Source organism: Vanessa tameamea, chromosome 8, assembly GCF_037043105.1.
Source record: "Vanessa tameamea isolate UH-Manoa-2023 chromosome 8, ilVanTame1 primary haplotype, whole genome shotgun sequence".
NCBI lineage: Eukaryota > Metazoa > Arthropoda > Insecta > Lepidoptera > Nymphalidae > Vanessa > Vanessa tameamea.
In genome coordinates this window covers 1141540-1279966 of record NC_087316.1, presented here as the reverse complement: position 1 = coordinate 1279966, position 138427 = coordinate 1141540, and the positions used below count along the sequence as shown (strand labels likewise).

Here is a 138427-nt window from a genome sequence, read left to right as displayed (position 1 = left end):
TATATTAATAGGTATTAATAAGGATGGAATAGTTGCAATTTTCGACCTAATGGTTCTATAAATAAAGATTGTATTCCCAAAATACAATGTCTTATCGCTTAGATCATCTTGGATTTATTATCCTAGTATTCTCAATCGCTAAGATGATATCTGATTCATTATTAAATTCTAAAAGATTTGGTCGATCAATATAAAACCCAGAAGTTCTGACTTGGTGGTGATGATGGTTACATTAGACTTTATTACTTTCTCAGTAGATTACCAAGATTTTTGTGGATATTAAGAAATACACGTTCAAATTCTTGTTAGTTTATTTAAGTTAGATTGCTTCCCATGGTAACCTAAATAACAACAATAACAATACAGAGCGTGTTATACCCTTACCAAGATGAATATATCACAGTTATGAGCAAAGGTGGAAATTGTAAAACACTTCAAACCCTGGTTAGCACCACCTAGATTTCATGTCGTGCTTCGCGGTGAAGAAGAACGTTACAGAAGGTTTTTTAGTTATACTGTATTTAGCAAGCAAGCCCGTCTATGCCAGCCAGACTACCACCAATTTATCATATACATACTTAACCACCAAGCAGCAATATTTAGTATTGTTGTGTTCCGGTTTAAAGGACCAGTAAGCGAGTGAAATTGCAGGCTCAAGTAGCTTATCTTAGTACCCAAGGTTTGTGCCGCATGAGTGATATGAGGAATATTAAGATTTATTTAATTACCAATGTCTATGAGAATTAACCTCAAACCATAAGTAGGAAGACGACTGATTCCCACATATAAAAGACATTGAACTCTAAAATTTTACGAATAAGTAGTGTAAAGCATGTGCAATGTTTATTTCTCTCTCATCTACTCATGTATTAAAATCAACGCCAGTTGCTCTTACGAGAATATTCTCGAACTAATTCGACAAATTAAACTAAATCACTCTATCCATTACTGATTATCTTATAAAACATTAATCACTTTTTACAATAGTTTGATCTGTACACGAGGTGCTAATTAGTTCCCTACTTGTTACGTGTTCATTTCACGATTCATTTGCGCTACCGACGAACGAAGTACAAGATAATTAATGTTCAGAACGCTGCATCAGCTTGTAGAAGAAAATAGAATATTATCCACACATTTTCATCCCATGGAAATGTGTAAATTTTAGTTTTAACATGGTTATTCAATAAAACAGTATCATAATAAATGGTCTTTTTTAGGATTTAATTGTTGGGATGTTTTAGTACATGGAAAATTTAATTTGGATACAGAAAATAATTTGTTATGTGAAGGTATATTTTCATGTCAATCTATACTTATAAAATCGTTATGAAATCACATAGTTACAAAACAATAGTTTGTCGGACAAAAAAAAAAAACTAAGAATTTAGATACCTACATTAGTCAAACAAAAAAAAAAATGTTGACACTAGGATTTAAAATTTAATTGGTCAGAGAAAAAAAAAGTTAAAACTAGCGTTCGATATGTTCTTAAGGAATTCAGATAAACGCATTCATTTTAACGTAATCGGTCTCGGGGGCATGTGCAATTCGAGTGCCATCTGGCACCACGTCCGTCACTGTCTAAGACTATCACGTGTGATATGAACCGTATCATCCGCAGACGAATTCCGCACGTGTATGTAAATATAACGATTGACACGTCTATATTTTTTAGTTAAGGATTGATAAAATGTTTAATTTTTTTTTTTTAATTTACCTATGCAAAGGTGCTTGCACAAATTTTCACAATTAAGTGTAAGTTTTTGATATTAAAATAGACGAAAGAATGAAACAGCAGTTCGAAAAAAAAGAAAGAGTGTATAGATTGATCTGTCTTTGACAGAGACGTTCCCACATGCAGAGCCTGTTCAGAGGGTGCCTTATGCAAGCACGAGCATTACTCTGTATTTGATGTTTTCCATAATTACTTAAACCTAGATGTTTTGTGCAAAATTCTGAATGATGTAAATCTTATCAATGTATAGTAGAAAAAGTTCATTAGTTATCTATGTTGTCTTGGGTCTGGGTGTTTGTGGTACCGTCGTTACTTCTGATTTCCATAACACAAGTGCCTTAGCTACTTACATTAGGATCAGGGTAATGTAAGTGATGTTGTCCAATGTTTATACAGAAGCAGTTAGATTTTTTTTGTGTATTAAAAATAGGTTGATTTGGCAAAAGTTGCTAAGTGGTCAACTTTCTTCTCTATCCACCTCTCCCTTACACCGTCAATGCTCCACCGAGCTTGAGAGCTAAGGTGTTTTATCCCATGTGCGTGTTGTGACACTGGCTCACTCATCCTTCAAACCGAAACACAACAACACTCAATATTGCTATTTGACAGTAGAATATGTGACCAGTGGATACCTAACCAGACGGGCTTGCACAAATTCATAGCACGAAGTAAACTTGATGGAAGCTATGAAAGTCTTTCTTAAAAAGAGAGGAGGTTTTATTCAGCGGTGTGACATTTACGATCATTGACAGCTAAATAGCATTTAACCTTTTTTTATTCCAAAGTATTGTATGCACAACTCGGTCTCAATCTGTCCGGGTACTTCTCACGGTGATCTGTTAAGGCGTTGATGTGTGAAATCTGAATAATCAAACAAACTAACTTTCACATTTTTAATTACAGCGCGGATGTGACTTACCTCTTACCTTGTTGAATGAACAGAACAGTAACTTGCAAGAAACCGTCACATAATGGAATCAGTTTTGTTTGTAATCAAGTAAAGTTCGCCTATAGCGAAAGAATGATATAGGTATTCTGTTTTGGTCACTTACGACGCGTTCTGTCTTCGGACGTTATTGAAACGTATTTCAATATATAGGTTACGAGTGTACCTTATAGCACAGGAATCAATCAATCAGGAATAGTTTAGCTTTCTACAAGTGAAAACATTTTTAGAATTGGATCATTTGTTTCGGAGTATAATTCCTTACAAACAAACAAACAAATTAGACCTCTTTATTATATTAGTATTGATTATTATACGAATTTAATTATACAATTTTATATACCTCATTACATAGAAAAATAAGCTAAGAAAAAAAGAAAACAAAAATATTTACGTCACAAAAGGAACGTCTTTAGATTGGATTTCTAGCGATTTCTTCAAGGTACCTATTTAATGGGTGATGGTGTATATATTTATAATCACATACAAACCAATAAATATATAACAATACGTAAATACTTAACACATTAGAAAAATATATACTGGGTACATACAATCAATACATAATCGGTATAGTCATTTCATTCATACTCATCTAGAATCTAGAATTCTAGATCCTTCTAAAAATCACTTAAATTAATTCTGGATAACTCATAATGTAGGTATTTTCAAAAGTTATGAGTAAAAAAATATAACAATAATTGTGAATTATCGTAGACTCCTGACACGAAGTGATAAGTGTAAGTAGGAAATAAGTAATCCCTTAATTAATTTGGTCATTGATACTACTCTTTTAAAATTAAAAAAAAAAACATTGACAAACAGGTTGAAGGACAGTCTGTCATTTTGAATTATATCATTTTTTATTTTAATAATAATTCAATTAGACAATGGTCTGTAATAAATTCACTGTCTGTGATTTAAATATCTATCTATTTAAATATGTATCGGTTCCTCTCGGTAGAATGTACATTCCGAACCGATGGTAGTTTCACTTAATATAAGGTGGTAACTTGGTGGTGGGGTTTTGTGCAAGCCCGTCTGGGTAGGTACCACCCACTCATCAGATATTCTACCGCCAAATAACAGTACACTGTATTGTTGTGTTCCGGTTAGAAGGGTGAGTGAGCCAGTGTAATCACAGACACAAGGGACATAACATCTTAGTTCCCAAGGTTGGTGGCGCATAGGTGATGTAAGGAATGGTTAATATTTCTTACAGCGCCTTTGTCTATGGGCGGTGGTGAACACTTACCATCAGCTGGCCCATATGCTCGTCCGCCAACCAACGCCATAAAAAAAAGTAAGTAGTTTGTTAAATGACGATTCAAAAGTGCTTGTAAAAGCCTACTTGAATAGTAGTATATTTTGTATTTGATTTATATTTCTTATCCGTGTTACAAAATCGCAGTTTCCTTAAAATTACATAGTAATTAATAATTATTATTATATCATCCTAGGTTATCGTTACGAGTTGGCGTGAGAAATATGAAATAAACCCAATGGTGGGCGAGTGTGGGCCGCGATTGATGAAGATAAACACACACAACCTCGCGAATTATTAAATATGTTTATCATTTGACAAGGCACAGATATATATTAATAAAATGCTTTCATTCGATAATTAATGATTTTTAAAGATAAGCTATTATTTATAGACCTTGACACCTTTCGACATACCACGATGAACGTTGGTAGATATTTTAATGTTTTTCTTCATGAAGGTTTTTGTACTGGTCACTCTATCGTAACTTGCCACTAGATGGCGCTGCAGCACGTCGACTTCTATGCTGTTCAAAGGGTTAACATGAAAATAATTGTTTGAAACCGAAGAATATTTGCGCGAGTCATATCTGATAATTTACAAACTGTATTTTTTTTTATATCGTAACACTGATATATGTACGTCCAGTTAAGGACTAAATGGTATCTTAAGTATAGGTAAATAAGATAAAAGATACAATTTAAAAAGGCATTGTAATGCATTACCTTATGCTACGTATACAAAAGGACAAATTAATTAAAAATGTCTTTGTCAAATACTTAGTTCTTTGTACTTACGTCTTATTCAGATTGTAACTGATTTTTTAAATGTATAAAAATAATAAAAGGTCCGTCAACGATACACTGCGTTACATTAGCGATGATACATACCTAATAATATTGTTAAGTCAATGCACTTGATACTAAGTAAAACGCCTACGTAGATATAAAATTTACGATAATACCAATTAAATACGGTGATTAAAATGCTCGGTTTAGGAATCTTCGCCACCTAGCCTTTTATGGAGGGATCGGTACTGAGTAACAAAGGTTAGGGGTTCATTTATCTTATCAAATTATATTTAAAGTGATTTAGGTAATATAGGTTAGGTTAGCGCTTCATAAAAGAGCTTAACACGTATAATTTAAATATAATCCAACATAAATTATGACAATATATTTTTTTAGAAATATACAGGTAGTCAGTAATAAAAAAATAATTTAATTTGGGGAGTTAGAAAGTTCAAGAGAACAAAAGTCGATGTGACAATACGAAACATTGAAATAAAAAAAATGTAACTAAAAATTCGTTAGATGCAATCAACCCTCTTTTCACAATTAAAAAAAAAATCATCGCCTTATTTGAACTAAACACATAGTTTTTTGACAATCCCTTTGTGTTACGTTACAAATATATTTCCTCTATTCGTGTTTGTACTTTACTATTTACTATATAATATAACCAATACGTTACAACAGAAACTGTCAATTGACACAAATAATCACCACATACATAAATTAATTAAAATCATTTAACTGCAGTCACACGTCGTTATATAATAAGGTAGTATTCGTTGATTTTATACAGTATATATAATAAATTCAATTGTAAAATTGACAACGTATTTAATATGAGAAAATGAACTTCTTTTCTGGTTGATTTTACATCTCAAATCATTGGCAACGTTGCATTCAATGAAATGGTGTGATATAACCATTGAAATGTGTTCACAGGAACCTGTTAGGATTTAATATAAAACTACGTATAGCAAAGAAAAATCATCATCGAATTTTTGTCATTATCTTTGTTGAGTTTTCATGGCAAATCATATAAATTTAGTATTGTAGTGTTTCCTTTCTCGACGTCCATTCTTAAGAGAGACTAACTACCAGCACAGGATTTATTTTAGCACAAAAGTGTAAGCGCCAGCTCGGGTATAATCTCTTACAATTCATTTTTATGGTCCGAATTATTATTGAGTATTATTGAGAATTTTTTCTACAGAAAATCTCAATTACTTTTGCCCGAACGAGGTTGAAACCTAGGACCTCGGGATGCGGCTTTATATATGTATAGCCTCTAGATCAACGAGGCAGTCAATATATAAACCAACTAGCGATCCGCCCTCGCTTCGTACTGCAGTTCGGCTGCAGTTTATCAATGATGAAAATGATATGATATTTAAAATTTGTGCCCTATAGCACTCAGGAGTAAGGTTTTTATATCAGTAAAAAAATATTATAGAAATGGATCATTAATTCCGGAGATTACCCCCTACGTACAAAGAAACTGTATCAGCACGTGTTCATGCTGTCAATGCGTAATTTATCATCACTGTGCATAAAGCTAATAAATAAAGCGATGCAAATTGAATACAACGATTGTTTAAAAACGCTCGAGTAAAATTGTAAAGCGATAAAAAATCATGTAACGAACGGATATAAATCTGAATTTTCCACTGGCTGCGCTCGCGACAGGATGAATTATCTAGATTCTCACACGATAAGTAATATATAGTCAGATATATAATCTATGCGTAGATGCAAGAAACGTTTATTCGTTTTATTGGTGAAATCTAATTTTCTATGTGATAGACGCTTTCCCACTGATGAAAATATTTGGTCGCTACTGACTAGAGAGTAGCAATTTTTTTATATAATATCTTGGCCGACGGCCAAATAGGAAACCAAAGAATTTGGCGTCGTTAGATTTATTATCTATTCATTACATCGCCAATACGACACCAACCTTGACAGCGAAGATATATCTTTGCTTGAAGTTACACTGGCTCTCTCATCCGTCAATCCAAAACAGGACACTATTAAGCATTATTGTTTGGCGTTAGAATATGCGAGAGAATGTTATCTACACAAACAGACTAGCACAAAACCGTACCACAAAGGAAAATTTACAAAACTCCTAAATCAAGTTGTCCAAAATCGAAGAACCAGTTCTATTCTGTAGCAGCTTACTTCGCATCGTGAAATGTAGAATACTTATTTACCGTGATACGAAATTTTGATCCTTGTACATCATAATTATTAAAAGCAATGTCGCATATAACTTTCTGGTATTTCACGATCGTGTTCTGTGATTATTTTCATAATGTACGAATTGTTAAAAAAAGGAAAAATAATATCATAAAATGGGCGAGAATACGTATCCTATTGTTGCTTTTTACACAAATATTAAATTGCGCCCACCTAAGCTGTTATGTCCTTTGTGACCGGCAATTACACTGGCTCACTGTCCCTTTGTGTTCCGCACAGTATAATACCTACTGTTGTCCAATCCAACCAGTTGAAATCAACAATTTCATCGATGGAATAAAAGTGCGAAGTCAGTTCTATTGTTAAAATTATTTTTGGTCAATATAATATAAAATGTAATAGATATTTAATTTTAATTTTATTCTGTGTGCTGTAACTATTCGTACCTAATTAATTAAGTTAAATACATTATTACCAGGTGGCCCAGTGGTGCACACGTGCATCTTAACCGATGATTTCGGGTTCAAACCCAGGCAAGCACCACCGAACTTTCATGTGCTTAATTTGTGTTTATAATTCAAAAAAGTGAAGGAAACCACCAACCCGCATTGGAGCAGCGTGGTGAAATATGCTCCATACCTTCTCCTCGAAGGGAGAGGAGGCCTTAGCCCAGCAGTGGGAAATTTACAGGCTGTTAATGCAAAAAAAAAATGCATTATTACCTATAATGTAAGCAATTTTGACTGTCATCATTAAAAAATAATGGAGTGTCTCACACAAGTATTAATATACGAATTAATCTGTGATTGATAGTCCGTATAACTCCGTATAATTATTACCTAATAAATTTTAATTAGTTTTAATAAAAAACAACCAGATGAAGAACAAATCCAAACATGTATTAGATATTTTATAAAAGCAGAGATATCGTTCTGCCCAAAAGCATCGCCTACACGGTATATCGACGGCGGGAGCGCTAAGTGTTACCCTTTTAAAGAAACTTGACGGTACATATTAAATAAGCCTTAACATTTAAATTCTGTATTATAATAAATCCATGAAATAATATTAATACAGTGTCGTGTTAACTTATAGCGTAGAACAAAGACGTGACTTAAATTATTTCGTACCTTATTTTAAATGGTGTTTATTATTATATATTGATTGAGTACAAAATATTATATAATATGTATCCATAATTTTTAAACGAAAATACATTTATTTACTAAAACATTATACATTGTTTTATATGACTTATATCTTCGTTGTATAATAGTCTCTTTGTTTTGAGTATTAGCCATTTTTAAGTGATAACTTCTTATGGGAGTAAACCGTTTCGTTACGTAACGCGTTACGGTGCCAGTCTGTCTGGCTTCTCTTTCTCTTACGCCGTATGTATGTAGGCAGACAATAACGATACTAATAATGTACATACCCATTATTCTAATGTACATATTCAAGAATTGTAACTAAGAATAAAATATATTTTTATTTCCTTACATTATCATATTACTATGTATGTTTTTTAAGTAGTAACATAAGCTTTTCTCAAGTTATATAATTTTAAAATTAAATAGTTCAACTTAGATTAGTTTAAGTTATCACTAATGTCGGGCTTCCCGATACACACACATATTTTATTTTATTTACGTAAATTAATTTTAATTAATATTTATATATTACGACACAAAATGTTATATATAGTAACAAAAATAAAGACAGTAATATCCTTCCTTATTAATATTTTGAAATATACTTATTTTATGTACAGACATCAATCCGTTACGTTTTATTATAGCAATACAATATAAAGTAGTAAAATTAATATAGTTAAATGTTAATATAATGTCCGTCGTATAACTTATACGACCTTTACAACTATTCTGTGAGAATTCAAATCGAAATTGAATTAAAAAGAAATTAAATCGACACTGAAAACGATTGTGTTATGTTATTAAGTGATGTACAAAATTGACTATCGTAATAATGAAACACTAGTTTCTGCCAGCGGCTTTGCGTAGGGGGATCAAGTGGTAGGTATTCTATATTATTACATGATGATAGGTTGAGCATTTAGAGGTAGAAATTTAAACAAACTAACTTTCCCATATTTAATATTAGCTAGAATATACGTTTGAATTACGTATTATTATCGGTATATAAACGGTGAGTGAGATGCGAAGTGAGTGAGATAGAATAGCACTGCTTAGCCTTTTAATAAAATAGGAAGATAATGAAATAAATTAAAGTAATATCGATATAATATATTTCTTTTATTAAACAAGTTTGAAATTTCTAATCCTTTTTGAGGTAATCATAAATTTATATTGGTTGGGTTTTTTTTTATTTTTATTACAATATAAAAAACTACTTTTTATCTCTCATAAGAAATATTTTCTTAAATATTGTCAAACTAGTATTATAAAGAAGTAAGTTTTGTTTGTTTGTTCATTTGTTTTTTAACGCAAAATATACTAATGCGAATTATGACCTACGCTACCAGACGATCAGCCTACATATGACGTCATACATCTCTATTGGTCAACAATCATAATCGTAATTCATTCAATTTGTACAAAAACATAAATGAATAACCTTTCATTCACTTTCATAACCTTGCTCATGAATAACTCTCTGTCCCTTAGTCCATTAGTGAAAACCGTATAGAATTCCGTTTGATAGTTTTTGAGTTTATAGCGTACAGACAGTCATGTCTGGAGGACTTTATGGTAATAATATGTAGTGATTATCGTTCAGTTTCAGGATACACACAGCTTTTATAATAATAAGTTATGCTGTAGGAGACACTCTTAATATGCCAAGGTTCATCATCTGGTTCCGAAGTTACTATTGATCTAAAGTTGTAATAGAACCACAATAATTGTGTATGAATGATTTTTAGGTCTTCAAAAAGATACATAGTTCAGAGTAAACATTTTTATGTTTAAATAACAAACACAAATGGGAAATTTACGACTTTAGTCAAACATTATTACATATTAATTTTATAGTTTTTGCAATCCGAACCGAGTAGTTTTGAAAATTTTGCGAGATATTAAAAATAAGTAACGGTGTGTTATCATGGGCATTAGCACAGTAGGAAAGAAAGAAAATAAAACAATCAAATTAAAAATAATTTAAGATCCTTTAACGAATGGTAAAATAACCGGTAAATGACTGTATGTGGAAATGGCAGAAGGGTAACTTTGATCAAACTTGTGAATATTCGCTGATGATGATGGTGATGAAACACCACAATGAATTGAATTATTTATCAACCTCGAGGGGAAACCGTTGCGTGATCTGTGTTCAAAATAAGAATACATCCGAAATACTTATAACATACGAAAATCTCTTTATTATTTTTTTGTACTTACAGATCCCAAAATGGCGTATCAAACAAATAAATCAAAACAAAAGTTATCGTAATGAATCTTTTATTATTTGTGCGTTGGTTGGCTTTCAATTTAGTATGATAGAAATTAAATGATTGGGGTGTTATTAATTATGTAATTAATGCATTCAGATGGAGATATCCACTTGATACAATTTAAAATGACTGACTGACATAAAACGCACAGTCTAAATAGGTGAAAGACTAACCAGAGGAAATTTTACACTTACTAACTACAGGAATTACTTCCTGTTCAAAATTTTGCAAAGTATGGAAATTCGTAATGTCTGATGTTAGAAATTAGAAACATGTATTTAAAGGTTAAGTGAGAGACAGATTTTAAAGGTGTTTTTGAAACTTCATCATCGAAGACAGTGCCATTTAGGATGATATTTTTTTGGCTGTTCACTTTTTTAAATGTTTGAAATATGGAACTCGGTGCTTAGGCTTATGTTTATCATAATACAGATGCTATTTTTTTTTAATTCATCACCAAGGAGGGTTAAACTTCGGATGAAAGAAGAAGTCATTTTTGGAATTCCTAGCATGGAAATTGGTTTCAAAATACTCAAATTCTTAAGAAAATTTGGTGGGTTTCCGTATATAGTTTCCGATTGGATTTCCTATCGGTTACACGGTTAAGTTAATTAATAAATAACATTAATGTCTTCGGATTATTTCAATACTACGATGAGCATTTTGCTTGTAAAATCAAATTAAATTATCCACATTATATACAGTCGTATCGATGCTATATGTGTAGCTATGTGCCGACATAACTCGCCGTCACCGAACCGCGAAATGACGCATGGGTTGATGGCCCTATAGAAATAATTAATTGTCTTAGTCTAAGATCTTATCTATTGTATTGAGGCTTCATTGACTTCCTTTCCTTGTCTAGCTAATGCTATCTCTTTCTTAGCGATTGGTGTTGTATTTAATGTGTCCGTTTAATCTTTGTTCATAATTCATTTTAACTGCGGTCAAAAACTTGAAACAACCTGTATTTTTAGACGTTTTTTTATAGCATAGGTAGGCGGACGGGCAAATGGGTGATTGTAAGTGGTCCCCACTGCTTGTAATCATTGGCGCTTTACGAAATTATAACCATTCCGTACATCGCCAATGCTCCACCAATATTGGGTTCCCAAGGAGATGTTAGGTTCCTTAATGTCTGCTGTTATACTGGCTCACTCAGGCTTCAAACTGGTACACAATATTATTGCTTGGCAGTAGAATTTATGATAAGTGGGTGGTACCAGACGGAGTTGCACGAAGACCTTCCACCAACTAGACATACGTTTTCTATTTATCTAAACGTTAAATATTGTTACGTATCATAATAAAAGTAACATTTTAAATTTACGTTGATATTATCTAAATGGTATATTTAGACGAAATAATTCCATTGAAGTGCTTGTCAATATAAACATACCATTGTCACAAGAAACCGTAATTGAAGAGAAACCGACGACAATTGTGAACGAAAGCATGGGAACTATTACCGCAAGAAATAGGAACCCACTTGTAATGTAGGGAAAACAATTTATGCGAACAAGCAAAATTATTTTATACTAGATTTCGCACGCAGTTCTATTCCAGCAAATCAAAATCAACTTTATTTAAGAGTGCGTTTGAAAAATCACTTTAATTAACAATATTGAAAGTCATGCAAATATAAGTTAACTGGTAACGCAACTGTTGGTTTTTTTCATTATTATTCAATTACATTACATTACAATTATTCAATTACATCCAATTCAATCAATCAATTCCCTGTATGAAACTTATTATATCTTGTTCAAATGTTCAAATTACAACAATAATATAACTTCTCTACTAATGTTTGTCTGTCTCTAAATGTCTCTAAATTTTAAGTATGTAGTTGTCTGGAATGCAGAGCCATATTTGATAACTGTCATAAAAATATTACTACCTAGATTTGTCTAGTCATAAAAATTATAATACTCACAATTTTGACGTTCTAGAAGAGATCTCTTGTAAAGATATACTTTATTGTTACAGTTTTCTTGATAAATATTTGTAAGAATCTCTGTAGTGCGTAAATTATGTTTAAATAAAAGATCGATCGTTAAAAATATCATCAAAAAACTTGTCAACTTAATCGAACCAGTTACCGTGTAGCAAACAAAGGAACGGCAGTGACCACTGAAACACTTCTTGTATTCATAGATCGAAAGGTTTTATTACAACTGATATAGATAAACATAATTTATAAAAACCGTTTTAGCAGAGAGAAATAAAACAAGTCATAAACAACTTGAAACGTGGGTATTTATGTCTAAAATAATTGCTTTTTCAAGCAAAATCTCTGTCAAGATCTTAGATATGCAAAATATACTCATATGTATAATTAAATCGGCTTAACCCTCACTTAGTTCAGCGGTGCTCTATCAAAAATCAGACGTAGTCATGTGTTGTTCCATTGTATGGAAATTGGTAAAGTTCACACGATGTTTAAGTTAAAATATTAACGTTTTTAGCGAGATGCAAAACTGTATATTATACAGAGGTGTTAAATTATGTCTTTATTTGGCCTGTCAGGATAAGTACTACCCACTAAATAGTTATTCTACTGCCTGACAGCAATACTTATTAAAAGTTTGCAGCTACCATCAGGTAGGGCATTTGTTTGTCGTCACGGTAGCACGCGAAAGTGAGACGCACGGCGAAAAGACGGAGAGGGTACTGTTGGTGTTTTAGTGGGTAATCCGGAGTGCTAGGTATCCTGGGCGCCGAAGAGTCCCACATACCTCACCACTTGCATGTGGGAGAAAAAAAATACCATTTGATTGTGCGCTAATAAGAGATTGTTAGTTAGTGTTGTTGTTAGAACGTATTTTCAGAAACTATAAAAGCGTGTACTAAATTACAACCCTACCCAATTATTGAATGAAATATTTGATCCACATATACTGAAAAGATGTTACAAACTAATATGCACGTTGAAATAAAGATGATTTAAAAATTCTCAAAGTTACAGCTTACTTCTCGGTCTTTCCTTCCGAATAATAAATAAATCAACACAAATGTCTTATTTGAAAAATCATTGCCAACAAAAGTGCACCGTCTATTAATAAATATATCCACTAACGCACCATTGTTTCAAAGAAGCAACTGTTAGTGTTGCCTATTTAAAATAATCATGCAAACATTATACATAGTTGATTGATATAAAATTACATTTCTGCAAGCAGTGGTTAAAATGCAATGTAAGGTTTCACGGTCGCGGACGTCATGCTCTGAGAATCTCTAATCATAGCGAACAAGTATATGTAATATGCTATTGATAATTCTGTTAAAATGTCAATGATAGCCTTAACTTAAGTTATATGTCCAAAGACCATTGTTCTCAAATTTCCCTTGAGGCTGTTAGTAGGATCAGTGGCTCTTTAAAGAGTAATTTTATTTATCCAAATCAAATCAAAATCAATTTATTCAAATAAACTTCACAATGAAGCGTTTTTGAATCGTCGATATTTAAATACTACCACCGTTTCGGAAAGCAGCTTCCAGCGAGAAGAGACGGCAAAAAACTTTCTTTTTCCAAATAAATAGATTTACAATGCTGTTTTTTTACAATAATTACTGTCCTGTGATAGAACCCGAGCCTAAATCCAGACGTTTTTTTTTCTAAAAAGTATTATTTTAATGAATAATACGATTTATTTATTAATTTAGTCTTAATAAACTTTTTAAATTTACTAAATGGTAAATTGATTATATTTCCCGGTATGTTATTATATATGCGTATACCATTGCCCAAAAACGTTTTCTGTACCGTATGCAAACGGAAAGTACAAGTTTATTCTTATTTCTTTTATTAATAGTATGTATATCAGCTTTTGTGGATTTTTTTGTATATTCTTTTGTATAAACATTATAAATCAATATGTTTAAGCTTTCGCAGAAACGTAATAAATCATCCACAACAGTTTTTGATAGTATGAAGTATTTCAAAAATTGTAAAATGATTCAAGTGACTTTAATTTTTAGTTAGATTTGATTTTGGTACCGTTTATAGTCAGCTAAGAGCGTAATCGAAGTTAGTCGATTAACTGAATCCGATCGAATGGGATCACGCAGCCGAAAGCTCGGACACACTTTCGTTTCCTATAACGGGAGCAAATATCGGTGTCATGTATCACGTGGTCTGAAACATTGCCCTTGTTTACGATATTATTTGTCCGTATAATATTTGTTTTAATAATAACGTTCTTATTATTAAATCTGTTATTGTTATAATTTATTTTAATTGTTGCATAATTAGTGGAACCTACGTAGGTATATTACAAGAGAATTGCTTATTTTCAAAAGAAAATAAGTTTCTTTCTTTTACAATGTTATTCGCGGTTCGAATTAACTGATCATAATTAAAAGATAAAAATAATCTTTTTAACGTAAATATGTTATTATAAATGGCACAGGCAACAAAATACATTTTTTTAAAATAATTTTTAATCTATCTTGACAGAAGTTTGCATTATTCTAAATATATCATATAGATTTTTATGAAACAATAAACTTATAGCATAGGTAACTTATCGGGATAATCTAGCGTTCTGGAATTTCATACTCGACTCTAGGATTGTCATATTGGATACTTTTAATTCTGGGAAATGAGAGAGTTCATTGGGAAAATGATAAAATATACTCGTTACACTTCGACATGCGTACAGCAATGGTATGCGTATGCCTCTGTGAGTGTGTTTTAAATGAGCCGAATTATCCGTCGTTAATCAAGGGGTTACCGAATACAAGCTGGAAATACGAATGTTAACGGCTAGTATTTTATTTATTTATTTGGGAAACAAACAATTATAATTACACTTAATAGAAAAAAAAAAAAAGTAAAGAAAAACATAAATCAATCAAGTTTCCACTTAAAATTTGTACAAATAAATGACAACTTACATTAAAAATAAAAACAAAAACAGAAAGTATAAAAAGCAAGTAAAGCAAGTATTTTGCTGGTCCTGCTTCTAAACTTTCTCAGGTTGTATTGGACTATGAAAGTGAGAAAATCGAGTGAGTGCCTGTTAAGACACTTTACGTAATAAACACAACTAGGCGAAATCGACCTGATATTATAAATTACATTGTCACTCACACGTCAAACCGTAACACAGTGATACGACGTATTGATGTTTTTCTGTAGAATAAATGTTGACTGGGTGGTCTCCACCAGCCAGTCCAACCAAACGGAACCAGAACCAAAAACCCACCGCCTGAAATATGTTTCAATAGTAATATCATCTTTTTTTTATTTCTTTAAAATTTTTAAGTTGGTAAATTTGATTAAATAAAAATAAATGTTTATAAAAATGTATCATAAACACCATTCCGATGATGGGAAAAGTTGAAAAATCTTGGCGCTGTCAATCAAAAGCGTCGAAGTTTTTATATTAAACGGATATCCTGAATGTTTGTATCTGATAAAAACAGTCATTCTCCGCGTTAACTTTCTGAAATTCAATTATAAACGTAATTAAGGATCATTACACGCAGATTAAAGATTACATTGTAAGAACGTCCTTAAAATATTTGATGGAGGGAATTGGAAACGTTACATGTCAAGTTTGTTGCTTAGGGTTCCGTAGTCCACATTTTGGCGTTCATTATTTTCTCGGCTTACGACTTTTTTTTATCTTGCGAAAACATGTTTCCCTAACGTGAAGTTTATGTGTGACTCGCCGGCGCCATATGCTCCGGAATATCAACCGTAAAACCACTCCGTTGCTTTGGGAGGGCGTCACGGGATTGCTTACGCACGCTACCGTGAAGGGGCTTCTCCACCTAGTCGATTAACCTTGATCTTCTTGTCCCGTATTATTATTGTGGTGAATCGATTGCATTGTTTGATGTTATTTGAATTAATTATTGATCACATGCGACTTGCTACACCATATTAGTAGAATCAACTGGCCATTGCCGCTCGAGGCCGAAAGTTCAGGGAAGAAGACCCTTTAGCCATATGAACCAAGAGATCCTTCATTATTATAGATCAGATAGTGCCATGTAAGGTAAACGTTATTATGGTATTACTATCGACTCTGAAAACTCCTCAGGATTATTATGGTCTTCTGGTCTTTTTAGTTGATATAAGTAATATAAGGATAATTGTTTTAGAACTTAATCTAACTCATTTCTGCGATTAGATTATTAGTTAAACTTAGGCAGCAAAGGAGCTCAATAGAATTTCAGCTATTTATAAACATACGTATAATTGTACGGAACCTCATTGACTAAATTAATTTTGGCAAGATTTTTACGAAAAATTTCAACGATGCACTTTGAGTAACTTGCCCCTAAATTTTAAGGCATGTTTGATTTTAGTTGCACAAACTACTTATAACATTTTAGTGTCATTTTTTATTCTTAATTATATATATATAATATAATTTTAATTAAATATTGAAAAACAGATCGTCTAATGAACCTCCTACACCACCAGTACCTTATGCCTGTATCTACACTGGTTAACCTTCAAACCGGGAGTTAGCAATACAAATGTTTGCTGTTTTTCGCTTGAAAAACTGATAAGCGGGTACTTGCCTAAATAGACTTATTCTCAAAGTCTTATCCTCAAATATATTACCTGATTATACTAAGCATTATCCACTAGTTTATTAGTAAGTTTCCCATTTAACGATGTAACATTACTAATATTATCTGTGCAATTGTGCTACTCCAAACAACTCACTACTTATCTCATAGCTCTACAGCTATGCGATTCTGCAAAAACCACGTTTGAATTAGAAATCAGTTTTCATATCTGAGCTAACTTCGACGTGACCCTGAATTGAAAAATGGTTCGTATTCCGTAATAATATGTCACGTCGTGTGGAGTGAAAACTGTGAAGCGAGATGATAGAGCAACCACTCTTGTTGCTGTTCTATAAAAAATCATTTTATATCTTATAGCTCATGAACCTGAGACCAAATAATAATATATTTTCTAATTTTGTGCATGACGTACGTATGGACAATTGATAAACATATGATAATACAAAATGAAATCTAAATGTCTCAAATGGAAAAAATTTGACCCGCCGTCAAGCTAAGCTGTCGTTTTAACCTCTAACCTCAATCCTTTTCACACATTTTGAGCAAATTCCGGTATTTATTGCGATGCCCTTTACTACGTTTATAATAATTAAGTACCAATTAAAAACAATTTACCGTTGGTTGATTGTGGCAGCAAACGTTCGGTAATCAACTTGCGGGTTAGTTCCTCTTATGTTATATGAATACAGTTATTTTCTTTAGCCATAAATATATAATATATAACTTGAAACGAATTGCACAATAGTCACTGACTGAGTTTTATCGAAACTCCTTGAAAATCAATTATCCTGACGATAACGGGTTTATACATTTATAGTATGTCGTAGTCTCGTGCTATTAATACTATATTTCATACTCCCCCCCAAAGAAAGTCTTGACTTAATTCCTGCTATTAACAACCTTTGGATAAGAGTAAAAATAAATGTTGCGTAAAAAAACGTTCGGCGTTTTTTCATCGTTTTGCTTTAAGTTTTCGATTGATAAAATTATTCCGTATAAAAAGCTACTCCACAATCACTCCTCATGCATATGAAAACTCATGAGGTCAATAAGGTCTAACTTAATTTCTCGCTCGTGCGAACGCGTTGTAACGCTACGAAAACATTGAGAACATTAAGTACTGAATAAGGTATTTTGTGCAAAACTAATTATCATGTCACTAAAATACGAATAAAGTTATTCTAGTTTTGTCCAAATACATTTTTAATTACTATTTACAATAGAACATTTTATAAAGTGATTTATATTTTATAACGCGGGAAATATACGCTCACTGTTCAAACTCCATTGTTTGAGTTTTACGAGCGCGAAAGGAATGTCAAACAGGAATCGAACTCGCGTCGATAACACCTCAGGACAATCACCCGTTACACAACGTTCCTTGTTCTTTATCTAATGATGTTTTATTGTTTGAAGTCCAGATGTGCGAGATAGTCACATGAGCTACACGAAGATTCAACCAGGATACAGTTTACTGCATAGCATAACACGCTACTTAAGATACGGAATGTAATTATATGAGCGTATTGTTACTCGTTTACTTTATACTGTCAAAGGGACGTTTCTTTTTTTTTTTAATTGCAATGTGAGTTGTTTTTTTTTTCAACTAATACTCGGATAAATCCATAGCAATATAAGGCATCAAATCAAAGTATTTTTCACGACATGCTGAGTATATTTTCACAATCACTTTTGAATCTGTATTCATGCAGGCGATCCTGTAATTGATTGAATTATTAAATGAAAAGATAACGAAGCAACCGGGAATCGCCAACATATTAAGAAGCTACTCTTTTAGTTTTTTTTTATATAAAATACTCAGGTTACTAAATACTAATAAATTTAAGTAGGTGATTTAGGGATCCTAAATCACTTTACATTAAAAACATCTTATCTACATATTAAAAAAAGTATAACCTTTATTATTTTTAGGCTATAAGCATTTCATTATTTTAATTTAATTAGGAAATTGGTTGTGTTATGCTCCCTTGGAAAGCACGGCAAGTTAGTCTTACGCCGGATCTATCTCCTGTCGGATAGGACTGCCGTTCCAACGGTTTTTGAGATCGAGGGAAAAGAGAGTGCGCCTGCGTTTGCCCTCACAAGCGTGCACTATTACACCAACTGAGGTGTCTTGTCCTTTAAATTATCCGTTTGTATGTTCGATTACCTCATTCACACTGAAACAGTCTCGACACCTTTTACGATTAGTTATTATTAGTCGTCTAGTTTATTTCACGGATTAATTTTACGTGAAATAAAGTGTATGTAATTTATAAAATGAATTAGTAGTCCAAGCCCTTCTGGGTAGGTACCACCCACTCATCATATATTCGACTGCCAAGCGGCAAAGCTTAGTAGGTATTGCTGTGTCCTGGTTTGAAGGGTGAACGAGCCAGTGAAACTACAGGCACAAGGGACATGACATCTTAGCAACCAAGGTTGGTGGCGCATTGGCTAGTATAAGGAATAGTTAATATTTCTTACAGCGCCAATGGGCGGCGGTGACCACTAACCATCAGGTGGCTCATTTGTTCATCCACCTACCTATGCAATAACATTTTAAATCACAGTTTTTTTTTATATTAAGTAATTTAATAAATGCGAAAGTAACTCCGTCTGTGTGTCTGTCTGTTACTTTATGAAATTTGTTATGTTAATTCGCGGTGGCAAGCTTCAACTCTAAGGAAGGACGTAGGCTTTTTTGCCTAACACCTGAAGGCTAACCCCTAAATAGAAGCTGCGGGTAACAACTAGTTATATATATATATATATATATATATACATATACATTTATATATATATATATGCAGACATATCTACATGTGAGTAATATCTTTGCAAACGTGACTGCTTTTGTATAATGATAAATTAAATGTGAGTATCTCGCTTAATATTGTGGCGATGATTGAAGTGCTTTTTTGTTTAAAAAAAGTAGCTATCTGGTGAAAAATATTGTATGTTAAAAAAAAAATTACAATTTCCTTAAATGTTACCGACTAGAACTGGACGTGCAGAATGCAGTAGCTACGGTAAATCAATTAATTATAAATAAACGGGACGGGTCCGACCAGTCGAGATGCAAACGTGACTGACATCTGTCCACAGTTCTCATAGACCAAACCCGTATTAAGGCATTCCTGATGTTGACTTTTGAATTGTATATTTAATTTAACTCACCAGGATTATAATAGAGTTTAATGCGTTGAAAACAATATTAAGATGATTAATAATTGTTAATATAATATAAACTTGACAAAGTAATCTTCTTTTAAGAATAAGTATTCGAGTTCAGATCACGTTATAACTCTTGTACGGGTTAGTTTGATTGGCTTTGCTGTCCCATTGGATTATAAAAAGTAAATATAAAGTATACTTGTGCTCTAGGCATAATAATATGTAGAAGTATGTATGTAAGTAGAGAGCCGAGATGGCCCAGTGAAAATCGTGAGGATGTGTCTAATTTCAACGAAATTCTGCCACATGTGAATCCTTCAAGGCGCATTGGAGCAGCGTGGTGGAATATGCTCCAAACCTTCTCCTCAAAGGGAGAGGAGGTCTTAGCCCAGCAGTGGGACATTTACAGGCTGTTAATATTAATGTAATAATATGTAGTATTCGTTTAGAAGTGGGCGATTGTGTATTGGGCGTTACCGGTAAATGTGACCACGGAACCTCACACATCCTGTGTTCTGTAATTGCGGAGAAAAGCATCACAGCACAACGTCTCGTCTCGCACAAACACACACACACACACACACACACACCACACATAACTGATTTATTAGGCGACACACTGATTGCAGTGCGTTTTGCGTTTTGATGACGTAATTATTAAAAAAAATATATTCTATATAATAAATATATTTAACATTAAAATACACGAATAAGCCGAATGTAAATAAAAATATCTTTTGATAGATAACTAGGAAAAAAGATAATTTGCATAATTATTTGTATTACTTTTCATTGTTTTGGAGAACAAAAGAAAATGCTGTGTATGATATAGGTTGACAAATATTTATATATAAGTGTTTCCGGTAATGATTACCGAGAGGAAATTAATCAATGTAACTCTAATGAAGCTATATTACTTGTATTCACGCCTCAAGAATAGCTGCCGTATCTGCAAACGGCCGGGACATCATCGTCATCATTACACGATTTTTTAATAAGTTTTCGACTTTAAAACTTTGAATTAAGTATGTTTGAATGCCATGCTTATTCAAATATAAATAAGTTCAACTAACAGGGATGTATCTTAATAGATGCCTTTTTACACTTCTGTGTGAATGTAGCGCCTTCTCTTAAGTAACGGAAAATTATTTTCGATTATTTAAACAAAGCTGTAATGTAAGTAACATTAAAGTAAGAATGTATTCTAATATTATAAACGCGAAAGTAACCTGTCTGTTACCCGTTCATGGTGAAATTTGGTATGACGCAGGCTTGAACCTCAAGGAAAGGCTTGTACTACTTCTTTATGCCTAACACCTGCCAACCTCTAAAAGGTGAGCGAAGCCGCAGGCGACAACTCGTTAAGAATAAAGTGATTTGATCATATATAGCAATTAAAAATTAAAATATTAATAATCTGTTTTATATAAAATGTTTACAAAATAACTTTGGAAAAGATTTAAAAAAAAAGGATATAATATTAACAGATCCAAACATTGTTCATTGGGAATTCTGATTTTAATTACTAAGATTTAAAAAAAAATAGAATATTAATAATTTAAAACATCATATGCGTTTTGTTGTTAAATATTCATACCAGATTAACCAGATACAGCACATATAGCAACAATATTTTTCTAAGAATTCTTAAGTTTGATATTGCACGCTGATTTTGCAATACGTCAGTGCATTGTAATAATAGTAAAAGCATTAAATTGCAATTCACTTTGACAATGGATTTGAATTGTAAACACACTTAGAACTATCTTAACACTTGGATTTTTTATATATGTCGAAGCATCATAAAGTTTATTTACAATTTATTTTAATTTTTATTGTACAAGCTGACAACGTCAGTATTACGTTAAAAAAAAAAGAATCGAAAAGTATCAGAGTTGATTGAATATTAAGGGAAAAGATACGAACAAAAACGACGAGACATATATTTGGAAATAAATATGTCTGATAACGAATTAATGCCCAACCCTTCGTTATATATATTAGTATCAATAGCTGGCATATCGATACTCTGAGGAATACTTAATATATCTTAAAATGTCAATCTGTGTGAAACTTACTCGCTCAATTAGGAAGACTTCTATTGTAAATTTACAAAAACTACAATAACTTAAGACTTAAGTATTTAAACATGTTGTTTGGTTGTAAAATGTTTCGCTATTGAGCCTTTTAAAATAAGAATTACCTTACATATAGACAGGATATAAGCTATCACCAAGTTTAATTAAAGTCCACCCAGTGGTTTCCGCAGGTTGCGTGTACGGACGGACAATATCCTGTTACAGATTTATTGTATGTATTGAGATATTTCAACGAATCAAGATAGTCCACACGACGATTCATGTAAATATTAATTGAGGAATTGATTCTATAGAGCGTTTTAATTAACCAATTCGAATCAAAGACATCGTTGCGGTGATGTTCATTAATAACCTTGACGAATATGTCAGAAATTCTGTGACGTACAAACCAACTTGGTATTGATACAGCGCAATGAAAGACTTACTATACTTTACTTTACTTAATTCTTGCAATTCTTAAACCATGCAACTATCATATATTCTGCTGCCAAAGAGTAATACTTAGTATTGTTTTGTTCCGGCTTGAAGGATTGACCCAGTGTAAATACAAGGGACATAAAATCTTAGTTCCCCAAAGTTGGTCGCGTAATAGTAACAGCCAGTAAATCATCCACTGCTAGGATAAGGCCTCCTCTGTCTTTTGGAGGATTACTCCAATGCGGCTCGGTGGATTCACATTTCTTTTCCTCACGATGTTTTCCTTCACCGCCGAGCACGAGATGAATTATTTACACAAATTAAGCACATTAAAATTCAGTGGTGCTTGCCTGAGTTTGAATCCGCAATCATCGGTTAAGATGTACGCGTTTTAACCACTGGGCCATCTCAGCTCTCAAGTTGGTGGCGTATTGGTTATATAAAGAATAATTCATATTTCTTACAGTACCAATGTCTATCAGCAGTGGTGACCACTTACCATCACGTGGTTAACTTGCCAGTCCACTTATTTATATTAGTCCGGATATTTACTAAATATCACTTTAAATTTGCACATAATATTATGTCTCGGATTTTATTGCGTCTGTATTCGGAAATACGTATTTGCCAACATAACCCAACAAAAAAGGACAGCAAGCGCCATTGTTATTAAAATATTCAATTATATATAAAGGAAACAATATGCTGTAGACGACAAGAAGGCGACAACCGTGGTACCAAATAATTATTTAAGCTCATCGCCTTAAAACAGTCTTTATTACCATTGTATTAAGGGCTATCTTATTCGATTGAATGGTAGGACTTCTGTTTTAGCAATGTTATTATTGTAAAACAATTCAGGAATATAGCTCTTATTGGTATGGGAATAAGGATGGTAATCTTCGAATACATCGGTTGGTAAGTCATAGCATCCTGTGGTGTGCGCGTGCGCGGATGTGGTGGACGTAATAAAACCATTAATGATGGGAAGTAGCAGCCTTGTACTTAGTCTTATATTTTGTTTCTAGGGTCACGTTTGAAACGACGAAGCTCTAAATTGATATTTTTAAATAAATTGCAATCTTAGTGACGTTGATAAATGAACATTCGTGACCATGCATTTATGACGTCAAATATTAAAATTTGAAATGGCTTGTTTAATTTTCAAATAATGATGTTTGATGTAGGGTAGGTACGTTCAAGGTTAAATAAAGTTCAATATATCATTACATCGCTCAACTAATTACGATTAATGTATATGCTGGTGAACTGATGCAGGTATTTAAATGTGAGTCTAGATATTAATAAATATTGATGATATTATCTTGACTGATCCGTCACGGCGCCTATTCTCAAGGGAGACTACACCATTGCACAGGAGATATTAATGTGAACAAGTGCGTGTTACGCAAACACAGATGCCGTATGCCATCACTCTCATAATCTTAAGATATGGTATCCAACACGACGGTTAGAGCTTACGCCAACCAACTAAAACACGTGCGTTCTTCATCAGAAGACTAAAACTGACAACAGTTAAATTTTTGGTGGCTACTGAGCATGAAAAACAATCCTAAAAACTTTTTATTAGATTTGAAATTGGAACATGAGATATCTAGCCTTAAAAGCTAGTTAAAAGACCAAAGAGGCCGTTACAGTGTTAGGCATTTTATCAGTGTTTATATTCTACCAGAGACAATAGCGTACATCCCACAGAGGCACATAAAGATGCTATTTACTTTGATGGATGACTCTATATAGTTTATGGTGTAATTTTATTTTTGTTATTTTATTACATTGTGTATACAATACAGTTATTCTAAGCTTGTAGGTGTTGATATCTGTTATTCAATAACGCTAATACGAGCGGTAAATATTATAATATTTTAAGCTGAATTAACATGTACATATACTTTAAGTTTAGTTCTACCAAATACTTCTAATGAAGTATTAATTAATGTATTTTTCATGCCTATTCTATCCAAAAATACTTCAAGACACTGACCTTGCGTGTAAAATAAAATTTAATAAAGAAAACAACAGTAATAATAAATTATTAAGTTAGCGTTGAACATTTTAAAACTTTTTGCTTTAGCCTTATTACAATAAAATATTAAAATATTTCGAATGGAAATAAGCTTGTAAGAATAATAAGTTATAATTATAATTCAAATAAATACAGATTAAATTAATTTATTTTGTATTTATAATACATGTAATAATATGGAATGTTCAAAGTATTTCATGCGTAAGCATATTTATTTTTTTATAAATGCAACACTAACCAAGCATAAAAAGTATGAAGGACTTCGTATGTTATTATTTAAAAAAAGTAAATATAATTTTATAGTTGTAATATCATTATTCAGGAGAACCATTATACTTAGAACTAGTTCGGCTTATATGAAAAGTATTAAAATCTTGTTTTTAAAGACAAGAATCCCATAGTGTATACACCAGAATTCCAATTGTCTTTTACATTGAATAAACCGTTCCCACCTGTTGTAACGAATGAGGAGAACTTGTATAATTAGTCCTCACAACCATTGTTTGTCACCGCACAGCTCTCGCGACCGCCGACCGACCACCACGCTTCACAATCGATCAATCCCTCTGATAAGCAGAGTACGATTATTGAATCGATTTAGAATCGTATTTTCTTTGGTACCATAAACAAAAAATGTTAAATCTGTAATTTAAAAATTCGTAATTCGAATTTAGAATTTTTTGTAAACCTATACGAACTTTTTATTATTTTATTTGTGACTCTTAAACTGTTTCGAACTGTTTGTGCCGTTGTGAAGTGAAGGATAGTAATTCAAATTTCGAACAATTTGAAATGACCCCAGTAGGACTTCTGTTCAAAGTGAACAGGTGAGTTACATGTTCTTGTGTATGCGTGTACGTAAATTGTTTCTTGAGTGGGATACGGGTCGGCTTTTTCTTTTATATTCTATTTACGATTCCATTATGCTGAAGTTAGAAAATGAAGCGGCCATATGTTATGAGTAATGATTTTACGTTGTACATAAAAATAACGACTAAAAAATAAAAATATATGTACATTTTCCTGCATTGTATATATAATTTATAAACATATTCATCGACGAAAATATATATGCCTGAGAAAATTAATTAAGTTTCTTCTATTGGCGATATTAAGTAAGCGATAAAATATTATTAAATACTTGTATTGAGATATAACTTTTTTTTTAGTAAGAACATTAAACGTTTATTTAATTTGTGTTAATTTTTAAACTAAAATAAAAGGTGACACAGCATTCCTTATTTATCATAAAAAAAAATCTTAATAAATTCATGACACGTCTTTGCCAATAGATGATATCTTCCGAATAAAAAAAAAACCAACGTTCTGACGGGAAATGTTATTGTTGGTTCCTAGATATAGAAATAATCATCAATCATTAAAAACGTATGCAAATGAATAAGCTAATAGAAAACTATTACTGGTCGAGATACAGTCGGAAACTTGACTGGTTTATGCGGAAGATCCGATTACTTGGGAACTAACGGTCTTCATCTCGACACGGTGCGCCTGCGCAACTCACCACCGCTATACGAGTTGCGCTATCATTACTTCTATGGTAATACTGTACATGATTAGCTATAATAATTATAATATGAAAATTGCTATCATTTGAATTGTGACGCATTAAGACGTCGATTAACACTGTATACTAATTAGGGCTTTAATAAATTGCCATAATAATCACTGCAGCTGCTATGGTAACGGTCGTGGGTTCGATTTAGTTCATGACAAATATTTGTGTCCGATACGAATCAATTAGAGGTATTACTACCTACTGGAGGTTGACTCACCGGGAGTTAGGTGGATTGTGTAAGTGATTATGTTTTTATATTTATTATTAGTTGTTGCCCGCAGCTTTACTCGTGTTTTAGAAGTTAGTTGTCAGGTGTTAAGAATAAAAAGTAGCCTATGAAGCTAAGGAAGGACCTTGGAATTCAAGCTTGCACCATAACAAATGTTATCAATTTCGATTGAGTGTTTTCGTCATGGAAGAGCAGCAGATAGACAGACAGAATTACTTTGGCATTTATTATTATAAAGTACAGACTTTGAGCAGTGTAAATATTCTGACTAACATAACAAAGGTATATACAATTATTATATTAGACCTCATTATGTAGTGTGGATTATATGACTATAACAGGAAATACTGGACGTTATAAATTTATTTTATTTTTATTTGAATTTCGACCAAATGATTTCCCGGAACCTTAGGTGACCCGCTTAGAAACATCATCAAAGGCTTATTATGCTTAATATTTTATCGTTGAGTTTAAGCGTATTTCAACGAAGAAACTATATGGATTGTCAATATTATCATAATATATTTTTTATATTTTTATGCTGAGGAAGCGTCAATAGGGCAATGGTTTAAGATTCTAGCGAAGTAAAAAGTCGCAGCATCGATCCTAACGCCTCGGGCTTTTGCCGTCCCCACTCCTTTAATAATATTTAAGCTTAAAAAGAGGGGTAAATAGGAATATTAGTAGAATGCTTAGCACTGTTAGAAATATTAACCGTACCTTCGCCAGCAACTTTGGGACTGAGATGTTATATCCCATGTGCCTGTCATTAAACTGGTTCACATACCCTTCAAATCGGAACATAGAAAACTGAGTATTACTATTCAATTTTTTATGTTACGATTTGAAGGATACATTCTACCGCAAAACAGTAATGTTTTGCGGTAGAATGTGTGAAGAGGGGGTAGACACAGAAGGGATAGCACAAAGCCCTACAACCAAATAAATATACAAAACTACATGCATACATATATACAACTCTATTTTAAACGATACCGCGCTGCCCACGTTGTTTCAACGCCTTATATTGTAGTCAAATAACCTTCCTCAATAAATGGATTATGAAACGGTTTTTTAATTTAATCACGCTGGTTAATCCCTGCAATAACTCGGTCAATCGAACTCAACAGCTTAATTGCATAAAGTTCTAGCTGTCAAGGTGAAGGGGGATAAACGGTATTCAAAAAAATAACAGCCTTAAATCATCTGCGGGCGATTCCGCGTCGATTGGTTCAGTCTCATATCGATACGTTCAGTTAATGTGATTAACGCACAAAAAACATGATATATTTAAAGAGTAGTTGGCGCCCGCGGCTTAGCTCGTGTTGGTCGAGTTGGTCTTTAGGTGTTAGGCGTAAAAAAGTATCCTATGTGCTTCAGTGGGGATCAATCTTGCTTTATACAAAATTTCATCTAATGATGTTCAATGGTTTAGCCTTGAAAGAGTAACAGACAGGTAAACGGCTTTCGCATAGATGATATAGATATTCTATTCTTTATAAAATATCGCAATGAATAAATACTCTTTGCTCATCTGTTTTGCTGTGGGCTTGAAATAGTAACAATTAAAAGATCCTATAAGTTAAAAATAATTTCTATATTTTTAAAGTAGTGCCAACATTATAAGTCTTAGAATAATAGTCAACGTTTACAAATTTAAAATAAAATCGACCATTCCATATTAAGGTATCAGATAACACTATGTCGGATTTTAGATGTTTTGATGGCGAGTCATGGGATTTATTATTTTAAACCAAACTTCTTAGGGCGTGGTCACAGTAAGAGCAATGTTTGCGAAACTTTTTTCTAAAACATTTACCTCGAATTTTTTTACTATAATTATATTATATTATATTATAATTTAATTTTATAATTATATTTATTTGACCCTCCACAGTTTGTCACAGATATGAATCCCCCTCAAATGTGTCATCAAACGATTAATAATATTTTCTCACGCATTTTATAATTACATTTTTAATGTAGTTACATATCTGAGATAGTTTATATAATAATTGTCTAATTATTATTGAATGAATGTTTTAATAAAAATGTTTAATTTCCCACTTTAAATACTCTCATATTGAAATTACTTGAAAAACTCGCTCTGATGACAGGAGCAATGCATTTGGTAAAACTTACATTATTAGTTTCGGTTGCTGTTCGTGAAAAATATTTATGTATACAATATAATAAATATACATATCTAAGTTAATATCCATATATATATACAGCTACCACAATACTTCAGAAGTGATCAGTGGATATATAGCTGAATTTCATCGCTACAATACTACAAAAGGAAAGAGGACGATCCTTGTTTTACTGACCCTCCATTTGTGACTTGACGTTTTTGTAGGAGACAATCTCCTTCCAGCACCTCTCACTACCGAGCATGGCATTTTTCACGCTCGGCAGCGAGAGGCCTCCGCCGATAGTGGCCAACAGGGAAACCCGCTGGTGCCTCCAAGCGGCACAATACGATTATCTCCGATTATAATCATAATTTTATCGTTGATTTCAGTTCAGACACTAAAAACAAACTACCTGAAAACTAAGGTAGTTCATCTCCACGATCTCGTGAAGTTACACGCGTCCTGTCCGCTGGACGTTGATTTTTTTTATAAATTAATAAATTTACAAAATCAATATTTTCCACTTGAAATTTTCTTCGCTTTAACTATGAAAATAGTAAAGAATGTACATTCCAATTAGAGTCATCATATTGCGACGATTTGCTGCTACGTTCGATGTATGTCAATGAGATGCAACGAATTATGTATTTGAATGCAGCCAACTTGCGACACAATATCGACATATTACGTAAAATGTTTAGGTCTACGAGGAACCTCGATAGTCGTTGACCGTATTTTCAGCTTCTGTTGGCGTAACTCACTGTTTGTTATTGAATTGAATTGCAAATTGTTTTCCAATATTTGTTCATGTATGTAATTCCAGTCCATTTAAGATACCGCTAGTTCCAGTGGTCTGGTGGTAAAAAGTTTAGTGTAGGAGAAACTATGTCGACAGTAAAAGTCATTTTGGAATGGGTAAGTAGATTGGCAAACTTATATTTTAGCCTCAACCTTGGCAACCACACCTCAGATGCTATATCCCTTGTGCCTTTTATAATGGCTCACCCAACGTTCAAACCGGAACATTAAGTAACAATAACAATTATAAGCGACTCACCTCTAATCTGCTAACCTATACGAGTTTTGAAGGTTGATCCTGGAGGGTAAGATTCTATTAAGGACACCAGAAAGACGGAGGAGCAAGTGGATGTATAATATAAAGGTGCGCACTCGGTTCAAATATACTGAATTAAAAAAAGGCTTTCCGCACTCCGACCGCTCCCAACTTCAATTTAAAGATTGCGCCCGATGACAATGTAAATATTTTAAATTTCCATAGTCACTAGACGAACCTTGATGTTCTATTGTTGTCTTATAAGTCTGGAGGTCCAGGTTAAGCTCCGGGGTAGATTAAGTAATAAATCTATCTGTCCCTTTTCTCTTCCAAATAACTGCAATGTTATTCAATTTCCTACAGTGAACTCCAATAAATGTATCCGTGTCTAACAAAATTGTACAGTACTTATATGTAATATTAAATAGCTAATTATATCCAACATTGCGTAAAATTACATACACGTGTTAATTCCGTTAAAAAAACTGTGATATTAAAAACTGTTACGGCAATATTTATGTGAACTGCCTCGTTGGTGTTATGTAGATATCTATCTATCTATATTTCTGGTATTTCGAAACAGGGATAAGCAATGAATGGACGAATTTGGAAGAAAATCAGTATTTCGCATTAGGAGCATATTATGCATAAAAAGTGTATTTCTTTAAATACCAAAAGAGTAATTAGCGTTTTGATTGTTGCTTGTTTATCAATGCCTCGTTAGAAGCGCATTTGATCCGTAATGTTGTAAGCAAAGAGCCGCTTTTAAGTCATATAAAGAGACTAGCTACCCGTCCCGGCTTCAAAACAAACATAAAAGAAAACTTCTGGTTTTTCGGCTACGGATGTCAAAATTCTCGATTTTTCGTCATATGCATGTATTATACACATAAACCTTCTTCTTGAATCATTCTGTTTATTGGTGAAAATCAGCGGCGTAGTTCAAAAGGTTTAAACGTAGCGTAAAAATGGCCGGAAGTGACTTTGTTTTAAATGCAGATATGTAAAATATCAAATATGGGGAGTCATTGTCTTTGTTTAATGCTATTTAGAGTAATCATGTTAATGTTCAAGTACATTAACATTCGGTTTCGGATCTGATTTCGGTTAATATCCCTTGCAATAATAATAATTTTCTAAAAATACGTTTTAAAAAATAAAGTATCATTTATTGTTTATTTATTACTTTAAATAAATAGACTAAACAAACATATACGTTCCCTCGTACGTAGGATATGAAGACTATTTTTATGATTATCATTATTTATATATTGATCCTTATACCAAATGCTAAACTTAATTCGCAAACTTCCATCCCGTCTATAACAAATCCCATCAAAAACATAAATATAAAAATGAGAGCCAAGTCCAATATTATGATATATAACTTGGTTGTTGACTTCAACGACAAAAGAAGCGAGATCTAAATGGGTGCCAAGTTCAATGGTCCTTCCTGAAATTTAGTTATAACTACATAAAATATCATTTCTTCTTATAACTTAGGATAATATATTGTAGCCTAAGGTCTGTCTTGGCTAGTTCTATCTGCATGCCAAATTTGAATTTTCTAGGTCATCTGGAAGTAGGTTATAGTTTTGATCTACAGGTCAGTCAGTGATAAAAATGACAATTTTAAACGTTAATATCTAAATAACCGTTTGAGATGCGTTTATAAAATTTGGAACACATATGTATCTCGGGAGTCTCAATATATGAGCCAAACTTGACACGTTTATGTCAAATAGTTTTTGAGTTATGAGGAGGTCAAAAGTGGCTCCAAATAGTTCGTGTAATATTACACACGGTACTGCTCGCCAGTTCTGTTACTTGAACTTGTCTGACACGGTACCGCGTGTATAGATCAAAATAAATTATAGCCAAGTAAAACTGGGTGGGTTAGCTAGTATAGCGTAGAAGATTTTACTCATCAAGCAAAGCAGATAAATGGGAACGGCTCCGTGGTTGGTTAGCCGCTATGTGGTTTCTCAGCTTGCATTACAACAGGTCTGGTCGGAGGAACCGATATCTTTCCTTTGTTTTGATACCGCCGACCGTCTTACTGTGATGCAATCTACTTACTTACAACTTAAACAAGACTATAATAATATCAATCAATAAAGTATGTTCACAAGATATTTGGAAGTATGAGTACGAAGAATAATATAAAATAACAGCTCATAAATGCTGGGGTTTCTCTTTTAAGATGGTTTATTCCAAAACGGGGTGCTCCGGTGTGATTTGCCGGAGGTGACGTGGGAGAATTACAATCGATACAAACATTTGTCCTTTTCCTTCGAGGACTAGATGAATGACAAACATGAATTAATCAAATGAAAATTCGTTGACTGTTTTTTGTATTAAGTCCTCATGAGGTTAAAATGTCTCCATTAATTGACCATATTTAAATACTTTATGGAATCATCAAGAGCCGAGATGACCGAGTGGTTAGAACACGTGCATCTTAACCGATGATTGCGGGTTCAAACCCAGGCGAGCACCACCGAATTTTGATGTGCTTAATTTGTGTTTATAATTCATCTCGTGCTCAGCGGTGAAGGAAAAGATCGTGAGGAAACCTGCATGTGTCTAATTTCAACGAAATTCTGCCACATGTGTCCACCAACCCGCATTGGAGCAGCGTGGTGGAATATGCTCCAAACCTTCTCCTCAAAGGGAGAGGAAGCCTTAGCTCAGCAGTGGGAAATTTACAGGCTGTTAATGTATGGAATCATCTTATCTCATTTTTCTTACAGTTCATCTTTAAATTAGTATTCCTTTTATCTATGTTGCATAGCAATCATTCAACAGAATTTAGAAAAATGTTTGTCGTATGTTCTTAGTTTAATTCAAAACTCAAATTATATCTGATAAAATTAATATTCGGTCTCCGTATACTAAATTAAGTAAAAAATAATTCCAGCATGCATGAGCTGTAGTAGAACTATGTTTAGTTCAACATAATATACATATTATTATTTTAGTTAAGTAAAAGTAATTATATTAATAAATAATATATTCATAGTCTGATGCAATGGCGAATGACAATTAATGACGTTTTAAAACAAATTGATTTTATTTTTAGCAATGATGATTTATTGACAGAAAACACGCACTCTTTTTTATTCTTTTAATCGGTTTAATGCACCATGTTTTCGTCATTAGCATAATAAAGTGATTATATTATTATTCAATAGTTACAAAACATAACGCGTTGTTTGCTATATATTTTTCTTTTAATGGCATCGCATTACTTCTAGGAATATAGATTACAAAGATATAACCGTGAAGTGATGCTAGGAAAAATTGTTTTGATATTACACATATGCTAATATTGCAAATGTATAAGTTTGTTTGTTTAGTGCACTCGAAGAGAGAAACTACACCTCGTCTTAAAGCGCACTAGTGATTCCAATAAAATAGTATAGAAGTCGATTTGTCGTAGTACATAATAATTCATAAAATCTAAATGAATTGAAACTAATATGAATTGCTGAGAGTAAGCCAGAAAAATTACAACGGCTAGGCTTAATGAGTGCTGATTTCTAAGGGATGTGTGTGTGACTTACTATCAGAGGGCACATATATCCAACTACATCCATTATAAAATATAAGTACTAGGTAAGTAAAACTTAAAAGAAGCAGTAGCTAGTTTATAATTTTTTTATTTTCTTACCTTGTTATGGCAATGTTAATTTATAATTTTAATTAATTAATTTTGTGTCAAGGTATACACCGAAGTCACGATTTCAGAAGCTCCCTTTGGAGCAGTTTCTTTTATTTGGTATAATGTCGCTTACAAGAAATGTTAAAAATCTTTATCACATCGGAACATCAGCATAAATTTGTGAGACTCATACCACAAACTCATAACCGCCATCGTCACTTTGGTTACGCTGAGGAGATCTAACAAAAAAGCACAACCCAGGGTTTTAGAAATAAATTTGAACATCGCAGTTTTTGTTTTAATTTCATGTCTTAAACGTTAACAACTCAAACTCAAACTCAAATTCCTTTATTCAATATAGAAGCATTACACTTACATATTGACATTCAAATAAAACACTACCATCGTATCGGAGAAGAAAATACCTTGACCTGAGAAGAACCGGCGAAAGAAACTCAGCGTAGTATTTTTTTGGCAATTTTATAATTTACACAAATGAATATGAATAGAAATAGCCAGACACAGATGTATATGATCTAGTTTATTAAGCATTTTTTCGTTCAAATGTCACTCTTTTAAATCTTTAGCACACAAAGAACAAAAAACGAATACCTGCAATGTTGCATACATTTTGTCTTTGTGATTGGGTAAACTAAGTCCTAAATAGTGAAAAAATATTTTAATTCATTTTTTAAGATTCCGCAACGCATAGTAGCGATTATTTTAAATATATTTTGCAAAACTGTCTCACGGTTAGAAATTGGAATAAAAGTATTTGACAAATTCACTGTTACATATTGCAAAAACCGTTCTACAAACCTGGTATCAAGTACTAAAACATCTTTAATAGCCCATAATACGGTATAATTGAGGAAATTTCATCGATTAATATTATTAAGCAAGCTAAACATGTATGGTTTCATAAATCATCTTCGTATACGGTCCGATGCGTCGATTATACCGATTATTAAGCAAAACATTCGTCCGGAAACGTAGAGATCATCACGCGACAAAAACGTCCATATCTCATGCGCACGCGCATACAAGTATACGTTGTAGATAATTCTCTTCGCAATACATACTACTTACAAATGTCAGCGGAAAAATTGACTCCCATTTATTTCGTTAAGTGTGAAATTATTCCGTTTGATAGGTTCCGTAATATATTTTATACTTTTAAACATATGTATATTTTTTGATATTTTATGGTGATTAATTTAATGTTGATAAAGAGAAGTACTATTTTTTTATATTCACGGTTCAATCATTTAGACAGGATACCACAGGACAGACATTTTATTCTTACTATTACAGATATCGTTACAACTTTTTGCATCGGGGTAAATAAATACGGCATATTAGTCAAAAGCCGAACCGATGTGTATAGAATAAGTCATACTTGACTGATGATTGCTGATCTAAGCCAGGGCAAGCTTTAAGGAAAACATCGTGGGGAAGCTTACATGTATCGGTTGATACCGACACATGAATATCCCCCAACCCGCCCTAGAACAGCTTAACGTTACAAAAATGAGATAGAGAGTACTACGTCAGTCTGTTTTTACGTTATATAAAAAAAAACATCACATTTTCAATAATATTAGTATGTTATTTACAGTATCAGCCTGTCAATGTCTTACTGTTAGGCCAAAGCCTACTCCCCTTTTTTAGGGAAATGGTTTGGAGGTCAGTTTTTCATGATATTATCACAAATTAAGAATATGAAAATTTAGTGGTGTTGTCCCGGGTTTAAACTCGGAATCATCGATTAAGATTCACCTCTTCTAACCACTAGGGCATCATAGCCTTGTATATTCTTTAATTGCATTTAAAACAAAATTGATTAATTTTAATGATGCATGACTAACATATTTAAAGATAAACATATTTTTCGCCGCGATAGTACATTTAAGGCAAGTGATTAATTAATATGCCGGCAGTACAGTCATGTGACAATATACGATTATATTCGCACGTTCATCGCTTTGTGTGTTAAGGTGGTGGACTCAACATCAACTTTATTAAAAAAAAAACCTAACGATATGTGATTATAACAATTCTATATAAGAACAAACACTTTTTGGAGGACGACTGTTGCTTTACACAATACAATCCTTGTGAATGTGATTTTGTTATTTGGATATGGAATTTTAAAAATCCCATAAAATCCACATCTCAAGCTACCCTTACATATTTTATTAAAGCTATTTTGGTTTTCGCGTGTTTCGTTTCGACACCGACATTAATCTTTATATAAACATCTTACTTAAAGTTAAATGGCGAATGAAGATCAGCGGATTGTTTCTGGCTTAAGATAAAAAAGCTAAAATGCTAAGCGGGTATCCCGCTAGCTGTTAAAATGTCTGTGTTAAATTTAAGCGCTTATGTTATTGAGTTTAAAAGATGGAACGTAGAGTCGATTAATTTATACACAATTATCATAACAAGTATTTAATCTCATGTTAAAAGTATATTGCTGTATATATCTGTGTAATAAAAGGTTAATTATCATCAAATCCAATCAAAAACATTAAGATGGGCAATTACTACTTTTTAACTAATTATTCTTAACAATTATGGTTTCCTATTTGTGTTGTACCTAGTTGTTGTTATGAATTTTAAATATCTAGATATTTTAACGAACTTTTGTTCAATGTATTGATTAACTAAAATACACTTATTTAATAATAAAATATTTCGTTTCAGCGAGGGTTTATTCACGAGTCCCGTGAATGCTTCACCTGTCGACTACGCTAAGGTAAGGCAATAGTTACTAAAATATTATACACATATATTTTACAATATACAAAACTAACTCATCTGTAAAAAAGTATAATCAATTATAATGAATACACGAACACATTAAATAATCACAATTTTGATCCTATCGACCTCTATGCTTTGGGATGATACAACTCGGCCCACCCATGCGGAGACGCTATAAAGTTGTTTAGACATGCGTCGCTAGATGGCGTTGTTTGCATGCGCGCGCGCTGCGGTCAAAAGGCAACTTACAGAAAGTTTTATTGTCTTTTAACGAGCCCTAAATGGGTTTGATAAACAAATATTAAGTTTTATGTTATTTTGTTAGTTGTTTCTTAGGAATGTAGAAGTTACGGCCGGTATGAGTTTTATATCAAACGCATCATAAATTGTTTGTTTTTTAAATATTATTTACGACTTTGTTTTAACAGATAGATAGACTGCCCAATGGGCCTATATATTGCTAATGTGTGGTCATCGCCATCCAGAGAAAAAAGTACTGTAAGTAATATTAATCATCTCTTTCAACGCCAATGCGAAACCAACCTTGGAGCCTTGGAATTACAGGCACATAACATAGGTCAGGCACCTACTGAGTCTTCAAGCAGGAATACAGACATACTAAGTATGGCTTTTTGGCAGTACAATATGTGATGTATAATATCTACCCAGACGAACTTGTACAAAGCTACCAAATAATTACTTACGTATTTTTTTATTAATTTATAAAGCAAAGATTGCATTCATTCATTCAAATTATTCATTTAAATTTCTACTATTAAATGTCGTTGTAAAGTTTACGATCATTTCCTTTTTCGAGTATTTTCTAGAAACAGTTTTAACGACTGTGGATGCGATCTGCTCCTAACACGATCGTAATTGAATTTGAAATTGCCGCGTGTGAACCGCACGCGCGTGTGCAGAATCCATACATTCCGAATTGCGAATTGTGCACGACGCCATCATTTTTATATGGAAAACTTTCTCGTAAACGCCTATGGGAATTGGAAACTATAATGAATAGATGCGGACTCGTGAACGTCTTAATGAAAATTCTTGTTTCTTTGTTCATAAATACTTTGAATAATTTCATCGTTTCTAGAGTTCTTTTTGTATGTTTTTAGAGTATATCACCGTTACCTATAAATAATAACATATATTTTAAAGTTAAAGTCAAAATAAAATTAACAAAAAAAAAATTGAATTGATTTCATTCGATGCAAGGATCGTTACAAATTGAAACAAAAAATGTGCGATTTGTATTGTGATCGTGTTTTTTTTTCAAGCAATTTATTTGATTTTTGGGTTTTTATTATTAATTATAACACAGCTTTAAGGTTATGTAGGTACAGAAGAAATTCTATATATATATAAACTTCATTATTACATTCACCTTTATATATTACCTATAAATATATATAAGCACCGTAATGATTGAAACTTAATTGTAAGGAACCAATTAAACACAAAACAAAGAAGGCCTAGCTCTTGAACTAGTTAACTGCGTTTTATTGTAATAGTTTTTTTTTTATTGTGGCTTTTATTTGTGCCGAGAGGACATAATATTTCGCCAATGTCACGTGCGAGTACGATATTATTACTAAAACAGACTTTGGCAAGTTACGAAAGATAATATCTAAATGTCGAATGAACAAAGTTCAAAATGTTCATAACATTGAACGGTGTCATTCGCTCTGTGTCATTGTAGACAAATTTTAATAAATGTTTTATACTGTTACGTCACTGATAGCCAGGCGGATATTGGAGAAAATTTACCAACATACTATTAATATATATACAAGTAAATAACCAAGGTGTGATATAATCTATGAAGTAAATAGTAACAAACTCTTACACACAAATGTTGCTGTTCAACTTTATTTTATTTTATTATAGAGACCGTTTGAACTCTTTGAACGCTTTCTGGGATCCTCTTGTGGAACATTACCCCACAAAATAGTAACTCTATGCAATCCAGTATCTGTTACTGGAATAAGTTTGTGTTCTTTACATGGACGAATATTATGTGTATCACAGTTATTTAATAATAAGTCATTCGTTCGTACTGTATATGAAATAATGGCTTTGATATGTAATGACTGTTCCTTTAAAACTCATAGTTCATTAGATTAAACATAACTCTTTATGTATACGACTTATATAGTAAATATTAATTCCATTCGTTCGATCATAAAGTTTTTCTCCCAGCGAAGTCGTGACTAACACGAAATATCGGCAATGAGCGTTAAATACGCAAATGATTCATTTTTTCAAATGTCAATAGAAAAAAATATTTTCCGCGTCCACAATTCTAATGCTAATGTACTAAAACTGCGAATCTTCAGTCCATCGACCATCGTACCGCGAATTTAACGATTTGTAACAGCATCCATAAAACAAATCTTATACGCTTTTTTTCATCTGAAGACAAGGCCGCGGCTATGTATAAATAGCCGTTAATTCATCAATTAAAAATCAATAGTGTCTGTGTAACGAAGATATGGTTTTGGCACGCTATGCGCGGGCGCATGTCGGTGTCACTCACCCCGCGGGACGACCTTGCAATGCTAACCGGTCAGTGTTGTCGTCCTGCTCTCGCGATGCTGTACCGGTCTAAAACTGCTATTACTGTCTCTGTCTAATTGTTTAAATTTATCTTATAGCTGTACTCTTCGCACATCACTGACTATTGCGTAAAGTGGACATTAAAAAAATAAAACGTAAAAACGTTTTTCAAAAATTATAATTATAGTCACCATAAAATACATAATCATAAAATACATCGGCCATAGATTGTAGACGATTACAGATTGAATTTTAATCGAAGATCTTGCAGGTTGAAATTCTTTCCTATGGTGGTTATAAAAAGTCAGTTTCATATTAATGCAAATACTATTTCAATCATAGTTTAAGTTCTTAAATAAACATAAACAAATACACATACAATATATATAACATATAACATACAAACAAACAAAATATTTATATGAAAAGTATTACTATGGGGGTCTAAAAAGTTGTGTAGAAGTATTCTGTAAGAGTAAACATGAAATTTATCGCTGAAAACGAGCGTGTAATGTCAATATGTGATATACCATATTGGTGGTAATAATCATAAAATATACAGGATATACGAATCAAAATCGACTATCAACATTTCACAACTGAAATACAATGTTCATTCTTATAGAATCTCACAGCAAGAAAGAAGGTACTTGCGCTACAGTGAAATATTAACGGGCTTTTACGTAAAACTACTAGTAGCTTAGAATTTATTCTACCTCCGCCGTTCACATAAGGCTTTTTCCCATCGGCACCCAAACCTTATAATTTTAGTTTAATTGCGCCTAATAATATAAATAAATATATAAATCTGACTTTTTTTTAACTGACTTAGTCGCTTAGCCCGTGTGTTTGGAAGGGGGAGTGGGGTGGTATCGTTCGTAGGTTTAGGTATAAAAAAGCCCATCTCCTTCCTTGGGGTTCAAACTTGCTTCATAACAAATTTATTCAAAATATAGATAAAGAAACAGATCTCGACGTGTCCACTCCACTCGTATGTCGGTATAGTTTCGTCTGTGCAAGTTATACGCGTGCAAGTCGCAGGTCGTGAGAACCGGCGCTACAGGAACTAAAGTATTAGCTGCTAAAGGAGCGGTCTATCATAACATTGTTGCTTTACTAGACTCTGCTTTAAAAGCTTTTTATTGCTATGCTATGGGAAATTATGTTAAAATGATTATATTTTTTAATATATTTGTTAAATTCAAAAAATATATACACGAAAAGATGACGAGATGATGATGATGAAACAAAATCAAAACATTATTTATTCTAGTTATTAGGTAATCTTATTCTTATGAGCGAACGTGTAACACATACGTGTAATACGTGTATGTGTGTATGTATGTACATTAGACAATCTTGACTGGGTGAAGGAATCTTCTCTTAGAGAAGATATGAATTTTATTAGAACTTAAGTCGAACAAATGTAAACATTAATTGGGAAGTCACTGACCGCTGATACGGGGTCTCCAGTTTCGGTACAGGGTCTCTGATGTATGTAATATATCGTAAATCAATAAAAACATTATTATTATTATTATCCCACCATGCTTCTCTACTGTTCTTCTTCTCCGTGAATCCATTAAAGAGTAACTGGATTCACATGTCAGATTTTCCTACGGAACATGCAGTTTTCCTCACGATAATTACCTTCACCGTCGAGCACGATGAATTGTGACCATAAATTAAGCACATGAAAATTCAGTTATGGTGATCTGGTTTTGAACTATGGACTCTCAGTTAAGATTCACGTCATTTAACCACTGGACCATCACAGCTCTCGATAACATAATATTAAGTAAATAATAATAATAAAATGAAAAACAAAGTAAAGAATTCGTTGCGTCTTGTATGTAATGTGAGCTTTGTAAATAAGCTATTTTGAGCACAAACACAAACAAATACACGAGTATTCCATTGTTTTTATACGCTGATTGATGTAATATTAGCATATACGGTAGTGTGGGTAAATATATATTATATGCTTAGAATGTTTGTTTGACTAGCTTTATTTGTAAAGTATGTATTTCTGTGTTTGTTTATAAAATTCCGTTTACGTTAACTTTAATAACTTGTACGTCTGTATTGAATTAAAATATTTTTTTTATAATTAGAACTTAAATACATAAATACAAATTAAAATTAAAAATAGCTACAGTGCAAATCATAACCGCTATGAATAGGGACAAGATTGATAGCAAAATGAACCAATTTCTGTAACCAGTAGAGGAAATATAACTGGTTTTTAAAATTTCATCAAAAATGTATATTCTAATATAAATATCTTATGTACCTGGCGCCTTGTTACACAGCCGTACTCACTATTTAATCCAGTACAGTATTTATATTTAGTGGAATAACCAATTAGATGCACAAAGCCATCAGAAATATACATAAAAAGTTATATAGCAAAGTATAATAAAAACTTTTTCAATCCATAAAATAGCATATTCAATAACTCATGGTAACATAACCTTCATGCATACCTATTAAGTTTATCTAAGGAACCATAGAAACCTGATCTAAACCAGAATCTATAGAAATGTGAACCGTGAAACTATCTATTCACCCCTTTCGCTATTAAAAGCCGTAATTATATTATTTGCCTCAACTGGGAATCAAACTGGTTCCTTGTCTGTCAATGGAGCGTGAAAATGGTACAATACGAATATTCGGTTACATTATCTTTTGTTGGTGAGAGTTTAAAATAATAATTAATATTTATCCTTAACCGGCTTTAAAAAGTATGATCTTTGTCCAATAAAAACGTTACGATTTAAAAATTTTTTTTTTTTTATTTATTTATTTGTAACTACGTTAATGATATTCTAATTAATGTTTAAGACTGTGTGTGTGTGCATACATAGGTGTTTGCACACACACACCCTTAAACATGTCCATGTTTGCATCATAAAAAGGAATTACGACATAACTGAATGTATTTTTAAGGAAGTGTAAAAGTGATAATTTCCTAACTCCGGTTGCTAATTAGAATTATTTGATATAGAAATAAAATATATTTTTTTACAATTTTCTTTGAATTTCGAAACCAGAGCTCTCATGGTCATCGTACGAGACCGGGAAGAAAGCTCAGAGAAAAACAATAAATCTTCTCATGACTAATAAATGTTAATTTCGATATACCGCATAAAAAGTTTTGTCTACGGACAAGTTTAGATAATTTTTTATTCATCTAATAAATTACCATTCAAAGAAAACAAATGTCAGAGGGTCAAAACTACTCAATTCAAATATTTAAGTACATCACTACAAAAGATATGATTCAGATCACGGACAATACAGATTCAATCTTGTGTATTACGTATTCGGACATTAATAAATTCTTTAGAGATTTCTAAGGATAGTTTAAGCTTACCGCATACGATGTGAAACTGAGTAATTAATATATTATACTTTAATATTATAAAAATAACGTCATGTGTTTTGAGCCATATTTATTATGTACCATTGTTGATATAAGTATGTCATGAATTCGAATATTAATAATAATATATACATATATCAATATTTTATTTAAATTTCCATTCAATACTATTGATCTCTGTTATCCATTTCATACATTATACTCCGGTTTTAATCGCCACTATACCTTCTTTATTATTTTGACTAACGTTTCGAAACCCACGAGAACCCTTGATTACGAGCTGATGACGCGCGCCTTCTAATGAACATGAGCACGAGCTTTGTTCAAACGCAAAGACAAAGGAACGTAAGATTTTTTATAAATGTACGTCTATGTTTTGTATTTCAAAATGTCCTTTACGACTATTTAAATATTACGAGAGGAAGATTGTACTAGAAGTAGGACTTGTGGTAGAACATACATAATATCTCATTTTATAATGTACACTAATTAATGTTTGTTTAATTATCTTTCCCTCAACTCAGTGACGCGTGGATCCGTCTGTCTTTTGATAATTATCTAATAGTTTATAAAATATAAAACACAGTCTTAATAACTCGTCAAAAGAACAGAATATTTGAAGGAAAATCGTTTACATTTAAAAATCCTGTATTATCATAATGTCTGTGTCGACCCTTATATTTGAGATTAATCTATGGGAAGACGTAGTTCACTGACCTTATCTGAAAGAACTTCAATTTAACTATATTCAAAGGCATTGAGGTGAGGATATTCAGTCTATTTTAATGTAAAGCAGTCGGAAACAATCGCGAAGGGACGTGAAGGAACGCACCCTAAATACAATGACCGTTTGACATCGCTCTATTCAAATTAAAAAACTTATCTATCCGTGTATAAATTATCTTTAATAATAATAGTTTACTGATATTTGATCCGTATCAGATCTTAACTATTTAGAAGTTTCTCTATTTTTTCTATTTTACATAAATCCAAATATTGTTAAGATGGTTCAAAGATTAGAACGCGTAAATCTTTAACGATAACTTACTGATTTCAACTCTTTCTCATCCTGGTTGCAACTAAGATTTTGCTATCAGAAGACACAACTTTTGACTCTGACTTTGGCCATACGATAGCCACTAGAGCTACGGCAGTTATTTTAATATAGTTTTTTTAAATAAAATATTATAATGACATCAAATGCTGTGGAGTCATTAAGAGGTTAATCACTCTTTAAAACCACACGTATTAAACTACCAGTGAATTCACTATCCGTAGGCACCTTAACAATTACTCTAAGCGTATCAGTTAATCTGATAGTTCAGAGAACACCGCACTTTACTTATCTTGTTAGTGTATTTCTGGACATTTGTTGGCTTATCTTGGTCTTTCTCACGACACACGGTATGTTTGTCAAGTATCAAGCTTACAGTAATACGTAAAACGCACTTTAAAAATGATATACGCAGTTTCACGTACAACACATAGTTCCGGAATCGCTAAAGAAACGTAAATAAAAAAGAATTAAATTGACTGTTATGGAATATCTTCTGGTATTTAAATAAAAAATAATTTTATGATCTTATTAATGTTCGAAGATAATTAAAACTATACTTTTTGTTAAAGAAACAAATCTAATCACAGACATATTAAATTTCAGGATTACAATTTTAATTGCATTTTGTGCTTATATTTATCTCCACTTATTTATTGTTGTACGACAGTTTTACGAATAGTTTCGAATTATTAACGTTATTTCTCACCTTAGCTCTTATTATAGCGACTGATTTTAGCTAGAACTTGTGCGGGCCTTCTTTTAAATAAAGAACGAATTAACCAATGCACTACAAAGGCATACCAATGTCAACTCAGTTCGATAACTTAACTGACATATCCATTAAATCACATTCGTGTAGTCATAGGTCATGTGTCTGATTCTCATTGTAATATATGTGTAACGTTCGGACATTACCTATTACATATATATATATATATATATATATATACTCTGGTATGTAATAAACAGTCACCTTTTTACATACAATAATATGTACAAGATATCACCTTTGAAGTGATTTTACTTATTGATTTAAATTAAAAACTAAAGAATGATTTTTAATTAAAAGTATAACGCCTCGCCTTCTCGTCTCCACTTGTGACAGGAGGGTTTTTTGCCCAGAGGATCGGAATTGCGATTCAACGGGGATATGCTGATAGCATTCTTGCCAATGCAGGCGATTAAGATTTATCCAGTAACTATTATTAATTCATATTTGTATATATTTAAAGACTTAATGTTAATTATGCAAATAAAAGTTTTCATTCAATCATATCCCGAAACTGTCACTTTTTATTGAACACGTAGGACTAATTCCAAAAACGTTTTTTTTAATCTATTCATCTTAATACGCTTACAAGAATAACAGTTTGAAATAATTCATTTAAACTTGGCAGCATCACATTTTCAGTGTTCTTAATTACAGACAAAAATCTCTTTTGAAATTCACGTCTCTATCTCTTACAGTTCAGGCTTTGCGTTGATAGTCAGTCTGGACATTGCCTTATGTATATTATATACATATATTTTTATTTATTAAATATTTATTTTCGTTCCTACAAAAAAACATATATAACATTCGTAAACAAAAATGTTATTAACTACATAAAAAATATGATTGACATTAATCAGGCGACGAGACACAAGCCACAGCCTTCGAAGGTCTGTAAGGCACATTTAGAGACATTACACCAACAGTGACTGCTATATGATTGATTATGATTAGACTAGATAACGATGGTAGAGTCACCATAAAAATGGTGTTAATTTTTTTAAATTAAACTTCTCAAAAGTTATATTTCAATGACTACACTTAGTGCGTTCGTAATAAAAATAAGTTTAGTTTTTAACTTAGATCCATATATCATGATAAAGCATAAAATATTATTTGAATTGATTTAATATTTATTAAAAATAGTTTTAACATCGATTTCTTGCCGGTTCCATTTTTATTGAAATAGTATAAATATGGGATGATTTAAAAGTACCTACTAAAAGTAAGAAAAATATATTTAAAGAATTACTTTTTAAAAATTAATCAAACCTTCATTCAACATGCACTTACTTGTTACTTTTGATTGGTTACAATGTGTTGCGTCCCAAATCATGGTCACCCTAATCATAAAGGCATGAAACATTATGTGACAATTTGATAGATTCCTTCGAATATTCCAGTCGTTTTGTTTGAAAATACTTGATTTATTATACGTTATTAATCCATACAGTTATGTATTTATATGGACGTAATGTTTGGGACTGGTCTATTTAAGTTTTATTGGGTTCAACGAACCAGACATCTTATTCTTTGAATATATTTTATAGGCTTCAATTTATAAAGTTGACTTCGAATTGTAAATTTAAAATTGTTGATATACGCGTCGTTTGTTAAAACGTTCGTGATCGTATTTTCGGAGTTAAAGACATCAACGCGATTCGCGTTCAACTTTATTGATATCGAATATTTGTTTTACATTTGAAATACATATTATATGTTACATTAGCATTAATATAACACTTTGTTAAATTGTCGTTAGTTTATAAGACAGAATTGTAATCATATATGTTTCATCGCCTGGCATTTTGTAAGGTAATAACATCGTGTTAAAGTGTGATGACATGGTATGAACACGTGGTGCGAAGAGAAGAATACATTACAGGAATAACATTAGGCATTAATCTGAATGATTTTTTGACAAGAGGAAGTATGAGAAAAGGTACTGAATACATATACTATATACATATTGTACTGTACTGTATATACATTTTGTACTGTATTGTACTGTATACATATACTAGAATAATGTAAGTTAAGTTATGACTAGAGATAGAGCCGTTATTTGGATAACACTAAATTATTCTGTTGATGAGAAAGTGAGACAACTGCTTTTTATAAGGGTATTTATATTTTCCTCTCTTTCTTAAAAAAAAATCTAAAATCAATTGAAAATACATTTATATATATTGGACAAAATCACATACATTACTCTGATCCCAATGTTAGTAGCTAAAGTACTTGTGTTATGGAAAATCAGAAGTAACGACGGTACCACAAACACCCAGACCCAAGACAACATAGAAAACTAATGAAATTTTTCTACATCGACTCGGCCGGGAATCGAACCCGGGACCTCGGAGTGGCGTACCCATGAAAACCGGTGTACACACTACTCGACCACGGAGGTCGTCATTATAAAAATTATTATAAAAGTCAGTGTCAGACAGATATTTAGTGGATATAATATAGGTACCCAATATATGTCTTGTTTTTAAAACCTTCATTTGTGATCAGATCTCAGTGATTTTTGACAATCAATAAGCAAGTGTAACACTCCTGTATTGATAGAAGATAAAGAATCTGGAATTCGATTAATTTAATACATAAAAAAAGTCACATAGGTAAATAATACATCATAAAAAATACACCCTTCTTATATAAGACATTGTTAAATAAAAACACAATTATTAAATACAGGTCAAATAAAAAAATAACTTTAAACATGTAAAAAACATCGTTTACGTAACGAAGTGACACCATTTGAACCCGTGTCGTGCCGGTCGTATTGTCGTCCGTCAGTGATGAATTATTCAGATGAATTTTGAGTTAAGCGTTTGTTTGTCCGTTGGCTAACTCGAGTAGATTTTGAATGATCGGTATCAGTTATGTGAACTTATCAAGATTCTAATTTATCCCGTGAGTTTTTTTGTCACAATCGTTTTATTGTATATTTAATTAATTATTTACCTTTTAAAGAACTTCTTTCTTTCACTTAGGGTTTATGCAAGCCCGTCTGGGAAAGTACATCACACTCATCGGATATTCTACCGCCAAACGGCAATACATAGTATTATTGTACGAGGACAAAAAGCACAAGGAACATAACATATTATTTCCCAAGGTTGGCTCATTATTACAGCGGCAATGTCTATGGGCGGTGGTGACCACTTACCATCAGGTGGCCCATTTGCACGTCCTACATACATGTACATTAAGCAATTAATCATTTCAAACCCATGTTCGACAATAATAATAAATAAACAATTATCTATATAAAGAAAAACCTTTAATAATAGTATTATATTTTATTGACTTGTATGTTCAATATTACGATCATAAATATAAGACGCATCTGCATTTGATATCGAACACTTGATAATTAATGTTATGGATAATTATTTAAGTCCGATCAATCGTGATAAGAGTTTAAACCTAATCAATATTAATGATACAAGTTTACGAACAAAGCCGATGGCTTTATTTTAATTTACTTTTAAAATGAAAACTCTAAATTACTCGTTTTCTTGCACTTGAATAAAATATATTTCGATTGATTTTTCGAGCCGAGGTGACCCAGTGGTTAGAATGCGTGCATCTTAACCGATGATTTCGGGTTCAAACCCAGGCAAGCACCACTGAATTTTCATGTGTTTATCATTCATCTCGTGCTCGGCGATGCAGGAAAACATCGCGAGGAAACCTGCATGTGTCTAATTTCAACGAAATTCTGCCACATATGTATTCCACCAACCCGCATTGGAGCAGCGTGGTGGAATATGCTCCAAAAACTTCTCCTCAAATGGAGAGAAGGCCTTAGCCCAGCAGTGGGAAATTTACAGGCTGTTAATGTAATGCTATGTAGTTAAAAAAAGTTACGAGCGTTCGTTAGACAACTGGTTAAAACGAAGGAAATTTTCTTGTGAAGGTAAAATTATATAACAATGATTGTGCAATGAATTAACACTGTGTTAGAATATAAATAAATGAACAACAAAAAATATTTCAGGTATCGTAATATATAATTGTTAATGTATGAATACGTTAAATGAAAAACTTATAAACAACATGATCATAAACTTAATACATTATACACAAAGAGACACTTATAAACAAACATAAAGGCCAAGTGTTCTGATGTTAACATACATTTCTATCATTATAAATTCACATTGAATTAAATTATACATAATAAAGCAGAGACGAACGAAGACTCTCAGTTCGTTTAGAAATAAAACGAACAGCACCCAAGTCTCGCAGGTGAAGCTGTCTCCAAATAAATAAGTACCAAGCTCTTATAACAAAAAAGCTTGACCAGAAAAGGTGAGATTGAACCGGCAATGATTGCGGCAGCTGAGCGCGCAGCTGGCGCAAGGTGCGGGCGCACGTGTGTCTGTATGGCATTATTTAGAGGCCAGTTATGTTTTATGTTAAATAGCGCATTGCATATTTTAACCTTGGATACAAGGTTTGGAAATGAAATCAATCAATTTATTAAAAAAGACCTCGTTGAGCACATCTAGATACTAATATTATACATGCGAAAGTGACTCTATCTGTCTTTTTATCCGTCTGTTTCTTCACGACGATGCGACTGAACCACAAGGAAGTCCATAGGCTACTTATACATCTGACAACCAACCTATAAAACATGAGCAAAGTCGAGAGCGACATTTAGTTGTTTATTAATTCCCCTTGTCCTTTTGGTAAATTCTTTAGCAGAAGCCGTAGCTTCTGACTTTGGTACAAACACATGACATCCCATACTATTATCAAAATCTATACAATTTTTATTACTAATACTATTTTCATATGAGCAAGTATTAAACCAGAAGTAGTTCACTTTCACTTTTCACTTGAATACAGTGAAATTCTAAGAAAAAAGCTCCTAAAACAAGCACCGGGTGACTAAACAAACATTAAACGCGAATCCGATCGATTTCTCGCGAAAGTCGTGTCAATGATTACGACCTAATTAGACTGAGAAAAGATAAAAAAACGTGAGAAATTATTCACTAAAATAAATTAATGGCAAATCGTGCAGAAATTTGTAATCCTATTCGAATTATCTTATTTTATGAAACTAGATTGGTAGTTAATTAAAAACTGCCTCGTTTGACTCACAGAAATATGATTAAATATATGTAATATATAACGCTATGAATTATTTGTTTCCTTGTATGTCTGCTATGATGATTATGACAATGGTATCCTACCATTTTCGTGTCATTAACCTTATCCTATTATTAACGAAATTTTAAAAACTCGAATGTATCCTATTAAAGTTTTTAAAATTCGAATATAATTTACAAATACAGAAAGACAGAAATTTCAATACTTTTTCGGTCGTCAGGTAAATGGCACGAAAAATAATCGTATATTCTTCATAGGGGTTCAAATTTCAACTAATTCGCTTCAGTGGTTTAGCCGTGAAAAAGCAACAAACAGACACACAGACAGAGTTATTTTCGTATTTATGATATTAGTATATATTATAGTACAATATTAAAGATTAGTTTTATCGGCTGGCTGTTCATTATCTAAAAACGTTTCCTCCCTTGTCGTTCTTCCTAAGCATAAACTGAGATTAACGTTAAGACTCATGATATTAAAATATTAAATAGTGATTTAGTAAAAACTAACTACTACAATACTAGGTAGTTATATCTCTGCCACACGCCGTTTGACAGGATGTTGACAGCGAATTGACAATAAGTTTATTTAGGAAAAAATAACGAAGTAGATAATACAGGCATATAATTGTAACTGAATACTACAAATCAATGTTAAATTAATGCATCTTGAATTGTTGTAAAACCGTGTCTTAAATAAGGGTGACATTAAGCTCCTTTGTGGAAACTAAATACGTGACTTACAATGGTGGCTTAGACAAAGTTATGGTAATGGTTTGTGTTTACTTTAATTCTACTCCTTCACTAATACTAATCATTAGGAAGGCGTTCCGTTGCTACAACTAGTCTTCTTTGATAAACATACATACATACATTGATATTGTAATAGAGCCTTGAGCAAATTATGAGTTTTTTCTCATAAAAATTAATGGTACTTGTTTTTAATAGCAGTAGATTCATTATCCTGGACATCCTGTCAACGCTTGGTCTGATTACAAAAAAAAAACATCACGTAAGATCTGTTCTCGACATGTCGTGACGCGTCTGGTCCCGCGACCTTGTCGTGGCCTAGCGGCTTATGTTACTCGGTAACTTGAAGTGTTTCATCGATCAGAGGGATTCATGAATGAAGTGACTGATCAAGTGCGAATATGTGGCAATTAAGTTGTAAATATGTTTATTTATTAGTATGTATGTAATATATTTTGAAGGAGAAACGACAGTGGCTAAACTAAATTAGCATTCGCTTCTGATCTTGTATTCCCTTTTCTTTCTGCCTTTTGTTTTGTAATCTGAAATGCAAGTACATAAGTGCATGAAAAGTTAACATATAAATGAAGATTCTAAAGTGGTTGTAAGGAGTCCCACTAATTTGTTTTGTACGGAAAAGGAAGTAGAAACAATTAAATTCTATGTTATTTTCATTTTTGTTTAGTTCGTGAGATCGTTACTTTTTATTGATACATAAGGAAATTGGTTTTTACAGCTTCAAGTCCGTATGTGGTCCGCCTTCGTGTAAGGTAATGTCAACCAATTCATCAGGTATTGCACACCTAAACATCTTTACGATTTGTTGATGTGTGTGTACTGCGACATTTTTCAAAACGTTTGCAAACCTTTATAATACGACAAAAGAAATTAAATAAATAACTACTTCTTTTAATTCTTAATTTAAAAATCGTAACTATTTCAATATACATTAAGACAGTCTTTCTGTTCATTGAATTATAATCTGATTTATAAATATAAAATAAAAACAATTTATTCATAATATATATAAACTTACTTATATACTTTGACACAGTTGTGATTACAAAAACAAAAAAAATAAAAAAAAAAATAATTACTTTTGATCATATCTGGTAGAAGATATTTTACATTATTTGCAATACTTCTAAGTTAGTAAGTCTGTTGAATGGTATTGGCAAGTTGCGAGGCGAACGTACGACCTTGCGGATCGGAAATACTTCGGTCATTTGAGATTAGCTGCGACTTGAACGCGTCCTAAATCGTTTTTTAATTTCACGATTGACATTTTCTGATAACTTTTTTGTATTAAATCTACCTTACAACCTTATTTATAAATGCTGCCATGAATGAGGTTTTTGTTGGTATGATATTCTAAAAGGAGAGTGAATTGTAAATTTATAGTTAACAGGGGACTTGGGAGTAGGTACAATGATATCGGTGAGCGTGAATTCTTGGTATGCGGTACAGTAACGTCTTAATGCACTTGAATGAATGAAATGAAATTGAATATTCATTAAAACCATATTGCTTATAAAGTTTATTTCAATTCGATTGAAACAAAAAGCATAAAAATATTAAACTAGCTAAACCTGCGGCTCTACCCGAGCGAAATTTTTAAAACACAAACTTCAAACCCCCGTTTCACCCCTTTAGGGGTAGAGTTTCGTAAATTTTTAGCGGATGTCTACTCCCTATAAGGAACCTACCTGCCAAATTTCAAGTTTGTAGGTGTTAGATTTAATCATTTGTTTTTAATCGTTATGAAAGCAACAGCCTCTAAATGCCCCACTGCTGGGCTAAGACCTCTACGTCACAAATCATTAAAATTCAGTAGAGCTTATGCGAAAACTCAAAATTATCGATTAAGATTCACGTCTTCCATCCACTAGGCCAGGTATCTATTTTTATTTATAGTAGTTTTATATATATTTATAGATAGATTTTAAGCATGTCACGGATGACACGGATACTAAATTGTTATCAGACGAATTGAATTAAGACGAAGATTATTAAAGTCTGTTACACGTGTATCAACGATTTGCCATTAGGGTGGCAAGGTTAAGGCCCAATCTTTCACGTCAAAAGAAAACGATATAGAGCAGGATAGAGACATATACCGGCTCTTTCTTTACTTTACTTTGATATAAAATCATCATAAACATATGTTATATAGTTTTTTTTTTCTATATGTTTAAAAAATCATTTTTTTTAATTTAAACGAAGAATGCAGTAACATACATGCATTGTTTAATGTTTATGTCTGTCTTTTAATATTTCGTCAAACATGAAAAATGTTTCTTTGAATTTAGAATTGTATGATTATTTATATATTAATTTATATGTTCAGTTGGAAATATTAGTTAGTGTGTCTCTAACATTATTTAACGTTTTATTGTTATTATTGTACTTATATTCTCTACCACAGACAATAAACTAAAAAAAAACCCAGGATTTGTAACGGTAGTACCAAAAATTTAACGCTGCTGACAACGGAACTAAATTAATTTATACCATCTATTTCCAAAGGCAAAAAATAAACAAAACCAATTCCAAAACCCTAAAACAAACAATAAGCAACAGACGCAATCCCTTATCACAGATAATGTAAATTTATTTAACAAAGGAGTTATTGTACGGATAACGAAAGGTGAACAAAATAACCGTAAAAACATTCACAAGTTATCTTTGTTCAACAATTGACAACTCCTGTTCAACTACTTTTAACTATTGAAGCGATAACAGAGCAAGAATTCCAGCTGTAGATCTGTTAAAAAATTTTAACCGTAATTTATTATTAAGCAGTTTTGTAGCCTACTTATTGGTAAGCAATAATATGTTAATAAATAACATATTAAAATTATTACAACTAAAATTTACATTGTTCACTATTCGATTCATTCATATATCATCGATCATCAATAATAATTGAATACTAGCTTATCCCGCGGCTTTAGCCTCGTAAAATTTATAAAAGTAAGCACACAAACTTTCATCCCCAATTTTACCTCATTGAGGGGTCAATTAAAAAATAGCTCCTGTCCTTTCTAGGGGTATAAACGTACTCCTTACTAAATTTAATTAAAATCAATAATACACAGGGAGACAAAGTTCCTTTATAATATCAGTATGGGTTCCGTAGTTACACGTAAAAAACCTAATTGAAACGAAAATTTCTTCAGCGCTGCAGCGCTATAATTGTGTGTTGACGGTGTTAATAAGTAAAAACAGTTTGCGAGCAGGAGTCACGCACCCTTACACCTTAACGTGTATATTCTCAAAGGTATAAACAAAAGGCATTTTATTGTTTGGAGAACTTTAAATAATCATGGAACGTGTAAGTAACGTCACGCGTAACTTAATTAGCAACAGCGAAGAGTGAAGAAAGGCTCTCGTACTTTATTTGTGTTTTTGTTTGCCGACTTACTGGCGATTACGTTTTTAAACTTATAAATTGTCTACGAACAACATTTATGAAGTTTCGAATTAACAAAATGAACAAAGATCAAAATATATTAGATACTTTTTTATCCTTTAACATTTAAAATAAATGATTTCTACGTTGTGAATGAAGTTTACGTATAATTTTAATATTTTTTTACCGTGGTAAACTGCATTGCATTTATAATCTTTAAAATATATACATTTATTTTTAAATTTGGAACGCTTTAAAGGTATAATTGGTGGTTATTGTGTTAGATAGTTTTTTATGGTTCTTTTTTTTAATTGGTCAACAATGGCGCAAAATTTGTGCCGCTGCCTCAGTAGGTACATATTAAAAAAATTACAACTAATAGTAGAATATTTCCAGTATAATTCACTAATTAAACAAATTTGTTTTCATATTTCAACATAGCACTATTATCAAAACATTTTTCTTTTTAAACTACTGCTAATTTCTAGAATATTTAATGTCAACTTCTTCATGTACTTAACACCGATCACCCACTAATATTTTCATTACGAAGAACCGGACCTCCAGTAGTTTCGGCATTACAAAACAAACGGACAATCAAACATCTACTCTGTATGTCAAAGGACCGCATGCTGATAGAGGCGGCTTGATATACAACAAACACGACCAACCCAAACGAAAACAAACCTTATCATGTACTAAATATATCTGAAAATTGTATCAAAGCTACTCAACATTAAACTATCTATAATGCAAGTAATTTTAAGCTCTATATTAATATATTAAGGTTTAATTTCTCATGTATAATAAATCTGTGACAAACGAGGTGTCAAGCTACGATTTACAGGTTAATTGTTGCACCACCGGCGTTGAAAGACAATAGTGTTTAATGGTAGTTCTTATTTTATGCGCGATAAGAATCAAATTAGGTTAACTCGGCGATGTGTATTTTTGTGAATTTAGCCGAAAAGAGATAAAGTATCAATCGTATGACGACAGCACGAGATACGATAGAATTGGCGGCAACGACAAACGCAATTTATTTTGAATGATCGTAAATCTCGACATGGCTTTAGGAAAACAGCCCATTCATATTAAACACGGTAACTGCCAATTATTAAGTTTCTAGTGATGTAAAAGTAATGTAAAAGTTAAAAGTAACATTTTGTAAATTACCTTATCTTACTGTTTAGCTAAGATCTTCTCTCCAGAAGAGAAGGTTTAGGTTGCAAGTTTCCTGGCGATGTTTTTCTTCGCCGACGAACACGAGATGAATGCGTGCCTGGGTTTGAACCCGTAATCATCGGTTAAGATGCATGCGTTCTAACCACCGAGCCATCTCGCCTTTTCATATATTTCAACTATATATAGTTCTTACGGCCTAAACTCTACCGCCAATAAAAGTCATGAAGATATGATTAATGTATTTTTATAACAATTTCCATAGAATCAATCAAAATTTATTACACGCATAGTTAAATACATCTAGCGCAACTTTGACAATATTATAAGTCGTGGGTATAATAATGATACAGTTTAAACATTATCTAAGCACATACAATATATCAATCACCCCTCTACATTCCAAACGATATTTCTTAAGAATGACTAATAAAATTTCACGTTTGATTATTTACAATGTACCTTAACTAGAATTTAAAATTAGGTGACAAATAAAACCTCTCTATTTAACCATCTAAAATTTTATGAGGGTCAATAAAACTTACGATGTGACTTTTATCTATAGATGTAACAAAAGATGACGTCTTGTCCGTATGAGTGTAGATTAATAAAAGCGTGATGTTCTTGTTTGGTGATAAAAGATAATTGTTTATAGTTGACTATGTCAATCATTTGCAAAATAGAGTAACTACCTTTTTGGTTTCGTCTTAGTAGAATCTATGTCTCGAACTTGTTTAAAATTCAATCAAGTACTATAACTTGACGATTTAAAATGTTTATAAGATCCAACCTATAAAAAGTACATTTTGATTTTAAACTTAAACTTTTATTATGTAATCGTGTTATTGATGTTACCGTCAAAACGATTTGCGCCTAGAACTATTGTATCTATTTTGATGCAACTTGATGTCAAAGATAGCTATTCTGAGTTATAATATTTGATACTCATTCCCAATGCATTGCTATAAATAGTACAAATACAAATTTAGACGTTGGCGCTGTAATAAATATTAACAATTCCTAACATCACCGATGCATCATCAAATATAATGAAATAGTAACTAAGATGACTCTTGTACTCGTGACACCGGGTCACTAAAATATGAGTGGGTGGTTAGAACCAAGCCATAAAATCCACCAAGTGTATTAGAGGCTATATATCATTCATTATCACGGGTGAGTCCGCGGGGAGTGGCTAGTTACGTATAAAACTGAACTACACAAAGGTTACAATATTGTCGAAGTTCTCAGTAGAAGGCATCCATTATTACAAGTAAACTTTTTAAAGCGGCGTCTTTGTGACTCATTATTCGATCGCGCAGGAACAGGAATGTGTCCATTGGGTGTGCAAACAAGTCGGAATAACCATCAGCATCGTTTTATATTATAATATTTTCTTTGTAATTTAGTTACGTATGGCTCTATAGTCTGTTCCATTTTCATATTCCACCATAACGTGGCCCATCTATAAACTTTCATACTAAATGACCAAAAGGTACGTCTCAGAGATTAGCGACCAGCGCGTTCAACATTACAATATTTTTATTAACTAACATTATCTCGCAGCCTACCTGTCGTTAAATTTTTTTATGTCTTGCTATCTTCTTAATACGAATTAGGAGAATATAACAAATTTCATCTCTACAGGTATTTGTGGTTATTGATCCGTTCTCTGATAACAATTTCCTTACGTATTTCTTACAGTCAATGAATGCGAATACATAGCAGGTGTTCAAAAGTAGTACCTATTTTTTCAATGAGCCGTTGAGTAAAAAGTAACAGCTTTTACATATCCCATAGCTGAGCTAAGGTTGAGGACAAGGCGTGCAGTATATCATTGGACAAGTCATGAAGTTCCCTCATTAATTTTTCTTCACAGGTGACCTTGAAATTAATCATAATAATGAATTTTATTGTATGTATAAGAACAAAGTAATCAATTATTTAGTAATTAAAAATAATGCACACGATTTTTTTTATTGTAATGACTTTACTGTATTGTATTATATAAGAACACTTAAATTGATTAAGGTCAAGTTTGAATGCGTTAAATCAATTACTTCATAAATGCTTTCGAATAATGTACCCACTACACGCATGAAACGAAATTAAGAAATATTATATGTTGTGATTAAAGTGTCCTTCAATGTAATAGTTTGCATTTGATCTGTGGTTTATAAACAAAAAAAAATTTGCACAATCAAATTAGAATATACAAAAAAAATGGCAAGAACGCCAGCACCTTATGACCGTTGAATTCCAAACTCGATTACATCTTGACGAAAAATGTACCCTGCTTTAGCAAGTGGAAGCAATTAGACATGGTGCTATGTTATGTTTTAGAAAATAAAATTTAATTTTTAGAAATGTTTACTTTAGATCTGTGGATAGTGCGTGAATTCTAATAAGAACAGAACAAAAAAAAATACTCTGTTAAAAAAGGTGACGATTTTGTTGGACACAATCTATAAGCTATTTCGTCAAAACAAAAAAGACTAATTTAATTAAACTATATTTTTTAACTAAACAATAATATAGATATAAGCTGGGTTAATTATTTATAATATTTACATAGAATTTTCAATATATAAAATATTATGGAAAAATGTAACTTATTCAAACTGCAAGAGCAAAGAATGTCGAAATCCATAAACATTTTTCCATACATTATATTTTACATGTAAAATGTAATGTATGGAAAAATGTAACTTATTCAAACTGAAGCAGCAAAGAATGTTGAAAATCCATAAACAATCTTTTTATTTCGTCTTAAAATCTATGCCTATATAATTCTGTAAAAAAAACAATGTTCCATGGGAGTGTCGACCAGCTGATCGCAATGGCAGTTTCCGAATTAACGGTCGTTTTTAATCGGTTACCGGTTATCATGACCTTCGTATGATGAGATCATAAAACGAAAGTTGACAGAGTAGGTAACGGATGGTTTGTTTTAAAATCTATGTGAATTCTTTATAATTTCAAATACAATCAGCCCGAGCAATGATAGATCTTCTGTGTATAATTATACCTTCTCGGTAGTTGAAGTGTTTCACGTTTTCAAATTCATTTTCATGTGAAAGTTCTTTGGGAGAAAGGTGGGTGCACTTTTAAAGACTATCTGCGCAAATAAATTATAGTCGATATTTAATGTTTGAGTGTAAAAGATGTACTTACCAGGCGTACTTTTTATAGTTTAATTCGAAGCCTAATGAACGTTGGAGTCCTATTGATTGGAACACGTGCTTAATCAACGGTTGCGGCATCAAAAAGGCTTAATTTAATAATTTATTTCGAGCTCAGCTGCAAAGTGAAATATTGTTAGGAAACGTAGGGTCAAATTTTGCTAACCAACACGCATTGAAGCATCTTTGAATTAGCTCTAAACCACTTTAGGAGAAGCATGTCATTGCCCAGCGAGCAACAATGGAAAATATACTTTTTTCAACAAGTAGGTATTGAATTGTCATTTTAGCAGATACAATTTGATGTGAAGCTACCAGCTCCAAGAGTAGATTCTACCAAGAAAAAATGGCAATAGAGTAACTACTGAGCAGTACTTACTCTTTTTCATAAACCAATTAATAGCTGAATTATATCATAAATCAACCTAACCTTACCCACTTTGCATACGCACAAAAGATTTAGCAAAGTATTTGCTAGATACCTACGATACCTAACAAAGTATAAGACAGCAACTCACGTCAGAAAGTTGGGTTTGTTTACATATTTTTTTTAACTCATGAAATACCCTCGTATATTATATGCCATCATATTTTTTAAATTTCGAACAGAGATTAATTTACTAATTTCAATATTGTATTCATAAAGAATGTACTTTATAATGAAATCATTTCATTTCCTTTTAATGGGAGCATCAAATCCCTTTTGTAAGAGATTCTGACGAACTTGAGCATAGATGACATATGAGATTAATCTCCACGTTTCTATTGATATGAGCGCGTCTTTATCAGTCCGTTTGTATTGAAAAAAGACAAGTAAAGTGTTTGACAATAGAAAGATCTCGGTAACGGTCGAAGCAGGAATGCGGTGAGATGAACTACGTATAAAAATGTCAGGTCGACTGTTAACGTTATTATATTCGATACTAGTTTATGTTTATTTATTGTTTAATTTTTCTATGGGAATTTAATGTTTTATTTATATTATTAAATACGTATCAGCAATTTTCATTAATTGATTTACGCATTTCTAGGATTTAATTAAAAAAAAAAAAAACGTTTGTTTTGTCGTTCAGGAATATTTTAAGTTAATTATTAACTGAATACGTTTTACAAATATTTTTTGGTCTGCAAAATAAAATATCAAATGCCGAGATGCATTAACGCGATCACCAAAATTTGACTCTGCGACAGAACACGGTAACTGACATCATCCAATTGACGGAGGTCGACCAAACGTCCGACCGCCGACAACAAATAGCGCATCCACCGACGTTTTGTCGGACCACCCTGCCTTAAATAAATAACCTCTAATTGGGCCACGGACTAAGTAGCGATAAGATCCCACACTTAATGCTGTCTTTGTTGACGTATGCGGCATCAAATCTATTTTCTTAATAAATGTTAATTGTCAAATAGTGCGTCACGCATTTGACAGTTCAATGTTGGGTGACTTTTTTATCTTTCGAAAAGTTAAGGAGAGAATAAATATATTACTCGCCAAATAGCTGATGGGATTTGTTACTCTCTACCGATCACGTTCTGAACTATGGAGCGATCTCATAGATTCTTAGGTTGGACGTCATTCGGAGCACGAATGGGCTCAAATTTCCAGGCAAAGTCTAGTTATCGTCTCTTATCCGGTTATGGAGTAAGGCCAGTATAGTCTAGAGCGATTATATATTCAATTATCATTTATTAGATTATCAAGAAGTAAATCGAATTAGTAATTGTCTTGAATTCATAGATTATAATAAGTCCAATACTATAAAAAAGGCCCTAACACTTTTAAACACAACCTAGACAAATAAACTTTTCGTTTACATTAAAAAAAGCAAATAACTATTAGAGATTTAAAAAACACTAGTGGGTTGCCCGCGAAACTTCACGTTCATTCAACAGATTTTTAGGAATTTCCATATGACAGGTTTACTTTTGATTTAATTTCATTTTAAATTGATGACGAATTCGCATGTTTGTTTTTTTTTTTATATACAGCCAAAGCGCCGCACTCTACCCGACCAGTAACTATTTTCTGCCCTCTAAAATTAATTATTTGTTAAATCGTAACTATTTAGTAAAAAAGGCAATCAAGAATCATCTATAATTTTCTGCACATCTCATACTGGAGCTCTTCAAAATAAGACCTTCTACGTGCAGCTATCGTCCCATAATCACTGGAACAAAAATCGGCTTACGCTATTAATACATATAAAGATACTTTACACTTTTATTGTACACCACACAGAGAAAATAAACAAATACAACATAGATCCAACCTTAATAAATGAGGCGTACAATTTTGGCGACCTTATCGCTACACAGCGATCTTTTAGGCAGACAACGGCGTGGGTTAGGATAGCTCATAGAAAATGAGGTGGGTGGAGCTGTAATCATGAAAAAAAGATTATAAATTCACTTACATAAGTTTAGTGAGCTATCATGTCGATCATAAGGTTAATGTGGAAGCAATAATTAGTGGGAAAGAAACACTATGGTGAATGTAAACGAAAGGTTACGTAACTGTTTATTTAAGAATAGCAGTAATGTATCTTATAATCGCCATGGGACTGCCATTGTCTTCATATTGCATCAATGTTAAAACGATGTGAAATTTGAACCGTTCTACTGGCTGAATTTATGATTTCCTTGCTTTAATAGCAAGGATGGCATAAATTCAGCCAGTAGAAAAATATATAAGTACTGTTAATTTTAAATTGCAATGTATATCAGTAAAATAAAAGGACCTCGTCTCAAGCGTATAAATGGCGCAAATGTTCTTCTTTAATTCTATATTGTTATTTTGTGCCGTTTGCAGTTGAAGTACCTTAGATGGTGCAAAATCTTTTAACTTAATCGTTTTGACTCCTCTGGAGATATCTCCAGGACCTTTTAATTGTGTTTTGTATAATTTTCTTTAACTTCTTAAATAAATATTAACCCTTTTGAAATATAATTTTGTTATAACAAAAACATAAATTTAGTTACATAACATAGTTTAAAAGGAAACTTTTATTGAGTCGCCTTTTCGGACAAAACACAATATTTATCAGTAGCCCCGTACGCGTGCTAAGATGCTCATTAAGTTAATTCAAACTGGTTTATAATTGGTAAGATTCAACCCACACGTATGAACCAAGATCATCAATACGATCAGGTGAAGTTGAATAAAAGTATGTAATTAAATTAAATTTTACACATTTTAGATATGAACGTTAAAGCCGAAAGATTGACAGTACGGGCCAAACCATTAAATTGAATGTTTTGTTCGAAAGCATTCGCATCTGTCCCATTCATATCGCAGCTGACGGAGTCCATTGTATTTATAACTACATGTCGCCCGCGACTTTGTCGATATTATAAAAACCTCTATTAAAGTTAAATAACGCCTGCACTTAACAAGCCTGTTTATATAGACTCAATATTCTGACTTGCTTGTCTGCCTGTATTTTTTATGACGTTTGGATAAACGTTTTGGGGGCTTATTTGATGGAAAGTGACTATCACTTTTTCCAGATATTATTGAATATTATACTTTTAATTCTAATATATTTAATTAAAGGGCGTGTCGCCTCTTAATATATTTTGAAAACACGCTGCTCTAAAACCTTCCGTAGTTATTAATGAATATATATTGGATAGGTATTAATGCGCCTTATGCGTGTTGAAGTATTTGTGGGATTTCAGCTGGAATGTCTTAATTGATATATACGGGCGTTGATAAATTGATAACAACACTAAAGCGGTTACCGGATGTCCGCTAAACATTGTTGAATAATCATAAATTATTATTTTTTAAACTTTTTTGTAGTTTTTTCATTCTTCAATATTTCTTATTTTATACGTATGTTATTTAATATTACCTTATACCTATTACCTATATGAATATATTTTAAAGGAGCACACGTAAAACTCGGATTTATAATTCGATTGATAATTAATTAAAATAATTTGAATCAAATTAAAAGGGGCGTAAATAGAATTTTTTATTTAAGTGAAAACTTTTCAGTTTAAGGAATTTTCACACTAGCAATGTTATCAATAGTAATAAACATTGCACAATTAGATTATTTTTCTTTTACTACGGAACCATTCCAGTTAGGTTCATAGTGGTGTTATTAAGTCGATTATGATTACGACTCGCCTGTCAAATGAATTAGTTGACTAATGCCCCTAAATGATTCTAACCATATTGTCAGCGTACGTAATTGGTGTAGTTAGACGAGGAATTGTAATAAAATAAAAAAAGAATGCCATCTGTCATTTCATGTTACGAGTTGATTTGTTTCGGGATCGGAAAGGTCATTTAATTTTCGTCTTTAATGTTGCGTCAAATTAAATGTAATATATGAAACGTATTGACGTTATGAATGTTTTATTTAGAAGGAAAAGTATATTTTTCTAAATTTCTAAATCATTTTATTGTCTTCGTCAATAAATTAAATGTTTTTTTTTCTCAGGTTTTAAATGTTAGAAATACTTCTTTAAGTAGTTACATTTAAATATAATTATATATTTAATAAACTAATATTTTGTTACTGTATCCGATTTTATAAAAGTGTAATCGATTTCAGAACGTCATTCGTATGGCTTTAAAAAATAATACAAGATGTTTTCCCGCGCAAAATAAATATTTAAAAAAAAGAGAGTCGCGCAAGGAATGATAATAGGATTTTTTGTTAATTGGATTTTTAACTTCAGGACTATGATATTTATAAAATAAAACAAATAATAAATAAATATTCTGTGTACTGGTGTATTTATTACAATAAAGTTACGTATATCATAAATATCGTTACTTACCTGAATAAATAAGAAAATAAATCGAAATAATATCTCATTCCAAACCATTTGTCAATAGTAATACGTTCTAAAACGTCCTTACGATAAGCCAAGAATCATAAAACAATAATATTCGTTTTCTTTGTTTATAACGCCCCATTTAAAGGTCATTTTGAAACGTGAAAGCTAAAATCCAGTAGCTCATCCATCCACATCTTAACACACATTAGGCTTATCACGAATTAAAGTTTTAAACTTACGAGCTGTCAAAGGTAAGTGACAGTACTAATAAATGTGTCATTGCCTTTATATTTTTTTTCCACGCATCATCAATGTCATCTATACCATGATTTAAAAGTTCTCTGCCCTTTCTTTGTTTCAAAATTTTCAAATTAGGAACGTTCATGACGGAACGGTTTTGGCGGTTTAAATATAGAATCGTCTATGATTGGACGTAAGGGTGACATAACAAATTGTCATAACGGTCGATAATGCGTTTCGGGAGTGGCAGTTATGTTATTAATCGCTGCGTGAGATTCGGTTGTTGTGAACGCGTCTCTAGACGTTAAAACAAACCATTAGCGTAAATAAGTGTACGTATTCACATTAATTACTGGAGATCAACCTCACTGTAGCGAGGGCGTTGTTAAATGAGATTTATATAAGCTATATGGAGATTATACTTGGTTGTTGATTGGTAGTAAGTACAAAAATAATAATATCAACAATTGAATACGTAATAAATAAGATATGCAATATAATCATACTACCTTATGTTTTTAAAGTAAAAGTTTGCACGTAAGTCACGTCATATGAGTTGGACCGTGTATGGTTAAAACGTAGTCCGTCAATAGTTAATAATTTTGTAATCAGTAAAGTCGAGAAAATTTGTACAAAAATTGTGTATCGCCCATTAGAAAATTAATATGATATTATATAAAATTAATATTGTTAAAATTTCTTCTATATTCATAGCGAGATTATTGTACGTTAATATTTAATGTAGAGTTTAATGAACTATTACGAAAAGTTCTGAGATTAATTTGTATCGAACATTTAAAATAACCATTAAAAACTATTTGTTAAAACCTACTTGAACATTGTATATTTAGATTTCGATTTTTAAAATTAGTCACGTATTGGAAGATGAGCCGTGATCACGTATGCCATTATATTCTTACAATCAAAAATAAAATGGCGTCAATCAGGTCATTTATTCGTTAATAAATAATTCCTAGTACTTTCGTGTGTCGTGCACACGACTTTTCTATTATGTAATTGTCCATTCAAATGTTTTGATAATATTCGTAGAATTTATATCGAAGCAAAAAATATAACAAATGAAACAAAAGAAGATCTAGGTATATAGTTTTGCAGGATGTAAAGAAAGTTCATTTTATTTATAGAATAGTCAGAAGTATTACATACATACATCACATTTCATCGTTAACTTAGGTACTGCCGTGGCTTGCAAAGTCTCTTTAATTTTTTACTAAACGATTAGAAACAAAATATTGTCTCTATGTCGCTCGCTCTGTTCTTTTGTGGGTTGAAGACATATATTACTATAACGCACTACATTTTGAAATATAAAATGAGAAAATTTTAAACATATCCAGAAAAATATAATCAATGATTCAAATACGTAAACGATGACGACAGTCTAGAAAATTCAGTTTATCAAATACGTATACTGAATTGCTCGCATACGCGTAACACAAAAAAAAAAACTTAATAATAAGAATCACTAATTAATAATAGTTAATGTTAGTTATTGTTCTTCATTCTGTCACGAAAGTTTTCTGGTTGACCAACATTACACACAAAAAGCAAGTAAAAGTAACATCGACTTACGATAACATATTTAAGCAAAATTCCATATACATATTATTTTATAAACCAAACGCTAAGAAGCCTTGAATTATTTGTTCACGTGTACTTTAAGGGTCTTAAGAATAATTTATGTTTCTTCCGTACGCCATGTGGGCGGGTCACTTTGCTATTTTTGATTTTTTCATTCGTGACACACATGGTGTTATTTTGCCATTGTTTGTGGGGCATGGGGCTCGCATATGGTTATATTGTGTAAATGTCCTAATTTTAAACGTAGTCGGTTAACTCGATGACCTTATTTTAATATTATTTGTGTAGGAATCATGATGTAAAGTATTTAGGTTTGAGTACGATCTTAAATTATTAGTATATGTAGTAGTTTTTATATTTGTAAATAAATCTCTACTGTTAGCTAAAGGACTCTCATCTTGTAAGAAGATTGAGAGGAAGATTGACAGACCGATACTGATTCAAGGGTAGTATGTAGTGCACAAGTAAAAGCACGTTAATTTCCCACTGCTGGGATTAGTCGTCTCCTTTTAAAGAGATTTGGATCATAATCCATCACGCTCTTCGAATATTGTATTCCATACAACGTAGATACTCATTTGTCAAATCAGTGGTGCTTGTCCGGATTTGAACCCGGGTTCTTCGGTTAAGATTTTCTGTAAGCAATGTAATTTGTAATTATAATAAAAAATAAGCAACTATCTGTTCTGTATAGTGTCTAGATGTTTATTTAAATTTTCTATAATTACTTAATGATTTTAGGTTTCTTGTTATCTCAAGTCTGACACAGAGATTTTATCACTGATATAACTATTCATACTTTAAATATCCTTCATTAACTTTAACGTTTCTTTTTGTTTTAAATTGAAACCTGAGCATACATAATAGCAAAATTATAAACAATCTTTACTTTTTATAAGCAAGGCTTAATTTAAATTTATATACATAAATGATAAAGGAATTTGCATGTCTATACTCATAGATAACTTACAAACTGTTATTGCTAATATTAAATAATCCGTTGAAATGAGAAACTATACCTAACTACGTACAGATCTTCTTCCGCAATCAAAAGCGAAAAAAAATAAAAATAGAACACAATGTTGTAAAGATGCGTGTGAGATGTGTTGAGTAAGATGAATTTCAGCTTCAACTCGAACAAGGTACGAGAAATGTAAAAATCAAAGACTAGTACTAAATTTAACTTCAAGACTTTCCTTAAATTTTCCATAATATGTCATTAGTACCTAAACTTGGATCCTTTATAGCGAATGGTGTAATGATACAGGAGTGTATTTTTTTCAAGGAATTTACTAGGAATATTATTTTTTTAATAATCCAATGATGCAATTTTAGTATTTTTCGCTATTCCTCACAGTTGCATATTTGGTCATCCACGCTCAGTTGAAAAACTAATCAATATCTGTTTAATGTGAGCATTATACAGCGAGCAAATGTTAAGATTTTATACACGATGATGACAGCTGTTAACGATTAAAAAATTCGCAATTAATTACGTAACATTGAAATGCTTTCAAAGTTACACTCATTTCCTGATCACGCAAAAATTCAATAGGGAACATTTAATCTAAACAATACAATTACTTTTACGATCATAAAAACGACTATTATAATACAAACGCACGTGTCTTTTCACGCAGTGAGCAAGGTTAGGTTAGATAAAAAAAGTCGCAATTATAGTCTTTATTTGAATGTACTTAAGAATTAAATTCGAGTGTAATTTTGATAAACTCATAATAGCTTCAATTTGGATGAGGATAATTTCTGTGTTTCGGAAACTATTAACAAACATTTTTTTATATACGAAAATCGATCCCAGAACTGTGGGAACAGTTGATAACGGTTGATAAATGTTATTTATGTACAATACATTATCCATTAAATAATCGAACAAACAATTTTAGTTCCTAACCCCATATGAATACATAATATTTTCGCGTTAAAAGTTTTAAGTATTATTTGTTAAACAATAAAGATAAACAGTAAAAGAAATTTAGCAATTATTAATAACAAAGCCTTTAATTAACTAATTGTTACAAATACTGATGATAATTTACTGATGATAATTTACTGATGAGCTTATATTTTTATTCTTAGTATAGTAGTAGTAGTTGAAGTACGTTTAAGTTTAAACGTACTCAGCAATATATATAAATATTCGCAAAAGCTTAGTAAGCTTATCGATAAAACCAAGTTACCAATAATAGACTAATTCATAATACAATTTTACATGCAATTAAATTTTAACGTAACAGGAATTCTGCCGTGCAGGGAAATAATTCATAGTATCCCTAAATAGTGGTAAAGATTGACGGGCGACTAATTCCATACGAGCGTACTGCGTTTTGAGTAATAACAACCTCGGAATACTCGCTGTGAGAGGCGAGGGTGACCATGCGTTGATTATTATTTTTTTACTTATTGTAATAAACCTTTTGGTGTTTAACGTTTTAAGGTCAATTTGAGAGTAAAAATGTTTTTATGGTAAATATAGTCTGCTTTTGTTGAAATTAATAAATCTTAAATTTTCGTTTTCTTTTTCTTATAATAAATTTATTCTACTTTTATCCGCGTTGGAAATTCTTTGACTTCTTTTTTATTTATCTACGTCATCTAAAAATATATGTTAATATAACAAAAGTAATGTAACACAAAGACTGTCTGTCGTTTACTGGAAATTGTCGTCACTGTATTGTCAAGGGACGTCACATATCCATCAAAGTGACACTTACACGATCTTAAAGTTTTACGTCAAAAGTATCGTTTTAAATAAATTATTTGGTAATAATTAAACAGTCTTAATTATAAGTATGTTGTTTTTTTTTAATTTTATGATTATTTATAATAACAAAAGATTTAATAATATGTTCTTTACAGTATGGTAAAATATTCAATGTTAATGGAAGCAACTACTAGCTATTATGTATTATTAAAAAAAAAAAAAACAAAATGTAATTATAAAGAGGTTATAAGAACAGATTAGTTGCTTAATTAGATTTGTCAAAATGTCTTGTAAAGTTTTATTAGACTGTAAGATATTCGAATGTGATTGAAGGGCGAACATACAAAACATAGTATGTTTACATACACACTAATATAAGTGTGATGTCTCATTTGCAGTTAATGTATATAAATACATAATATTAATATAAATTCAATAAACCAGCTGCTAAAAACAGGTGTTAAAATGTATCGTAAGTACTTAAGTAACTACTCAATAGATATTTCCATGTACTGAGTAATTGAGGTTAAGCTTCATACTTAAAATAATGAATACGTATGAATTTATTTCATTAACTCAACCCTAAATAGAGCTGAGGGGTTGTCAATCAAATACTACCCTTATATTTTAATGAGATGTATAGAATTTTTCTCTAAAGCGTAATGAAATGGGTCTCAAACAATGGTGGCACTTTCATCACAAAGACAAGGGTTGTCTTGGGAAGTGTGCCCCCTGAGCGTGGGGCATTAATGGCTCTTTTTTATATCGATTGGGAAGGATGTTAGGATAGTTCGGTTTTTATGTCTTTGGGTAGCTCGGAGTGTTGTTTTGTTAATGTGTTTATTGTATTTGCCGCCGGTGTACAGTGTGGGTTAAGTTCTAGCAATAGTAGTTTATATTAATTTACTGTGTAATTATATCGCTACTCGAACATTAATTGGGGTTTATAATTTATTTAAACTGAAGTAATGAATACTATTTAAATTAAACTTAAATTCTGCAGACAAATATATCTGTTTTGCGTCCGTGCGTTTTGTGAAAAAAAAATTGTGTTTGGCTCTAACGAGGCATACATATCTATAAGGCACTTGAATCAAATGAATAGAAGATGCCTACTTGAAATATTTTTTGATATTTGCGTCAAGTCGAGAGTACTTACGGGCGTGCGCTGCGGGCGGTGCGCAAGGCAGCTGCGCGGCGCGCACGTGGCGCGTCGGAAGTAAACACGCAACGAATCCTGCGCACCATTGTTTCGAGTTTACGCCTCGCGTAGGTCCCCATGTGTGGCGAATAAAGGGAACTCACAGCTTACTCCGAACACCAGGCCTGTGATCATTTTAAAACTTTTGTCTATTCAAATATATTATGGATTGTAACAAATGTCCTTATATTTCAAATATATAATTACACAACAAGATATCAAGATATCAATATCTTTAAATATTAGTTAAGTACGTATTTAAACACAATTGCTTGTAAGTTTCAAACGTCCAAAATCAAAGTACTACTTACTTCTTTGTATCCGTTTTACTATTTAATTTGATGTGTTCTTTAATTTACACGTATAATATTTGATTTAATAATGCACATTTTTTTTATGATCTAGTTAGGTGCCCGAGCAAATGGGCCACGTGATCGTAAGTTGTCACCACGGCCCATAAACATTGGCGCTCTAAGAAATATTAACCATTCCTTACATCATCAATGCGACACCAATCTTGGAAACTAAGATGTTACGTCCCTTGTGCCTGTAGTTGCACTAGCTCACTTACAATAACCATAACTATATTAAGTATTGCTGTTCGGCGGTGGAATATCTGATGAATGGGTGGTACCTACCCAGACTTGGATAAAGCCCTAGCACAAAGTAAATTATTATCAATAATGTTGTTCAAAGTTGCATTTAAAGTACTTACATGACTTATGCCGAGTAAAGTATAAGAAATATAAAAAAAAACTGTACCTATTACTGAATTAAACGGTATTAAAAATGAAAAGAAACATTATATATCTCCTCTTTTGTTCACGATCACGGTATGTAATCGTTTTAAGCAAAAAAATGGTGAAAAAAAACAAACGTCAAATTTAGTTCGATTTATTTGATACAGTTATTAACCCTTGTTAAAATGAATTACACATTAATTTTATACATTTATTGTGAAAAATATTGACTTTACAGTTTGCCGTATTTTATGAGAGAGTACAAGTTTATTTTATTTATTTAAATAAATACATATTTGAGGTATTCGATACATAGATACGAGTGGATAGCTCGCTTAGTTCGATACTGACTATATCATAATATTTGTAAATGTCTATCTCATTAAAAATAATGTCAAGTACACCCTAATTTTTTCCCATGCGAAGTTTGAACGGAGTAATATTAAATACACTATATAATAATATACATACATACAGTAATTATTATACATAAATTAATTTATTAAATAATACTAAATGAAGTTTTTTTTCAATCACTTGTTCAGACATGTTTCTACAGATTTTAACGACTATCTAATGCTATTAGAACTTTGCAAATTTATCTCTATATTAAGATTAAGATAAGACCGCTTTTGTACAGTGTTTTTTTTTATCAATTTCAATATACCTTGTATGATCATTTGTGTGAACATACGTATAGATATGTAAATTTGTTATCTTTATTTTTGGAATAAGTACCTAATGGATAAATAAATGAAAATTGTAAAAATCATTATAATTTTTATTTTTTATTTAACTTGATCAAGAAACGACATGTCACAGTTTATCACAAAACGGTTGAGCTATCCAAACAATTTAATTCGTTATTTTAAATTTATAGACCTGTCCAAACATGTCGGACTTTTGGATCTTTGTTCTAAAAACCAGTTTAAAAACAAATTACATATCATTAAGTCTGTAACGTAATTTGATTAATGAGAAAAATTAAGGAGTAAAATTTGACGCATTTGACAATTCGAAGTCGGGAAGGGGTTTGGCCCTAGGAATGCCGCGTGCAGTTATTTTCTGCGTTCGCTTACCGTTGCTGATTCCTGAATCATTTTATACAGGATTGCAAGGATGATATAACTATGGGTACATTAATGTGACTATTGAATTTTTTAAGTACTTTAATGTTTTATATTTATACATATGTATTAAGATTAAAATCAATATCACTCAAAAATGATTAACTATTTTTAAAATTAACATACATCAGAGACATTATGAATTATGATTAATAATAAACCACATCGAGTTTAAAAATAAAATAATAATTTTCTAAGAGACTATGTCGCTAATTTATAATTAAATCATGTGCAAAATCTTTACAAAGACTCTCAATTTAGAAGTGGTAAGGTGGCCGCCCCATCGATAAACAAAAGATCGGACCCGCAACGAGCTCCCAATCCAATACCAGTCCGTGCAATACGCACACGCGTATACACCCTACGCACACAAGCTTACGCTATACACGTCGTAACTTGCACAGCCCGTAAGTTTTGATGCCATCGTTGATCGCATTCGTCCGCTAACCGTCGTGGGGAGTGTATGTGTCGCTCGCGCTTGTTTTGAGTTCAGTGAACGTGTAGTGCTTATGGACAGCCAAGATGGTGCGAAGCTTGTCCCAGTGGACGAAGACGCTCAGCTTCCCAGCTAGGCTGTCTCCGAACCGTACTTCGAAGGAGAGCGTGGTCAATGTCCAGCCAGGATCCCCAGGGGTCTCGCCCACCCCCAGTGCCTCGTCTCTGCCGCAGGGTTCTGACAAAACAATTTCGCCGATCCCTATCACCGAGATCAGTCAAATAGTAAGTCGCCCTTTACTTAGGGAGGGACCCTCAAAGTTTTTCGTATCACATATTAGAAAGGGTCCGGGAACGGAGTATGCATGTTAAAAAGTTTTATCCGAAGCCTCCTAAAGCGTTTAAGTTTTCCAACCGCGTACTGAAGTTCCAGAAAGCATTCATGTGTATCGTGTCCACTCAATTGTTACTGAATGTCACTAAAAGTATTTTTAAGTAATTTTGTAAGCTAGACGTTTAACCGGTTCTAGAACTATTTTTACAACACGACTCTTTATATTATGAATCAAAAATATCGCAGGTGATAGTTATACTAACGGTCTTTATTTTAATAATTCAGATATTATATTATTTAATATCATAACATTAGAACTATTATTTTACCAAATGATTACATAACAGAGCGTCGAACTTATGAAATAGTCTCACACTATATTCATATTGTCTTGCTGTTGTTTATAACTGTTCCAAATTCAAACAAAATTGTCTGTTTACAATCCATTTGAAAGCAGGCCCTTATCCCTAAAAGATGACACAGTTAGATATAACTGGTCTTCTATAAAAGACTAAAATACGTGCCCAAAATGCTAAAACACTACCATATTAGCCAGCTATTAAGCTGTAGGTTTCTGAAAGGAAATGAACGATACGTGTCTTGTTACCCACGTAGAAAACATTTCGTCGTACTAACGCAAAATTTAAAACGTATAGATGCTTTTGTTTAGGAAGTTTAAACGTTGTTTCGGTTTGGGCGTTCGATGGACGTTGTTTACGGTGGTATTGTCAGCTGTTTACCGTCGTGGTACGCGGTAGCCGGTGCGCTGCGCAGGCGCACCGTTATGTCCCCCTTGCACTCACCTTGACAAGGCCGCACAGAGATGCGAGTTTTTGCAAAGCAAGATAGCACATGACTTTCACCTTTTGAGATGCCTTTCTAAATGCTGAAGTGTCTCAAACTTATTTAGGTTTTGCATATTCTCAAAGTATAGATTTCGTTTTATATTTCATTACTGACCCGTGTTGTCATGCGTTTTTGTGTTTGCGCAATTCGTTTGTGTAATGCCTTTAATATTACTGTTATCATACACTAACATTTTGCATCTCTGTATATGAAAGTATTAAATTGAAACTGTTTATTGAAATGTGTGTCATGTTTGAAGTGGACACGTCGGACGAGTGAAATAACAAGAAATTACTTTAAGGTTAGATTATTCAAGGAAATCTTAAGTTTTATATGAATTAATTATAACAAACTCTCATAGACGAGTGGACGAACTCAGAGACAATTAGATCAGCTACGTTCAATTGTATAACGTTATTTGTTACGTGGTAATATTAATATAATAGTCACTATAAGAATTTAAAATTATAACAATAAAAATATAAAAACTAAAAAAAAATATGTCGTCAAATTTAGTATTCATTCGAAGCCAGTCAAGCGTATTCTTTATTTACGATCGTAAAAGATTTTGCAACTAAATTGTTCCAATTTTACGCCTATATTATGTCAAAGTATCTCATACCTTCAAACGACAGTAAATTACGAAACATATAATAAAATAAAAAATCATTTGTAATCGTAAAAGAAAGCCATCAATATCCGAAAAAACCATTTCGGTTTTATAGCGTGTAGCTTTTGACTTATATTAAATTTAAAAAAAAATGACGTCTCGACATCGTTTATTGGTGGTAAATATTTAGCGCGAATTTTAAACTAAGGAGAATGGAATGCGGATTGCGTTCCGTTGCAACAAACAATGTTGAACCCTGTTAAGGTTAGCCTTTGGTCAAAGTTATGAATTTACCTTTTTTGTCATCGTGTGCTTTTAAAATATGGCCATAAAGACAGACACTTATTTTTTAATAGTTAACAGAATGACATTTCAAAATGCCTTCAATGATCTTGCCATATGCCTCGTAACTCACGCTCGTCCACGCTAATGGATGTCGCAGCTTAGCTTTCTCGTTTTGTTATTACTTTTTATTCGGTCTATATTGTAAATTGTAGTATTATTATTTTATCTGTTGTAAAATTAAGATGTTCTGTTTTTAAAAATGTTTTTGTTCAGTAGAAAATTTATACTTTTAAACTTAAAAAGTACACAAACCTTTAAATATTTTGAGTCAGTTTTTATTTTAAAGAAAGTAATGGGTATGTTTATTAGGTATTTTATTGTGTCTGTGGCGGAACGAACATCTGCGTGTCAAATTCCTCGATGCCATGTGCAAGCTACTGGTGGGAAGCGAACCGTGCACACATGAGTTTAAAAAAACCTTATGTTGATTTGAAAATGGAATAGATGTGCGTTCTACGTTCATAGTTCCTGGGTCGATACTTAAAGCTTGAATCGTGAAAAAATAAATACAAAATCTTCATTAAAATTATATGAACAGATAACATAAGTACTAATCATTTATTTTTTAAATTTTCTACCAAATAGATTGATTATATTGCGATGTTTTTAATAATGTTATTGTAATTATTGACTATTATATAAACATTTTCTTTCAATAATTATTGATTCTTAGTCGATCGAAAATGTTTAAGGTAATAATATAAGTGGCTATTGAATCCACTACAGATAAAGGAAGATGGTGATTTTTTGTTCCGACAGCTGTTTGACGGGTGTACAGAACACAGCACCGATGAGCCCATTCAAAACCGGGATAATAAAGATTTCAAAACCGCAAACTGTTTCATCCTTCGCGTAAAAAGTACAATAGTTTCTTATTTTTTTTCATACGAAATAATAAAAGACATCTTTCATTTAGTATATACCTAATCTAAATTGTGATTGGTTGACATGTCTAGTTCAAGATGGCGAATAGCTTCTGTAATCGAAAACATACTAATTTCTGTGTGTCCAACTTCAAATACTGTAAAATAAGATTGTCCCAGTTTATTATCAAAAAAATTAAGTGCAAATAACCTGTCGTATCGTGTTCATGAGTGATGTTTGAAAAAAGTCGTTAAACCTGTTTAAACTGGTAAAATTACTGATAATGTAGAAAATATGAACTATGTTCGACGTTCCTTTTTATTTCGTAGATTTCATCGTTTTGAAAGGAACGAAACTTAATGTTGCATTTTATAAATATTACAAATAAACGTCTTGATCCCACTATCTTCAACAATCAAATACTTACTTCGGCAATAGTATAGTGCTGGCTCTGGATTTGATTAAATTAATTTTTGATGCTTTTTCTCGTGTACTTAAAGCCATACAAAAATCTTTATACAACATATCAAGACATGGTGACTATAATATACCCTTTTCCATATCCAAAAAAATGTTAGCGTTACTGTACAGTTCCTACATAGTTTATATGTAATATATAGAATTACTTTACATTGAAAAGTATCCATGTTATTCAATGTTATGCGATATCTGATATCTAACGGATATGGCTCAAGATATGAACAATATCACTGAAATGCATAGAAATATAACACTCGTATGGGTACGGATGCAAAAAAAAAGATTTCCAAGTGATAAAATGGATTCCGGATGTATGAACAAATATCAGAAAGGATATACAGATAATACTTGCAAGTTAAATATCAAATAATCCGTTGTAAAATACCACAAAGGGATTAGGTTTAAAATCATGCGATTAAAAAATAAACGTTGGGTGCAATTGCAGTTAAAATTAAACCTTAGAGTAAGAAAAATAAAGCAATATATATTTATTTTGACTATTTAATTCGAGATATTCTGTGTTATCAAAGTTTGCCGCTCTATACTTGCGGTAAACAGTAAAAAATGATAATCATTTACGTAATTGTAACCGCGAAACATGTGTGTGTCATCTCTAGCCATAGTTTGCCATCCAATCCATTAAGGGCAACTTAGATCCGCTTTTATTGTAATTGCCTTTAGTGGTAACGAGAAAACTGGTATATTTGTTGTTCAGAAAATTGCAGACAATTTATTATTTCTAACTAAATAGCTGCGATGTTTTTTTGAAACATTTTGATAAGGTAACCAAATGTTGCCTAAGCCTTTAAAAATGCTGATCATTTAACACATGCCTTCAATGTTACACACATAACAGCAGATGTAGCGAATCGAAATTACTTAAAGGTCGAACTTAAAATTTCGTGAATTCCAACAAGGCACCTGCCGAGAGCAGATGTTTGGTGCCCATCGGAAACTTTGAAGATTTAAGGCATGCGCACGCACCAAACAGCTGACACATGAATACAATTTAAAAAAAACCACTACCTGAGTGGAAGCTAACTGAATGGACATGATTTTAATATTGATCAGCTGATTTCAACAGCAGATGGCAGATTTCTTTGAAGATTTATTTAATAGTAATTTTATATAATGTATTCCAGTTTGATATAAAGATGTGCGTAAGTGAGGTGGTAATGATTATCATGACGCTAGTAAGATTGTTAGCGTGGGTATAATAATAATATTTATTATACGAAAAATATTTATAAACATGGTCGATCTAGGAAAATACAGGACTCAGTATACAATAATGTAGTCATCAAACGAATTATAGATCAGCAACTGGCTATCCTCACTAGTAGTATTTCAATAACTCGTGTAGAGGATACTCAGCCACAAAACAACAAATTTATTAAAGTTACTTTATCGGTTGCTTTTTATGAAAGTTTCATTTAATAATAATAATCACATAACAGTGCTGTATATAATAATAAAAAAATCAATAAATAACATCAAAAAAGTAAAAGCATTTTATTTTGGAACCACTGATAATTTGCTTTAAAAAATATTGAAGTATTTCAAAGGGCAGTACTTGAAATTTATTTATACAAGATCTAAACAAAGCACGTCCCCTTTTCGGTGCGTCTGTTTTGTGTCGAAGTCATGTTTATTGGTATATGTCTCGAGTCCAAGCTCTTAGTACTAAAAGTGCCTTTAACCTTTGATACTCTATGTACTATTTCTGTTTGATCACCTTAAAACGTTGCATTGATCTAGTCATAAATTTTATTAACAATAGCAAACAATTCTGCGATGATATTGCCGCTGGTAAAAATGTCTCTAACTCTTTTTAACTTTCAGTACCATCGATCGATGATAAATCGGTGATAAATTGCGTTTTTCAGATAAATGTATTAATAATGATAATGATATAATTATTTAAAATACAAAATTTGAGTCGAAATAAAAATTATTTAAAATACATTTCCAACAAATAAAAATACAAGAACAAGAAGAAAATAATAGTTATTAGGTCATGTGAAAATAGTTTAAGCTTTGCCGATTAATAAATACGTTTAAATTTAAGGTTTAAAAATAATTAATGAACAAAACATATTATCTGATAAATAAGAAAAAACAAATTAGCATTAGTTAATGTTTACGCAGAATATACACAATAATTTGGAGAATCATCATCCCGAATACTAAAACTTTTCGATTGTTTAATAAAATGTCGATTTGTCTACTTGAAAAGAGAATATTTTTTTATATTGAATTTTAAAAATAAACATACAACCTATTAAATGAAATCCATTTAAAAAGCTAAGATATTAAAGAATTCAAAATCACTGTGATCATGTGGAATAAAACGCAGCTTACATCAAAGGGTGTAGTCTCCATTTGATCCATCACAAATCCATAATTACGTTACAATAAATAACTGACAACGTATCATTTTATAACCATCTTGATTCAACCATTCTTTGTATACATGATTTAATAATAAAATTACTTTAATTATTGATGATTCGTTTAAGAATAGTTTTAGATTTGATTTTTAATCATTGTGAGTATCGTATTTAAGTATGAGATAGTCTATAAATTCAGATGGTAATCTTTCATGTTTAATGACATGGACGATGTTAATAAGATCGTTTCTCACTAGTACATGTCATTTAGTCATACCTTTATGATTACCTATACCAGTATTACTAAGAATGAAATGATGTGCTTTAAATTTTTTAATGTACGCATTAAGAGATTCATTTTATCCTATGATGATTCTAAACGCCGATATCGTTTAGCTTCGTATTTAAATTGAAAATCTTATTATTACGTTTGAAATTAAAATTTTGGCAATAAAAAGGAACAGTTAATTCATCGATCGCTTCCCATAAATTTACATTAGATATTTGAATCCGTAATATTGATGTTCAATTGACCGGATGCGCGTTCATTTTAAACTTCGAAGGCGAACCGAATAATTTGACCGCACTGGACATCCGTTGTCCTTCGTACCAGCAGCTGTTCCATTGACACTAAAATATACCATAAGGATTACAATCTAAGAATCAATTTTCTCCGTCAGTACTTTTACAAATTTATTGATATCCTATAATTGTCTTAACAAAAGTTGTAACAGGGTTTATATTTAAATGAATACAATGAACATATATAATTTTGTTAAGCTACGTTCGTATTCTGTGAGAAAAATCTCTGAACCGTAAAGCATTATGCGGTGTTTGTCCAATTCCACTTAATTCAATGGCACAGATTGTACTTGATTAAGTAATGTTGGTTGTTGGAAATCTTAATTTGTAGATATCCATTGTCATTGTCAAGGTAATTTGGTGCAATTTTACGGTTGAAATTGACATTCAAAGAAATGATTTCATTTGTTTAAATGCCATTCTCGTCGAAGTGAATTCCGACGGTTTATTCTAAGGTAATGGCTAAAAACCAACTCGTACATATAAAACGTGTTTCTGAATTTAAATTAGATGATGAAAATTGATACTATTAAATGTTACAGCATATGGTTCTGGATCTGTTCTCTAACTAACGCTTCGTTATCTGTACGTTTGAGTGTATTCATTTCGTATGAATTTTAAAATAGTTTCCTCGATTCTACTCCAGGCCATAATAAATTAGCATGTTTCTTTTGAATTTGTTCAGCTGTTTTGACGGAATTAAGTAACAAACTTTCCCGCTTATAGTCTTATAGGAATATTTGAATCAGCTTTAGCTAACTTTGCAGGTCATTGAGTTTGTATATGACCCAGACAAACGCGTGTCGAATAATTTACGTCAAGCCACAGTCAATATTTCGCCTTAGTCATTAACGATACGCAGGTTGTGAGAGAGTTGAAAATACGCTGGTTTAGTCATCGTTTTGTAATGCGTACGCGAACCGCCTTAAAATTTATCGGCTCTACGATCGTTGCACATCTGAATGCCTAATCGCCAGAAACAAAGATAAAAACCCGGTAGTTTTTCGATTGTTAAATCAGAAGACGTAACAATTTTGTTTTTAACGATTTTATCTTTGTCTTCATCATAATCAAATCAATATTGAAAAAAATGTATATATGGATCCTGTACATTAGATATTGATTGAGAAGAAGAAAATATTTTGTGTATGTTCAATAAAAAAATAATCAAAAGAGATTGCCCTAAAAAAAACTATTTATCGCGTGAAATGTTGGCAGCATTTTAATGTAAAGATTAATATAAATAATTGTAACGTATTTGGAATTACAAGTACACGAATGGTCAGCTTTAATCACTCATTTTAATGTTTCTCGAAACAATAAGCGGTTGTAAGCTAAATTATTACATCCGCCATTCTTAACCTTAATCGCTTAAAAAGCTGTCCCATTCGCATTGCCATTGTAATCAGGAGCCGTAAAACGCCCTTGACTTGCAAGATCGAAATCATTCGCCTCAGGCACTAAATATCGAATTTTGCAAAATTAAATAACTAACAATCCTAAGGCATCGTCTTCAGTTTGATATCTTTTCCGTTCCCACGGAGGTTGCATACGGATTCGATTGGGTTAGGTTTAAAAAAAAAAAACAATGCATACAACGCCTCGGGCGTGAGGAGAACAGAGTATATTAAAACCCATGCTTTCGTCAGTCATTTGATTGTTCGTATCTAGTCTATCATTATATACATTATCTGTTATTCTACTGATTCAATGCATTATAATGTGTAAGTAGCTTGATTTATTAATGAGTTTAGACGCTCGTTTTAAACTGTAGCTGCCTATACTTCTGTTTCGATTAATAGTAAACCATTTTTCTTCCGTCTCATCCTTCCATTTTCGAAATTACAACCTCGTAATTTATTATATAGTTATGTCACTGTCAAAGTGACACTTCTTTTTTTTTAAATTTATTTGAACAATGACTTTATTCCGTAAATTCGCTATGTCCGAAAAAGTATTATTTGAATCGTTTGTTCTTTTGTTAAGATTATAATATGCAACTGAATAACTAACGCTGTAGGAAGTGGATTTTGCAAGCCTACTTTTAAGACCGGTTTGGCACGATGAGATTCGTCTCAGACTGGCCGATGTGAAATTGTTGTTTAAGTTACATTACATACGAGTTTAATGTCTACATTTATAATGTACAAATATAACTTAATACTAACCAGAAATATAAAAATATAAATTAAAAGTTACAAAAAAAAACAAATTCAGATATTTCTCAATAAATAAAAAAAATATGACCTTTATTAAAATTATTCTAAGTTTATAATTAGCGTCTCTGAACGGTAAACATAGCAGTTTTAACGACAAACCTGTCGATTGGTGTCCATATACAGCGAGCCAGGTCATCAGGGGGCAGGTTTGTGTAGGCGGCCCAGGTGTGGCATAACCTCACATAGATGCTATTTTTTTTTTATAATTCTTTCAACAGTGGCTGTGTGTCGTCTCCACTTGTGCTTACAATTAAAAGATCGCGATGAGTTATGTGGAGTTTTTGTACGACTTATTGGAGGTCAGTTTTAAATTATTATTTATAGCTGGTAACATTTTTAATTAATGATAATTATGTACTTAAAATGTGAATTTTCAAATTAGTTAATAAAAATATATACACATATAAGTTTATTTTCATGATCATGTAACTTCAACGCTCTGCGTACATATTGATTAACAAACTCACAAAATTGATACTAAGCATACTTTTATTTACTAGCTTAATCTTTATCGGTTTAATTATTTTTTAACACGTAAAGTTTCTTGGAAAGCATTACGTTCGTTGACTAAGAGGCGTGAGAACTTCGTTGTAATTAACAGTATGCACTCAACTTAACTCACTCACTCATCAGCAGTTATATCAATACATTCTTACGCGTTTATGAATGTGTATTTATTGTATTCCATAGATACATAAGGGATACTGTTTTAAACCTATTTAAGGGATGTGATTATTAATTATACTATACACACGTGATGACTGTCAATACACACAAGAGAGTTAATTATAGTATACTACGTATGTAAATACATATAAATGTGTGCGTATTGTGTATGTGTGAGTTGGCAATTAATGGAACGAAAAGAACATATACAAAATGCCAATGCCACTAGCTCAAAAGTCTGTATATATGATTACTATCAAACTGAAGCTCTTAAAACACCCTATTGAACCATATGATCAACAAAATATGACGGTAAATAAAATCTTTCATGCCATTAAGTAGTCAAGTGTAATAAAATTTGTGATGTCATCATAAACGTTATATGACCGTCCTTGATTTCTGATCAACTGTTCATTTTGACACATTTGTTTTTTCATTTATATCTGTGCAACAAAACAAAAGTTATGTCAAATATACGTAAACCCAACCTAAACCAAATACCTAAATTCCTCCTCAAAAATACTTCTGCGTCTTTGTTATTTTTGCATTTTTTTCACAGTCTTTATTTCTTATAACAAGGATATTAAATTTCAACCTGTTTCATCATTACGAGTCCGGAGCCCGACTGGTTTCATTCGGACATGTCCAAACACGCCCAATTGTCTATGACATGAATACGCAATGTAGAAAATCGCACATTTATGTAAATCGGGATACCCTTAGCATACATTTTAAAGAGACAATATCGATGCGTTTCAATTCCTTTTTATTTTTTTTAAATATCTCTTACGACTCATGCGACATCTATTGTACGTACGTGGTACTGCGTCAGGAACTTTCGTGTGTGCGTGCGAACAGTTTAATGCAATCAAGCGAGTGGTACCACATACGGGACTAAAAAAGAATTGTTTATTTTTATGTGCAAAGAAGTATTTTTATCTGCTTTGCTAAGTGAGAAAGATTTTACATTACTTTTGTTTCGAACTTAAATTTATGAGTAAATATTGAAAAAAAAAACACGCTGCATATTGATTTATACCCATAAGAGGAGCTCATGTATACAAAATATTTAGAGAAAGAAAACGATGTCATGATGTTACAACGCCAAGGGCACCGCGCGATTTACGTAATCAAAAAAACAAATCTTAATATGTTAATAGGCACAATTTTTTCTTAAATTATAAATGACAATATTTTGCATAATTTGCAATAATTAAAGAATTAAATATTTGGAAATTACTTAATGATGAGTCAAATTCATGTGAATTAATGGTTATAAAAATTACAAATAACGTTTTAAAGCCGAGCCGCTTCTGGCCGTATCGTTAGCTTAGCCCCGTTTAATGTATTTCAAAACAGAATTTTAGCAAACTTTTGGTCACGTCGTTGTTAAAAAAACATTTATATTTGAATCTAACAGCCTCAACCAACCAGTAGAAGTTATTTTGGTCTATTTCATTGATAAAATTAAAATTAAATTAAAAAAATTGAATTTATATTTGGTTAATGAAAATTATACGGAAAAAAATATTTAAAAAACGAACTTGCAACCAACAATTTGCATCTCATTAAATGTTTTTTTTTTTTTCTCTTAAATGACTGATTCAAATAGATGAATAATAATATTAATCCTAATATTAATATAATTTCTTTGTGCTGAAGCGGATGAATGTTTATTTAAAAAAAAATTGAATGTTATTTTCGTAAAGTTAGAAATGAATATCTAAAAGATAAACGTTAGATGTGGGTCGTTGCGTTATCGCAATCATCACATCGCCGACATACCGAGGCAGGGCATCTTGCGCAAATCTTAGCAAAACCTATTTGGTATGTTGACTTTTTTTCCCTCCTATTTGACTCCCAAACTATTTGAAATAAATACTCCTTTCTAAGTATTTGCAATAATATCAAATTGATTTAAATTTATTTTAACGAAACACTGTTTCGTGGCTAAGTGTTGAGTTACGGATTACTGATTTCCTTTCGGCTTCAATAGCTCAAAGGTATATTTAGCGTTATGTCATACCGAGTCGTAGGTTTACTCTAAGCACGATCTTCAAAACAGATAGATAGATACTCTTAGTAATGTTTAATTTAAATCATAAACTATTTCTATGCTAAATAAATTGCAATGTAATTCGAGACTATTATAAAAATACAAGAATTAAAAAAGTGTACTTAAAATCAAAAAGCCTGTTGCTAATAAATAGTTTAAATCAGACATAACAATGTATCTAAGATATAAGTAATATAAAATAATCACGAACAGACATATGTTTGTAAGGATAAATACAAACAGACTTTGTAATAACGCGCTATAAATTTGACCAATCGTACAAATCATTATGACAGGAAATTCAGAAGTTACTCTGTCCTCTACGTTTACACTATAATCCATTACTTTCATTGTGGAAGTGTTAATTGATTTCCCCTTTATTATTGTAATGTATATCATAATAGATGGTAATGACCCCATTGCTTGGGGTTGGAGTTTTGTAAGTATATTAGCATAACGAATGTTTTTTATTAGGGTGGGAAAAGGTGCGCCATTATGACAAATATGTTTGGTAATTTTTTTTGTGAATCGTTGTTTGAAATAGCTTAAACAGTTTTTTTTTATGATATCGATAGGCGGACGAGCAAATAGGTCACCTGATGGTAAGTGGTCACCACCGCCCATAGACAAAGGCGCTGTAAGAAATATTAACCATTCCTTACATCGCCAATGCGCCACCAACTTCGGGAACTAAGATGTTATGTCCCTTGTTAAAGTTAAAGTGTTGACATTTTTTTTTATAATTATATCTTGCTATATTTGCCTTTTATGTGATGTTCGCGTTTAGGGGTAATCACTAGTTTTTTATATTACAAATAAATACAACTATCATATAGTGATCCCTTTAAAAATAAATTTTAGTAACAAGATAACAGCTGATCTGATAAAATTAATTGAATGTAAACTAATTCTCGTTTATGTATTTTCAGTTCTCACAGTTTTATCAAAAGCGGATCGCTTTTACGTAACGTAATTGTTCACGTGGCTTTTACGACCTTTGTAATACGGCTTAAACTAATAACATGACACGACTTCACACGGGTTCAATCGTTGATGATAGACAATAAAAATAAAATGTCAACGTAAAATACGATATTGAAATGTCAGTAAGTGATACGGGATATTGACTGTAATTAATTTGATATTTAAACAATACAAGTGTCAAAATAGCGTATGACACACAATTTACGAACTTAAAAATAAGTTAATTAAATGTATTTAATTTTAAAACATATTCAAGTAATTAATTGTTGTATATAACGTTTCAGATAAAACAAATTAAAAGTTAGCAAAACATATTATTTAAAATTAAAAATATAGCAATTAAATTTAACAAGGGCACGGACGCTTAACCTGAGATTTCATAATAAATAATAAGGAAAAAAAATAACCGAAGAAACGGAATGTTTTTTAAAATATTGACACTTGCTAAACATTGTTATCGATGACGTCATAAGTTATAACCCTCAGGTTAATAGATAGCATGACATGACATTGACATCTAGGGTGTTTTCAAATAGCAGACAATGAGGATAGTGATTGTCAAAAATTGACAAAATTATTTTGATTTCATTGGTTTTTTTTTTTTAGGAATAGTACTCACATGTTCTCAGAAAATCGTTATTATTCTATCGAACAGACATAACATAGGAGCATATATATATATATGTCTTGAGAAGCAACAGTTAATATTTTTATTTATAATTTTTATGATATAGATAGGCGGACGCGCGTATGGAACACCAATGCGCCACTAACCATGGGAGCTAAGATATTTAATCTCTTCTGCCTGTAGTTACACTGACTCACCACCATTCAAACCAGAACCTTGCTGCTTGACTGTAGAATAGCTGATGAGTGGGTGGTACCTACACTGACGGGCCAAATAATCCAGTACCTTACATATACAGACTGTTTTCTGTTAGGTTACTCTACTTATCATTGGAATACAAATCAATCTTGTTCATTATAATCGTATTTGCGATGGACATGTATTTGCGTATGGAGCGATTAGATGGCGCCCCTTCCGTTCGTGAGGCTGCATGACATCCGGCCAGTAACTGAGTGTTATTTGTAATCTGTAGAAAAAGATTGCTGTAATGATACTATTATTTCCTAGAATGTAAATGAGTTATTTCCACGATAAGTGTGTTTAGTTTTCATAAGTTGAGTTAGTAAAACTATTTTAAATATTTAACAAATATAGCATTTATAAATCGTATGAGTTCGCTCTTTAAACAGTACGAGTACGTTAAAATTTTTCTTTATACGTCAAGTGTTGCCAATTTAATTATGAATTATTGGCGTATTAAAAAAGTTTTGCACTACCGGAAATTTTGTATTCGCTTTTGTAGTTTCACTATAACGTTCTGTGTGTTCTTTCTATTTTTTTATTTTATAATGCAAGCAATACAAACTCGTCTAAGAAATTCTCAAAATCCAATGTGACTAAACTATACACTACTATACTTACGAGCAAGGAATTTAAAACAAACATTATATCTATTTACTATTGAGTCACAGAAATACATTTATGCTTATGGTAATTTCTTAGAATAATCCCATTGTTACTGATTTGTTTGTTTACAAAGATTGATATTTATATTTAAATTCCACGAGGACCTTAACGATTCGACTCAATTTATTTTTTGGGTGAACTTTGTCTAATCATTCTTTTTTTAATAAGGTTTTCTAAATCGCTATGACTCATTTCAATATAATTTTGATTTTGTTGAAACTAAGCTTGATGTTAGTGATTGTTAGTACCGTTTTCAGCTAAAGTACATTAATTTTTATGTACATTTTAATTGCATAATTTTTGAATCAGATGATATCAAAGCTTCCTTTAAAAATTGTGAAACAATAATTACCGAATTGTTTTAAGCTACATAAAGTAAACGGATTATCATTCTACGATCCTTCTCAAGGGTCTTAAATCTTTAATTGATCTTATCATCGTCGATTTTACTTCTATTTTTAATGAATCTTCTGATTCCCGCGGTATCAATAACTATATTTTTTGCGACCAGGGATTTGAATCCAGGATCTCGTAGTCTACAGCTTCATAATGCCAAATCAAACAGCTATTAATGTTTATAATATTTAAGACACCTCATTATGTAATAATTAAACCAAAACATATTAAGATAGACCTTCCACCCCCCACATGGACGATTCAGTCCAATTATAATTCATAACAAGCGGATTACCGGAGACACGTTCTGTTTAGCTCAAACCACGAGTTACAAATGTTTGCGTAACAATAACATAATCAAAGTTACAACACATCAAATATATCTATATATATGTCGCAAAAATAGTCGTCGCAAATAAGTGTATAATATTTTAATAGATTCCATTCTAAATATTTGAGACACATAACTGATTTAATTTGACTTAATTTGATTTGCACTAAGTATGTTGGCTTAAGCATAGATCAATCTTGTTGTATTAAAAAAAAAATCTAACGAAGAGAAAGGTTGAAAAAGTGATGGCATTATAAGTTTCGATATTTGCAAGAGAAGAACGAATGGATAATCACTTTGATTTTTTTTCGTTTCATTGCTCTTTGTGGAACTGTAGAAGACTTCTATAAAAATAACTTAATACAAAAATTCAGGCAGTATTTGCATTTATTAAATAAATAATAATTAGTAATAAATAACTTGCTATCATATTAAGACACCTGTTACTGCTATACCTACTTTAAAAGCAAGGCTATTTAGTATTTTTTGTTAGAACTTGTGCGAATTCTACTGATTTAAATTCTAGAAAAATCTAGAAATCTCAGGATCAACGTCCGAATTTCCAAAAGAACTCGCGAATCACACGACAATAATGGCAATATCCGGTGTCGATCAATTTGCGACCGTATATGAATTGCTTACAATATTTGCCATTTAAGGTTCAATCCTATTACAGTGATACAAAGTCCATTTTAGGTTGTCTTGCATTAAATATATTGATTTATTGAACAAGCTAATTTGTCTCTTGGCTTAAGGAAATACGGGCGATAATAGCCTGTGATATCAATGACGGTATGTTCAATTGAACTGTATAATTATCCAATTGAACTTAAACGGTTAGTGACTTGGTTACGAGAGGTCACACTTGTTGAGTGAATTGTGTGATTGAGTTTTATCAATGGAGGCTTAGTAATGGCATTAATGTGGTTGTAATTTGATGTATAATACTCTTCCCTTATAGCAATACTCATGAACTCGTCGTTCATTCGAATCACAAAACATTGACGAGACTTTAAATTAAATTATTATTATTTTGAAAATTGTTTTGTTATTTAAGATATAGTCTAGTTTAAAGAAAACACTTATTCGTTAAATAAGATAAAACCTTAATCTTTATCAAACAACTCGTAGTCTTTAAATCCTCGTTGATATTAAAGTAGTCCATTGGCCAGAAGACTGTTGAAATATACTCTTTAAATTATCACGTTTATCCACCAAAAATTCCACCAAAACACCAAATAATTCCATCAAAAACAAAGCACATATCATATATTAATCGAATAGAAATATTTTCATTTAAATGTATATTCATTTCATAGATAATATATATTAATTAATTCATTGAAAATTATGATAATTTCTGTATTCTGATTCTGAGTAATCTTTATTAACAAGATTTACTTTTAAGGTTTACTAAGTTACAAGTCTGATATAGATCGATGAGATTATAATGTCTATAAATATAATGTCATTTCGAACTCAGATGCCAACACTAGTCGCCAATACACTTAGCATATAAAATTTATCGATAAAGCTTCCGGTCCACATGCATGATTGATTTACTGAGTTCATTGTGAACATCGGCGTCTCTGTTATACAGATAACGTGAAACGTGTACGTCAATACCTTATCGATGACATTGATTTTGCAGTAACATTATGATATATGAATTTTATAAAGTATTTTGAAAATTGAATACGACTTTTTCATTCAGCTAATTTCCTATCAATCTTAAGGGGTAACTACATTTGCAAATGATGCAATGTAGTCTGTCCTATGTAATTTTCCATATGAAGGTGTTATAACTAACTTATAAAAAAGCCTAAAATATATTGTACATAATGTGTTTATATATCTATGATATTCTTTCATCGGTGATTATCATATCTGAGATATTTCTTCGTAAAAATCAATATTAGATGTTTAACATCAATAACTAAGTGCATTATTTCCAAGTTAAATAAAATCAAAATGAAATATCAAAATGACAATGATAATTGTTTTTGTTTTGTTAGCTCCATTACAATTATCATCATGTAAACAATACTTCATTGTAAACCATCTAATTATTTATGAAATTTCTTATATGGAAAATCACAACTTGAATAATTCTATAACGAATATTTCACATAATCTAAAGTACCATCAACAGTACTAAAATTGTTTAAAGTATTTAAATACTTTTCTGATGCGAACACGCAACTAAGTTACAGGAATGCGTGGCGTTAATATTGGGACGTGTGGTATTTGTGATATGCTACTCTTCTCGCTTAAAGAAAGATAAACGATCCATTGTTTTATACTGAATGTGAATATAAGATAATTTATATTTGGCAGTATTTGCTACGATCATCGACCTGTTAAAAGTTGAAGTTATGTCGCAAAAAAGAACCTCAGTGATCCCAAGACAAAAGTCAACACCCAATATTACTAATAATACTTATTAATAATCGAAAATCTACAACAATTTGAAAATAACCTGCGAAATCATTATTTGAATTATTATTTTTTTTCCAATAATATTTCATTGACTAAATTGAATTAAATTTCATAAAATGTCAGTCCTTTTTTAGAATGAAATTAGTACCGGCTTAATATGGTGTTTAATTATCACGTAAACCTAAGAGTCCAGTTAATGTTTTTCTATCTGTGGCTGTCAATTGAAATGCTATTCCATTTTCGAAATTACGTTTTACTTTATAAAACTAGTTCCGACTTGATTTGCGAAATGTTTTAACGATTTCATAATATCTGAGACAAGTTTAAAACTGAGATCGTAAGTGAATTAAATAGATTGAAATTTTTAGAAATAAATGCAAATCGTTGTTGGAACTGAAGTCGATTATTTATTTACGTTAATAAAAAAAAATTAGGTTCGAGTGTGTGTTTGTTAAATTGACTAATTAATGAGGTTCGGTATATACCCATAGAGAGATTACGTAATAGTTTTGATTAATGAATGTATACTAATTGAAAAGAGATAAATCAATATTCATTAGAACACTATTTGAATAAACCCTGGCTAATTATTTGTTCTGTAGATGGATTTTATTATTATGTATATTTTTTTATTATAAAATCTATTATAAATCTTAACCTAATGATTCGATATATATATATATATATATATATATAATCGATAATGAATACAGTTTTGCTACTTAATTAAAATAAACTTTTGAAGTCACATTTATTTTTTATACGTGGCAACATTTATAAATATTTTCGTATGTCGTTTTGAAAACAAAACGAAGTTTGTTCTCGAATTAAATTCCGTGTAACCTAACCCCTGTTCATCGCGCTGACAGCTACTTAATTGATATCATATTCCAAATTCAAATAAAGTGCTCTATTCCCATTCGACCAAAAACACACATTTTTTTTTTTTAATTTACAAAGTAGTAGGTTGCGTTCAGATGATATAACTGAACAGATAAACATAAACAGCTATGCATTAGCATCGAACAGTGATTAATCGTCTGTCCATCAGTTCGTTGATATTCCGGGTCGATGTTTATGAATGGATAGTGTTAATAATAGCGTGTACATCATAACGTTTTTGAACCGTTCAGAAATTAAAAGTGTATTCGTTGTTATAATTAAATTAATGTTTTTTTAATTATCTGTGCCATAGGATTCAGACTTTTAAGAATAATTTATAATAAAATAATGCTACAATTTAAAAAAAAAATGTGTAAACAATATTTTGGTATAGTTTTTTTAATCAGTTTGTTAGTCGAATATTTTAAATAAATAATTATTTAAATAGTGCAGTAGCTGCGTATACTAGGTCATTACATATTCCACGTTATGGTTCCGCTAGCCATCACAGCCGGGCATCGAACTCGCTTCCGTTCGCCCATGGATAATTAACTTCTTTTATTCTTAAAAAAAAAAATGTTGTGATTCTAATGATTGTAGCCACTTTGAATATTAAAATAAGAATAACATCAAATTTACACTAGAATAGAAACAGATTTCATAAATAAATCTAAAAATATTTCCGAATGCACCTGGGTAGGTAAGATAACATATATTCTACCCCTAAACAGCAACACTTGGTATTGTCGTGTATCGGTTTGAAGGATGAGTGAGCCAGTGGCACAAGGAACATGACATCTTGGTTCCCAAAGTTCGTGGCATTAGTAATTTGAACAATGATGAATATTTCTTGCGGTACTGTCTAACGGCAATGTTACCCATTTGCTAGTCATCCCTGTGACTACAAATCCCTCAATTTATATGCCTATTTAAAATTCACGATTGCTTCAATGGTTTAGCCGTGCTGAGGTAATACCACACATACTTAGCATTTGTAATTTGTCGTCAAAGTGACGTCATATCAATGGTCGAGAGCTTGAATAATCTATTATATATAATCTATCATGGATTAGAGAATTTCAGAAGTAAAATTAAAGGGGGTACTAGTAGTTCAGTGGAATAATTTTGTATTACAAATAAATTCATATTAATCAAGATCTGTTCGTAGTGCCCAATATAACTGAGCTGTTATGAAGACGCATGGAACACGTAAATCCAATGTTTGTTCATCTTTATTTCTCGTTCGATTGGAATATAGGTACGTTTTATTGATGTATTGTTGTAAAAATCTTTACAACTTTTTTGTACGAACATTAATTGAAGTAAGCTTCAGCCCTCCTCAAGTGGACATAAGCCCTTCACTCTGTGGAACTTTTACACTGTTCCTTTACTACCAATGAGTTGTAATAAATACAGATTACTATTGTCAAAGTTTTATAAAAATCGATTTAGTTTCTCCTAAAATAATGTCAGTAACATACAGATAAACAGGAAAGTTTAACCTTTAAAATATGTATGCGTGAAAACGTCCTAAATACATTCGTGTCTGAGCTACCTAGCTTCTCTTAAATCCTTCATCACGTTTATTTTAAGCTCTCAAGTTCATGTTTATCATAAACTTACTCAGCTTGTTTATGTTAAGCCTCTAATTGGGATGGCCCTTGCCCGCTTATACTCAAACTACCTGGTTATAACACCTTTATACGTAAGACTTGTAATCATTTCAACGATTTCATTGGTCTAGTTAACTTGTATGCAGTTTTTTTTAAGTTAAGATTATATCACCGGTAGCAATGGTAGCTCAGAGTAAGGCTGACAGAGTTATACCGTGCCTCGGAAGGCACGAAAACACGGTCCTGCATGTGATGTCATCCTGATCCGTTACGGGAAGTCAGATACGAAAATATCAGACTGAGACAGATAGAGGGAAATAATTTGTTTAAGAAAACCTTTACATTACTTTCGTATTGTTGTTGTCGGTCACCTGTGAGTATTCAATGTTGATGTTGGGACAGAAGACATTTGCCCAACAGTGGGAAATTTAAAGACCGGTGGCATGACGTTTATTTAATTAAAACATATGAAGTATCGTTAAAATAATAAATTATACAAGCAAGTAGAATTAATTGTATTCATAAACATGCATTTATACAATATGTAATAAAACCTATATTAAATGCTTGCTAATAAGAATTTAATTGCCAATAGACTAGCAAGTAATTTCAATTAATCATGATATAAGTGACGTCTCTAACACCGGACACAGCTTACTAATTATTATACGTAATTGTGATAAAAATAACGCACGGCTTTCTGTTTTGACACAATTGCACGCGTTTTGCAATTGGAACAAGTTTATTGTTCTTCGTATATTTCCAACCGATTGGTAGATTAACGAGGGTATATTTGGAGATATTTGATTGGCTGATGTTTAACAGCGCAGGTCCTTTTTTTCTTACAAAATAAAAATTCAGCACGTGAAAACTTAGTGGTCCAAAAACATTCTAGACACTGGACCATTGCGACTCAATGGTCTATCAAAGTCTAACGTCATGTTCTTTTTTAACCTTTTGGAGCAAACATACATATAAGGAATACCCAAATATGGTCACCACTTACAAACTGTTAATGCACTTACCACTTTACCACTGATATGGTAGGTAAAGGTTTTTGACATCTATTCGTTTATGTAGACGAGTTCTAAAATACAATTCTAAAAAATTAGATAGTCGACGAACCAAATATGTGCTGCTTGTAGAATAACCAGCGAGATGGTTGTACAGAACATACTCAACAAAATAACAGTTAGACAAACAAAACAAATATTGTTATATCTATAACAATATTATAAATGCGAAAGTATGAACCGAGCTTAAAAGCCAAGAAAGGACATTGGCTATTTTTTTTAAGTCGCTCATCGACTGAGTAAATTTGGCTATGAAAATTATACATAAAGCCACGGGTTCAGCTGGTTAAATATAATTTTATTATAAGACAACACATTGTAAAGGAATTTAACATAAAACAAGCAATTGATAATGCAGCAGCCATAAACACTAATCTTCAATGAACCACTCAGCCATCAAAATTCCAGCGATATTATTGCAATTATATACAATAATTATTGCAAATGTATACATAGTCAATAGTAAATAATTATCTTGTTTAAAATAGCTATCGTCGAAGTTTACTTGTGAAACGTTAATATGAGAACTGGTTTCTGGACGTATAAGGAATAAAATGTTCACCGACGAAATCAATGAGTACCGCCCACAGAGCTATGATAATTGCATAACATCACCCACACACGCAGACGGCCTTCCTTTATATATTGATAGACCTCGGTTAATAATTTTGTAATATATTAATATTAAAAAAAAAAAATAATGTTTTTGTTTCACACTAAAACATTAATTTTGTCAGTGTGTGACGTACACATTGCATTCTTGATATTTAATACAAATTCCAGTTTTTTTTAATTTCAGTGTACATACATAACATAAGCACCCTGTAAAATTCCCACTGCTGGGCTAAGGCCTCCTCTCTCTCTGAGAAGGTTTGAAGCATATCAATGCGGGTTGGTGGAAAATGTTTGTGTAATTTAACAAAATTGCAGTTTTTTAATTAAGAGGCACATATAAAAATAATATGTATCTATCCATTTAAATTGATTACGCATTTAAAAGTATAATTATGCATAATGTAATAAGGCTTGAGCATATTTCGTTTTCACACTTGTGTGGGTGTCAGGTCCGTCTGTCCATTCGACATTTCATGTTCATTTTGACTGCATTCCTTCGCCATTTATAATTTAATTTCATAGCTCTTAACCACCACTCATACAAAACCAAATAAAAGTTATAATTCATTAATTATTATTTACGACTTTTAGGCAACAAAGTGATGAATGCGCGTTACAGGAATACAATTTTCATCTTTTCTAAGAGATCGTTGTCCGAACGTCGTAAGCGCCGTTGCAATAGTACAATTCTATGACATTTCGCTTCTATTCTGTTTACGGTACAACGCGTTCTATAATTGAGCGATGCGGGAGAGTTCAACACATCGCGGTCCATCTTTTTAGAATACGACACAAATAACATTCTAATTTTGTAAATTTATACACTGCTGACTTTAAGAGCGTCCATTCGACGCTCAGAGACCATGGAAACGTCGCTTCTAATGCCAAAGTATTAGATCTATTATCCCGTGCGGTAATCGATAGGATTAAGTGTTCAATTTGAGTTAATGCTATAGATCCTAAGGTGGTACGGTTATGCAGCATCCATGCCGATGACCACATGCATCAATGTAAATAGAACGCATCGCGCTATAAACTATTTGATCTTTCGTTTTTATGAACGATTCAACATCCAACGCTCGTTTGTTTTAATGTTTTAACAAACAACTAAATGAGAAGTGGTCTTTGTATGTCGTAACATCTGTTAATGTCGACTCGACCTGGAGTCGCTGTTGGCTTTGACATCTTCGTGGGTAGATAGTGAAAGATGTTTTAGATGCTAAGAATCGTTTGCTGGCGTTGTTTACAAACAATTTTGTGTTGTTTTATCTGTTCGCCTTGTTTGTTTACACTCACAAACGAATGCGATCCACCATCTTGAAACGGTTCAGGGAATTATTAACTCTGTCGTGTGAAAGGGAACGCGCTAGAGATCCTAACAAGTTTATTTACCCGTCTCATTACCCAGCTGGTTTGGGAAGTGAAAAATCACGCTTATCTCGAAGCAAACACTAGGGCCGGTGGTCCACAGCGTCAGCCATCTGTTCGTTGCACCCATAAAGATAACGAAAATGTAGAAACGGGATTGTCATTTAGCGTCGAGCCCTTACCGCGAGTGCTCCCGTCTCGTGTCAATATAAGCGCGCGAAAAACAAACTGTCGGCCATTTTGCATATTTTGATACGATGTGTTCCATATTCGAACGCACGGTACGCTTACGCCTCTTTCAGTATTGGTTTATTTTTGATCGCGATGTCCTATATAATACGTTATGCCAGCGCCTAGCGCTTCCATCAGTCTTTACGGCAACCTTTGCTTTTGACGTCGTGTATTCCTTACGCATTCAAAATGTTCAAATATATAGTAAATAAGTTAAAGAAAGTGTCAACGAATCACATATTTAGACGGAACAACGTAAATATTCATGCTTAGGGTAAGTTAGTGTTCGATTCAAAAGTCTCAATTATGGTTTGTTTGTTACAGATATACCCGGACCCGGAATCGGAGAAGGCGATAATGGGTTCGGTGGTGTACTGCATCCACCATAAAGAGGGATGTCAGTGGTCGGACGAGCTCCGCAAGCTAAAGGTGAGTGGCTGGGAATCGTAAATATTTGTTGAGATAAAGTTATGAGGGCGTATCGTAAACGGTCGTTGTATCAATCATTTTTATGCTCTTACGTCGGCTTCGACACATTTCTTTATCTTTAACGCTGACACGTGCTGCTCCAAATATCTAGAGATTTCTAATGTTTGTTACAATTCTTATCTATGTTGTGTGTATGTAATTTGTTACAGTTAAGATATTGAATACTTGCATATGTTATTGTTTAAACGATATGAGATTTCTAATCAACTTGACATCATTTAAGAGTAGGTAGGTATTTAAAAATGAATCATATTATAGTTTTATTTTTCAAAACTTTTCGTTATGTCATACTAATATCTTAGAATTACGAATCGATCAATTATAAATATTATAACTAAACAATTAAATAATTTTTATGCAATTTAATTCCCAGGCGCACTTAAACACATGCAAGCACGATGCCGTGCTCTGTGCTGCTCAGTGCGGTGCGATGATCCCGCGCGTGCTCATGCAGGACCACTTACGCTACACGTGCCCGCGTCGCAGAGCCAACTGTGAGCACTGTGGCAAAGAGTTTTCAGGGAGTGCGCTCGAGGTAAGCATACACAATAAAATATTAATCTTCTACATTAAAAAAATTTAATTTGATGTAATAAAATAATAATCTATATTGTAGGAACATCAAGGTAACTGCGGTCACGAGCCCGTGTACTGCGAGAATAAATGCGGTGCGAAAGTGCAGCGCAGACACACACAGCAACATGTTCAGCAACACTGCAGCAAACGGCTCGTGCCCTGCAGACATTGCGGTCAACGGTACACGCAGGTGAGTTAATCACGATGAACAAACCGGATATAAATTAAATTCCTTCAAACATAGTGACACAATCAATTGGAATTATGAAGTTAATTAATAATTCGGCATCTCGTTACAGGACACGGTGTCAGCGCACGGCGCGATGTGCTCGCGCGCGCCCGTGCCGTGCCCGCAGCGCTGCTCGGCCGCGCCCGCGCGGGACGAGCTCGACGCGCACCTGCGCGACCACTGCGCGGCCGGAACCGTGCTCTGCGCCTACCGGGACGCGGGATGTCGGTTCAAGGTGAGGCATACTGTTCGAACTTATGCGCGATTTCGTTTTGGCGATAAAAAATTGCAAAACCATCAAAACATTTTCTATCGTTAGTTGACCTCGAAATATAAATGTGTAATAATATTTAAATAATATTAATATACTATATTCTCTAATATTATTGCTCCATTTTTGTTGTCTCTAATGGCGTGCCAGTGTGTTGAAATAACGTTACATTTGAAAATAGAATGTGGAATTTATAAAAGCACTGTAATAATATTTATTATAAAAGTAAAGTTGTGTGTCGACGTATGATAATGCGCGGGTAAATAGTAAATATTAATCGACGGTGCAGTTATTTCATGCCATTGACATCGATTTATGATAATGTACTCGACGTTGCGCTTATAGATTATGCAATAAGCTCGCTGCAGATAATTACTTTAACGGGGACGAGATAATTGTTTCTATTTTTAAACCACATCGAATACATATGGATCGCTCGTCCGAACTGATTAAATATTATATTTTAATAAAAGAAACACAATTACGTAGTTTATAGCAAATAGCTGGACGATAAACGATTATGATTCAGTCACCGAATCGTGTAGTATAATGGCAGAGATTCTTGTGGACACATCTCTGGTCAACCAATCAGGATATTATTAAATACACTGTAGTATTTCGTAAGACAGAGCCCAGTGATCACTGTAACCGCGCGTCCGCAGGGCACGCGGCCGGCGCTGGAGCGGCACGCGGAGGAGAGCGCGCAGACGCACCTGTCGCTGGTGTGCGCGCTGGCGGCGCGGCAGGCGCGGCAGCTGGACGCGCTGCGCGGCGCGGTGGCGCGGCTGGGCGCGTCCAGCTCGGGCGCGCTGGTGTGGCGCGTGGCGGACTGGGCCGCGCGCATGGCCGACGCGCGCGCCAAGGACGGCGTCGAGCTCGTGTCGCCCACCTTCTACACCTCGCAGTACGGGTACAAGCTGCAGGTGAGATGGACTCAACTTTCATTTTTACCGCTACTTCTAGCTCGACTATGTTGTGCGCATATATCTTTACTTGTAATGAAACACTGTTCCACTGAACTACTTGTGTACATTTTAATTTTACTTCCAAAAGTTCCGATAATAGTTTCGTCGCCATTCAATACGCAATTTTTTCTCAAAACCGTAATGATAAATGATGAAAAAATATCATAGACTATTTTAGCTCAGGACCAATGATATCGCTTCAATTCGAATGTCAAATGTTGTCCGATTGGCTGCGGTCCTCTTGTGATTGGAGTAGACTATAGAATATGGAAAACTTAAAAATCGAACCTATCCCAGGCCACCTGAATGTATTACATATTTTCGCGAGATTATGACAGATCTAATCTTTTGTTTGTATACAGAACGTCCACGGTTTATTTATACGTGTGAATAATTTCGTGACTAACATTTCTGCAGCCGCTGAAAACTGATTTAGTATCGCTTAGTCACTCCGAGCGTAAGCTACTAAATATACGTCAGCCCGTTCCTCTTTTTTGTTACAGTAATAACGACAAAAGTATCAAGGTTATGTTTATTTTGACAACAGCAGATATATGTTATATCGCTTTTGACATTACATTTAAAAATACGAACTTTTAAAATGAAATCCTTTAAAAGATGCGTTCACTCGGTACGTGTAACAGTATGCGACTTCTTTGTATCAGAAACATTTTATTATGCAACATTACAGAATCGTTGCGATCAAATTCGACCTGGAAATATTATAATAATTATTATTAATTGTTTGACGTCAATGATACACAATAGAATATTAGTCTTATATCATCTACTTCATGCTACAAGTCAAACTAAGTTTAAAACGGTTTTTTAATAAATATTTTTTTTACAGGCATCACTTTTCTTGAACGGCAACGGCGCTGGCGAGTCAACCCACATGTCCGTGTACATCAAGATCTTGCCCGGTGAATACGACGCCCTTCTGCGCTGGCCGTTCGCTCACACCGTCTCTTTCACACTCTTCGACCAAAGTTCAAGTCCAGATAGAGCCTGCAATATCGTCGAAAGCTTCGTCCCAGACCCTACATGGAAGAATTTCCAAAGACCCTCAAAGGAACCAGACGCATTAGGCTTCGGATTCCCGAGGTTCGTTTCCCACGAAATGCTCAAAAAGAGGAATTTTGTCAAGGACGATGTGATGTTCCTGAGGGTCAAAGTAGACCCGAGCAAAATTGTAGCTGTCTAGTACCGTGTCAAGATTATCAATCGGCGCACAAAAGTCATTGTTATTTAGTATTAGATAATTTAAAAGTCATAGGTTAACTTGTACATAGTTTAGGATAACTTTAGTTGTGGGCATTTTTGAGTTTCAATTGCAACAGTTAATAAGACTGGAGTTATCGATATATATACATATAATTCTATACGGCCCTAAAGGACTTCTCTATGGAAACTAAGATGGCGTTAACGATTGACGCTGTCAAATCTATTGCTCGAAATAAAGTGTCACTTTTATTTTGACAATAAATCATTTTGACTGTCAACGTCACGATTCGTTAACTCCGTTCAAATTTCGAATGTTTAAATTTGTAAATAATTAGCTGTAAGAGCGCAAGCGCTGCATTGTTATCCTTTCACTGAAGATCTCTTGAGTTTCATTGCCGTTGGAAGTAAATAACGAACTGAGCATTGTTTCAAAGGAATTTATCCACCTTAACTATATAATATATTTTCCTTTTCGAGGAATCTCTATAACTTACTCCTTTTCAAACGTGCCATATGAAATATTCTAAGTTATTTTATACTGTACTATACACACATTTTTATAGGACACTGCAAAAACTGTGTGTTGCCATTGCATAAGGTTCCCTCGCATTTTTGTTGGCCTTCAGATAAAATATAAAGGCGCTTTAAAAAATGCACGAACTTCCCAAACTGATTATAAAGACAACTTTGAGACATGATCGTTACGTTATATCGGCAGATCTTTGTATATATTTTCTAAACTAAATAATTTATCCAAAAATATTTTCAATGTATATATTAGACTGTCGAAGAACTTTTAAATATAAATGTAAATAAAAGATTCTTTACTTGTATTTCTGTGTGTTTACAAGCTGGAGTTAAACCAAAGCGTTTTGATGACTTTGCGCGAGCAATAATTATAGTGATGTACATTTCCTTAGCAAAGTTAATCAATGCAAAACGATCGATCACGGCTTAGCTGTTTGTAATTATAATAATTTTACTTATGTATAAGCATCTATTTCACTTGATTGTAGTTGCTTTTTTTAGAAATTTATAATAATATTTTGTGTGACAAATTTTATAAAAACTGTTTGATTGAAAATATAATTTTTAAATTCACAAACTAATTTGTAAACAAATTTCAGTTTAATAACTATCTTTTGGATCTCGAAAACGCTTGCTTTTGATGTTTAATCTCAACTGTAATTTTACATTCCAGAAAAAAACATTATTTTAAGCCCAATTTTTCTACTGCAGTGTGTATTGCGTATGTGTTAGTAACATGATTCATATATATTAAATATAAAGTAATTACTTTACTAAAAATTATAGTTTAAATATAATAACAGATGTTGGGATACGAATATAAAAATACTTTATCTGGCAATACTGGAAATTTTCTTTTGATATAGAATCTGAAATAGATATACATGTGTCTTTTTCTAATACATATTATTAGTAGGCAAAGGAAAGCCGATTAGAAGTTTCGATTTTGTAGAATTAGTGTACAGTATTTTTATGTCTGATTGTAATTGCTAGGTATTCTAGTAGATTTCATAGTAATCCTATAACATAAGTTAGTTTTGAGAATTTTCTTTATTATAGTACCTTATCAGTAACTACAATGAGACTAACAAATTTAAGATTAGATCGTAAGATGCGTTTACGCGTTAGTTTTAAGAAACCTATGTACATGACTTTGGATATTAAGATGAAAAATATATTTTTTTTCTTAAATAATTATTTTATTATGAACCCTTCAAAATTAAAAAATGTGTTAAGGAAGTTTTGCTCATCAAGATATAAAAAAAAAAATCTCGACGCAATAATTCTCTGGAAGTATCCTATATATGATATTATCTAATATCTATGCATTGAGACCACTCCAATGAGTCCAAACACGGTACCTCAGCTGTGAGTTGGTGCGGATTTGATTTTCTTGATGATGTAACAGCATCAGGTCAGGGTTTCCAAATTTATTGTAATATCATCGAAGTCACAGGATACAAAATTTTAAATGATTTAGAACATTACAAGTTGCTCACATTCCTTCAATATTCGGAAAAGGGCTCATGAGTTATAAGTAGATAAACAAATTTTCTCTCACCATAGAACACTTAACACTCTGAACAAGAACTTTCAAACAACAAAAAACCTAAATCAGTTATTTTATTTAAAAGCTACGATGCGACAGCAGACAGATGCAAAATTAATGTACTTTATTCCATCATCCATCAACCGATGGGACGTCAAATCTGACACGAAGGGAAAGTTATATGTAGTAATAAGCCCAAGCATTCGTAAATCGAACAATAGTTGCATATTTAAATACAAAATTATTTATTACCATTATGGAGATTCTATCGAGAAGAATCGGCACAGAAATCAAAATTTACTCTTTTTAAAAACTTTAATTACGTTAATAAATTTATAAATTTTGCATAAATCTATAATTCAGAATTTCGATGGATTGCGCCTTGTTTAATCGAACTGGGATGTTTGTCTTTCATTACGAGTATTATGCCACCCGGTGTACCACAAGGTCTCTCAAAGACCCAGAAAGACAAATTCATATCTTTCAACATCATTAGGTCATTACGGCTCAGCACATAGCATATAACATCTGAAACTCAGAAAGTTTTCTGTTCTGAGGATATCCAAAGAAATTACGAATAGGTCTACATTCCCTCTTTGTATCACCTGCTTCGTTTGAAGTATATTTATATTTTCCTGGAGATAACTGCTACATAAAACCTAACATAGATTAAAACTTTTTTTTAAATATATAATATAATATTTTGCTACTCTGAGGATAAATATATCTATTGCCTATTCCAATCAAAAGTCTAAACATAAAAACATTCCAATGGAATTGCTAACAGTTCGATTTGACAGTTCTTTATTTATAATACCACACTATTCTACTTTAATGCTTTTATTTACTTAAATTTTACTTTCTAAGTTTGGAATACAATAAATATGCATACCTATAATATATGAGCAACATATATTTTACATAAAAAAATATATATACAAATATTACTTATTAAAATCTCAAGTTATATTTTAGGTTGCGGATAGGCCTTTTCGTTATTTAACTTGTCTTTAACACAATATTTTGATATAATTTGAAAAAAAAAAATGTTGATGGGTAAATTATTATTCTATAAAATACAATAAGTGATAATGACAATATTAAAAAAAATAAAAAGATATTTGGTATTTTAGTAATTAATTTATTATCACAGTTACAATAAACAAGCTGAAATATACTAACAAATGCACTAAGATAAAAGGCTCCAAAATATATGCCATACAAAGACAACATATTTTCTTCCACAGTATAAAAATATCAAAAATTGACATAAAATCTATTTATTTAGCTATATATGAAAACATATTAATATAGCAGTTCTTTGAGTCTTAATAAAATGAATGGATAAGTTATATCGAGCTGGTTTGGCCAATTTTGTTACATTAAAAAACATGTACAGATATCTTTCAATTTCCATTGAAGCGGAGAAGTATTTTTGACATCAAATCCTCCTTAATAACAAATTTTGCAAAGGAACTGCAATAACATATATACTGATTGTCTTAAATTGCCTCCCATTGGTAAAAATTTGAACTTTGGTGAATAGCAAATTGCTCCCATCTTATGACAAGGCATTAATAATTGACTGACAAATAAACCAATGTGTATGACTATCATTTTTGAATAATAGGCCAAAATATGATACTGTTTAAATTTTGCTCATGCCTTGTAAAATATCATGGCCTAAGAGATTTAATGGTCCCTCTTTCTGATGCCCAATAGGTTTGATTTGTTAAATATCATTTGTTTTGTGAGCTTCCTGACTGACTGAATGTTGAACTATTTAGAGTGGACGATGATGTTTGTCTTGTCATCTGAAATATGTAAAATAATTATGTTTAAGACAAATCACTAATTAGTATTATCAATTTCAAGTAAAATACTATTTATTAAACTACACTGTGATGTTGGTAGATCTTTAGGCAGGCAGGTATACAAGTGGTCGACCTGAAGGCAAGTAAGCCAGAGATATATAGCCAAAATATTTTTTTTTTTCTACAAAATTATGGGATCTGAGACATTTTAAGAAATGCCTATAAGGTTTTTAAACGAGTACAGTACAAAGTATTACTTATTTTCATTTTGTACGAAAGTAAAAATATCTCAATATAATGTTATCGGCATTAATGTGTTTTTAAGCAATATTTTGAAAGTATGCAGTAAAAATGCAATGGAATAATTTTGTGTGTTTTAAATCAAGCCAGTTAAATATTAGTTATCTACTGTTATTATTTTGTTCTCTGGAGGACAGTCAGAGGCAGGGCAGAGGTATTTCAGAATTTGTCATTATTTATGAGTATATTTTGCAAACTGAAAATTAAATACTCGAAAGACTGCCTGCCCACATTTTAATTCACAAGTAAACTTAGCAACATTATTGAATAGGTGTTGTGTATAAATACAATACATTACCATTTTTATTCTATGTAATTCATCCATCGCTTGAGGTAGCAATGGTTTCACAGAGTTTATTTCCATCATTGTTAAGTGATCTAGTCTACCATATGAACCACCAGATTTCATCAAAGCATCCATAGAAGTTCTCAGTTTAGACATACGAATATCCCAAATATCTTTTATAATTGTTTTTATTTCAGCGGCCCGTGGTATGTCCTCTGCAGCTACCCCTAGGATAAGTTTTGCTTCTATCATATAATGTTCATGGGGCATTTTAGTGAAAAACCTTTAAACATAAAAAAATATTGTTTTGTTTATATTTTATCATAAAATTACCTCTATTATCTTAATGATTGTAAGATTATGTAGTTATTTAAACTTTAAATACATTACCTAGATATTTTTTCTTCTTCTTTTATAGTCTCCAATGCCTCTATATCCATCCAATCTGGTGGTACCATTCGACATTTTTGCTTCTGTTTTAACATAACAGCTAACCAAAGAGGAACATTCATTGGCAAACCGGCACGAAACGGTCCAAATTCACCACAAATTAAAAATATTTTGTCATGTGAAAAGTTTGGTATTATACTAACTATTCTGTTTTCGCCTATAAATTCGATTTCAAATGGATCCATATTACCTTATTAAATATACTTAAAAATATACAATATTGCTTATAAAAATGGTCTATAAAAATAATAAATCAAAAAAGATTGCCCTAAAAAGTATTAAAGTATATCTCTGTATATTTTTTTTATTGACATATCTGTCAAAATAAACGCGGGAAAACGTTCATTACTCGAGATGTGTTTTAAAAGTGTTATTAATAATAATTATTAAAAATATATGACGACGACTTTAGTCAGTCTTATAACCATTTTGTCTTTATATGTTATATAAAATATATGTACTATTCTTAACAAATATCTTAAAATAGAAACTTTTAGTTACGCCATCTTGTGTGAGTATATATTACTAAGAAGAAGTTATATACGGCGTGTGGAGAACATTAGTCAGCGTTTTAATTTTAAATATATGCGTAAGATGTCACTGCATTCTGATAAAATTATTGTGTCTAAGTATAAAAAAATACAGACTATAGTTATTACTTATTAATTACTTTAGTTTAAATAAGTTTTGTAAGAGCTATCAATAAATTATGTGGTCTTTTTAAATTTATTAACATAAGAATTGATAACATTAAGTGCTTAAATATATACAAATACGAATTAAAATTAGTTACTGTATAAATCTTGACCGCGTGGAATGGTGGCAAGAATGCTAGCAGCATTTTCCCGTTGAATAAATAAAATAATAATAAATTAGGCAGTATGATAGGCCCATAATCCAAATATAATCTAAATTTTGTCCAATCTTGTGGTACCTACACTACCTACTCCTTGAGTGTTTTAGATGAAAGATCTCTCTTTTATCTTTAAATGAAAAATAAAACAACAATTTTCAATGATCTATTAATACATAATACCTATGTTTATGTTTATATTATGCTTTGAATATTTAATTATTAAGGCAGGTGGGTATTTAATAAAAACATAATACCTATTATGCTTCGACACAGATATAAAAAAAATAATTTAAAGATACTTATTACATAGGTATATGTAGCATTTAATATTTTTATATTCTCCTTACAAACTTTAATTGTTCCCTTAATTATTAAATTAATCAACAATTTGATAAATGAAAATAAAATGAAATTCTTCGATAAATATATGCAATATTAGCTGTGGAGACGAACATTATTTTAATATCATTGTAATGATAAGTCGAAACTTGAGTCGATCGATGCAAATCGCTTTGGCAAAGTGCAAACTCCTAATTACTAGCAGTAAATTAGGGTGGCCGGTTGACAATTCAGACGGGTGTTATTTATGGTGTCCGCCATCGCATAGGGTCTGAAGGTTTATCTGAGACGAGGAAATATTTTTATGTTTTGATCATCTCTTGATTTGTACATGTCCAGAAGACATATATATCTATAAGTCCTTAAATGTAATATGAAGCTGTTCAAACAGATTATATACTGTTTGAAGATAGCCTTTTTTATGGCAATAATGTCCATAGATAATAAATTACTTTGTTAAAAACTGAGACAAAGGAGCTGTCAAGTCATTGTATTTGATTATTCGATCGAAACAATACATATAGTACAATTATATATTTCTTACTTTATATAGGTACTTGTGTAGGAACGTATTATATTAATATTATATAATTTTAACATACGAACTCATTGTCGTCTTCCGAGGTTCTAAATCTGCATACAAAAACGAGATCTCTCGTGAAATCACAGTCATTTAAAATCCATTCGTTTCTGGAGGTGCTTTAAACGAGTTTCAGCTATCTCGAACACGTGGCGACATCTAGCGTCGTGTTACAATAAAAAACATGTATGTCATTTACTTGTAAGAAAAAATTGAGATAGATTTTTTGCCATCAAACTATTAAACTCAATCATAATAGAACACATCATATACCACAAGTACAACGGGAAACACGATGAGAGTTTTTGTGTTAAGTTGTTTAAATAAATTTACTTAACAAATTTTTAAAATGACTGTTTGACAACGTACAGCCTGAACCTCTTCTTCTTACAGTATGAATTTGCAAAAGAAAATCCTTTATTTCTGATGTTAGAACATGAGAATCGTTATTTAGGCTTATGTTAATCACAGCACTTCTAAAAATTTATCACTCAAGATGGCGAAATTGAGGCTAAAATTTAGTATAGAAGTTTGCCACTTTCAATGTTTTAACTACGGAAATCAGTGTTTAGTCTTTGTTTATTAGTAAACGACAACCGTTTCAGCGTTTTAGGGAAATTCATCCCATAAGGGTATTAAGTTAGGGTTTGAAAGTGAATATGAAAATTAGTCATTTTTGAAATTCTAAATACGGAAAGAAAAAGTTGCTCTGTAGGCAACGTAGGGTACCAAAATATTTTAATACTTAAGAGAATTCCATCGGTTTTTTTGTATAATGTTTACGATGGGATATTATTATAATTATACCTACTATTATACACGGATAGTACCTAAAAAAACATATTTGTCTGAACATTTACGATTTACAAAGAAGTCTTATAAAGACATCTCACACACAATTTGATATTCACCTATAATTGCTGTAATCATATAAAACTTTAAATATGATATGTAATTTGAATGGCAATATAGTACCTATTTTTGGTACCATGAGTCATTACAGCCGATACTGAAAATTTTCAATGGTAACTACAAAACCACGATTTTGGGCTCATTAGATACATACAGTCGCTGACTGTATCTATCTAAAGCCCAAATAATTATGTCCTTTTTACTTAAAACATATTTTGTTATTATTGTTTTAAATAATTTCTTTCTTAAAAAAATATTGTCAATAGTATGAATATAATTTCTATTTAAACACAAAATATACTATAATTTAGACTGTTAATTTTGTGCCCTCTCAAAATGTGCACAGATTATAATCATACGGCATATAAATGGAGTATAAATGACAATACGCGTCTACACTACGCCTAAAATCCAACGCAACGCACGTGCGTACACAGTGATTGTCGTTAAATCTCAACGCGATCGGTTTGTTTATGATAATGTTACAACATTTACAACACGACGACATCCCTGTTGCTTATTACGTTTTATAATGATTAGTTTGTAACTGCTTATATAAAAGGCAAGAGTTAATTGAGATTATAAGGCGGGTTCGTATAGTTTGTCATTTTGATTGATGTATAAGATTTTGCACACCTTGGGAATGAAACGAAGGTCTCCGAGATATTAAAAATTAAAAATATCACGTTGAGTTTGTAAACAGGGTTTTTTTTTTCTTGGCAATGAATAAGCAATTGTAACGCTAATATACTAAATAAAGATTTTTGACTTAAACTTTCGATTTGTTTGGTCTTAATATGAAGTTATCAGCTCGTCCAACCAAATCAGCCTTACTCAATAAATATATTAGTTTTAAATATAAATTTAAATCAACATTAATAGGACTTATAGGTTACTGATATTATAAATATAAAATAATTTAATGTATCATCTTAAATATTCTACGGGAGACAAAGGGTTTCTCTTCTTTTAAAAAGCCTTGGCCTTTTTCCGCTGTTCTGTTAAAATGCGTTGCTTGACGCATGTTTTATTTATTGCAAAGCAAATTTTTTTTACAACATAGATAGGACTGGCATGTGCCTTATTTATAAATGGTTACCGCTGTCCATTGACATAAGCAACACAAGAAATTTTAACCATTCCTTACATCGCCAATGCCCATCAACTTTGGGAACTGAGATGTCTCCCTTGTGCCCGCAGTTACACTGGCTCTCTCCTTCAAACCGGAAATCAACAATACGAAAGCATTGCTGCTTATCTGTAGAATATATGACGAGTCGATGGTGCCCACCCAAACGGACTGTTACAAAGCCCTACCACAGAGTAAATAAAAACAAGTTAAGCGTATGAAAACTTAATAGTACTTGCCCAGATTTGATTCAGCAAACTTTGGTTTAGCACTACGTTTTGTATCCACTGAATCATCACCTCTATAAAAATATATAACAGTTATAAACAAAATCATAGTTTTATTTTAGTTGCATACGAAAAATGTTTAACATTTAAACAAATAACATAGATCGCATGAGAATTAGTAACTCCACTGGTCCCCTGTCGTTACTTGTCAAATCCTAGCCACGGCGCGGGTTTGAGGTTGGTACTCAGTTAAGTGTATTTATCAAATATTTACATAACGCTGTTATATACATATTTAGAACAAATATAATTTTATATATTTTTTACTTCTTATTCTATATATGTATATATTTTGTAATGCTAAATCGGAAGACGAGTTGATGGTATGTGGTCTCAATATAAAACACAAATTCAATATGCCAATAATTATGGGATGATTACAACCCATGTACTTGTAACACTGTCGTGATTACAGTTTATATGTATATTTTTTCATATACTTTTTTTTTATTGAAATTCCACAGACTAATCTTTTTTTTTCCACTCTTTGAGACATTTAAGGGTTACTAAAGAGGCTTATTAGTATATATTTAAATTGTCAAATCTATGCTAAGGGAACCTTGGCCTTAGGGACCAACGTCCCTCAGTGGCAGCACTCGCATGTTATGTAACAATCTTTAATTTGAATTTGAGTACTTGCCTATAATCGAGTTATTTATTTTTACACTGTAGACTGAAGCGGTCCTATTAGGCGCAGTAATATAAATTCGAATCAATTATGTTATTTAAATTAAAAAAAAAAAAACAAATGAAACGATATTGTTGTCACAATTTAATTCAAATACGACGATTACAGGTTGCGGACTGACGTTCAGTTCTTCTCACTTAGTTCTGTGATTCTCGAATCTGAACTGTTATAATGCCACTTGCATTGCTGCTGTTGAGGGACCTCCCCAAGTATTTTCTTTTTTTACTATTATTAAATTAATATTTATAATATTGTTTCAGCTTGCCTGGGCTTGAAGTTCGAACGCTTAATCTTTATATCAACATTCATATCCTAGCTACTGGGCAAATTCGGTCCTTAATGAACTGTAATTAAAATAATATTAAACACAAAACCCGACCATGGGTAATTTTTATTTGATAACAAAACTTAACAAAGTAGCGAAATAATCCTTATTCTGGTTCATTATTAAGTGAATAATGTTGATTGCGTTCGGCCTGCATCGCATCGCTTGAGAAACTTTCCTATCTCATGAGAACTTGGCTCGTAAACATTTGGTACGTCACAATCTGCTCGAATAATTACGTTTAAATATAACTATATTTTGTATTATTTACGATATTTTTAGAAGAAGAAGTAATTTTATTAATATACTAGTTCTTAATTTGAATTCTATCAATAACGACGTCTATTTTAAAAGTTTTTTACATATTTTTATTTCACTCACATAGGCCGATTTTGCGAGGGTCGGGTTTGTAAACATTGACATTTTCCAATCTTCAAGCTGCTAATAATTGAAAGAAATACCCAATTACTTTTAGCTGCAACGACTCCAGACCCTTGACCTCATGATCCTGCAAGCGAATAAGCTAGACAGATCAATAAAGCAGTTCGAACAGCAGTTTTGTTTATTAAAGATCGATTGTTTCATAAACTGGGGACTAGTCACAATCTGTTTCTGTTTTCAGTTGATTTATTCTTATTTTGCTCTTGTAAAGTTAAATCAAAGTTTAAATGTAACAAGATATTCTCCAGAAAATATATTGTGGTTATTCCAGAAAATATATTATACATATACCAAAATAAAAAAAAAACCCCTTTGAAAATAACAAATTCATTGACTATTAATTAGTAAAGCGTTAAATGTTTACGACCCCTGTTTTAAGTTAGACAAAACTTAACGCCGGCGTTACGATATCTTTAAGTAACCAAATCTGTGTAATTTAACCGCATTTAAGTATTCAGTTCGCAGTAATTAGCCTTATGAGTTTCTGATAACAACTTAACGAGTTAGGCTACTTATCAAACTTTTATTATTTAACTGTAGCCATTATTTATTTATTCGGTAACTTAAAAAGTATAATTCATTCATTCTACGGACATAACATTACAACATTGGTTTGGAGCATATTCTACCATGCTGCTCTAACACATGTGGCAGAATTTCGTTGAATTTATTGACGTGATGTTTTCCTTCACAGCCGAGCACGAGATGAATTATAAACACAAATTAAGCACATGAAAATTCAGTGGTGCTTGCCTGTGTTTGAACCCGCAATCATCGGTTAAGATGCATGCATTCTAACCACTCGGCTCTCTACTGACATACCTTAATACTTTGTAATTTATTTCTTATTTGATTGATTCAACTGAGCCAGTAGTTACTTACATAAGTGAAATAAAATTTTAGAACACATGATGGGAACCTTATTTCATGATAAGATCACGAATTCGTACTACAGGGCTTTACCTAAAGATTAATGAATTACAATTTAAAATAATAAAATCTATAATTCCCTCATTAATGTTTAATTAAATCGAAATAACGTCTTAATGCTTAGGTTATAATTATATTACATTTATTTAATTTAATTTTACTTAAATGATTTATTTATTATGAATTCTCTGTTAATATTTTAATTGTGTTTACGTTTACTTTATACGTGAATGCGTTGTTATTTTAAACATATTTAATATGTGTGTTATGCAATGATTATTTTGGATATTGAAATATTATTTTAATGGAAAGTGTCATTCATTTTAGTCTTTTGCTATTTGTTGAAAGGATGTGAGGAACTTCTACTGGTTATAATGGTACTATGGTAGTAATAAAATTATGACTCTCACCTGATGCTGCAGCATCATCTGAAATCGGTTTCTAAATTTAAATTAATATGGATATCAATAGTCGTTTGTTAAGTAACGAAAATTCCTAGATAACTAGAGTCGGGATTATTCTTAATAAATATAACTTATAACTTGGTTAAACCAACAATTTTAATTGCCAAAGTTCTGATTCACGGATGGATGGCATGATATACAGTTATGGGTGTCAAATATGAGTTGTTCGACTTCCCAGCATCCGATGAGCTATGTGCAAGAAGTACGATCGTTTGATGTGCTCGGTTGGTTTTAATGGACGATTTCATTACCAGTAATTGTTCGAGTGGAAATTATTCTCATAGGGATTGTATTAAGGACTACATTCGTTATTAGGACTATTCGTTACTTATGACATATTTAATTTAAACATATTTAAATGACGGTACAGTGATTATTACCACCTAGATGTCCGAAAATCCACATCAGCGCGGTTTTTAAGACATTTTCTGTCTCGCACAACCACTCTATGGAACCAGCTTTCGCCGGCGGTTTTTCCTAACCGATACAACTTGGGAACCTTCAAGAAAAGAGTGTTCTGCTTCCTTAAGGGCCGGCAAGGCACCTGCAAGGCCCCCGGTGTTGCAGATGTCCAAGGGCGGTGGTAGTCACTTTCCATCAGGGGAGCCTCCTGTTCGTTTGCCATCTATCACATAAAAAAATATATATTAACCAGAGGTCGCTGAAATTCGGACAAACACTCCCTAGTTTCAGTGTCTTAATTAGTGTTTCTAATTCGTCTTGTGCTTGGTGATCTATGTTAACTTGTGAGTATTTACACTAAGCCTCCTTCTTAATTTTTTTTTAATTATTAGTGTAACTATGAATTTTTTTTGATAATTACATTATTAAACTATAATGATACTGTAAATTTTAAGTGTAATGGTGCTTAATTATATGTAATTTTTTAAAAGTTTTTTTTTTAATTTCAAGTTTTGTCAATGGTCAAAGTCAATTTCATGTCCCATACATGACAAAAGAAATCTTACAACTGAATTATAAGCCAGTTACGCCCAACTGATCGAGCTAAAATTGCAGTGGCCGTTGACACTTAATTTTATTTAAACAAATGCTGAAAAAGATTTTCTTTTATATGATAACTTATATTCATTTAAAACCAACAGCTTCAGTGTAATTGAATAAATAAAATTTAAGTCAAAATACGGTTGTAAAATAATATTTAAATATTTGGAAAAAAATGGAAAACATATAACATTTAATATGTTTTCATTCATGAAACATTAAACAACATTAATAATTTTATATTATTAATTTAATATTATAGTTTTCCAAATTGGAAACGTTTTTATAAAATTCCCAAATATTGCAATATATTTAAGAAATGGAATTTACAAATTAGCTACTGAACGTTGCGGAGATATTGATGAAACTCATTCAGAATTTATCAATCAGCAAGATTACATCACTAGAACCATACATTGTCATTCATTCGAAATTCAATCAACGAAACGATACACAGAGATCCATTGAAAAGCGAATTAGATAATAAACTGTTGCTAACCATGAACACGTGACGCGTTCAAATCATCGTATCACGGAGGGACGCTACGTGACCAGGGCACGGAGCCCTATACTAACTATAAATCGCCAAAATCGTCACAAACACCAGTAATGTAGACCCCTGCAAATTAGACCGAGAGCTGATTGGAAGTTTTTAATCAATTTTGATTTTATTTACGAAAACTTTGTTGGATTTGGTGAGAGTATTACAAAATCAAATTTGGATGCAACGTAAATTATGTAATGTCAGAGTGAAACGCAAAAGGGTTTCGCGTTGTAATGAATTATAATTTTAAATTTTAGTTACTGAATAGCTTTGATATATTTTATAAAATTATTTTAGTTTCTAAATTGGACGTAAGGATTAATTTATTGACGCAGCCTTTTTGGCTGAAACATTTTAAAATTTGCGTTTTTTGCATAAAAATTAATTTAGAAATAGGTTGACATAGAAAATTATTACGAAAATAACTTAACAATTGATCTCTGATCGTCATCAAGGACTGCAAGATGAAATTTTGTTGATATCAATAATAATATAACTGTTAAGTTTAAGTATTAACATAAAAATAATTTATTTGTTAATCAGGTGTGTTTGTGAGATTTTATAGTAACCTCCTAGTCTATAAATATTGGATGAAATACCCTGCACACAGCAACAAGGGGCCATCGAGAGCTCAAATTAAATCGGTCTGAAACACGACTACGTCATTATTGAAGAGCGTTATTGGCATTATAAATAAGGATTTCATGTTATTGAGCGGATATTAAAATGATTTTCTTTGTTTTGTATTTTTCGTACGCGTCTACGAAATTGGGTTTTGATGTAGCACATCTACGCGTTCGCTACGATGCTACGGGGATGTTAGTTTAAGTGTGACTACACAAACTAAAGTTTTTTGAATATATAACCAGTAATGTAATGTATATTACCACGGTGGAATTATACAACTACAAAATACGTAATAGTTTGGTTTTTAAATAAGAAGTAACGTCTTATATCAATGATGCAAGTACGGTCATATAAGTAGTTTGGAATTATTTCACAAAATAAGTGTATAGTTTCAGAAGAAAGATCATACTAAGATTTAAAAGGACCGACAAAATTCTCATGGTTCATATTTAATCCAATTTTAGTGTGGTGTCTATTCTCCTGGGCCTATCTGCCTGCCAGTATTAAATATCAAAAATGAATAATTTCTACGTATTTAGTTTGTCACCTGACGTAGCACAATAATTTAAACACGAAGCGTCTTCGGGATTTGTCCGCTACTAAATCTTTGCGGTTTTATCCTGATATACATTACTTTAAGGCTCCACTTTTTCGTGACGAAATCCTCTGAGGCGATAATTAAACTTTGCATGCTGTCAGGATGTTTAAATTCCCAAGAATTTTCTACTCTTTTAATGAAGACATTTGTAACTTAGATCGTCTTAATTTGGTTGGTCAGTTTGGTTTTGATAAAATTATAAATGTTATGGGTAATATTTATTTTATTAACATTATAATAGTTTAATGCTTTAGTTTGTGTAGATATCTGTTTCAAATTAGTTATATTAGCTTTCTAATCAATATTTTTATAATTAAATAACCTTAAAGGAAATATTTTCAACACCTTTAACGTCATAGTACTTACATGTCTTGAAAAATAAAAAAATAAAACCTACACAAAATCTCTACATTAAGAAATTTACAGCTACAATAAAAAAAACAGTCTATGGAGTTATCCTCATCATTTACAGTTGCTTCATGTGTATCATTCGTCTAATCATCTATGAGAAAATCTTTCAAAGTTACATGACAGTTGAAAAATTATGTAGAGTTTCTTTCGCTGGGTTTAACAAGTTTGATTTTTTTTCGTTAGCACTAGGTATATACGCGTATATTTTAATAAAAATCACATTTAAGTATAGTATTGAATACAAATAGTATTGATTTGATAATGAAAAGTCAAAATATGATTATAAAAACCATTTAAATAACTATAAAAACACCGTTAATACGTAAGTAGAAACTGCGAAATAACATTGCTACCTTTTCTAAATGATTAGTATAATATTTACCAAGAAAGCGATGATGGTAATAAATTAGGCAAAAACTACAAAGTACATTAGGAAAAACAGTGAGGAAAAACTAAACAGACGCGATTCGACATCCGTCGAGGAGGCCGGGGTAGTCTCCACGAAAGGGGGTAGCGGGCAAAACTATAAATTGTCCTTTAATTACCCCGGGGCAGCGTCACATCATGAATCCAGACAGTTTTATGACGATTTACGGCACATTTCGACGCGGGGACCGGCCCGCTCTGGGATTCCAAGCGCCCTATCTTCCACGACCTTCCCCTCCCTTCTTACGATACAGATTTTTAGAATGGAACGAGGAAGCGGGAGCCAGACGGCGGTTCATTTTAGAATGGTCGGTGTACGTCACCTTTTACACTGCTGGGGGGTTTTAAGGCTTCCAGTTCTTTATGGTAATGAAATCTGAGCAGGGTGACGTGCCGAGGTGATGCTTCTGAGAGTTTTTGTTGTGCCCCCCTTATTTATCGCACGTTTGAGGGCGGGGTGTATTCCAGAAAGTTCGTTGTAATGTGTTCCGCATTGTATGTTGTTGATGACTCGCGATGCTTTCCCGATGTCGATTGTTTGTGTATTATAGTTTTAATGTTACGTCTTTCTCTTGAATTTGATATTATGTGTTTTTTAGTAGACAAGTTTGTTTTCAATTTTTTTAAAAAATATGAATACTCGTTTCATTCAAATGAATGAATATATGTTTGTAATATCGTATAATCATTTTGATTGTACATTTTAATTATTTCATTTCCATGATATTATGATTTTTAATTAGTAATTTTTAATTACTCAAAATACGGTTAAATAAAGCATATGTTTAGTGGTATAAGTTACGACATTTGTAACTCTGGATGAATTAAGTTGACTTTGTCTATTGTATATAAGGTTCTGTAGATAACCATTTTATTTCTTATATAGTGTTAATTATATTCGATCTAATCTTTTCGAAGCATAGAATAAGTTTTCAAACAATTATATTAATATGTTTTTAAAACCATTGACTCAAAATTAAATTAGTTGAGTGTTTTTTATACGATCTTTAAAAAGGGTAAGCAGTCACTTTATGGTTCGTATTTCTCTTTGGTATTTTATTTGTGGACCTATGTGGAAGGTACGTCAGAAGTAAATACTTTTATTATGAAAGTTATATTTTTATGTGCGGTTATCTTTCAGCGGCATATAATAAATTTATAAACGATTAAATAAACGCGTTCCTAAAACCATAGAAACGTTATCCAAAGCCGAACTCATACACAATCATAATCGTTTAACAGCCAATTTTATATGTCGATACAGTTCGATTCAAACAAGAGTTTATAAGCTATAAACGCGCAAACAGACGTTTCGGCGTAACATAAAATCAAATCAACAGTTATCCCGTGAGCCTACATCACAATCAGGTTTAATCGTGTATGTGACAAGTTAGCTCGTTCAATTCACCGGCTAGTGTAACTTGACCTCTTACACGTATAGTATTTACCGCGGTTACCGAAGAGTATTACCAGGTAGCGCGGGGCGGGGTGATTTTAGCTTTAATGGATGGTTGCTATAGTGTTCTGCGTTCGCTCTCTCGTGATATCGTTCTGACTGACGGACAAGTATGCATTCAAATCGGTTACTTTAGTCAATTCTTCCCCTTAGAATAAACATCGGGCCCGATTCAGGATCCGTCGCCAATTTAGTACAGAATTTGTTGCGGAATGTTGGAATGCTTTTTGTAGGTTAAATTGCATTTAATTTGCACTAAACAATGTTGGTTTTGATGGGCTAGGGAATTAAGTTAAATTGTGTTTACCCGTCCTATTTTATTCATTTATGTGCAAATAATTTATATGAAAAAATGTGTGTGTTTATGACTGTTAACATTTGGTATACGAGATAGTAATTATGTTGATTATAAATAAATTAAAAGTACTTTATTATGAATGTGTTATAGGATGGTAGATGAAAGAAAATTTATGATGGTAGATTATCTTCGTCCACACGAAGCAATATAAAAAAAAAAAGATAGTTACAATTGTTACAACGTTATCTCTGATATTAAAAACATTTGGTGAGTTGGTGGTACTCTACCAGACCTGCAAAAACCTACCACCGTTAGTTAAATAAAAACAACGTAATATTATCAAAATAACACAACGCCATATTTTTGCATTGTCTGCCGAAAACATCAAATAAAACAGATGCAATGCGATTCATTATAAAATATGCCAGCCATAAAAACAAATAAAACGCAATATTTAGTGATAGATAGCTGCCCCTATAATGACTAGATAAACAATAAAAATATTGGCTTCATTTGACAGTTCTGCCCCCTAGCTCCCGCTCTTGACGCGAAAAACGTCAGCTACGTAATGTTTTATTCCATTATTAAAAATTATTAACATTATATTTTAGTTCAATAATGATTCGATGTGAACTAGTAAATTTAAACAATTATAATTCTTATAATGCATATACATCAAATCTTGGCAAATAATGTGTAAAATATAATTATAAACTAAAACTATATATCTGCCGTTTAGTGAAAATCTGTTTTGATAGTACGCACATGTATATAATATCATTTTTTTTTCCTTACCTCTCTCGTTTTACCTCATTAGGGGTGGAGTTTCGTGAAATCCGTTCTTAGCGGATGTCTACATTCTATAAGGAACCGACCTGCCAAATTTCAAGTTTGTAGATTTTATAGTTTCTGAGATTTCGTTATCAATCAGTGTGTGGTATTTCGCGTTTTTCGTATACAGATTAAAAGTTCTAAGAAGTAAGAACAATCAACGTCAATCCCTTTGTGCAATTCGATTATGTTTTTATGTAGTACATAAATAAATTAATATTTTCCTTTAAATCTAAATTTTCGACTACATAATGACAGAAGTCGAAGAAATCTTAAATGCTAATTTAAAATCGTTGATATATATATTTATATAAACAAAATATAAGTACATTAAATAAAATTACGTAAAAAAATCAGATGCACAGTCATTCTTTATGACCGTTAAACAGATATCGGAAATTCCAGCGCCGAACTAATGTTTTAATGCATATTATCTGGTGGTTTATGGCTTTATGGCGTATTCTATGGGGCTAATGGCGTCGTGGTTCTAACGCTAAGGGATGGGGTAAGTATAATTTGATATGATAAACGAACATAAATGTCGAATATGTTATAAAAATATGACTTTTGTAGATCGGTAACATTGTTTGTTTTGAATAATTATTTGATGAACATTGTGATTGTATTTTTAAAATATAATTAAAATAAAAAAACACAATACAAAGCTGGTAATGAAACATTAAAGTGGAAATATGTATACATAATATAGTTTAGTAGTTATACATATGAATTATACATATAGATCAGAAATGTATAATCAAAAGTGTGGTCTATAAATTATATATATATTAAGTATATAGTTTTGCGTACTCTAGTATAGTTCATGTTCAACCACGAAAGCGTCCGCCTTGACGTTAAATTGTCGCCGTGCATTAACAAATGTAACCTGATTTGTATTTTTTTGCTGTCTATATTCTCTATTCTTATATTGGTCATCTCACGGAAACTAGGACATCTTGTAAGCACGGGTCTATTACTACTACTGTCATACTAAGGTATTCGATAAAATTTAACGTGGGGACGCGCGCCTTCGTGATTGAACAGATCTATAATACATTTGTTTTACGACATCGAAACATTCATCGAATATTAGAAAAAAAAAATAACCTGAAAAAAAGGATTTACAAAATCTTAAAACTAAATCTAATAAATACGTGCATTTTTTAATATTTGTATTGATTAAGTTTAGTATAAACTTAATCAATACAACTCATATGAAAATTATTTTTTATATTAAATAGATAAAAACATATCAGAAAATATTATTCATCTAAAATCATATTTTCGCATAAGATAAGCTAACGATGCGTCTCTTTATTTATCTATAAAAAGATAGATGGCGCTATAACCATTCCAGCAGTAAAACTTGACGATTCACACAATAAATGGATGTTTTAAGCATGGCTTTCAGCATTCATATTAACAATGATAAAGGCGAGTGTTCAATGGATGTGTTACGCTATTCAAAGCTATAATATTTAGAGACTCGTTTACAAAAAATAACGGTAAAATAATCTTATATAAACAAATTAAAACTTTAGAAATCTAAACGAGGTATGTGGTTTTATTTCAAGGTACGTTTTGTTCTGTAATTAGTGTATAGGAATTTGGCGATTCGGTTTTAGGTTCCAGGAGAGCACCATTGATCTTTGTGTTTATAATCGTTGTCGTGTTAGTGAGTAAACAAAACGGTAAGAAGTAAGAACTAAGATACCTAAATGAATCGTAACTGTACTATATAATTATCCACCGATCAAAACTAAAGCAGCGTAGTGAATTGAGTTACAAGCCTCCTTAACAAAAGAAGTCTAAGTCTACTCTTTCTTTCCTTGCTCCTCATCATTATTCCTACATCTGTTTTATTGAATAAACTATTTCGGTCCGAGATTCGACCAATTTTACAAACACACCTACCTTTTCATTATGATTTTTAATAATTTTAAGGGATGGCAATCCGTCCCTACCGGAGATTTAGTCCCAGGCGCAGAAGCGATGACATTTCTTGTTTAAATGTAAAAATAATGCAAATGAAAAATTCGAATGCAGCATTATGCTATATGAAGCTATATTGAGATGACTACTGTAACTGCATAACACTTTGGCAATACCCGTACGAAGCAATTAGACGTATCAATAAATTCATTTTACAAGCGTCAGATGGCGGTAAAATTGTTGCCATCGTTGCCGCTGGTATCATAATTAGCGTTAAAATCTTTATTCGAATTGTATTCATCATAATTAAATGATAAACATAATAGATTATAAATAGTGTATTAAAATAATGTTAATGTTAATTGAAAAAATAATTCAATAATCGCAATTATAAAATATACTTATTTCTGACGAAAGCTTTAAAGGATAAATAAAGTCTCTTATTAAATAATTAATATCTATATTATTATTACTTTGTAAATAAAATAAAACGATCTACTCGTTTTGTAAAAATCTACTAAATGTATAAATATTATAAATTGGTATAATTACTTTCAAAGATGGCCGTTCCCTTTTCTTCAATAAACGAAACATTGCCTGTAGTTAATTAAAAAAGACGAACGGATACGTAAATCGGGAATAGCAATAACAGTTCAAGCAAACATTAAGCCCTACACATTTGGCTCCTAATTTCCAATTAGCAAGCAGGTAGCGTAAAAAGACGCCATTACCGTTAGACAAGCGATTCCCGCCAAAAGGTCGGCCATCTTGCCCGGCCACGTGGTTCGGAAACGCGTGCGAATTATTGTCTATTGCTGCATATGTGATCTTGTTTATGGAATTAATTTCGGTCATTGTGCTTTTGTTGCCGTTTTCCGTTTTAGTATGTTATTTATGACGTAATTTCCGTTCTTCTCTTATATATATATTCCTTTTCTAATTTCGTATGTCTGTAATATAAGCAATGACATTATTTTCTCTTACTTAATATATTTTACTAAGAATTCTCGAATAATAATAATTTATATTTCGAGCTATTTATTGTTAAGAAATCAATTTATGGGAAGTGTTGCCCTCTTATATTAATCTTTATATATTTCGGTATAATAGATTTATAGATATCAATGAAACAAAAATGGCGCCCAAATGTAATATGTTAAGAAAAAATATTTCGCTTTGCCGTAAAAATATTTTGATAGACGATGTCGTACAAAGCGTTATGGCTGTACGGCGACCTACAAGAATTATAGGAATGACCTCTTATATTCAGTGAAATTAATGTTTTAACCGGCAAATTATTTCTCATAACTGCAGTTCCGACAAGCACGATCATAAATAAAGTATAAAACTTAACGGCTCGTGGCAATGGCGATGTTCCAGTTAGACAAAATTACAATAAAGGGAGCGTCACATTTGGTGTAATTAGAAAAGTTTGATACGTTTTGTAAAAGTAGAATTAGTATTTTGTGGCGTGACTCGTTGTAGACCTGCGATTAAGGCCGTTAACTGGTGCCGTAACAGCAACCGATGGACGGTGGCACCGACTCGTATTACGTTCAACTAAATTGTTCTATGTCTTTGTCCCCCTTTATTATTTAAATTTTAATGACAAAGACAAACTATGTTATGTAATGAGATAACATTAAAATACTAGTTTATACGTAGATTTATTCACTATTCGTTGATTAGTTTCAACGGACTTAATTCCAAATCTTGGTGTAATGGTTATTTGGTTAAATACTAAGTTTTCTTTCATTGATTTGAAATTCGAATAAAATACAAGATGTTGTTGAACCAATCATCCCCTAATAATATTTATAAGTAAATATGTTGATCTTTGATCTATTCTTAGATACATTTTGTGAAAGCAACTTTACTGTAAGTCAACGTAAAAGTTTGACTTATATAATATTTATTTGATATCTTCGTAGTTACTCGTATCAAAAATCGTTAAATTAAGATTACTTAAGCCACAATTAAAAAATCATTGATATCTAACAATCTATTTTAAAATCTGTAACAGCAGGAATTCAATTTGCATTTCTCCAATATTGCTAGAATTTTGACAAGCACTAAGCGAGCGTAATACTTCTATTGCATATAGTCTTTTAATTTGACTTTGCATCCAGGGTATTCGGTAAATCCAGTTAATCTGTCAATATAAATTATTACACGTCAGAATCCAATCCACTATCAGAGCAACTGTGGCACTCGCCTCAACTCTAAACTGTGAAAAGTTAGTGTAGTTTGGAGGCAACAATTTTGACGGTATCCGCCTGAATCCGAACGTTTTATTCTTTATGGTCGCGACCACGTTAATTGCGCACACCCTTGTCCGTCCCTCGCTGTAAACGACAATTTATTTAAAACATTACTAAACTATACTACAGGATGTTATTAAATACGACGGAAATAAATATATCGCTATATATAAATGATAATAAATTTAATATTATATTATAATAAAAAAAATTTTTAAATACTTGTTTAAAGGTGTAGATTTTTTTTTTTAAATTTACTATAGCATAATATTTTACCTGTGTGTATATGACGTCTGCTTGATTGAATTCCGTTACGACAGCTAATTTCAAACATGACGACATGAACAAACAGCGGTGCACTCTCTGTTTCTCCAGTCCCATTGTCCTTAATCTAAATCAAAAAGGGAAATCAGGCTTACAGCGGCTTGTCTGCTTTCTGAGGCTCAGCATCAACAACAGAAAAAATATTTGTTTTTACTGATGAAAAGTTATTAAATCGTCCATAGGGCACTAGACACGATGTATTGATTTTCGGAAAAAAACTTGGTGTCTGCGGTACAAATCTGCAGTCTTATAAGTTGCTGAATCACGGCATATATTTGCATATATGATGATGATGATGTCGTACTGATTGATTTTGGTCAAGGCGGCTAATCTCAAGGGAGACCAGCCAACTGCGCAGGACATATTATAGAATACGTTTAAGTCCGTTAACACAAGTGTGTTCTCTATTCTCACACTGTCACCTTCCGATGGATCAGCAACTCCAACACAACTGGAAAGAGTTCACGCGCAGGACCAACGGCTCTACTTCCTTTTCGAGTCATAGAAGTGTTAACACTTCAAATTTCCAGACTTCGTTCTAATACTAATATTTTTTTGAAAGAAAATCCCAATAACTTTTCATCGCTACGACATGGGGTTTGAACCTAGGAGCTTAGGATCTGCGGCCTTAAACATAGCCACTAGATCAAAGAGTCGTTGAATAAATTCTAAACCATGACCATAAAGGAAAACAATTTGGTTATTTATTACGTTTACGAAACACCCTAACATTAAACATTGGTAGATAAAATTGAATTTATATGACAAACTATTGTTTAAAATTCAAATAGTACGTGTGAAATCTTGCTGGACCTTAATTGTCCCCGAGGGTACAGGGGACATGTTCGTGTGAGGAAGCACAATAATACGTGATGTAAGGAGGGCTTGACCCTCCTAATGGCTTTAATAAAGGTACGCTTTGTATTTACGATTTTAAACCGATATATTTAATTAAAATTTTTAGTTAACGGTTTTCGATTAAATGTTGTGAATTATTTAAATTTGGAATTGTATTTATGAACGGCTTCACTTATAAACGATGCTTAGTAGATATTCAGTTCTCGTAATCTATACTAGAAATGCGAGTTCAAATCTGGGCAAGCATCACTAGGTAGTATTCAAATGTGGGTAAGAAAGGAAAAATTCACATGCGTAATTGTTTTTAAAATGTATTTAATGCTCGTCGTAAGATAACCTGCACGTGTCGAATGAAATACTCGTCCATGAATATTTATCATCATCATCCCTCATTGGAGCAGCGTGGTGGAAAAAACTCTAACCCCTTCGCCTAAAAAGAAGCTACCCAGTAGCTGTACATTAGACTATTACCGACGGTTATTTTAAGTAAATAATTTTTATCTTATTAGATTGTTTAAAGAGATAATTCTCAAAGCAATAGACAATTATTTATGCAATTTTAAATTTATATTTAATATTCAAATTCAATAAGCTGTGAAAAATCGAATGTTAAAACAATATGTTACTCACGTTTAGTCTATAAATAACGGTAGTGGCTCCGCTACGACAAAATCGATGCACAGTTCTTGAGTTACGAGCGAACGTACATACGAACATAAATATAACCGTAACTCACACGATCGTTCCGTCCACCTGTTACAGTTAATCGATGCTGAACATTAACATACATTGTATATGTATGTTTATATTGTAGCTTCTGTTGTCTTTAGCGTTATGGTAAAGATATTTTAAATTTTTTTTTGATTGTTTGTCTTTTCGACTTTTTTGCATTAGCATTAGCAGCCTGTAAATTTCCCACTGCTGGGCTAAAGGCCTCCTCTCCCTTTGAGGAGAAGGTTTGGAGCATATTCCACCACGCTGCTCCAATGCGGGTTGGTGGAATACACATGTGGCAGAATTTCGTTGAAATTGGACACATACAGGTTTCCTCACGATGTTTTCCTTCACCGCCGAGCACGAAATGAATTATAAACACAAATTAAGCACATGAAAATTCAGTGTTGCCTGCTTGGATTTGAACCCGAAATCATCGGTTGAGATGCACGCGTTCTAACCACTGGGCCATCTCAGCTTTTCGGCTTTTCGACTTTATACCTAAATAATGTAATTTTTCTTATTCTGATAGATCGCAGTATCTTAAAATGCATCCTTCGTGTATATATAATATCAGTTACTATAGATTTTACAGGGCTGTTTTAACTATTTCGAGGCTTCTAGGCAATGCGCGTCTGGGGCCCATTTACCCTTTTCTAACTTCCCTAACAATTATTTTCCTACCTTAACACAATTTTGTTGATAATTACGATGTCTTTTGCTGTATTATGAAGATATGATTTTCAATAATTTCTGCAAAAAAATAATTTTATACGTTATTTCCCAATGATTCCTGCCCCGCATCGAGTAGGGGCCTAGGTTATCTACACTGTCCAATGGATCGTCGTATTGCGATGAAAATAATAATTTGGATTGGCGCTCTCAGATCTCACACAACGTTAATATTAAAAATGATAAGCAAACAATCTGATTTATCTGCTTACTTTAATTAAAAATATTAAACATGTTACTCCAGGTGCCTAATTCTCTAATTTGTTGTAAGCCTTTGAATGTTGCTATTAAATTTAATGAGCGATATTTATGGGAACTAAACAATTTACGTGAAACATTTGTAGATTGGACCCATTCTTGCTTAGTTCCTATCTTATGCACACACACATGTACAGCCTGCATATTTCCCTCTGGGCTAAGGCCTTCTCTACCTTTGAGCAGAAGGTTAGGAGCGTAATCCACGACGCTGCTCCAACGCGAGTCGGTGGATTCACACGTGGCAAAATTACGTTGAATTTTTTTCATTGAATTTCGCCGACTGTGATGATGAACCAGATGAATTATAAACACATATTAAACACATGAAAAATCAGTGGTGCTGCCTGGATTCGAACATTGCAATCATCGGTTAAGATATACGCGTTCTAACCACTGGGCCATCTCGGCTCAAATAAGAAAACTTCTGGGTATTTAAGGATAAAGTATTGGCATTACGTTTTTACCGTTAACTACAAGTTTCCATAGACATAGTGACAAACAACATTGTCTAATGCGTGGTATTAACGTCCAATCAATCTTGTGCACGCCATATTTACGTACATAAAATGGCGACTATTTTCAAGGTCAAATAAATCTATCATCTATTAGTAATGATTATTGTTTTTGTGATTTGGGTAATCAAAGGATTGAAACAACTTTATAATCATTATTAGGTTCCATAAAAATAAATCTAGATTTTGTATAAATGAAAAACGATTGTTGACGTCGGGTCTTTTTAAATTAATATTTATAATAATCATAAGTTATCAAATTATTTACTTTTTTTTATTAAATTATATTATTTAATCAAATAATATATATAAATACATATAACGTAAATAATTAATGTATATGCTAATTATAAATAAAGTCAACACCATTCAAATGTTGAACACGGCCATTGAAACGTTATAAAACGCAATAAACAATAAGTAAAATGGCATCCAACGATGGTCAGATCAAACATATTTTCAATTCTCATCAAAAAAGTGGGCACAGTTATGACGTCCCTAATAAAAACCGCTCGCAATATTCGCTGTAGTCGCAGCAATATCGTAATGAACACCCTGTATACACGGCAGCCATTTAATCTCACACCTGTATCACACTGTATTTGACTTGAAGCAAGTCAGTATAGTATCGCGATTTTTAGAGTCCGCGTCTTTGTTTATTTGGAGAGTACAATATACAGTTACACAATGTACAAACTATTTTTATAAATATCTGAATATATTTTTTTCTTTTTAGAGCTTCGATGATTATTTTCAAAATATGTGTTTGATATACTATCAGTCTTTGTTTCATCTTTATAACCGTATTTTCTTATTCCTTGTGCCACACGAGCAGGGTCGCTCGCTAAACGGTAGGCTGTTAGCTTATCCTAAACAAATACATCCACCCATCCACGTAAGGGAGTTTCGGCCGCATTAAAACATTGTTTAGGTGTCTAACACGTGTCATTAGGCCGATTCGCTGAGTCTGTAATAGACCGCCTTTTTTCTGAATCACGATTATTGTCGGACGGCGTGATAACATTAACATTGACAGGGGAAATCTTCTACAAATACGCATAAAATGTTACCTTTGTTTATACAATAATTATGATATTTATTTATTCATAATAAAGAAACAAATAATACTATAAATAGTTTTCCTGTATTTCATTCTACGTAATAAATTTGACGGAATGTAAAAAGTTTTCCTGGTCGAATGTCGCATTAAGTTTCAGAGTTAAACGACCTTTACTCCAATGGCGTCCATTACACATTTCTAGATTCAAAAACTTGTCTTTATCTGTGGGATGTAACTTTCCCGCCAATTGCAATCGTCTGACGTCAATGTCTGCGGTGAAGAAATTAAAAGTTATTCAGTTTGCCTCAAGCGCTCGACGCCGCCAGTCTCCCTGGGAATTCTTTAATGACAGGACCACATAATTGATTTTATCAGTTAATTAATAAAATATTATTATTAATTAATTTGAACCCTTTCAATCATTTAATAATATTTGAACGTACATATTATATGATTTAATGGTGCTGGAAAATGCGTATAATTAAAACAATTTAAAAACGATCAAATGATTTGAATGAATCAAAGTTATGAATTATTATGGAATTATGAGATTAGTAAATTCAAACGATAGTATCATATTAAAAATCACACTTAGTATTTGTAATCATAGTCATGTCTTAAAATATTTTTTCTTCCCCATCGAAGTTGATCACTTGAGCAAGTTGTAATTTGATGAGTTCCAACCGGTCCTTCTGAAACTTTTTACGGTGTATGAATATTTAATAGACGATGTTTTGGCGCCCAACGTGGGGCCCCTTATATTTTCAGCTTATTTTCCTTAGCGAGTTTTACGGCAGTGATTTGAGGAGATAAAGAGTGTAATTTAATCAATGTTTGCGTACATTTTGTTTCTCTCGCCTTTTTATTTTTTTGTTTGCTTACCACTGTTTCAACTTAGAATAATTAAAGATTAAATATATAACATGTATTTTGGACATTTATGAAAGATTTTAGTTACGAAAAGTTCTATTGATACATGGCAAAATTTGTGTTTAATATTACGTAAATAATATAATATACGAATATAAAATTCACATCATGCTTTGTGATTAAAGAAAACATTGTCAAAGATGAAAATGTATGAAAACAATTATATTAAGTGCGAAATTCATTTTCGTAAGTAAATATCTTTAAAATTTTATTTTAATAATAATCTGGAGTCTCTGCTTTAGAGTTGAATATTGTTTGCTAAAATTATACTTGCGAGTACAAATAAATGAATACCGTTTTATTACAAATACTCGTAGTAGAGTAAATGCAAAATTATTTTGAGCTACTAAAAACTAATTATTAGTTCATAATAACTGAGTATTATTTTTAGAGTCTCATTAGAACTAGTTAAACAATATTTTAGTTACATAAAACTTTTAAATATATATATACTTGATATGCATGTATATTCCAAAATATCTATAATTACTATTGCAATATATAAGACAAGCAGTAACAGTTTTAGTTTGGAGCCACTAAATAAACGAAAGTGAATTCGTTCTAATTTAAAGAATATTTAATCGTAAATATTACAATTATTATCTTTTCAATAACAAATTGTTTCGTAACTAAATTTATATAAAACAAAGATAATATTTTGTAATAATTGAATGAAAAATCTTATTTCATAAATGTTGGACATATTACATGTTGGACATATTACATATTGGACATACATATTGGAGACTACATTCTGACCAATACGTTTCCCTGTGTATCTATTTCTGTGTATCGGTTTTCTCGCCGCCTTTTTTAGATAGTCAGTCTAACAGGTCCGTGGGTATCTTATTTATTCATATTATCGAGATCCCATTCGAAGGTTTTTCTTACTCTAACTACTTGGCTTACCCATTACCAACTTAGCATGCCACATGTCTCTAAATAATTAAGTATTTTTATTTGTCACGACAACTCTGTTTGATATAAGTTTCGTCAATCAAAAGACCTAGCAAATAGCAAACAAAATTGAAAATAAACATACCTATATTAAAAAAAATAGTTTATAAGTTAAAATTGCCTGTATGTATTAAATTTACTTTATATAATCCGCTCATTCCAAGACCGTGTCTTAATAAAAGTGCCCCACGTTGGGCGCCATCAAACAGTAGATACGCCCTGGAGAAATCAGCCACGTCGATATGTGCCTAGTTAATGAGCCAGTCTGTATACAGCCTTCCACTGCTCACACAGGGCAAATGATTCTTAAAGATATTGTGTTATTTAATAAAAACGGTTCATTTTTGAATGTAGATAAGATTATTCGAAAGGCGTTCCAAAATAAATAGAACTTGAAGTTTTATAAAATTTATTTATCTTGTATTACAGAGCTCTGGATTAAAAGTTTTGACATACTCAATGCTCAATATTCCAAATTTTAAACTGTCATGTTCACTCATAAGAGGGAATGATATCCATGTTGGCTCATTAATATTAGTACGAAATGATATAGAAGTATGTAAATCTTAAAAAATCATCGTGTGTTTCTATCAAACGTACTGTTGAACTACCCTAAGTGGAATTTCAGCATTATATTATAGTGTGTGCAAAACTTTTAATTATATGAGACAACTATGGAGGTAAATCATAAAAATATATGTAATAGTCATAAAATTATATTCGTTTGTTCACCTTGTTTAAGTCACGTTATTTAACACACATATTTTGTGAACTGAGTCAAATAACCAACAACAGCTCTACGTGTAATGGGCGCATGTATCATTTTTAGTTCTTTTCTATTTCTCGAATATATAAATGAAATCTCTGTCTATGCTAAAGATGTTTTTGATAAAGTATTGTTTACTGACGATATTTCTTTAATTATGAATGTTCACCATTTTAACGGATACACAAACTGTGTACTTCGTAACGTTAGGTTATATAGTCAGGATGATAAAAATCATTACTTGACATTAGACTAAGGCACGATATATGATATACATTTAATATTATTTGATTGACAGAACTTTGTATTTCAAGAGTTGGAAAGGAGTAACTACTGTATTTCTTGCCGGTTCTCTTTGGTAGAATCTACATTTCGAACCGACGGTAGCTTTAAATGTAATACTATTCTGTAAAATTACTTGAAAGAGCTTGAAAAAGCTTACTCGAGTTAGTTATATTTTGATTTGAGAAGAAACAGAGGTTCATATTAAAATTAATAATTGTACTAGTTTAATTTTTAAATTAATTAGTTTTATATGAATTTATTTTAATTTCGGCATTATTTAATAGTTGATTAATCCAATTATTGTCCATATTAATTGATAATTATAGAATAAATTATAATGCAGTTATTTTTTATAAAATTAGTCTTCTCAAATAAATTAAATTATTACATTAAGAAATAAATATGAAATGATGAACAAAGTATGAGCCTCCGTGTCATTTTTATGTAAAAAAAATATTTTAATTTTTATAACAATAAACAGTGTGAATTTTGCTTTATAAAAAAGCAGCATTCGAATATAAATTCAAGTGTCATTCTTTTCACCGAACAAAAAATACATTCTGCGGAAAAACCGTCTGAAATTCGAAAAAAGAAAAGTCTACTTCAATCAAACGTGTAACGTAACCGTTATTAAAACGGCGCTCTCTGATTGGTCTCAGCACATACGATTCTAGAAGGAGGGTGCATTTGCACAAAAGGTATAGAAATATGTGGCCGGTGCTAAACATTAACGATTATAGTCACCAAGTCACGTCTAATTGCGAGCGTGGATGGTTTTAATAGAGATGTTGCCATTTATTTTTGAGAGATAGAAAAATAAAGGTTTCATAAGTATTGTCTAATATGGAATTAAATTTACTTAGACGCGATAAGAGTACTATGTCAAGGTCAACGGATTGCAACGTTTTTGCACATTTCTGATGCAAAAGTTTAACTTATGTCACTTGCAATAAAGTTCACGAGTTGTATAATTTAGTGCAGAAATTACAATTTAAATAAAACTTGGCTTTTTGATTACATAGTTATATGATTTTTATTAGATATATAATATGGAAAATAAAAACTGTCATGATTAAAAAAATAGTTAAGTATATCAAAAAATCGATCGTGATAATATAAATAACAAATAATTATGTTTGATTTCAATTTAACTTTAAATAGTACAATATTGATAAATAGTAAAGATTTTATTTTTCAATTCAAATAAGACCGAAATTTGTTTTGCAATTTTATTTCTGAATATATTCGAAAAGTTTCCTGTAAAAAGTATAATAAAATTTTAAATTCCCGCACCTTTCGTATAAAGCCGTCCCGACTAATTGTAAGCGCGCGTTATCGCGAGACAAACGCGTTGGTGCTGCAACGCATAACCATTACCACTTTTTGGTTTCGAGAAATTAGCGCCTTTTTGCATAGTACCGTCCCCGCGGCGATAGTGTGTCGGTATTGCACGGTCTTTTGTTCTATAATACCTTTTAGACAAGTATCGAGTTTTGTAATAGTTTTAACGAAAACAAAAAATCGGTTAGAATTTATAATCACATTTTACTATCTCAATAACAGAATCTATTCTGTAGTGAGCTAAGCATTTGTAATGTTGGTACGTCTTTGTGCAAACGCGGCTAGGTAGGTACCATCCATTCATCATTTAAAATTATACCGCCAAACAGTAACTGCAGTAACTATAAGTACAGTCACAAAGGCTACAGAACCTTAGTTCCCAAGGTTGGTTTGTATTGAAATTGTTAAGGATGGTTAATATTTCTTACAGCGCCAATGTGGCGGTGGTAACCACTGACCATTACGTTGCCCATCGATAGTCTACAACCATTTTAAATACGACGTTTAAGGGATGCGAACAGCGAAGGAGCTCGTAATAAATAAGAACTAGTTCCCTCCGTCGACAGATAACTACGGGCTTTTTAATCACCAATTACTTATCGTGAATTTACTAAGTAACAGACAAGGTGGCGGATTGGCCATCAATGCTTAATTAACATTCCCGCGCACCTTGTGTCACGGCGGGAATTCAACTGGTATCACTCTTGACTATTGACAGCTGGCTCGCGGTGAGGTGAACTGCTATCTTGAAATTAAAAATAAATTATAGTTTTTATTTTGACCTTTAATTTTATTTTTACAAGCTTTTCAAAATCAAAATATACTTTATTCAAGTAGGCGTCATTTAAGAAACTATTTAAAATAAAGCTACCACCGGTTCGGAATGTAGATTCTACCGAGAAGAACCGGCAAGAAACTCAGTAGTTACTCTTTTTCAATATCTAAAAATACAGTCATGTTAGTTAAATACAATTATATATGTATGTTATGTTTCATTTATTTAAGTTGGAATGTTTGGTTTTTTATGTCAAATCTTGCAATTCAATTAGAACCAATTTCCTATCCCATAGAGTCGATTTTTTTCATATTAGTTTAGCTCCGATTACAATACATTTTTATAGGTAAGTTTGACCTGATTCTATGACACCCAGGATTTGTTTTCAGATGAAGGAACTTCTCAACAGTTAAACGCATAGAATATTATGATTTTTTTTTTAAATCTTGTTTCAAATGTTTTTTTAACAAGCTTTGTTTTCTAATTCATTATTATTATACAATAAATACATTCCGTGTTTAAATCAAACTGAAGTACTTATTTATGGTCAAAATTAAAACTATCAAATTAAATTATAGAAAATTCAATTAAAACATTTGTATTTTTAATCAAATATATAATTAATTAAAATTACTTTTATTTTAAATCTGTTTATAATGTCATTTTTAGATAACAAATAAATTTCATTTCATGATCTTGTCTCTTTGGCCTGCTACTGAGAACTCCTTGACAGAAAAACTCATACCTAACTTGTATAATAATTTAAACTTAACTGAAATAGACTGGGTATTGAACCCAGAACAATGGAACAATTGTTATTATTATTCTTAGTAATTATTTATATTCTTATTTTTATCTTGCTTTATATAATTTACCAAAAATAAGTTCTTGGATTTGAAGTAAAACTTTTTTGCGTTAATAAGATCTACATTTTAACATTACACATAAAAAATCCTTCAAAATTCGACATATTGCCCAAAAATATTTAATTTAAAAAATAGTTGCTCTTCTACCGGCTACCACACCACGAACCGATCCCTCCAGAGCCGGGAGACGAACATTCGACAGCGCCTGTTACCGAATCGACACCGGAATGTACTACATTAATGTAACTTCGACTAACAACGGTGCAACCTCTTCGTACGAGACGATGAAATAACATTGCGATTGATTAGTTAGACAGAGTTTATAAAATAGTCCAAAAATTTCTCTGATTTTTAAAAGTTTACTTGTATTTTAGTAACGCTTTTTTCGCAGCGTAAAATATATTACTCCCGTATGTAATGATAAATAATGACCCAATTACGGAATGAAATTAAATGGTCGGAAGCCTTTATAGAACATTACAACTATTTCATCTTTCCTGCATAGAGTATCACTTGCCCATTTGACTGTTAAATTTCTGTAGATAAGAAAAAGGTTCATTCATTTATTTTTAATCAAATTATTATTTTTACCAGAGTGAAAAGATTATGTTTTTCATTTTATTTCAATGCACATTTCGTAATTTTTGGAACTCAATTATTTGTACGTTTCGCTAAGTCAAATCATCAAATCCACATCAAAGTAAACCTATCAAAACATTTTTTTTTTAAACGCAGTTGTTTCCATCGTGTGACCTTTATCTCTTGTCTGTATTAATGTGGCCAATTTGTAAGAGTGCGCGATCTTCCTTACTAAGTGCGCGGTACAAGCATCCATCGAACTTTAAGCTTTATTCCTTATGAATTGGGTTCAAAGTACATCAATCGTGTACAGTTCCGCAGAACCGATGCGTACACGTTCGCTTTAATTCGCAACACTAATTAGAGTTTAATTAAACATCGAATCGAGAAATGTTTAGAACTGTCTTAAATAAATGCTTCGAATTTTTTTTTCAGTCTATTAATGAAAGCCATGTTTATCTTATTTTGATACTCTTATTACAGAGTCTGACGCTGATGTGCGATTCTGTAAATACTCGCTTCATACTCATAAGCCAGTCAATAAAACCCGTGAAGGTCAAGTAATTAATATCATTTTGATTTTTTGATATGTGGTTTCGGACGTTAAAATAATAACAAATTAAAATTTTCAACCCTCTGCGGTGAACGCTAAGGGGTTGAGAGGGTGAAAAGCGTTTTTGCTTATAACTTTGTGAAAAAAATTGTTAGACGGTTGAAAATTGGACAGAAGGTGTAAATAATTATAATTTACGTTGTATTAAAATTTCAACCTGTTTTGTTTAGTGCAAAATTAGTTATTAACAAAAAATAATGTTTTTTGAACAGTGGATTGCATATAATGAAAGTCCTATTCGCAATATAGTCGAATTGAGGATTAAAAAAAGATGATATAAAAAAAAGATAAGAGAAAAAAAATGGCAGTACAAAAGAGAACCTTTGCCATGTTCCAAACATTAAAAAAAAATGCAATGGTTTCGTCAAATAATTGGGTTCCTAGTAAGTACTTACAACAAGATTAAATAAATATTAGTTACTTAAATCCAAATAGCGATAAAGGTGTTAAGAGACAAAGGCTGTATCAGATGGTAAAAGTTTAGAGAACAAGGGAAAACTCATTTATCCACCTCAATACAAGATGCAGATAGCATCTGAACGGCATCACGATCTCGTAATAAAAGGCCCAAAATGCCAATACGAGGATGTAGATTAAAATGAACTGACAATTATCTTAAAACAATATTATTGCAGTTGTTTAAGGCAGAATCCACAAATTGATGACAAAAATAATGTGAATTTAAGTTAAAAAAAAAACTATGTACTGGTTGTAAATTACGTACGGCTAGACAAAATCGGCTGTCTATTTACGGAGTCGAATACAATGCAGATTAAAAGATTTATACGACATATATAATATATGCAGTTTGCCTCATCATCTCTTTTATTTGATAACGCTTGATTAAACCCAGATTTAGTTTTAGTTTTAGTAAAACTTCACATTTTTAAATTTGGAATCTTGAGTACTCTTATTCCAGTAACACATCTTTTTAACTGTAGTTCGATGTTTAATGTAACTTTATCAGGTATCGGGAACAGTTAATCCGAGATATGAGTCAAACAAAGAGATCACTGATACAGAGCCATAGCTGACACGCTTATTGGTTTGGACCATAGAAAATATGATATGGCAATTTTAAATTAAAAATATAATCTGTCAACGACATTGTCTAACACGATGTAATTGTTTTTAAGAAATTTGGGGTAGGTCTATAAGCAAACTAGTGTTTAATTTTGATATATTATTGATTATTAAGTTTTTGCTTGTGAATGTATCTCTGATACTTAGTATGTCTGTCTGTATTTTCTATGAACTCTAATAATACAAAAATATATAGATGAATCGATAATTATTTAGGATCTGATCTGATCTGAGGTATAGTTAAATTGGCTGATCATTTTGGGCGTGATATAATGATACCGATTCCTAGATTCAGAGTTCGTACATGGAAGACTTTTTTAATTACAGGACGATGATAAAGCCTTCATTACAAAGTTTTAATTCATTTCTTACACAGTCTTAAAACCACCAACCATATGATCGAAGATTTAATAGTTTTTATGTTTGATAGTACTTACAATTATGATAAACTAATCAAGGTTTGCACAAAATACAAACAGTAAAGGTTTTATCCCCCTGGCTGATTTCCGTTACGTCAGCATTGTCAAGAAAGTTTAACCAAGTACGCAGAACAAGTGAGTGTGCATAAGCAAGTGCATTTTCTATTTCCACATTTTTATCATCGGATGGGACGGTAAATATCATACGCCTAGAAGAAATTCTGGCGCAGGACACTGCCATCATCAAAAGGTCACAGAAGAATCGATAGATTCTAATAAAAACAAATCTATTCAGGGCTGAATCTACCATATGGCTTTTTGGGCTTCAAGGGGCCCCCGACTAAGTCAAGTTAAAATCAAAAATAGACGATAATGTGAAATAATTACCTAATTTTATTAAATTAAACAGATCGTATGGTTGGCAGCCCTGCGAATCCTGCAATTAATCAAACCCATTCAATTCATTTAATTCAAGTCTACATTCAGGTGTGTCTCAGGTGAGCCCCTAAGTAGTATTAGCCCAGGGCCCCCTAAACTCACGGTCCGGCCCTGAATATATCAGTCCCGATTAAACCTACCTGGGGATTTGCATATTTTTATATAAGCATCACTAGTCCAACGAGGCAGTCCATGCTTATATTAAATCATCAACCGAACAAATTCTAAAGTACGTAGCAAATGAATCACAAGCTAAACAAAATACCTTATCAGAACTTCTAACATCTTGTCTCAAATCACCTTCCTTACATCCCATTAACCGTTCGAGTTTAGGAACAAATTTGAGTGGATGTGCAAACTTCGATACACCTTGTTTGCTAACAGGGTCGCTATCAAGATTGACAAAATACGATTGTAATGCAAACAATGATCGGTCGCACTGTGATCTATCTTAAGGGCGCTTGCTTAAATAGCCGTGTGTTAATGTTGTCGAGTTTAATTAGTTTTCGACACGGATACTTTTTTGGATAGTTTTAAAGAGTGTCATGTGTATTATAAATTTTATAGAATGGTTTGTTGCACCGATTATTCTCATCAGTTTTCGAAGGTATGAAACAATAACAAACACAGACAAGATTGAGTATACGATATATGGAATGTCGCATGCTCAGTACTTCGTTAGGTTTAATTTATAAATTATGATTAATTAATTAAAACAATTAACAAGTTAGAAACAGCAAAATAAATTTAATGACAAATGACTAGATGATCAAAATTAAATTAGTGACCAAAATTATATTTTATCCGTATATTGAATTCGAAAATAAATTATTCAATGGCCGAGATGGCCCAGTGGTTAGAACGCGTACATCTTAACCGATGATTTTGGGTTCAAACCCAGGCAAGCACCACTGAATTTTCATAATTTGTGTTTATAATTCATCTCGTGGTGAAGGAAAACATCGCGTACACATGGGTACACATTTCAACGAAATTCTACCACATGTGTATTCCACCAACCTGCATTGGAGCAGCGTGATGGAATATGCTCCAAAACCTTCTCCTCAAAGGGAGAGAAGGCCTTAGCCCAGCAGTTGGAAATTTACAGGCTGTTAATGTAAAAAAAAAACGTAACACTTATAAGATATATATTTATAAGATATATGTATGTATCAGACATATATTTTAAGCGATCTTATATGGTTTTACTATGTTTTCTTTCACTGTAAAACATAAGATGAATTGCAAATACAAATTAAAGTAATTTTCAAGTGCTCAAATACTCCAGGGAGAAATTCTGGAAGATGCATGTCTGGAAAGCTGTAATGTTCATGGCGGATTATGCTCCGAACTCAGGAAAAATACAGGAAAAGAGGAAAATTAAGAATACTAAGTTCAAGCTGGTTTTTAAAAGAAAATTTGTATTGTCAAGTTTTTCAAAAACAAATTACTTGCAACAGTTTTATGTGAAGCAATTGGTGCTTGTGACTGGCAAGACTTCAGACTATACATTTGCATTCATTGTTTTTCCTTAAATAAACGTTTTCTATAATATGGATTTACCTTATTTTTATGCGCCTAACTTACCAAAGATCATCAAAATATAAATTTTACAATATTTTGAAGTTATAATTACTCACTCAGTCATGCGTTAACCTGTTATCTGCAATATTTTCCATAAAATGATGTTCTCTTTACAAAGTTTGTCTAGGAGAGGTTTAGCAATAAGGCCGAGTTTCGCGTTCTTTTGTTTTTGGTTTACAGTAAGTTTTATATTGTATTGTAAAAGCAGTATAACTAAATATGCTCTCTCTATCTTTATCTATAGTGGAAATTAATGATACAGTGGTAGCATTGTGCTTATCTGGTTTGGTACATATTCTGGTAAGTTATTCTACCTTTAAAAATCTCATTATCTTATTGTACCTTCATAGTTCTTTGCATTTGAGCTAGTTTTATTCTCTTTGTGTCTATCAATTGCCGAGTTCAATTCGAATTAATTATAAATCAAAACGTGACTGTGGGTTCCATGCCTCGCAATACACGTTGAGTAAGATTAAATTACGCCTCGAAAACGATGCTTTTTATTACTGTGTTCCTTTGAATTATGAGAGAGCAACTGTAGGCAAAGTATATGATCGAAAAAATTGTATATTTAAGTAGTGTAGCAAACGTCTGGTGCAAATGTATATTGGCGGTGACTTACCATCAGTTAGCCCATTCGGTTCGTAAGTAGTTGTTTAGTGTATATACCTCATCGAGTTAAAGCCATTCCAGAGGATTTCAATAAGACCGCCGTGTGTCATAGTTAAAATTGGTCGTTGTTTAACAATGCAGTTAATATTTGCGCAAGTTTAAGCGCGACCGTGAATTATAGTTCAAGTTTGGTGTCTTCATATTGTTTACCTTGTCGAGCGTTTACCAATGCTAAGTGATTAAGAATGCTGTTGGTTTGGACAAAGATAGCGTGGAGACGATCGTTCTAGAACATTTATTTATAAGTGTTAACATTTGTACCTGTATTATAGTATAATTGGTGTTAAAAAAGGAGTTTATTTCGGGTACTATACATTAGAATTAATGCAACATATTTATCATATATAAATAAAGTATATTTAAATTTGGTTTATTTTTTATTTGGGCGCCATGTTTAAATTTGCCGTTCCATACGAAATGTTTCCGCATTTGACATAAATAAAAGCTGTTACGTTTACTTAGGTATATGTTAACATGACCCTTCTTACATTGTTACTTTAACCTTTTTTTGTGACACAGATTCTTAAATAGTATACGTGTATTTACAGCTTAAACCTAGTTTAGTGCTAATGTTTTTTTTTATCTTTAATCTATGGTCCTTTTAGTGAATACACTAAAATCTTATTATATTTATAAATGTGTTTAAATTAATCATTACATTTTTTAAATTTGGAATTATAATTTAAGCGCGTCGACTTTATTCATTCTGTAGTCTCAGAGCGGGAACAACATAAGATACAGTTCTAAATTCAAAGTTAAACTAAACTTAGTTACGTGAATCGGCCGATCGGCTTTGTAAGCTGGAACGCAATTATCATTTATTATTAAATCTGACGTTTCTGTGATAAACGGGGGGCCGATAACTTGAGCAAATAACTCAAGTCCGGGGATCGTGGGTCTGTAACGTTTCCAGACGTGATTCCTTGATAACTCGTTTTTTTTTTTTAAAACAAGATTACTGAAATTATTTAAAGACATTTATTTATTAATGAAATTAAAAAATATATATGTTTATTTATATATAAAACGCGGACTTAAAGCCACCTAGTCTTAGTCAGTCAACCTTTGTGTATATATAGTCTTGACGGCAAAAATGCTTACAAATAGGTATATTAGCAAATAATAAACAATATAAGTATATAAATAAAGATTATTAATAAATAAAGATTAATTCGCAAACGAAAATTACAGACTCTATTTGACAGAATTATATTTAATATTATTTAATCTAATATTAGTTTAGCCGAGATGGCCCAGTGGTTAGAACGCGTGCATCTTAACCGATGATTTCGGGTTCAAACCCAGGCAAGCACCACTGAGGAGGCCTTTAGCCCAGCAGTGGGAGATTTACAGGCTGCTAATGTAATGTAAAAAATTATTTAATTATTATTCAAGTATTTAAACATGTTCATCATTATTGTAATTATTATTATTGTGATTTCATTGTATTTATATTTTATTAATGTTGCACAGTGTGCTGTGTGTGCTTTAATGAACTTATTATTGTTATTTAGCTTCAATTAGTATGCTATTTGATCTCTGTTTGATGTGCTAAGTATTGGAAAGGAACAATTTCCTGCAAACATTGTAAGCTTCATCTGTCTGTCTGTCTGTTTGTTACTCTTTAACGACCGAACCACTAAAATGAATATGATGAAATTTGCCATGAAGAAGGTTTGAACATTAAGCAAGGACAAGGCCTCGAACCCGTAATACGCGACCAAAGCTGTGGGCGGAAAAATAGTGTGTTTACATGAAAATATAAATATATATAAGTAGGATCGAGGCTAGTCTCAACAAGTACAATTTGTATTTTAGAACTAGATTACGTGACATGGGTATTTATGACCAAAAAGAGATCCGAATCGACATATGTTTAAAAAAAAATCTACTTTTATTAAATAAACGACTTTAATATTTACTAGCGACCAGCCCCGGCGTTACACGGGTGCATTGTGGTTTATCCATAAGAGATAGACATATATCATCGTGGACTTTTTTGAGGACCGTTTTAATGTGTACAATATTGTAATACATTATTTCGATCTATCTCGTAGGGTTCAGCCAGAGTTTGCAATATAGCGCAAAAATGTGTTTATTTACGATATTACATTAGAAACCTCTAAAATTATCAGTATTTCTCAAATATATAATGCATGTGTTATACACATAAACCTTCCTCTCGAAACACTCTATCAATATAAAACAACCGCATCAAAATCCGTTGCGTAGTTTTTAGGATCTAAGCATACATATGGACAGACAGCGGGAAGCGACTTTGTTTTATACTATGTAATGATTTTACAAAATATAATATGTTTTGTTTAGTTTGTTAGTATTTGTAAGTGGGCCAGTGTAACTACAAAAACAACGACAAGGATCTAACAAATCGGCGGCGCATTAGAAGTTACAGGAATGGTTATTATTTCTTACAGCGCCTGTCTCTATGGATGGTGGTAGCCAATTACCACTGTGTGACTCATTTTTTAGTCCACCTACCTATTTTATATTCAAATAAAATGAATTATCAGGGAAGTAAATTATATGTATATATATCACTGTTAAGTTGTTATTTTGTCTCCATTTTGAGGAGAATGTTTTGAGCTCATTACACCACCACTGCTCCAATGACAATTAGTGGGTGGGTTTACACATGTCTAAAATTTTAATACAGGCAACATTCCTAAAGACGTTTCCGGGGTTACCTAATTATCAACTGGTAGTTGTTGCCCGCGGTTACGCTTGCGTTTTAGGGGTCGATCGTCATATATAAGGCTCTAAAAAGTACCCTATGTCAATACTTGGAGTTCAAGCTTACTTCATATCAAATTTAATCAAACTCGGTTTAGTGTTTTAGCCGTAAAAGAGCAACACACAGACAGTTACTTTCGCATTTATAATATCAGTATAGATAAACACAAATTAAGTCTCTGTCTGTTTTACATATTATAATAAATAAAAATTATACATAAAATGTACAACGTCCATTAGCCGTGAGACGTAGGTATCCATCGTCCGTTTATTTCGCCGTAATCACAATAAATAACGGATAATGTTTAGGTAGATATTCATATATTTACAAGGGAAGAGTCACTTGGTCTGAGTTATGCCACCGCCCAGCATTTAGGCTAACCGAAGCCATTAGCATTAATTTAAAATATTATTTACCGTTTTAGGCCTAGATGAGATCTTTTGATCTGATGAAAGACAACAATATTAACACTAGATCATGCTATCTCTTTTACTCTTTAGATTTTTTAGTGTGGATATTTTTTGTGTGTTTCGAAATCGATCTTCGGTATGTTTCGGCCTCTTCGTATTTTAGTCGAAAATTAATTGTCGTGTTTATTTTTTATGAATAATTTAAAAGATATATATATATATATATATAGTCGCATTC

The 138427-nt window shown here is 32.0% G+C and overlaps 2 protein-coding genes across 5 annotated transcripts; one reads left to right on the top strand and one right to left on the bottom strand.

Annotated features, from left to right (window-relative positions):
- The first annotated feature begins 25163 nt into the window (after positions 1 to 25163).
- On the top strand, positions 25164 to 98719 carry LOC113396290 (TNF receptor-associated factor 4). Of its 4 annotated transcripts, XM_026634175.2 has the most exons (8): positions 25164 to 25487; positions 36025 to 36076; positions 93568 to 93672; positions 94106 to 94267; positions 94349 to 94498; positions 94608 to 94772; positions 95471 to 95731; positions 96624 to 98719. In XM_026634175.2, the coding sequence occupies exons 1-8, from the start codon at positions 25453 to 25455 to the stop codon at positions 96975 to 96977; spliced, it is 1284 nt and encodes a 427-aa protein (XP_026489960.1). In that variant the 5' UTR covers positions 25164 to 25452; the 3' UTR covers positions 96978 to 98719. The 4 variants fall into 4 exon arrangements, with proteins under 4 accessions (XP_026489960.1, XP_026489959.1, XP_026489962.1 ...); XM_026634174.2 differs by lacking the exons at positions 25164 to 25487; positions 36025 to 36076 and adding an exon at positions 70394 to 70670; XM_026634177.2 differs by lacking the exons at positions 25164 to 25487; positions 36025 to 36076 and adding an exon at positions 79304 to 79354.
- Positions 98720 to 100549: 1830 nt separating this feature from the next.
- Positions 100550 to 102226, bottom strand: Psf2 (Partner of Sld Five 2). Its single transcript, XM_026634166.2, has 3 exons — positions 101865 to 102226; positions 101487 to 101757; positions 100550 to 100888 (listed from the first exon to the last, which is right to left on the bottom strand). Exons 1-3 carry the CDS (start codon positions 102107 to 102109, stop codon positions 100814 to 100816), a joined length of 591 nt encoding a protein of 196 aa, XP_026489951.1. The 5' UTR covers positions 102110 to 102226; the 3' UTR covers positions 100550 to 100813.
- Positions 102227 to 138427: the final 36201 nt, after the last annotated feature.

What these genes read in the sequence shown, in the direction of transcription:
- LOC113396290 (XM_026634174.2), top strand. Translation starts at nt 70,473, where the DNA reads ATGGTGCGAAGCTTGTCCCAGTGGACGAAGACGCTCAGCTTCCCAGCT. An exon ending in TTTCAGGGAGTGCGCTCGAG is followed by an intron (nt 94,268 to 94,348) that starts GTAAGCATACAC and finishes TCTATATTGTAG; the next exon opens with GAACATCAAGGTAACTGCGG. An exon ending in AGTACGGGTACAAGCTGCAG is followed by an intron (nt 95,732 to 96,623) that starts GTGAGATGGACT and finishes TTTTTTTTACAG; the next exon opens with GCATCACTTTTCTTGAACGG.
- Psf2 (XM_026634166.2), bottom strand. Translation starts at nt 102,109, where the DNA reads ATGGATCCATTTGAAATCGAATTTATAGGCGAAAACAGAATAGTTAGT. An exon ending in GAAGAAGAAAAAATATCTAG is followed by an intron (nt 101,758 to 101,864) that starts GTAATGTATTTA and finishes TTATGTTTAAAG; the next exon opens with GTTTTTCACTAAAATGCCCC. An exon ending in AATTACATAGAATAAAAATG is followed by an intron (nt 100,889 to 101,486) that starts GTAATGTATTGT and finishes TACATATTTCAG; the next exon opens with ATGACAAGACAAACATCATC.